The sequence below is a fragment of the Budorcas taxicolor genome, chromosome 16 (genome assembly GCF_023091745.1).
Source record: "Budorcas taxicolor isolate Tak-1 chromosome 16, Takin1.1, whole genome shotgun sequence".
Lineage (NCBI taxonomy): Eukaryota > Metazoa > Chordata > Mammalia > Artiodactyla > Bovidae > Budorcas > Budorcas taxicolor.
The window spans coordinates 36,060,940-36,205,118 of record NC_068925.1 but is presented as its reverse complement, the minus strand read 5'-3'; the positions used below and the strand labels follow the sequence as shown (position 1 = coordinate 36,205,118).

Here is a 144,179-nt window from a genome sequence, read left to right as displayed (position 1 = left end):
TGGAACAACAGACTGATTCCAAATAGGAAAAGGAGTTTGTCAAGGCTGTATATTGTCACCCTGCCTATTTAACTTATATGCAGAGTATATCATGAGAAACACTGGGCTAGAAGAAGCACAAGCTGGAATCAAGATTGCCAGGAGAAATATCAATAACCTCAGATATGCAGATGACACCACCCTTATGGCAGAAAGTGAAGAGGAACTAAAAAGCTTCTTGATGAAAGTGAAAGAGGAGAGTGAAAAAGTTGGCTTAAAGCCCAACATTCAGAAAACGAAGATCATGGCATCTGGTCCCATCACTTCATGGGAAATAGATGGGGAAACAGTGTAAACAGGGTCAGACTTTATTTTGGGGGGGCTCCAAAATCACTGCAGATGGTGATTGCAGCCATGAAATTAAAAGATGCTTACTTCTTGGAAGAAAAGTTATGACCAACCTAGACAGCATATTCAAGAGCAGAGATATTACCTTGCCAACAAAGGTCCATCTACTCAAGGCTATGGTTTTTCCACTGGTCATGTATGGATGTGAGAGTTGGACTGTGAATAAGGCTGAGCGCCGGAGAATTGATGCTTTTGAACTATGGTGTTGGAGAAGACTCTTGAGAGTCCCTTGGACTGCAAGGAGATCCAACCAGTCCATCCTAAAGGAGACCAGTCCTGGGTGTTCACTGGAAGAACTGATGCTGAAGCTGAAACTCCAGTACTTTGGCCACCTCATGCAAAGAGTTGACTCATTGGAAAAGACTCTGATGCTGGGAGGGATTGGGGGCAGGAGGAGAAGGGGACGACAGAGGATGAGATGGCTGGATGGCATCACTGACTCGATGGACATGAGTGTGAGTGAACTCTGGGAGTTGGTGATGGACAGGGAGGCCTGGCGTCGCAGAGTCAGATGTGACTGAGCGACAACTGAACTGAACTTTGTCCTTTCTTTCCTCTGTCTACCAGGGTTACTCAAAATGCAACAAGATAAAAAGCCAGAGATAATGAGCCAGAGTGCAAACTGACACACTGCTTTCTTCATCAAGAATGTCTTTCAATATGAAAGAAAAATGTTAGCAGGACTGAACAGTGTTTCATAGTGAAGTTGGTTTGCATTCTAGGATATTCTCCTTATCTTACCATCAATCAGAAATAGACATTCCATACACCATGCTGTTCTAGACCACTGAAGTGCCCCCAAATAACTACTCCACAGCTCCTCATTTCATTCAAGCCCTGGAACAAATGTCACTTCCTCAGAGAAGCCTTCTCTTCTAAAATGCTGCTTCTCTCACTGTCTCCTTCTTCCTTGCTTTAGTTCCTATGTAGCATTTATCATTATTTTACTTTATATTCTGTAATTATTTGCTTAGATTGTGTCCCCGCTACAAAGCAAGCTCAAGTAGGACATGAGCTTTGTGTTATTCAGTTGTATCTCCTGTGCCTAGGAAATTACCTGGCTGGCACATACAAGGTTACAGAAAAAGGAACATGAATGAACAGGAATATAATAAACACATCAATATTCTATATTTTGTATTTGTATAATAAATCATTGCACTTCTTTTTAAATGTTCATTTTCCTTATTTTAGGTATGTTCCTTGTAAATGATATTGTTGGGGAGGGGAAATTTTCCACCTCTACTCCCCTTAAATTCTTGTGGCTGGATTACCCATAAAATTGACACAAGACAGATTCGCAGCAGAAAAAAAAAATTGTTTTCCCCATTTTTTTATATTGATTTTTATTGGTGTATAGTTGCTTTACAATGCTGTTTCAGTTTCTGCTGTTTAGCAAAGTGAATCAGCCTTACATATACATATATCCCCTCTTTTTTGGATTTCTTTTCCATTTAGGTCATCACAGAGCACTGAGTAGAGTTCACTGTGCTATAGAGCAGGTTCTCAGTTATCTATTTTACACACAGTGTTTTATATATATACGTCAGCCCCAATCTCACAATTCAGCGCACCCCCTTTTCCAGCCTTGGTAACCATAACTTTGTTCTCTATGTCTGTGTCTCTGTTTCTGCTTTGCATATTAGTTCACTACTAACATTCTTCTAGATTCCACATACAAGCGATATTATACAATATTTGTCCTCTCTTTCTGACTTACTTCACTCTGTATGACAATCTCTCGGTCCATCCACATCTCTGCAAATGGCACTATTTCATTCCTTTATATGGCTGAGAAATATTCTATTGTATATAGGAACCACATCTTCTTTATCCATCCTTTATTGACGGACATTTAGATTGCTTCCATGTCTTGGCTACTTTAATTAGTGCTGCAAAGAATACCACAGGGCATGCATTCTTTCAAATTATGGTTTTCTCCGGATAGATGGCTAGGTGTGGGATTACTGGGTCATATGGTAACTCTAATTTTAGTTTTTTCAGGAACTTCCATACTATTCTCCATAGTGGCTGTACCAATTTATATTTCCATCAATAGTGCAGGAGGGTTCCCTTTTCTTCACACCTTCTCCTGCATGTATTGTTTGTAGATGTTTTGATGACGGTCATTCTGACTGATGTGAGGTGATACCTCATTCTACTTTAGGTTTGCATTTCTCTAATAATGAGCAATGTTGACCATCTTTTCGTGTTTGTTGGCCATCTGTATGTCTTCTTTGGAGAAATGTCCATTTATGTCTTTGGCCCGTTCAACTCCAGCCAGAAACGGATAAGGCAGCCACAACTGGGGAGCCCATACTCACTCTGATGGGATCCCCCTCTAGTGCCCTGGGAGGTAGGGACTGACAGGAAGCTGAGTCAGATTGGGGTGCGCTCACTCTAGTGGGAGTCTCTCCTAGTGCCTGCAGAGGCAAGGGCTGGCATACGGGGAGAGAGTCCATGATGGCGGCCCTACCTTTTGCTTGCCTTTCAACAGTGGTGCCTCATTTCCAAGGCAGATCTGCTTCCTCTAGGGCCATTCCCGGCTAGGGAGCTCCTTACTTCTGTCCCTCAGGCCATCTCTGTGAAACCAACAGCAGTCCTCTCCCTGGTCCACTCTCCCACACTTTAGCATCCTGCTCCCTCCAGCATGGGCAAGACACTTACCTCAGCCTGGGGTGCCCAGTGTCAGCTCCCCAGGAGGCTTTGGCAGGGGTGGTGTGTGAGTCCCTGTAGCTTGTTTGGGCCAGAGAGGACTTGGCTTGAAGGACAGATGGGCCCGCTCAGACAAGTACCCCTCCCAGTGCCTGTGGAGGCAGGGGCCACTGGGTGGGGAGGGGGGTTACAATGGCCGTCCCACCCCTTCCATGCCACTCAACAGCAGCACCTTTATTCTATGGTGACCAAGGTTTCACCTAGAAACTTTCCTGGTCAAACTTACTCCTGTCCTTCAGGCTGTCTCTTCACATCTAACAGCTGTCCCCTCCCAGGGTTCACTCTCCAAACCCCATATTCCAGCACGCAGCCCCCCTCCATACAAGCAGACACATGTCTCAGGCTGGGGTGCATGGGGCTGCAGCATGGACCGTGAGTGCAGATCTTACTCCGTCCTGCCTTCCACTGACCAGTTGCTGCATTCCCCTCTGATCCCCCAAAGCTCCCTCTTTGTCCCAGCTGATTTTCCCACTGTGAGGGGACTTCTCTGAGTGGAGGAACCTCTCCTCACCTTCAGCTCCCCTCAGGGGTGCTGGTCCCTTCTCATTTCCTCTTTTTGTTTTTCTTTCTTTAGTCCTACCTGGTTGTGTGGGGATTTTTCTTGTCCTGCTAGGTGTCCAAGGTCCTCCAATAGTATTCAGCAGGTACTCTGTGAGATTTGTTCCACTTGTAGATGTATTCTTGATGTATTTGTGAAGAGAGGTGAATTCCATGTCCTCATATTCCACCATCTTGACTCCAGAAATAAATTTTAATTCATGTACCTAGAGGTCCCATAGAAATAGGACCACAGGGGCTTTCCTGGAAGTTCAGTGGATAAGAATCCACCGGCCAATGCAGGAGACATGAGTTCGAACCCTGATCCAGGAAGATCCCAAATGCCAGGGAACAACTAAGCCCCTGCACCCACTATTGAACCTGTTCTCTAGAGCTCGGGAGCAAAAACTACTGAGTCTCTAGAGCCCATGCTCTGCAACAAGAGAAGCCACTGCAGTGATAAGCCTGTGCACTCAACTCAAGAGTAGTCACTGCGCATGGCAGCAAGAGAAAAAGCCCTGCAGCAACGAAGACCCAGGACAGCCGAAAACAAATAGAAATGAACTTTAGAAAAAGAAATGGGACCTCAGAAGTGACCGAAGTAGGCAGGTTTTATACTTTTTTAAACAAAGAAACAATACATGTGTGAGGAATTGATAGGACAAAGAAAGTTAGGGTTTGGGTGCTCGATTAGTGAAGAAGCTAAACAGAGTTTGGACTTGGGGTAGTAACTTGAAGTAGCAAGGTTTGTTTATACAGGCTTCTCAGCCTGAACTTCCTAACTTTAGTGATAAGTATGTCCTCCCTCCTGAAGCAGGGAGCATATATTTCACTTGGGAAATTTGCTTTACAGGGAAACAAGAGGGTCAGTGTCCCCCTTGTTTTGACCACTTCTTAAGTAAGTTTAATTCAGAATAATCAATGTGCCATTGAGGCACATTTTGGTGTGACCTCCTCTGGGCCCCAACAATATATATCAGGGATTTGGGGTTGTTTTGTTTTCTTTTAATCCAATCTAAAGTTTTTTTCTGTTTAATCCGGAATTTTAATCCACTTACATTTTCAAACATATTGATATGCGTAATATATCAAATATCATACTTTCTTTCATTTTAAAAATTTCTGTTCTCTTCTTGCATTTTCCTATTCAGCTATATGAACTGTGTTTGAAAAGTTATCTTCCCTCTAAGTGTTCTGTACTTTTTTCTAATTCTTACATAAGGGAATGAAAGACTAACCTGATTTCTCCCAGCCTCCCTATCATTTATTATTATTAATTGTTAACTTTTTCTTTACCTATGCCCTCTCCTAACCACCTTTGCTTTTCAATATATATTTTTTTCACCTCCATATAATCTTTCTGTTCTAAAGTTGACTTCACTTCACAAATACTTATGATAAAATCATATATATACAATGAACTAACAATTTCACTAGAAGTTAGAATTTCCTTCTCAATCAGGCAGAAAATCCATTTCAGAAGAAGGCAATGGATGTAATTATTTTTGAGTGATCCATTTTATGTGAACTCCAGTGTATTTTCATATATTCTACAATATTTCAGTTAACTCATCTCATTGTGAATTTTTGAACCAAGCAAGAAATAGGATGAATATTTTTTATCTCAGGCCACACATTTTAAAGGAAAGTTTACAGTTATAAACCATTGTCATGATCTAATGGTCTAGGGCATGGAGAGGGAACACAAATCATGCTGCTGCTGCTGCTAAGTCGTCAGTCGTGTCCGACTCTGTGTGACCCCATAGATGGCAGCCCACCAGGCTCCCCCGTCCCTGGGATTCTCCAGGCAAGAACACTGGAGTGGGTTGCCATTTTCTTCTCCAATGCATGAAAGTGAAAAGTCAAAGTGAAGTCGCTCAGTCGTGTCCGACTCCTAGCGACCCCATGGACTGCAGCCCACCAGGCCCCTCCGTCCATGGGATTTTTCAGGCAAGAGTACTGGAGTGGGGTGCCATTGCCTTCTCCAAACACAAATCATAAATTTTCACCTAATGAATAATTTTCTATACAATTGTTATTGCTAGTTCACTAGAGACAAGTCTGCTGCCACTTTTTTCCTCATAGTCTCACAAGAGTAAGGAGCAAACCATAGCTGACTTTAGTTTTCTACTTTATAGGCTGATACAAGAATGATCATGTGGACCTATGAATTTATGGTGGAATACAAATCCTACTGGTGGACAAAGGCAAGAGGTAGTCACTGCTTCAGTTCTTGAACTTTATACCTTGTTAGAAGAATTCTTCTAGGGTTTTGTATTTCCTTCCCCTAGTGTATCGATGCTATTCATGTCTAGTTTTTAGTTATTTTAAAATATATTTGTATGTTTTACTGTTCATTTAAATAGTAATTTGGGAGCAGGAATAAAAATGCCTTTTTCTCATGCCACCATCTTGCTCAAAAGCATTTTCTTTGTATTTTTCTCAGTAGCAACCATGCTAGCAAAAGTCTGAGAAATAGTTCAGGTAGCTAGTTTACTAGTTGGCCAGCTTATTTATTGAATGCTGTTATCAAGTCAATTTTGATTGCTATGAACTCACAAACATAACAATCTCTATACTTATACAAATCTAAAAAGTAATTATTGATATAGACTAGGTGATGAAGAAGAAAGAAGGGAGAAGTAAGTGATCATTTTTTTATTCTGCTTAACCTGTGAAAACAGGGTGAGAGATGTACAAAGAGAAACAAAGGCTTTTCTTAAAATCTATTATCCTCCAAAAACCAAGATAACCAATAAACACAGAATGTATTGAAGGAGGAAACAGAACAGGCTCCATCTTGAAAGCAGGACTCCATCTTGGGCCGGACTGTGGACTTTGAGCTATATGCCTAGTATCTATGGAAACGACATACCAACTGGAAAACTAGACCCCCACCCCTGCCACTTTATGGAAGAGCCCCAGGGCTCATACCTAGACTTTCCATCATCCTAAAGAATACCCTAATTATCTGTGTAACCAAATAGAATCCTAAATTCTATTATGCTTATTGGGGTATGACCACAGGCCTACTGATAATTGTCCACTGTTAACTACCTAGGCTTAAGGCATAAGAATCATGGGTTAACTTTGTATCTTTCTTTTCCTTTGTTCTGACTAGTTTCAAAGAATTTGGGGAGGCGGGTTTGAGCATGTGCACTTAGGGTATATAAGGTTTTCACAAAAACTGGTTGGGGTCCTTGGCTAAGAGGAGACTCTGCCTTGGGCCCCTCAGTGTAATAAACTACATTCCACTATCTACGTTGTCGTTCTGAGTGAGTTTGTTTGCCAGAACGTGTGTTTACAACAGTATGAAAATAATAACTATCAATAAGCTGAAGAAGAAGACAAATCTGTATATCTGTTCTCAAGTTCTAATTAAAATACTGTTGGCTTTCATGACTCCAGTATTTAAAATCATGAATTAATTTCCCTATCACGTTTTATGTGGGGAATTCAGAAAAACAAATAATTTAATTTTAATTGTCCTAAAGCTTCCCTTCTGATGCTTATTCATTACATTACTCATCTTTCTTTCTGACCAGAACTGTCAGGAGACAGATTCTCAAGAAAACGATCAGCAGTTTTCTGTCACATAGATGGCTCTTGGGTTACAGGGGAGATGCGGTTGATTTACATAGATAACTCTGGCCACTGAATTAATAGATTTAAGCGAGACTCAAGGCTATAACTAATGTAATGCCCTTGTGGCATTAATTTGAAAGAACAATAGTTCATTACTATAATAAAACATCACTATCATTAACAAATAATATTATATTATATAAATATATTTAATAATTTATTATATTTAATAATATATTATATTATTAAAACCATGTTCAGTTCAGTTCAGTTTAGTTATTCAGTCATGTCTGACTCTTTGCGACACCATGAACTGCAGCACGCCAGGCCTCCCTGTTCATCACCAACTCCTGGAGTTCACTCAGACTCACGTCCATCAAGTCAGTGATGCCATCCAGCCATCTCATCCTCTGTCATCCCCTTCTCCTCCTGCCTGCAATCCCTCCCAGCATCAGAGTCTTTTCCAATGTTAATGTAAGCAAATAGCAAAGATTAGCACCCTTTCTGAATTTGTTAATTTGCTCACAAATCACAACTATAAGAAATATAAAATCCACAGTTTCATAGTCAACCCTAAAAGAGGCTCTCTAGCTTTTGATATTAGCTATGACATTTGGGATGTTGTTCGCAGACTTGCAGGGAGTGTTTGGAAGGATAGAGTCTGTACTCTAGAGTAGCCTTAGGAAGTGAAGGTAATTTGAAGAGTATAGGTTTATATGCAGAAACTTGAGCCATGGGAGATGCCTGGAGAAGTGGCTTGGGAACAATACTCAGTGGCACCGGTGGTGGGGTAGGCAGAAGGATATTGGGAATGCATGGGATGAGCAGACAGATGGAGAGTTGGAGGGTGTCTTGGAGATTTAGTTAATTTCCCTTTACTTCTAAGTATAAATCAGAGGCAAATCAAATCTGAAACATTTTTATTTTCAAAAACTAAAAACTTCTTCATTTTTATTCATATGAAAGCCCAAGGTACTGCCAAATATATAAAATGTGTGATCGCATACTCCAAGTCCTGTGATTCTGCTGCTATTTCCTCACTAAGCTTGGCTACTTCTTGCTCACAACTATTAGTAAGTGCATTTTCTATTTGGAAACAACCCAGGTGCTCCACAGGGAGAGAAGAATAATTCAATTTCATTTGTATCACTCTGGCACTTTGACTGTCTTGTTCTGCTGATTTCAGAGAGATAGCAATGGGCAGCAGCTGGATGCAAGATCAGACACTGACCACGACAGTAAGAATGCCAAATCCTAGCCAAGAGACCACGAGGGCCAGCGACTAAAGTTTGGGTCCCAGTTCTTTCCTGCCTTGGGGAAAAAAAAATGTTTTTTGTCAAGGAGACAGAAGGTAGAGAGGAAAGTAAGGCGTTTATTACAAAAGCAGAGTACAAGCATGGGCAAGCTCAGATAAAAGTCGTGCCTTTGGGAAGCATGAGTCATTTATAAGGGGGTGATCTTCTGGGTATTTGCTTTCCTCTGACGAGTCTTACTTTTTTCTTTGACTCAGGGCCCTCCCTTTTTGACCGGGAGGAGCCTTTCTACCATATGCGTAGTTAAGTTCTCACTGGCCCCAAGGATGAGAAATATGTCTCTTGATCTTTTAACCAAGCAGTATTTAGCCTCTTTCTGCCCCTACCATTACTGCTATCTCAGAGTGTCCACCACAGACAAAGGCCAGCTATTTATCCTGCTCCTGGTGTTATTTCTACCTGGAAGTGTAAACATGAAGCTAGCTGTAAATGTCTAGCCTATCTCACTACCAAGTGGCCTAGATTCAAATGTTGAGTAAGCAAGAACGTTAAGGATCTTTTAACTTCTTCCATTTTATAGATGATGAAACCAGGGATCAGAAAAAATAATGGATGTGGCCACAGTCAATACATAATTCATGACAGTGCCAACGTCAGAATCTGGTCTCCTAGATCTTTGAATCAGCTCTCTTTAAGTTTAGAAAGAAAATCTGAGAGGCTACAAAGTAACAGCGATCACATTTTACTGAATTCCAAAATCTCAAAAATTTTATGTATCACTGAGAAAAAGACAATTAACCAATTATAAAATGCCATCAATTGTAAGGAACATTCAATTTTAGAGATGTAGCTCTAAAAGCTTTTTTAAACCATCTTAGAATTGTTAAAATATGGTAACATATTGGCATTCCCTCCAAATTAGAAACTCATCCAGGTAGTATATGCTATTCTTACTTCTCAGGTGAAAACAAAGCATAGCACCACATTCAACAGCTTTGATTAGTTTTGTTTGTTGCCTTCTCCATAGTAAGTCTTCTCTAGTAAGCTTATTCTATATCAAGCATTCTATAGCATATGTATTTGACTCTATAGTATTTGTTTTGTAAAAATCCATTTATATTCTGTACACTTTTGCATATTTTTAATTAACTTAGCAGAAAGTACATTTGCTATGATTGATAAACAATATATTGATACATTATTATTAACTGAAGTTCATATTTTGCATTAGAGTTTATTATTTGTGTTGTATCATTCTGCAGGTTTTGACAAATGCATAGTGTCATGTATGTATCATTATAGCTTTGTACAGAATAGTTTCACTGCTCTAAAATTGTTCATGTTACCTCTGATAACTGCTCATTTTTTGCTGTCTCCATAGTTTTGTTTTCCAGAATGTCATATGGTATCCAGCCTTTTTAGACTGGTTTTTCTTACTTTCATTTAGCACGTTTCACTAAATGTGCATTTAAGTTTCTTCCATGTCTTGTCATAGCTTGATAGCTCATTTCTTTTTATCACTGAATACTACTCCACTGTATGGATATACCAGACTAATTTTTGGAATCTATGAGTAAAGCGGTGCGTGTTTTTGTGTGGACATGAGGTTTCAACTCATTTGTATAAACAACAAACAGAGCAAAATATACAGAGCAATTGCTAGTTTTATGGTAAGTGTAGCTTTGTAAGAACGTGTTAAAGTGTCCTCCAAAATGGCTGTACCATTTTGCATTCTCACCAGCAATGAGTGTGAGCTCCTGGTGTTCCACATTCTCCCTGGTATTTGGTGTTATCAGTGTTTGATATTTTCACCATTCGAAAAGGTGGTAATGGTATCTCATCATTATGATTGCAATTCCCTACTGACAATGATGGGCTTCCCTGGTAGCTCTGCTGGTAAAGAATCTGCCTGCAATGCAGGAGACCCCAGTTCAATTCCTAGGTTGGGAAGATCCCCTGGAGAAGGGATAGGTTACCCACCCCAGTATTCTTGGGCTTTCCTGGTGGCTCAGACAGTAAAGAATCTGCCTGCAATGGGGAGACCTGGGTTGGGAAGATCCCCTGGAGGAGGGCAAGGCAACCCACTCCAGTATTCTTGCCTGGAGAATCCTGTGAACAGAGAAGGCTGGTGGGCTACATTCCATGGGGTCGCAAAGAGTAGGACACGACTGAGTGACTAAGCATAGCACAGTGACAATGATGTATGATGCTGGGCATCTTTTCATACACTCATTTTCCATTTGTATATCTTCTTTGTTGAGGATTTTCTGCTCAGATTCTTAGCCCACTTTTTAATTGGGTTGTTTATTGTTAAATTTTTAAAGTTCTTTGCATATTTTGCTTCTTTAATTTTCCAAAATAAAACATTTTACATAATTCACAAGTAAAATTATTTAAATAATTAACAAATTAAAAAAGCATGAGTAGTTTTCATCAGAAATTTTCATTAGCAATAAAAATAAAAGTAACCTCTAAATAAAATAATATTTTTAGTTCTATGCACTGTTTAAAATATGTTGTTTTTGAGAAGATTTTTTTTTAAGCACCAAAAAAAAATTCTTATAATCTTAAGTTGCTAACATCAGATAAATAGTTTTCCTCCTTCCAACCCTGATGAATAATGAAAGATTGACTATTAATTGCCTAATAGTCAGAACCAAGTAAAATAACTTTTCCTCATTCAACAATCCACTTACAGACAGGAAAGAAAGGAATTTGGAGAAATACATCATGCGAAGAGTTGACTCATTGGAAAAGACTCTGATGCTGGGAGGGATTGGGGGCAGGAGGAGAAGGGGACGACAGAGGATGAGACAGCTGGATGGCATCACTGACTCGATGGACGCCAAGTCTGAGTGAAGTCCGGGAGTTGGTGATAGACAGGGAGGCCTGGCGTGCTGCGATTCATGGGGTTGCAAAGAGTCGGACACGACTGAGCGACTGGACTGAACTGAACTGAACTGAACTGAACTGAAGCAGACAGAAAGTCTCAGCTTATATATCATCATTGTATTTACAAATGGCAAAAACAATTTGCAGGTTTGGTCAATTTCTGGAAAACCAATTAAACATTAGTTCTGATCACCAGAACTGGATCAAATGGTCAGTTCTCTCTAGATATCCTGTGTTAGGGGATCTTTTTCAATCTCTTTCTATACAATTTGGGTTTTCCTGGTGACTCAGATGGTAAAGAATCTGTCTGCAATGCAGGAGACTCGTGTTGGATCCCTGGATCAGGAAGATCCCTTGAAGAAGGAAGGGCATGGCAACCAACTCCAGTATTCTTGCCTGGAGAATTCAATGGACAGAGGGGCCTGGTGGGCTACAGTCCATGGGGTCACAAAGAGTTGGACACAACTGAGTGACTAACAATTAACATGTATAAAATTTATGCAAAACAGGATTAACAGTATTTTTAATAACACTTCCATGAGAACTTAGTTTCTAAAACTCTTTAGTTATTTCAAGTGTTAATTATGATGAAATAGAAAAACCAAAGTAAATCAATGCCTGAAGAACACAGAAACCATATCTCTTAATCCACTTACTAAAATGGTACAACAAAATAGTATCCAAAATAAGATCATTTCAAAGGCAATGTTCCCGCAGTCATCTGACCTAGCTAATCTGTAGATATGAGATTAGGAAGGTCGACTTTCTCTTTTATGGAGAAAAACTGAGGCCATAAGGTACATATACCTCCTCCTTCGCACTGTCATACCTGTAGATGTGAATGGAGATCAGCAATGAGGTAAGGGTTAGTGTTACACGTATTTCTAGGTTATAAAATGAAACTAAAGGCAAATGATTTCTTTACTAGGATGCTTCAAGTGTTGAATCAAAATACTGTGTATCAAATATATGTATAAATTAGCAGTGCTGTTTGAGAAAATAATAGTAATTTTAAACTACGTAAAAGTAAGTAAGGCCTATGAGGGGAAGTAAAAGAATAGAAATTATCATATTTTATTATTTAATGTTTTTTTAATAGTCTTTTTTAGAGTAGTTTTAACTTCACAGCATGACTGAGAGAAAAATACTGAGATTCTCCATATGCATTTTTTCCCACATATGCATAGCCTCCTCCATTCTCAACTCCCCCACCAGAGTGGTACATTTTTTATTATAATTACTGAATCTGCATTGATATATCACTGTCACCTAAAGCCTGTAGTTAAAGTTTACCAATCTTTTTTTAAAAATGAAATTCAAATAAATGATGGCAGGCCCTGGCCCTCAGTCTATGACAACTGCCTTGCTGGCTCCCCTCTGCCCACATGTGCCAAGCTATCTGCTAGAGATAATTTCCCATCACTGTCTGCCATGATGCCCTGAGCAGTCCTCTGTCTTTCAGATCAGATCAGTTCAGTTCAGTTCAGTTCAGTCGCTCAGTCATGTCTGACTCTTTGCGACCCATGAATTGCAGCATGCCAGTCCTCCCTGTCCATCACCAACTTCCGGACTTCACTCAGACTCACTTCCATCGACTCGGTGATGCCATCCAGCCATATCATCCTCTGTTGTCCCCTTCTCCTCCTGCCCCCAATCCCTGCCAGCATCAGAGTCTTTTCCAATGAGTCAACTCTTCGCATGAGGTGGCCAAAGTACTGGAGTTCAGCTTTAGCATCATTCTTTCCAAAGAACACCCAGGACTGATCTCCTTTAGAATGGACTGGTTGGATCCCCTTGCAGTCTAAGGGACTTTCAAGAGTCTTCTCCAACACCATAGTTCAAAAGCATCAATTCTTTGGTGCTCAGCTTTCTTCACAGTCCAACTCTCACATCCATACATGACCACTGGAAAAACCATAGCCTTGACTAGATGGACCTTTGTTGGCAAAGTAATGTCTCTGCTTTTGAATATACTATCTAGGTTGGTCATAACTTTCCTTCCAAGGAGTAAGCGTCTTTTAATTTCATGGCTGTAATCACCATCTGCAGTGAATTTGGAGCCTCAAAAAATAGTCTGCCACTGTTTCCACTGTTTCCAATGTTTCCCATCTATTTCCCATGAAGTGCTGGGACCAGACGCCATGATCTTCATTTTCTGAATGTTGAGATTTAAGCCAACTTTTTCACTCTCCTCTTTCACTTTCATCAAGAGGCTTTTTAGTTCCTTTCACTTTCTGCCATAAGGGTGGTGTCATCTGCATATCTGAGATTATTGATATTTCTTTTGGCAATCTTGATTCCAGCTTGTGTTTCTTCCAGCCCAGTGTTTCTCATGATGTACTCTGCATATAAGTTAAATAAGCAGGGTGACAATATACAGCCTTGACGTACTCCTTTTCCTATTTGGAATCAGTCTGTTGTTCCATGTCCAGTTCTAACTGTTGCTTCCTGATCTGCATACAGGTTTCTCAAGAGGCAGGTCAGGTGGTCTGGTATTCCTATCTCTTTCAGAATTTTCCACAGTTTATTGTGATCCACACAGTCAAAGGCTTTGGCTTAGTCAATAAAGCAGAAATAGATGTTTTTCTGGAACTCTCTTGCTTTTTCCATGATCCAGCGGATGTTGGAATTTGACCTCTGGTTCCCTGCTCTTTCTAAAACCAGCTTGAACATCTGGAAGTGTGCGGTTCACATATTGCTGACGCCTGGCTTGGAGAATTTTGAGCATTACTTTAGTAGCATGTGAGATGAGTGCAATGGTGCGGTAGTTTGAGCATTCTTTGGCATTGCCTTTCTTTGGGATTGGAATGAAAACTGACCTTTTCCAGTCCTGTGGCCACTGCTGAGTTTTCCCAATGTGCTGGCATATTGAGTGCAGCACTTTCACACCATCATCTTCCAGGATTTGAAATAGCTCAACTGGAATTCCATCACCTCCACTAGCTTTGTTCGTAGTGATGCTTTCTAAGGCCCACTTGACTTCACATTCCAGGATGTCTGCTCTAGATGAGTGATCACTCCATCATGATTATCTTGGTCATGAAGATCTTTTTTTACAGTTCTTCTGTGTATTTTTGCCACCTCTTCTTAATATCTTCTGCTTCTGTTATGTCCATACTATTTCTGTCCTTTATTGAGCCCATCTTTGCATGAAATGTTCCCTTGGTATCTCTAATTTTCTTGAAGAGATCTCTAGTCTTTTTTTGTTTTCGACTATTTCTTTGAACTGATCGTTGAGGAAGGCTTTCTTATCTCTCCTTGCTATTTCTTTGGAACACTGCATTCAGATGCTTATATCTTTCTTTTTCTCCTTTGCTTTTCGCTTCTCTTCTTTTCACAGCTATTTGTAAGGCCTCCCCAGACAGCATTTTGCTTGTTTGCATTTCTTTTCCATGGGGATGGTCTTGATCCCTGTCTCCTGTACAATGTTAGGAACCCCTGTCCATAGCTCATCAGGCACTCTGTCTATCAGATCTAATCCCTTAAATCTATTTCTCACTTCCACTGTATAATCATAAGGGATTTGATTTAGGTCATACTTGAATGGTCTTTAAGGTCAAGACTACCTTATTTATCTTTCAAAACTTAGATCCAATTAAACCAAAGATGTAGTCAATGTTAAACACCAACTGTTGAAAAATATTAAATGGCATGGAATATCCATGCCAGTTCCTTTGAGTTTGAATTTGTTTTTTTTAAAAAGGAGACAAGTTGCAGCGTTTACCATTCAGACCTTGGCTATCATCACATCCCTGAACATCCAGCTTGGAGGTGCATTGAAAAACAAAGTCAATACTACTTGATGTTCCACTTGTAATTCATTTTCCCTGAAAACCTGAAAGGCTTAATATTGTGTTATATTTATAACTAGGAAAACAACCTGTTTTAATTCTTACAGAACTATTTGATCTATTTATCATGTTTGAAATAAAGCTCTTCTGTTTAGATTTTTCAACAATATGCAATGTTTTGCTAATTTGCCAACATTTGGTATTCATCTCCTCTATATGAAAGTTTATCAGAGCCTTGTTTTTATGAGTTTCATGCTTAATAAGGAAACAAAGCAGATAGTCTGTAGGTGTGTTCCAGCTTTGTTCTTAGTGGGGTATAACAGGGCATAAGAGGACACATCAAGACTTACATTCATTCTATCTAGTAATTGAATGCAGTCTTTCTGTAGGATAATCTACCCAAACCTCATTATCATGCTGATGAAAAGAAAATTGAATTATGAGCTATAGCATCCAAACTGCATATCCCTGAAACCCAGGACTTCATGGACATGGAGATAGCATGATAATAGGGTGAAAGCTGGGGAGTAGAGATGTGTTGCCTCCCTGCCATTTACCTGGGGCAAAACTATGGTGGAGATAATGAAGATAACGGCAACCTCTTTCAAAAGATCCCATGTGTGTACTGCTACACTCACTGCTCCCAACCCTGCAGCGGGCCACCACCGATCCACGCCTCCACTGGAGACTCAAGACTCTCCGGGGCAAGTCTGGGTCAATCTTTTGCGGGATCACTGCTCCTTTCACCAGGGTCTGGGTGAACACAAGGTTCTGTTTGTGCCCTCCAAGAGTCTATTTCCCAGTCCTTTGTAAGTTCTGGCAGCTCTATGGTGGGGTTAATGATGACCTCCTCCAAGGGGGCTTATGCCATACCCAACTCTGTTGCACCCAGAGCCCCTGTCCCTGTGGCAGTCCACTGCTGACCCGTACCTCCACAGGAGATGCTGAAACACAGTTTGTGCTGATCACACAGTCAAAGGCTTTCAGTTTAATTCAGTCGCTCAGTCATGTCTGACTCTTTGTGACCCCATGGACTGCAGCATGCCAGGCCTCCCTGTCCAGTACCAATCCTGGAGTTTACTCAAACTCATGTCCATTGAGTCAGTGATGCCATCCAACCATCTCATCCTCTGTCATCCCCTTCACCTCCTGCCTTCAATCTTTCCCAGCATCAGGGTCTTTTCAAATGAGTCAGCTCTTCTCATCAGGTGGCCAAACTATTGGAGTTTCAGCTTGAACACCAGTCCTTCCAATGAACATTCAAGACTGATTTCCTTTGGGATGGACTGGTTGGATCTCCTTAGAGTCCAAGGGTCTCTCAAGAGTCTTCTCCAACACCACTGTTAAACAGCATCAATTCTTTGGCACTAAGCTTTCTTTATAGTCTAACTGTCACATCCATACATGACTACAGGAAAAACCATAGCCTTGACTAGACGGACCTTGCTGGCAAAGTAATGTCTCTGCTTTTTAACATGCTGTCTAGGTTGGTCATAACCTTTCTCCCAAAGAGTAGGCATCTTAATTTCATGGCTGCAGTCACTATCTACAGTGATTTTGGAGTCCAAAAAAATAGTCTGCCAGTTTCCACCGTTTCCCCATCTATTTCCCATGAAGTGATGGGACGGGATGCCATGATGTCTGTTTTCTGAATGTTGAGCTTTAAGCCAACTTTTTCACTCACCTCTTTCACTTTCATCAAGAGGCTCTTTAGTTGTTCTTCACTTTCTACCCATAAGGGCAGTGTCATCTGCATATCTGAGGTTATTGATATTTCTCCCAGCAATCTTGATTCCAGCTTGTGCTTCATCCAGCCCAGGGTTTCTCATGATGTACTCTGCATATAAGTTAAATAAGCATGGTGACGATATACAGCCTTGACGTCCTCCTTCAATAAAGCAAAAATAGATGTTTTTCTGGAACTCTCTCTTGCTTTTTTTATATTCCAATGGATGTTGGCAATTTGAACTCTGGTTTCTCTGTCTTTTCTGAAACCAGCCTGAACATATAGAAGTTCATCGTTCACTTATTGCTGAAGCCTGGCTTGGAGAATTTTGAGCATAACTTTACTAGCATGTGAGATGAGTACAATTGTGCAGTAGTTTGAGTATTCTTTGGCATTGCTTTTCTTTGCAATTGGAACGAAAACTGACCTTTTCCAGTCCTGTGGCCACTGCTGAGTTTTCCAAATGTGCTGGCATATTGAGTGCAGCACTTTCACAGCATCATCTTTCAGGATTTGAAATAGCTCAACTGGAATTCCATCACCTCCACTAGCTTTGTTCATCGTGATGCTTCTTAGGCCCACTTGACTTCACATTCCAGGATGTCTGGCTCTTGGTGAGTGATCATACGAGTGATCATACGAGTGATCATAATTATCCGGGTCATGAAGATCTTTTCTGTACAGTTCTTCTGTGTATTCTTGCAACCTCTTCTTAATATCTTCTGCTTCTGTTAGATCCCTACCATTTCTGTCCTTTATTGAGCCCATCTTTGCATGAAATATTCCCTTGGTATTTCTAATTTTCTTGAAGAGCTCTCTAGTCTTTCCCATTCTATTGTTTCCCTCAATTTCTTTGCACTGAACACTGAGGAAGGCTTTCTTATCTCTCCTTGCTATTCTTTGGAACTCTGCATTCAAATGGGTATATCTTTCCTTTTCTCCTTCGCTTTCGTTTCTCTTCTTTTCACAGCTATTTGTAATGCTTCCTCAGACAGCCATTTTGCTTTTTTATATTTCTTTTTCTTGGGGATGATCTTCATCCCTTTCTCTTGTACAATGTCAAGAACCTCCATCCACAGTTTATCAAGCACTGTATCAGATCTAATCCCTTGAATCTATTTCTCACTTCCACTGTATAATTGTAAGGGATTTGATTTAGGTCATACCTGAATGGTCTAGTGGTTTTCCCTACTTTCTTCAATTTCAGTCTGAATTTGGCAATAAGAATTTCATGATCTAAGCCACAGTCAGCTCCTGGTTTTGTTTTTGCTGACTATATAGAGCTTCTCCATCTTTAGCTGCAAAGAATATAATCAATCTGATTTCAGTATTGACCATGTGTAGAGTCTTCTCTTGTGTTGTTGGAAGAGGATGTTTGCTGTGACCAGTGCATTCTCTTGGCAGAACTCTATTAACGTTTGCCCTGCTTCATTCCATACTCCAAGGCCAAATTTGACTATTACTCCAGATGTTTATTGACTTCCTACTTTTGCATTTCAGTTCCCTATATTGAAAAGGACATCTTTTTTGGGTGTTAGTTCTAGAGGGTCTTGTAGATCTTCATAGAATCGTTCAACTTCAGCTTCTTCAGCATTATTGGTCAGGGCATAGACTTGGACTACCGTGATATTGAATGGTTTGCCTTGGAAAGAAACAGAGATCATTCTGTCGGTTTTTGAGATTGCATCCAAGTACTGCATTTCGGACTCTTTTGTTGACTATGAAGGCTAATCCATTTCTTCTAGGGATTCCTGCCCACAGTAGTAGATATAATGGTCATCTGAGTTAAATTCACCCATTCCAATCCATTTTAGTTCGCTGATTCCTAGAATGTCAACATTCACTCTTGCCATCTCCTGTTTGACCACTTCCAATTTGCCTTGATTCATGGACCTAACATTCCAGGTTCCTATGCAATATTGCTCTTTATAGCATCGAAACTTGCTTCTATCACCAGTCACACCCACAACTGGGTATTGTTTTTGCTTTGGCTCCATCCCTTCACTCTTTCTGGAGTTATTTCTCCACTGATCTCCAGCAGCATGCTGGGCACCTGTCAACTGGGGAGTTCATCTTTCAGTGTCTTAATGTTCAGCCTTTTCACACTGTTCATGGGGTTCTCAAGGCAAGAATACTGAAGTGGTTTGCCATTCCCTTCTCCAGTGGACCACATTTTGTCAGAACTGTCCACAATGACTTGCCTGTCTTGAGTGGCCCTACATGGCATGGCTCATGTTTCATTGAGTTAGGCCAAGCTATGGTCCATGTGATCAGATTGGTTAGATTTCTGTGATTGTGGTTTTCAGTCTGTCTGCCCTCTGATGGAGAAGGATAAGAGGCTTATGGAAGCTTCCTAATGGGAGAGACTGAGGGGGAAACTGGGTCTTGTTCTGGTGGGTGGAGTCATTCTCAGTAAATCTTTAAAAACTGTTGAAAATTCTTAAAGAGATGGGAATACCAGACCACCTGACCTGCCTCTTGAGAAATCTGTATGCAGGTCAGGAAGCAACAGTTAGAATTGGACATGGAACAAAAGACTGGTTCCAAATAGGGAAAGGAGTACGTCAAGGCTGTATATTGTCACCATGCTTATTAAACATATATGCAGAGTACATCATGAGAAACACTGGGCTGGATGAAGCACAAGATGGAATTGAGATTGCCAGGAGAAATATCAATAACCTCAGATATGCAGATGGCACCATCCTTATGGCAGAAAGCAAAGAGCTAAAGAGCCTCTTGATGAAAGTGAAAGAGGAGAGTGAAAAAGTTGGCTTAAAGCTCAACATTCAGAAAACTAAGGTCATGGCATCTGGTCCCATCATTTCATGGCAAATAGATGGAAAAACAGTGGAAATAGTGACAGACTTTATTTTGGGAGGCTCCAAAATAACTGCAGATGGTGACTGCAGCCATGAAATTAAAAGACGCTTACTCTTTGGAAGAGAAGTTATGACCAAACTAGACAGCATATTAAAAGGCAGAGACATTACTTTGTCAACAAAGGTCTGTCTAGTCAAGGCTATGGTTTTCCTGTAGTCATGTATGGCTGTGAGAGTTGGACTATTAAGAAAGCTGAGCACTGAAGAACAGTTGCTTTTGAACTGTGGTGTTGGAGAAGACTCTTGAGAGTCCATTGGACTGCAAGGAGATCCAGCCCGTCCATCCTAAAGGAAGTCGGTCCTGAATATTCATTGGAAGAACTGATGTTGTAGCTGAAACTCCAATACTTTGGCCACCTGATGGGAAGAACTGACTCATTTGAAAAGACCCTGATGCTGGGAAAGATTGAAGGCAGGAGCAGAAGGGGATGACAGAGGATGAGATGGTTGGATGGCTTCAGCGACTCAAGACATGAGTTTGAGTAAACTCTGGGAGTTGGTGCTGGAAATGGAGGCCTGGCGTGCTGCAGTCCATGGGGTCACAAAGTGTCGACGTGACTGAGCAACTGAACTGAACTGAGGGTGAAAGTGAGAGTGAAAGTGAAAGTTGTGTCTGACTCTTTGCAACCCCATGGACTGCATGGAATTCTCCAGGCCAGAATACTTGAGTGGGTTGCCGTTCCCTTCTCCAGGGGATCTTCCCAACCCAGGGATCGAACCCAGGTCTCCTGCATTGCAGGTGGATTCTTTACTATCTGAGCCACCAGGGAAGACTTGATAATAGGGTAAATGAGCAATTATAGGCTAGGAAGTCTACTTTAAAATACATTTGCTTTTAATATGTGGGTAATAATTCCAACTTTAAAGCTAAAACAGATTCTTCTCATTGTGTAGATTTCTTCCTATATCCTGCCACCCCGCCTCCACAATGGTAATGGATTTGTGACTAAGACTGGTGTCACCATAATGTTCTTGGGACAGAATGATAGTCCAGTGACTCATCAGGCACTAGAAAGGGAAAATATTCAAGAAATTTAACATCACTGGCATTTGAAATATTTCAGTACTGTGAATCTCTTCCTAAAAATAAGGACAACAAAATAACTTTATGCACTGATAAAAGCCACAAGTCAAAACAACAGTGACAAAGCACAGAACAAATTATAAATTACTTTAAAAAATCATCATGGTTACTCATAAAAATTTCAACATTTGCCAACCAATTTTTCTTGTCAAAATACATTGTTTCTTCTCGGGTTAATAACCTCAATTTGTCCAATTTCTCTTCCTAAATGCTCTTTTTAATGGCTGGGACACACAATAGTATTCAGATTCTAAAGACTTCTTTCCATAGGATCAACATTTGAGAAGCAGATGAGTACCTTTCAAAGGCAATTGTAGTTGAGATTGTGGATGAGAATGATAGGAAAAATGAAAAAAAGTTATCTGAGGTCTCTGGCCTATGCCAAGAAATAATTGAATAGAGCAGGAGGTTTGAAACACAGCTCAGGTAACTAAATGGTAGGCAGCTCTCAGATTGTTGGCACCTCATTTTTTTCCTTTCTAGCCCTATTTATCCCTGGTCTTCATTCCTTTACTCAACCCATGCTCCTGTTACTTCTCTTCCCCTACTCCCTCCCCTCTTCTTTTCCTGTGGTTCTCTCTGTGCATATTGGCCTTCTGAGATCTATACTTCAGAGAAAACTGGGCTGTGAGACCTGCAAAAATGGATATCTATCCCTTTGTGGTTGCTTCTAGGAAATACTAACTATACTCAAGATACGATTAATTTCCTAATATCTTACCACCAGTAAGATATTCAAACTCATTAAAAGTTAAAAATTTTATTATTATTAAAAACATTTAAGATTTTATGGTTTTGGTTCAGTTGCTAAGTCATGTACTACTCTATGTGACTCTGTGGACTGCAGCACGCCAGGCTCCCCTGTCCTTCATGATCTCCTAGAATTTGCTCAGATTCATGTCCATTGAGTTGGTGATGCTATTGAACAATCTCATCTTCTGCCTCCCCCTTCTGTTGCCTTCAATGTTTCACAGCATCAGGGTCTTTTTCAATGAGTTGCCTCTTCTCATCAGTTGGCCAAAGTATTAGAGCTTTAGTTTCAGCCTTAGTCTTTTCAATAAATATTCAGGCTTGATTTCCTTTGGGATTGATTAGTTTGCTCTCCTGGCAGTTCAAAGGATTCTCGAGTCTTTTCTGGCATCACAATTCAAAAGCATCAGTTCTTCAGCGTTCAGCCTTCTTTAGGGTCCAACTCGCACATCTGTACATGACTACTGGCAAAACCATAGCTTTGACTATATGAACCTTTGTTGGCAAAGTAATGTCTGTGCTTTTTAATATGCTGTATAGGTTTGTCAGACATTTCTTTCCAAGGAACAAGTGTCTCTTAATTCCATGACTGCAGTCACCCTCCACAATGATTTTGGAGCCCAAGAAAAGAAAACTTGTCACTACTTCCACTTTTTTCCCTATTTGTCACAAAGTGATGGGACCAGATGCCATGATCTTAGCATTTTGAATGCTGAGTTTTAAGCCAGCTTTTTCACTCTCCTCGTTCACCCTCATCAAGAGGCTCTTGAACAGAGAATGGATAATAGTGGGGAAATTGCTGAAATTTGAGAAAAAGGGTTATAGTTTAGTTGATAATACTGTATCAAGGGCAATTTCCTGTTCTTGATCGTTGTATCATGGTTATGTAAGATGATAACATTAGGGGAAGCAGGGAGATGTAAAGGAACATTTTCTCATATTATTTTTTCAACTTTTCTGTAAGTCTGCTGCTAAGTCACTTCAGTCATGTCCGACTCTGTGTGACCCCATAGACAGCGGCCCACCAGGCTCCCCCATCCCTGGGATTCTCCAGGCAAGAACACTGGAGTGGGGTGCCATTTCTTTCTCCAATGCATGAAAGTGAAAAGTGAAGTGAAGTCACTCAGTCGTGTCCAACTCTTCGCGACCCCATGGACTGCAGCCTACCAGGCTCCTCCATCCATGGGATTTTCCAGGCAAGAGTACTGGAGTGGGGTGCCATCGCCTTCTCCATTCTGTAAGTCTATAAGTCTATAATAGTTCAAAATAATATTTCAATGAAATAAGGTAAAATAAGAATAGTGGGTAGTCAGTGAGGCAAACACTAGGATGCTGGTCAAATATCTAGAAAACTTAGATGATGGGAAGATTTTTATCCTATTTTTCAGTTAAAATGATTGAGAAATAGAGAAGTTCTTTGATTTAACCACAGTAAACTATATGCAAATACCTTCGTCTTCAGCTCAGTTTGACTATTATGATTCTATGACAAGGAGAGTTATATAGAATGAAAAATATTATTTGATATTTATTTTCTTCATAAATTTAGGATGATTTTTTAGAACGCATGTTCATTTATGATTGGGGAGTATTGAAAGCGATAGTGAGGAATCTCAGTAAAATGACATCTAACAATTATGAAAGTATAAAGTTACATATTATGTTAAAATCAGAATAGCAGTAGATGATATGTGCTACGCGTGCATGTGGGAGTGGGGGAAATTTTTATTTTGGGAAAGTGTCACAACATTCCAAGAAACTGTGATTTTACTATTCTCACCAAAAGGCTGTTAGTAATACAGAAAAACTGCTTTCGAAAAATATTTTATTATTAAGATAAAATTGCAACAAAAATATCCTGTCGTGAAGTCTGTACCTTGGTGTAAATGATGTGCTAAGTGAAGTGAAGTGAAGTGAAGTGAAGTCTCTCAGTTGTGTCCGACTCTTTGCGACCCCATGGACTGTAGCCTGCCAGGCTCCTCCATCCATGGGATTTCCCAGGCAAGAGTACTGGAATGGGTTGCCATTTCCTTCTCCAGCGGATCTTCCTGACCCAGGGATCGAACCCAGGTCTCTCGTATTGTAGGCAGATGCTTTTACCATCTGAGCCACCACGGAAGTCCTCAAACGATGTGCTAAAGTCCCCCACTATCATTGTGTAACTGTCGATTTCCCCTTTCATCAATGTTAGCATTTGCCTTATAAATTGGAGTACCGTATGTTGAGTGAGTGAACTCGTGAGTGAAGTCGCTCAGTCGTGTCCGACTCTTTGCGACCCCATGGACTATAGCCTACCAGGTTTCTCTGTCCATGGGATTCTCCAGGCAAGAATACTGGAGTGGGTTACCATTTCCTTCTCCAGGGGATCTTCCCGACTCAGGGATCGAACCCAGGTCTCCCGCATTGGAGGCAGACACTTTAACCTCTGAGCCACCAGGGAAGACGGGTGCCTATATATTTACAATTGTTATATCTTCTTGGATTGATCCCTTGATTATCATATAGTGTTCTGCCTTATCTCTTGTCACAGTCTTTGTTTTAAAGTCTTATTTTGTCTGATATGCGTTTTGGTACTCCAGCCATCTTTTATTTCTATTTGCATGGAATATCTTTTTCTATCCCCTCACTTTCAGTCTGGATGTGTCCCTAGGTCTGAAGGGGATCTCTTGTAGACAGCATATATATTGGTCTTGTTTTGGTATCCATTCAACCAGTTTATCGTTTTGATTGGAGTGTTTAATCCATTTATATTTAAGGTAATTACCGATATGTATGTTCCTATTGGGCACCCCAGGTGGCTCAGAGGGTAGACTCTGCCTGCAATGCAGGAGACCTGAGTTCAATCCCTGGGTCAGGAAGATTCCCTGGAGAAGGGAATGGCTACCCTCTCCAGTATTCTTTCCTGGGAAATCCCATGGACAGAGGAGCCTGGTGGCCTACAGCCCGTGGGGTTGCAAAGAATAGGACACAGCTGAGCGACTGAGCACACACACCCTCAAGGATTCAACAGGTTAAAAATTAGAGGCCTTTCTTGAGTTTTCCAGAAGGTGGTGCTATAGCACAAGTGTTCGGTTTCTTTTGCCTGTGCTACTTGTATTTGAAAAGCAGCATTTTTCCACCCACTATCTCTGCTTAGAGTTGATGCGCAGTATCCCCATGGTCTCTGCTTCTGCTCCAGGGTCACTTGTGCCCTGCTGCTGCTGTTTTCTCTGTCATCACTGCCAGGGGTACCAGGACATTGGGCACTAAAGTCACATTAGCCATTTATTGAGCCACAGGCTCAGCCACCACAGGGAGTGGAGGGTTGGGGGTGCCTGCGTTGCGGCCCCTTCTGCCATGTCAGGTTCATGGGCTGCACTGGTGTGGGAAAGCAGCAGGGAACTAGGTTCTTGGAGGCACGTTTCACTTCCACTGCTGCCCCGCTATCTATCTGACTGTGGGCGCTACTGTAGCTGAGAGGCCAGAGTGGTGTGTGGTTTCCCTTGCTGCTCCCGGGTTCTCTGGGATGGCAGGCCGAGCTGCTGCAATCAGAGGGCCACGATTGCAGGCACTGCCTCTGCTGTCTCCAGGTTCCCTCTCCTCTATGAGTTCCAGTTTACCCACTTTCAGATGTACAGGTATGCGGAGTTCTCCAGGGTCCCATGCGTTGAGCAGAGGAACCTTCATTGTCAGTGTTTTGCTGGTTGTAGATTGAAGGGGAGATATGAGTGTCTCACCCAGTCATGATGCTGATGTTAACTTTGCTTCTCTCACTTTTTTTTTGCTTCTCTCACTTTTAATGTTCAGCTAATAGTTAAAAATTTTTTGCCTTTTAATGTACACATATACACCTGTGTTTTGGGTATTTTGGGGGAAAATCTTCAAAATTAAAATTTGAGTAGCCTGATGAATAGATCCATCAATATGATAAAAAAATTGCAGTCAATGGAAGTTTTAATTATACAATTTTAATTATTTTAGCACCTTCTTTTGTACTGGAACACAGAATTCTCCAGCTTGGATATTATAACTTATGTGGTTGAGCAGTCTTCCTGAAGGAAAAAATGGCTAATCCAATTTTACCTCTAAAATCTGTTAGGTATTTAGTAATTTTGTCCATTCTCTTCAGGGAGTGGGGGGGCGGACTGAAAAAGATAATTGAGGCAGGGATTGCACTTGGTACTTTATAAGTATGCAATGTTATCAGTAACTCCATTTTAAGGATAAGGAAATGGGTTTATAGACATAAAGTGGTGGCCAGGAACATGACTAGTGGGCAGCAGAGGTGAAGCTGAACTGCACTGGATTTACCAGCTTCGCCCTTCTCCTGCCTTAGTATCTAGGAGCCACTCCAATTTAACCTCCATGACCACATCTATCTACTTCAGTGGTTACTTCTCATTTTCCTTCTGCCTCTTGCTTGGCCATTCTCTTTTACAGCTTCAGATTTCCTTTATTTAAATGTCTTGATATGAATAGCCCCAAATTATTGATGAAAACGAGTAGTTTCCATTGAAAATTCTTCATTCTAAATCCCTTTCTCATCTGAGGCAAAAAATAAGCACACTTGATCATAAATTCTTAAAGAGAAGGCTCACCTATTAGAGTAGTGCTTTATACAGGAAACATATTTCATTATCTTCTACCCCTTAATACTAGAGACAGAGGTCTTCTCAATCCTAGATCCCATAGGTTTATCAATGAGGATGTCTGATGCTGGGGCTTCCCAGGTAGTTCAGTGGTAAAGAATCTGCCTGCCAACGCAGCAGACACTGGTTTGATCCCTGGGTCGGGAAGATCCCCTGGAGGACGAAATGGCAACACATTCCAGTATTCTTGCCTGGGAAATCCCATGGACAGAGGTGCTCGGTGGTCTACAGTCCATGGGGTCGCAAAAGAGTCAGACACAACTTATCGACTAAACAACATGTTTGATGCTAATACAGCAAATAGATCTTAATGAGCTCTTTTGGTACTCAGCACCCTGCCCTGTGGCTGGACAGCCATAATTGTCTTTTGTGGAAGCTCTGAAGAACAGCGTCAAGTGTCAGCCAATATCTCAGGTTAATCAGAAGATACCAAGACAATGTCCTCAACTGCCTGGCTTCACACAGTTGTATTGTGGTCTTGACTCTTTGCTTCTTGGCATCACAAATGGCAGACAGTGATCAGCAGCTTCTTTTATCTCACTCAGATTCCAGATGGAAGCAGCTCTAGGTTAGTTGCTGAAAGACAGTTGCTAAATGGCCAATTTAATGAATTTGCTTTAAAAAAACAAAACAATTCATTTTACCTTATCAAGAAGTTTTTATCTTTTAAAAAAAAACATTAAACTTGTCTCTCAAATACTTCTTGCTGGTGCAAGGCAAAAGAACAGTGCAAGACAAATAACATAGCCATACTGAAGCATGATCTTTAAAATATACTTGGGTATGAAACATCCTCGTAAGTTCTTGTGAAAGCATATTTTTTTCTGGCCCGTGGCTTTCTATGAACTTCCCTTTTGTGTCTGCGTGGCAAGTTTGGTGTCGTTTCAGTCTAATCAGTTCTTAAGTCCCATGACTTTTTTCCTTTGAAATTTGTTTGCCTGTCGTTCTATATACCTGCTAACCAGGATCAATGGATTGATTTTGTCTCCACCTTAAGACATATTTATTTGGCATTTTTGTAAATTCTTGACTACCACTCCTCCATCATCATGGTTATCCAGCACAAACTCTTGGACACCCTGCTGGGAGCAGGTCATTCCAAGGAGTGAGCACTGTGATCAGTTAGTGGTTCATTAACACTCTTCTGTTCACGCTCACATCTGAGATACCTCATGGTTTAATAAAGTCTCTGCGATGTCAACATATACACATACACAAGCAGTGAAGCCTAAATGAATGATGAGCATCTCTAGAAATAATAGCTCTGGGGTTTAAGTTTCTCAGTTTCACCACTACTGACATCTGGGGAGTGGAAAGTCCCTTGGGGATTTTGGGGTTTGTCCTGTGTATTACAGGATGTTCAGCAGTATCTCTGACTTTCACCTACTAGATACCAGTAGCACCTTTCTCAGTTGTAACCAAAAATTTCTCTGGACACTGCCAAATGTCTTGTGAGACAACACTGTCCTAAGTGTACAAATCCTGAAGTTGATTCTCAGCACAACCCTCTCACAGAGAAGTCTAAGACCCTTATTTAGGATTTCATCAGAAAGTCTAGTGTTTTAAACTTCACTAACATCACACAAAGGTTTCAGCTCAAAGGTTTTAATGATGGCTCATAATATGCTAGCATATAGTAGACAGCCATACAGAGACTGTTGGAGGCTACAAACTTGATCTGCTGTTATCTTTATTACATAAGTGGTTATGTTTCTCGTTGAGCCCTCAAATACCAGCCTGTTTAGATTGAGGATGTCTGCTAAGGCAAAAACCAGTTGCCAGTCTGGTTATTGAGTTACGGGTACAATCTGATTTTGTTTGATTTTTTTTCCAATAAAAATCTTTCATTTTAAACAATATAGGCTGTAGGAAATCAAACTGTACAAGCATCACATCATCATCACCATGTGAAAAACACTGCTGAGAACAATGCAGCATGGGCTAAAACAATCTATGGGCTCAATACTTCCATTAAACGGTTTGAAATCCCTTTCACAGTAATGAAAAGAATACCCACTCAGGCCTAAGAAATTAGTTATAAGAATGTAATTTCATTTTTTCATCACAATGCTTCTACAACTTTTAAAAATTGAGAAACAATTGGCATATTAACATTAGAATTTTAATTATGCTTTTAAATGCCATCTATGCTATCCTCTAAATACCACTGGGGAGTTGGTATTAATAAGATTGTTTTCCTAAGAAATACATATCAAGGTTAAGTATCCATTGTTTTTTAAAGATACTTGATATAATACTACTTACAGACAAGATGCTTTAAGTAGTGGGTCTTCGTAATTCTGTATACATGTGTGTGTACTTAGTTGCTCAGTCGTGTCTGACTCTTTCTGACCCCACGGACTCTAGCCCACCAGGCTCCTCTGTCCATGGAATTCTATAGGCAAGAATACTCAAGTGGGCTGCTATGCCCTCCTCCACGGAATCTTCCCAACCCAGGGATAGAACTCAGGACTCTATACATGCTGAAGGGGAAAAAAAAACAAACCAAATTGCTCCAACTCCCTACATAATTGAGGTTGGGTCTATTTTAAATGAAGCCTTCAGTTTCAAGCTTAAATCAACTTAACCTGGATCTCCCTAGAATTGCTAATTCAAAATTCCCTGAGGTTGAAGCTACCTGTGGAAAAATCCTCGCACTCTTGCAGAGATGATGGGCAAGACTCTCTTTCATGACAGCCTCCCTTTACTTCCAAGCTTCCTGCTTGCACCCCTTGTCCTTTCTAATCTAATCCATGTCCTATAGTTTTTGACTCGTAGTCTTTTCAGTCTTTCTATGATAATTCAAATAACAGGAGGTGTGTGTGTATCTGTGCAATTAGCACACAGGTGTATTTCTTAATTTTGTTAATCCAGCCTGTTACCTTATATATATGTATGTATGTAAATATTCTATATATGTGCATGCACATACACACACACAGACTCACATTCTCACTTAGGAGGGCAAAAGCTCGGTCAGCTTATGCTCCCAAATTATAGGAAAATAAAAGATGTCTGAAGACATACCTTGGGAATGAGCTCACAGGTACTTTTTACTACAGGAAAATTTGTTTACAACACCACCAACTGAAAAAATGAAAACTCTAAAAATTCATGTGCCTCTTACAAAACATCTGAAATGGTGAACACCCATACACAAAAAGCACAGATTCAACTATGTCAACTAAGATAAAAGAAAAATAAGTCTGTTTTCCTTTTGATTTTATACAATTTAGTGATTTTATTTGACACTTTTAAAATCCATTTTAGATCTAGCATGTCCTGGGGTTTTATACACTGACCAAACTGCTCTGCTAGACAGTCAAGTTCAATAGCAATTTTCCTTCACATTTATCCATTTTTGTTTAAGAAATATAAGGAGTCTGTATCACTTTTTATTTTATATGACATAATCATTTTTATTATAAGTTTATTTAAATCACTTTGGACCAAGCATGTCTTTTGGTTTTACCCACTCATCAAACTGCTCTGCAGTGAGATAGCCAAGTTCAATAGCAGTTGCCTTTAAGGTTGATCCATTTTTGTGTGCAGTCTTAGCAATCTTGGCGGCTTTGTCATACCCTGAAGAAAACATTAAAAGGTAACATAGGAGTTAGTAGTGAAACTTGGTTTTCTAAAGCAAGAGTAATCATTATTATTTATTTGATGCTACCAACTGAACTGAACTGAACCAACCTCTTAGGTAAACACTTTTTAATCTTAAAAATATTTAGCAGTAGGTTATCTTGATAGCTGTCATTTCTTATACAGAATAAAACCCTTCTTTACTTTTCTTAAATAACATGTACCTCACATTCTATAAGATGTGTCCCTAAACAGAAATGTTCACTAATCCAGATGTTTTCATAAGGGGGAAAATATATACACATAGACATCTCTCTCCACACACACAAACACACACATACACATGTAGCACCAAGATGCAGAAATATACACCTGGGTAGTATAAATGTGCTGTTTCAATAGTATGTTTAACCAAAAATAATTATCTAACAAAGCATTAATAAGCTCAATGCTGCAGGAGTACAAAAAATATAGGACTGCATGCCCAGGAACTGTGGTAAAGGTAAAGGCTCTAAGAGGGAAAAGAGAGGAGAGTCCTCTCACAATGAGGGAGGGGCAGGCAGGGCTCTGAGGAGACACACACCTTCAGAGCTTCCAGCATCTCTTTCTGTTCTGCACTCTTTTCAGACATTACACAGTACAAGTAGGGAAGTTTCAGTACAAACATATACTTGCACAAGAGGTCACAGGTCTACTGTTTACATCAGTGTTATTTGCTTTTAAAATTAATAGAGGCAGGGAAATTCTGGTTATCTTGATTTAATGTAATTTTTTAAAAATGGCAAAAACCAAAAAGAAGAGAAATTAACAAAAATGAAATCAATGAAGGAGGAAAAAAAACAAGATTAGAGGGGTATGAACAAAGCGAAGTCTGCAATGATTATCCACTAAGCAAGATGTGCAGCCAAATAAATTATTTTAAAAAAATGTTATGTGTCATGTGCAATTATTAACCACCTACAAAATGTTATGTGTCATGTGTGACTATCAACCACATATAAGATGTTACGCATAGTTTCAATTAATCTACCTATAAAACATTATGGACATAGTTAATATAAAATTAACACTGAATGCTAGAACATGTTCAAATGGGCATTTACTGATCAAACCAACTTTGAAAGAATCCTCATGTTAAACCTTTGGGGTTAATATTAGATATTCCATACTTTAAAGTTAATAATGACATTAAAGTCTATGCATTATGCTAACGCTTTCAGTTTTCATTTAAGTCCCAAAAACATGACTACCTGTTACACATAATGAGCACAATCAGAACCCATGATGTAGAGCTGTAAGGCTCATGCTTTGTCACCAGTCAGGTGTGCTTTTGCCCACTTATCCTTGAACGGCCTTTACCTCACATTAAACTGACTCTAAGAAAGATACCAATCATTCTGCTTTAGGAGTATCTCTAATTTAAACATTTTAGTAACAAATTCTGGAATATAAACATGGTGAAACATTTCTCCCATGAACCTTTGGGTTCCTCTGCATATCTCTCCAGCTGAATGCTAAAGTACAATAATTTCAAAAGAATCCAGTATTATTGCCATTTTTCATACTATTCCAAAAACAGACAGCATATTGGGCTCATAGCTACCTGAAGCAGTCATAAGCTCTAATTTTATAAGGCTGAAATTATAGCTCGACATGAAGCCAAGAATATAAAATCAGCCTTGAAAGTATAGGATTATTGAAGACTATTTTAAAACAGTACTCATATCACACCAAAAGACTGCATCATAACTTGTTCTAATGTACAAAACCAAAGAGTACATTAATAACTTCAGCTCAGCAGTAAGGAAATGGTGGGGAAAGGCTTTTAATACATTATAACATAAAGAAATGAGTGCCTCAAAATCTATGAGTTAAAAGAGTGTATTTAATAGGGATCATTATGGTCGATCTATAATCCAAGTTAACAAGTTTGAATCTATATAATGAAATATTTATAAATCTGGAAAAGGCTTGCAACACAAAAGCCACAGTTTTAGACAAAATATTTCCCCCCTTTCCCTATAAGAAATGCAAACATAATCCTTTTTTAAAAAAATTTAATCCATTTCTGAGTTAATAAAACAACAACAAAAAAAGTATAGTAACATCTAGAGAAGGTAGAAAAATGAGTTCATTCAGTGTTGTTAGTAAGCAAGTCCCAACAATACAAACTGAGAGGATATTCAGTATCTGAATTTAATGTCCCAAAGTATCTAAATTCTATGAGCTTTAAGTTGTACTTCTGAACTTGCCACATGTCAAATAAATGAAGTATAATCAATCAAGTTTTTGAAAGAAATATTATACCATAAAGGTTATAAATAATATATATATAGCATCTTTCAAAACAATTCCAAATGTCTTAAGACAATGTTCAAAAGAAATCTGTTGTTCACTAACATTGATCCAGTAGTCTTACTCTCTTAAAACTTTCTCAGCTTTTAAACTGTATATTCAAAATGGCATTATTATTCTTTAAACGCATACCTATGTGAGGATTAAGAGCTGTCACCAACATTAGGGACTCATTCATCAGCTTGCTAATCCTTTCTGTGTTGGCCTGGATTCCCACCACGCAGTTTTCTGTGAAGGAAACTGATGCATCCCCCAGCAGTCGAGCTGAGTGTAGCACATTTTTAATCTGAGAGAGATACAGATTTATTAAGCCTAGTTTTTTCCTTTGTTCAATAACACATTTGCTGGTTCATAAATGAATATAATTCAATTAACGTATAGCACTCTTACAACATGTAAGGGATCATACCCCCAAAAAATATGAAAGAAAACTATAAACATTTGAGGATGGAGAAGTGCTCTTTTAAGAGGTAAAAAGGCATAAACACAAATAACTAAAGCACAAGATTGTCTGTGGTATTATAAAATACAGGTATGAAATGTTAAAGAATGAAGAGAAAGAAAAATAAATTACAGTTGTAGGAGTTGACGTTCTACTGATGAAGAGAACTGAAATAGCCAGAGATGGAAAAAGAATCTTCCAAGCAAAGAAAGAGAAAAAAAGATGCAGAGGTTGGAAAGTTCAGCATGTGTGTGAGGCAATCAGTAAAGCCAGGGCTTCTCAGTTCTTAATGATCAGCATGTTTTTTACGCTTCACAAAACAAATATTCCATGGTCACTTGAAAATAACCTTGCACACATTTAAAAACAGTATTACGTCAATTAGTTCCAGCATTTTTTTGTGACATTTCCAACATATATTAAAATAAATATATATATATCCACATCATCTCTCTGGTCTAAAATCCCAGGGTCTGAAAACAGTACTTCCAACAGTGGACTCACACAGACCTTCCAAGGTTTAATTTAATACTAATGACTTTATTACATGGCAAAGGTTGATTATCTCGACTTACTCTATTAAAAACAAAACAGATCTTTTAAAAAAAAACTGCAAGACATTTAATATTATGCACATGTATCTGCCAGGCAGCTGGTGTTAACTATTTGGAATCTGACCTGAAAGGAAAAGCTTTTTGATATGAGATGTGCTTTGGTCTGTCTTCTATTTTCCACTAACATGCACATTACATAAGGGCAAAAAAATCTGTTTTGTTCATTGCTCTATCACTAGCAACCAGGACAATGCCTGACATAGACTAGTACTCAATCAATATTTAATGAATACAGTGAATGAATAAACATAATATTTGTCATTTGCATGTTCTTATCAAATTAAAATAAGACTTTACACCAGATACAAACTGGAAATAAGACTTTAATATATATTTAGATATAACACTTCACACAAATAAAGGACTCTAAATGGTAACAGTTCCATTATCTGAAGCTGGGTAAACTGGATAAAAGATGATGCCATTTGTTCCATCTTCACGAAGATGAAGGAAAAAGAACAGACTTGAACACTGAGTGGACACAATGTTTTCAAGGTATGTGGAAGAGCAAAACCAATGAAAGCCTTGAGAGAGAAAGGGAAGAGAACTAGGTAGAAATTAGTGAATAAACCAAGGACAAAAGTGTTTCAAGGGACAAGTCTAGGTCAGATGGCAGTTAAGAGCCGTGGCATGTCTGCTGGACTCAACAGTGCTAAAAGAACAATTCAAATACAAGTGCAAGGGTGGAAGCCCAACTGCAGTGCATATTCAAGTGAGAGCGGGCATTCCTTTAAAATGGCTGAATTTGGAGAGGAAGAAAGCAGCAGTATGAAAAGGAGACAGAATGGAGGGAGAGTTTCTTTCCTCTGTTTATTAACTGAGGAACTAGAATGTAATTCTAGCAGTTGGTGTCCCCAGTGGCTAGGGACAAGAAAGAAACCTATAACCCACTTCCAGAATTTTTCTTCCTGTTATAAAAAGCAAACCATTGATTACTTAAGCTAAAAGTCACCTAATTAAATACCCAGGATTAATCCTCTAACATTAATATATACTTGACTTCCAATTGCTACTCATATTATCTTAGTACCTAACAAACTTTAAGAAATCTTTATGAAAGACAAAAACCAAGATAACTAGCTTTGGGTCAAAGACAATAAAAATAAAAAACTTACCATCATTGGCTTGAAAACATTCAACTCAAAATGTCCATTGCTGCCTCCAACGGTCACAGCAACATGATTCCCCATGACTTGGGCTGCAACCATGGTCATTGCTTCACACTGGGTGGGGTTCACCTTTCCTTCAAGAAAACCACCAAAGATACCACATCAAACACACCGATGGCTTCAAGTATGAGTTAAAATTAGGTTTTATATCCAATAAACAAGAAAAGAAGGAAAGACAAAGCAAGACATATAATAAAGCAAGGCCCCAACCATATGGGTGTAGCCTCCCATACCTCACTGGCCAAAGCCCAGAGCAAAAAATGAAATAAGAGACATGTGATGTAATTCTTTTTACTCAACCCATTAAGATCCCTTTAATAGCCTGTTCTAGAATTCTATTTGCTTTGGATTGTGAAAGACAGAACTATTTACACATTTTCTAATGTGGAAATCAGAATACATGATACTTACTAAAATTGTTTTCTCCTATATTGTTGGTGATGCTCCCAGAAGTTCTGATCAAACGTAGCTCTAAACACATTCTGAAACAAGTGTGCCACACATGTCCCCATCTACTTACAGATCATGTTAAACTAAAAAAGACGTGCTTTGTAGATGAGAATGCCTGGGTTCTAATCAAGTTTCAGTTCTAACATTTACCAGCTATGTGACGATTGTCGTTGTTTAGTTACCAAGTCATGTCAAACTAGTTGCGACCCCACAGACTACAGTCCACTAGGCTCATCTATCCATGGAATTTTCCAGGCAAGAATACTGAAGTGGGTTTCCGTTTTCTCCTCCAGGGGATCTTCCTGACCCAGGGATTGAACTTGCATCTCCTGCTTGGCAGGTGGATTCTTTACCACTGAGCCACCTGGGAGCCAGCTACATGATTACCTGGCATGATACTGCTTCCTGGCTCATTTTCAGGCAAAATTAGTTCTCCCAGTCCCGAGCGAGGACCAGAACCCAGAAAACGAATATCATTTGCGATCTTCATCAGACTGCAAGCAGTAGTATTCATGGCTCCACTGAGTTCAACCAAAGCATCATGGGCAGCCAGAGCTTCAAACTTATTTGGAGCTGTGACAAAAGGTAAGCCTGAAGAAAAAAATCAATAACCTGTATGAGTTAACAGGTAAAATTAAACATTTTTCTAATATCAGCAAGTTAAACAGAAACTGTCAGTATATGAACATAAGCAAAAACAGCCTAAAAATTCAACTTCAGAAAGAAATGCTTAAGACTCAGGCTTTCTCCACATTTCATCAAGATGTCCTGAGGAGTAGAAGGAATCTAATGATAGTAGCACATTTAAAAGATAAAACAAGTACAATAAATGTTGAAAGAAATATAAAATACTAAACGAAAAAGCATTCTGATATTGCAAACTCATGTGTATGATGCCGTGAGTCAAGATGAAAAGTAGGTAAAATTCACTCCACTTGATTCCAAACTCCTTTTCTAGTACAATTTTCCCCCCATTTTAGGCATCCTATTCTCGTCTCTGGGCTTCTCAGGTGGCGTTAGTGGTAAAAACACGCCTGCCAATGCAGAAGATGTAAGAACTGCAAGTTTGATCCCTGGGTTGAGAAGAGCCTCTGGAGGAAGGCATGGCAAACCTCTCCAGTATTCTTGCCTGGGGAATCTCATGGACAGAGAAGCCTGGTGGGCTAGAGTCCGTGGACTCGCAAAAGACACGACTGAAGCGGCTGAGCACCCATGCATTCTCTTCTCCAGCCAGGACCTACAAGCTCCTCTGAGAGATTAGGAAGTCAAAATGAACTAGACATTCTCAGTCGCTCCCATGTTCAAATTTTTGAAGATCTACATATTCTAGACCCCATATTACAATTCTCACTGATTAAAGTTTAATTAAAAGTCAAATCTCTGCTAGTAAGCAATAATAAGAAATGTAGAATTATCTGTGCTCTCTGTTAAGATTTGCATGTTAATAAGAGTTTTCTGGAGACAATAGCTCTATTAACAGTTACCGTTATTGAGACCTTCAAAAAGGTCATTAATCCAAAGAAATGTCACAGTATACCATAGGGAAAAAAGAAATTAAGCCAGCCAATCTCTAACATATGTGTCATTCAAATCAATTTCTCACCAATCATTTGATTCTTCCTGCTTTGAAAAAGAGTATTCAAAACAGCTTTGGTGGTGATTTAGTTGCTAAGTCATGTGACTCTTGTGACCCTATAGACTGTAGCCCACCAGGATCCTCTGTCCATGGGATTTCCCAGACAAGATTACTGGAGTGGGTTGCCATTTCCTTCTGTAGGGGATCTTCCCAACCCAGGTTTTCTACATCACAGTCAGGTTCTTTACCAACTGAGCCACCAGGGAAGCCTAAAACAGCTTTAAATGGAAAATAATTGAATACTACCAGATAGTAAATGAAATTAGCACTAGTAGATTTTAATAATTACATGCTGTATGAACTTACAGAGGGAAAACTTTTTAAAAATACCAGGATTAATATCACAACTTCTAAAACAGACACAAAGTAGATGACTGATGGGGAAGTATTATTTCTAACTTTAATCTGTAAGAATTCAAAGCAGAAACACCGAGAAAAACACAGACTGGTCTAATGGTAATGAGTAGTAAGCCATGTTATCACCTACCTGTGAGCGCAGCCACTTTTGCAGCAACCTTTTCTGCAAAGCCAATTCTAGTATTTAGACCAGTGCCAACAGCAGTGCCCCCAGCAGCGAGCTCATAAATTCTTGGCATGGCAGCTTTTATTCTTGTTGTTGCATATTTCACTTGTTGAACATAACCGCTAAATTCCTGAAAAAATAAAGAAATTAAGATGAGAGAGTATACAATTTCCTAATGGCATGTAAGTCACTCTAACTGCATTAAATATAAGTTTTTAGAAAACACATCTCAGGTACAAAATTAGAAGCTACTCAAGCGGCAATTATATTAATTTATATGATAAATGATGTACAAGGGTGAAAGGACATTTATAAACCTATCAGGTAGCCAATGCCGCTGATAACAACATGCAACCTACTTATAAACTACTCTTTTAATAGAAAACAAAGAAAACCAACACAGGAAATAAACATAAAAAAAAACAACTTTACTAGATTAAATTATTGGTTTATATGCAAATGATTTATTTTGTTGGTGTATTTCAAATAACTTGAAGAAAGAAAAAAACTGAATCTCCTCAAGAAAAATGCAAATATAGAAATAGCCTCCATACAATTTCAGTTAAAAAACCTGACAGGGAATTTGAGGGTGTTTTAAAGGGTCTCAAGAAGCTAAGTGACCTACTGAACAGCCTAAGAAGGTAACATGGTAGAATAAGACCCTCGGTAGCTTCATAATGCATTTTAATTCTGCTATGAATGCCACACTGGTTCCCAAAGTACAACATACTTTAAGTAAAGTAACCACAGAAATCATCATGTTTGGAACACAGCAAGGGCCCTATTAAGAACTATGCAAGGACAGAGGGCATAAACTAGAACTCAACTGAGCAAGCCAGGATATATGGTTACACTCAATCTATCTTTTCTTTCCCCTGTCTAACAACACTGAAAAACCATGAATACTTTTGATTAGTACTGGGATTTCACACTGCTCTAAAGAAAACATTTTTTAGAAGATACAACTTCTTTCCATCTGATCTAATATCACTTACATATATACCAGGTTAATTCACTTAAGGAATACATTAGAGAAAAAAATTACACTCAAGAAACTCAAAAGACTATTTCAATAAAAGCAAGTATAAATGCCTCTGGTAAGATAAACAGAAAAATGTAACTTTCTGTCACAAAGAATGATTTTACATAGGAAGCTGAGTCATAGCCCAAATGGACTTTAGCATGTAACGGTTTTCCTACATGTAACACACACACAAAATAGGAAAAAAACTAGAAACCAGAGGGATACTCAAAAGTTTCAAAAACAGATACTGTATCTCCTTAGAACTTCTGTGTGGTAGAGCCAAAATCACTGCAGATGGTGATTGCAGCCATGAAATTAAAAAACAGTTACTCCTTGGAAGGAAAGTTATGACCAACCTAGATAGCATATTCAAAAGCAGAGACATTACTTTGCCAACAAAGGTCCACCTAGTCAAGACTATTGTTTTTCCAGTGGTCATGTATGGATGTGAGAGCTGGACTGTGAAGAAAGCTGAGCGCCAAAGAATTGATGCTTTTGAACTGTGGTGTTGGAGAAGACTCTTGAGAGTCCCTTGGACTGTAAGGAGATCCAACCTGTCCATTCTAAAGGAAATCAGTTCTGGGTGTTCACTGGAAGGACTGATGCTAAAGCTGAAACTCTAATACTTTGGCCACCTCATGCGAAGAGTTGACTCACTGGAAAAGACTCTGATGCTGGGAGGGATTGGGGGCAGGAGGAGAAGGGGACGACAGAGGATGAGATAGCTGGATAGCATCACCGACTCAATGGACATGAGTCTGAGTGAACTCCGGGAGTTGGTGATGGACAGGGAGGCCTGGCGTGCTGCGATTCATGCGGTCGCACAGTCGGACAGGACTGAGTGACAGAACTGAACTGAACAGCCAATGATGTAAAGAGAAATAAAATACAGCTTAAGAAGCAACTTAATTTAGTAACCTTAATTTAGTCACATAATGTGTACTTCAATTAATCATTTCCAGTTTTCCTTATTCCTGCTGTCATAAACTTAAGGTAGACGATCATGTTTTTTCCATTGTTTGCTATCAGATGAACAAAACTACAAATGAAATCTTTCCAAATAACCAGCAGCCAAACTCTCACACTAACTTGAATTTCTACAAAAATACTGTTACTGATACTTGATATAGAATTTGTGTATGTCCTACCTCAAAACGGTGAGCTTACTGAGACAAAATCTGTTCCTTGTATTTCCTCTGCAATGTGTACTATTAGACATTCTTTAAAGTATCACTGAAAGTGAAAGTGAAGTCGCTCAGTAGTCTCCAACTCTGCGATTCCATGGACTGCAGCCTACCAGGCTTCTCCATCCATGGGATTTTCCAGGCAAGAGTACCAGAGTGGGTTGCCACTTCCTTCTCCAAGGGATCCTTCTGACCCAGGGATCAAACCTGGGTCTCCTGGATTGCAGGCAGACGCTTTACCCTCTGAGCCATCATAAAGAAACAAAAATGCTTTCTGTATTTTGGAAAAGAGTAATACCTCTTTTACATGTGGCCAAAATATTGAACCACTTTAAAATTAATTTTTAAAGAACTGACTAATTTAGAATAAGAGAGACAAAAGAAGAAATTATGATAATGATACTGATGAATATGATGATAGCTAACACCAATATGTGCTTACAATGTGTCAGAAACAATTCTAAGCATTCTACACGAATTAGCTTATTTGAACCTCATAACTATTCTATGAAAGAGATATTATATTCTTGGTTTTACCGCTAGAAAAACTGACACAAAGAAAAGCTAAGTTTCCTAAGGTCCAATAGTTTGCATATAGCAAAGCTAAGATTTAAACTCAAGAGGACTGATGTGGAATCTGGCTCATAACCAGTATGCCCTGCTCTTCTCCTGAGTGGATGCCAATAAAAATCACTGACAGGTTAATGCGGAATCATCTCTGTTGCTAAACTGAACTGTTATAAACTGGTCCATTTAAACCAGTGTGATTTAGAGGGTAATATATTGGCCATTTGTACCAAGCTCACAATGGAACCAAATCTAATCACACTCAATATACCTGCCCAAGAGTAAGTGGAACAGCGTCCTGTGTATGAGTACGCCCAATTTTGATGATCTGGTCAAACTCTTTGGATTTTGCTTCGAGAGCATCATGCAGCTTCTGTAGTCCTGGGAGCAGCACTTCATGAACTTCTATTGCAGCAGCAATGTGCATTGCTGTGGGAAAAGTATCATTTGAGCTCTGTCGGAAAGTTTTCAAAAGAAACATAAAATGTTAAATCATAGGCAAAAAATACAAACTTGAATGTCTCAGTTAAAAATCTCACTAAGTGACTACTCAAAACATAGCATATTTAGTACTCAATTATATTTATGTGTGCCAAGTCACTTAGGATCAAATAAGAAGCAAAAGAAGCAACCTGATTTCCTCTGCAGAAGGTATTTAGGTTTGTATTACACAGACTAACTACAATGAATGTATTACATATTATTATATCTACCTGCTAATAAATAACAGCAAGACACAAAGAAATACACCTAGCAGATGTAAGGATAGCAGTAATAAAACATCTTACAGTTAAATAACACATACAGTCTTTCACAAACATTCCTTCCTTCACTAAACTTGAGGAAAATTCTGTGAGATAGGTCACCACTTTAAAAACAGAACAGAATCTGTCAAAGAAATTATGTGGCATGCCGAAGTATTTAGAGTTGGCAGAACTGGAACCTGACCAGGTAGTCTAAACACCATGCTCTTTTGTCAAATGTAAACCTGTACTTTTAAATTACGATGTTATCTTTAACTCCACCTCAGTCCTCTACCTGACCATACACACTAGGTTATTCTGAAGTAGATTTCAGACTTCAGTATACATAAAAGATAAACTCATACTGAAATGCAAGTACTAGGTTTGCAAAATCCTTCACACCATGCATTTATGGGAAAAAATAAATAAATAAACTTCCCTATATTTTAAATTGCGCTAGGTACCCACATCCTGATTTTTAAATATCACTTCCCAATAAGATCCTCCAAAAGGTCTTTGGAAAAATGATTGCTTAGGGGGGGTTAGCACAGGAAAAATACAAGATGATAAGCCTGGAGCATCTTGTAGTGGAAAAAATAAGTGTCTTAAAAATAAAAAAGGGATGGTGGCATGTTCAAAGGACACAGGAGCCAACATGCTGTGGCTTTATGGAACGATATGAGTAGCAACACAAAGAACAAAAATACTGGATTATAACCTTAAAAAATATTAATGAATTCATGCTTACATACATAAATGATTAAATAAAGAAATCAATCTGAGGGGAGAGAGAAGACAAATATTCCTTACAGAAAAATTTCAATTAATAAATGCAAAAAGAAAGGGGGGAAAAGAAAATTACTATTAAAACATCACAGCAGTAATTGCTATTGGCAAGATCCTCTGATGAATGTTAAAAATTAATAGGCAAAAGTTTAGGGAAAAAGAGGCTGTTTTCATAGCCTCAAAGTTCTCTATTAATTTCGTGGTTATTTTAACACATGTCCAAAAATTTTTTGATATTCCTCCCTGTAGGAAATAGAGCTTAAGTGCAGTAGCTGGAGTATAGGCTATTGGAAAATGAAGACACCATCTTAACCAAGTGATTTGAGTTAACATCACCAGTACCACCTTGTGCTATTAACATGTACCCCTGATATGATGCAAGAAGAGCCCTTCATTTCTTAACAATCTTCCCCAAAATCCACAGTCTCAGTCTAATCATGAGAAAACAACAGACAAACCTATACTGAGGGACATTTTATGAAATATCTGACCACTGCTTTCAAAAGTCACAAAGACAAAAGGCAAACTCTCAGATTAGAGGAGACTAAGGGAACGTGATGACAATACAATGTGGAGCATGGACTGGATCCTGGTTAAAAGAAGAAGGACATCAATAGAAAACTAACGAAGCCTGCTTAGGAGTATTGTACCAATCTCAATTTCTTCGTGTGACAAAGGTACTAGGGTTATGTAAAGTATTTAACATTAAGGTTAGCTGGGTAAAGGGTACATAGACACTCTGAAATATCTTTGCAATTCTTATAAATAATTTTATTTTTCAAAAGAAAGAGTTTTAAAAATATAAATCAATGAAAATATACACATATACTAAATTCAAGTATCCTAAAAGTGATTTTTACCCCCTAAAGGTGCTTTTCATGAAATTTAAGACATAGACTCAAGATTCCTAAAATAAATAAGAAGAACATAAAAGAAGTCCTTTCCATTAAAGAATATAAGCAGAATTAACCCTCCCTGTCAAAAGTTAATGCCTGTTTTACAAGGAAAATCTCAGGATTCTTTTCAGTTTATACAAGGAAAAGAAGTCATATACTGACCTGGCTTTTATTAACATGATCGTTGGGATGTACAGGTTTCTTGCTGCCAAGTTCACCTCCCAGAATTTCAATTGCTCGATTGCTAATGACTTCATTTACATTCATATTTGTCTGGGTTCCTGATCCAGTCTGCCATACCACGAGTGGAAAATGATCATTTAATTTACCTTCAGCTACCTGCAGAACAAAATGTTAAAAAATGTATTTTAAAAAATAAGAAAAATTCTATATTCATTAAGCTGTTTGAATCAAATGATTGCCGGCATCATTTATAGTACTATTTTAAAGCATATTTTTCATGTGCTACTATAGTTCCTGGTTGTCGAGCAAATTGAAGCTTCTGCAGTGTAACCACTGCTACTTTAAAAGGTGAAAGATAATCTATTGTGAATGGCATAAAAATTTCACTGATTCCAAATGAAAACTGAATCAAAGATATCTTTCTTCTATTTCTCCAATGCCCTCTGTAATATCCAGACAGGGCCACTTGTTAATGCTGGCAAATGTGTTAAGTCTCTAGATAAATTCACTGTTGGTACTCAGCAGGAATACCCAACAGATGTTACAGCCAGAGTCAGCATTATAACCAACAAGCGACTTATCAGTGTGAGCTCACTAGTAGCTACTGCATCCCACAAATGTCCCATGAGTAGCAACCTCCAAGCTCAGACATAAACATGTCTAGATTTGTGTCTATTTTTGTCATATTTTTGTATTCTGAGTTAGTTTTTTAATTTTAAGTTCTCTGGGAAAGTGAGTGCTTAACTTCATCTTCTGGAATGATTTTAGTTTTAAGCTAAGAAAATCAGCGTGCATGTTAGAAATCTATTACCTGAAAAAAACTGGTTCCTTTAAAACTAAAACTTTTTTCCTAACTGAATAAAAATAATAGGTGATTAGTGTAAAAAATTCTGAGAACTAAGAAAAGTATAACAGTCATCATAGTTCTACCCTCAGAAATAAAGATGATTAGAACTTTGGCACCTCCTTCTAGTCTCTACTTCAAGTGATGGGAGTATACATGCAGACAAACATGTTTTCTATTCACTTTTTCTAAACAAAATTGGGATCATAAAATACATGCATTTTGCAATCTTTCCTCCCCACTTCCTATATGGTAGGCTTTGTTCTATGACATTCTTTAAAAAACTAAATTTCTATGGCTTCACAATCTAACTTGTTTAAACAGCTGCTATAAAAAACAGTACTGCAATGAACATTATATCTAGAGCTTTTAAACTGTTATCTCTGCTTATCTTTGCACAACAATCATGTTATTGGTGGAAGAGTGAAATTACACTCTGCACACATATTATCAAACAACCAACTAGTTTTAAAGGGAATCATTTATACATAAAATAAGAAATCAAATATGTAAGTTCAAAGAGTGCCTCTTTAAGAACTTATCTTTAAACTATATAAATTACAAGGAAAAGTAAAGAGAATCAGAAATGAAAGGTATAAAATCATCCAGAATATTTGCCACAGTATATATTTGAAGCATCATATTAATATCCTCACCAAACAATAACATTGTCATCCTATGCTAAAACACATTAACTCAAGAATTCAGTGCCCCTTTCCTCAGTGTCTTTGGTGGCTCAGACGGTAAAATGCTTGTCTACAATGTGGGAGACCCGGGTTCGATCCCTGGGTAGGGAAGATCCCCTGGAGAAGGAAATGGCAATCTACTCCAGTACTACTGCCTGGAAAATCCCATGGACAGAGGAGCCTGGTAGGCTACAGTCCATGGGGTCGCAAAGAGTCGGATACAACTGGGCGAATTCACCTTCCTCAGGCCAGAGCTTATCATTATCCGGAAGATAATAGGGATCTAATGCCAAAAAGTAAACACTCTTATCACCTCTTACCTCATCTGCTGCCTTCATTATTGCATTAGCGATCTTTGGATCAAGACCATAATCCTGGTTTACTTCAGCAGCTGCTCGCTTCAAGATGCCAAATGCTTTAATAACTGGGATCTAAAATTTTTAATCAGAAAAATATCTCAATTTGCAATTTAAGCAGGAAAATTTAAAATTACTATCTTATGCAGGTACAAACATTGTACAGAAAACAATAACTTAAATAATATTATGATATTAAAATGTTTAGGATATAGAGAAAGATTAAAGATAGGCATATGAAAACCAAGAACCATCATTTATCTATTTGTATAGACAACCAAACAAAAGCAAATACAATGACTTTTCATAGACACGTATGTATGCCTTACACACACATACACACATATTCACACAGATGTACAATATACCATTTGTCCTATTTTTTTTTAAGATATTACAACACACATGATTTTACATCACATATTTAAAAACAAAGGATACTCAACCATTTCAACAGCCTACACCATTATTTCCTGGAGAAAGGAATGGCAACCCATTCCAGTATTCTTGCTTGGAGAATTCCACAGACAGAGGAGCCTGGTTGGCTACAGTCCATAGGGTCACAAAGAGTCAGACACAACTGAGTAACTTTCACTCATACCATTATTTGGGCTTCCCTGGTGGCTCAGTAGTAAAGAACCCACCTGCCAATACAGGGGATTCTATCCTTGTTTTGGGAAGATCCCCTGGAGAAGGAAATTGGTGCCCACTCCAGTATTCTTACCTGAAAAATCCCATGGACAGAGGAGCCTGGTGGGCTACAATCCATGGGGTCTCAAAAGAGTTGGACACCACTTAGCCACTGAACAACAACATTATTTCCCCTCACTGGATTCCATGCTACGTAATAATTTTTCCTTCTCTTTAGAAAAGAATAAAATAACAAGCAAAATAAAGGTAGCAAAATGGTGCTATGAAAACTGGATAGCCACATGCAAAAGAATGAGAATGGACCACTATCTTATACCATACACAAAAATGAACTCAAAAAGGATTAAAGACTTGAATATAAGACATGAAATCATAAAACTCTTGAAGACATAGGCAGTAAGCTTCTTGATATCAGTCTCAGCAATGATTTTCTGGAGGAGTCCAAAAGAAAAAGCAACAAAAGCAAAAATAAACAAATTGGACTACGTCAAACTAAAAAGCCTCTTCACGGTAAACCATCAAGAGAATGAAAATGCGGTGGCTGGAGGGTGTGAGGGGTGGGGGGCCACATGTAGGACCTGGGGGTTGGTGAGGGACCAGGAACCAGTATGCCACGGTGCACCACCCCCCTCTTCCCCCATGGTTAGTAGCACTAATCTGTTTCAGAGTATTTCCTGCTAAACCCAGGAAATTAAAACATTACAAGTGTTTTACCCAAATGAAATGGAGATATATGACACATAGGAGTACACATGAATGAAACAAATCAGAGTTTCATTTTCTACAGGAACACTGCAGTGGGTCAAACCAATGCTGAAGTCACAACCAAATGCCAATCAACTCTGGCTACCAAAATGGAGTGACTGACCCCACGGTGTTTGTGGATGCATAAAAATAAAAAAAGGTCACAGTACAGAGTTTCACTGGGCACTACTAAAACAAAATGGTAAATATATCATTGAAGATGAAAGGGTCTCATTATTCTTTACTCAGATGAGCAGTCCATAATTTTTTTTTGGTTTTGTTTTCCTAAGGACCTCAGGTACAGAGTCTGCTTTATATCTTATGTAGTTCAGAAAATTAATCCAGATGAAGCCAAATATGTAAAAATTGATAGCCCTTGTATCCATCTTTTACAGACACCTGTCCAGATCCAAACAACCGCTCTGTCTCTGGTACAGCAGCAGCAATGACGCCACCCCAGAACCACACACCTTGCTGGTTGAAGCAGGAAAGTCAAAACATGAGCCATGCTTACTCCAATTAATATTGCTTAAGACTGATCTTTTTAACCCCAGGAGTTGAACTATATGAGAATATTCAGAATCAGCTGCTACCCTCTCTCTCCCAACCATGTAGTCTGGCCCTCACCATTAGATTAGCTGTGGGTTAACAATGTTAGAGATATTTTTCTAAGAAGATCCACTGCACTTTGGAAAGGTGTATGAACCTGTCAAGATTCAGTCTTGAAATCCTAGTAATGAGCTAAAATATGGAAGTTAAAATTGTTTAGATAAAAAGTATATTTAAAAGATAAAGGTAGCAGTATCTCACCAGATGAGGCCTGGGGACTTCTAGGCTTACTAGCCTATCCTGCATGCTTGTGCTATTTTTCATACTCTAGTTGGGCTCCAGTAGGATATGGAGCCAATCCAATATATTTCGTCAATTCTTTTCACACTTTAACATCTCTGAAATCAAGATGTATCTTCTAATCAATGACATGACACAATTTTAACTGGCAGACTTTTTCTTTCTTAGCAGTACATATCAGGTCTAACTGAAGATTAGTTCTAAGGTAAGGGTTTAATGAAATATGGTTTTCATATATATTTGTATGAAATATTTGTTTTCATATAAATAAAAAAGTTTTCTCATCATTAAATCATTATGTAGCACTGAACAAATACTTATATATTATGCTATATGCCAGACATCATGACAAATAGTACTTTTATGAATTAGTGTACACTTTTCTACAAACTGAAGCCAAGATAGAAAGTATAATATTAAAGAAAAATTGGATGGGAGGGGAGTTTGGGGGAGAATGGATACACGTATGTGTATGGCTAAGATCCTTTGCTCTTCACCTGAAACTATCACAGCATTCTTTATTAATCATATTAATATATTAATATTTATTAATCTTTGATTAATCATATAAATATATTGCAGCTATACCACAATACAAAATAAAATGTTTAAAAAAAAGTTTTCTTTTAAATCAATTTCTTAAAAGCTTTACATCAATAAAGAATCAAAATTAAAAATGTTTACAAACTGCAACATTCTAGTAAAAATATGAAAAATCCAAGCAAGAATGAAAGACAAATCACTTAGTTCTATCAAATAAAAATCCAAAAGACTCAAAGTCATAGGTTAAAGCACTAGCATACTAAACTTGAAAAAGTTTAACGAGAGAGAAACACTTTATTACTAGCTTTGTAGCTAGTTCTCAAAATGACTTTACATTTTAATTCTGTAAAATATTTATAAGGTAATTTATAACTCATAATATTGAATAATGTCTAGTTCATCTAAAATAAGCCAACATTTCCACAAAAGCCACTTACTGGCATGCGTTCTGTCATGCCTCCAATCTTAAAGTTCATTGTAGATCTCACAGTCTGGGCGCCATAATACTTATCATTTGGGACCTTGAGTTCACCAAAGGTATCATATTCTATCCGAAAAGAATTTTGGCTTGCCTAAAAATAAAGACAAGACACTGTTACAGCTTGAAAAGAAAACAAGTATCAGGAGAAATAACATCATATACAGGAAACACACAGGAAATTATTGGAAATAATTGGAAATTTTTAATATTGGAAATATAAATTTATAATTCTAAAATAATTGGAAATATGTTTCCAATATACAGGAAACATGATAACTGGGAAGAGAAATCCTTAAGTACCACAAAGACAAAAAAATTCCACTTTGATTCTCATTGTTCTCCCCCACTTCCAGTTTTTTTCTTGAAAATTTTAGTCACACAAATTAATACAGATGCTAATTATGTATTCTAGGATTCATACACTATGCACATGATAAATACAAAGAAAGCCTTTGAAGTCAAAAGAGTAATCTTTTCCAATTCAGGAATATGCCTATTATTGGTCAATCTTTGATCTATGATTTTACTAAGAAATTTGGAAAATAACCTAAGAACAATACTTCTAGAGTTTGAAAATATTATATATTTAACCAAAGCTCAACCACTGTCTACAAATATTATGCATGAGAGAGCGCTTAGTGCAACACAAAATATTCCAGGCTTTGCAGTGAGATGGCCCACCACCTGATAGCTGTGTCATCTTCAGCAAGTCAGCTTTTCTAATCTATAATTACAGTAAACGGTGTAATTACAGAGACATGGGCCAGATCAGTTCCTAACCCTTTTTAGGGTATTGGAACCTTTTGAGAATACGAGGAAAGCTATGGATCATCTCTCTAGAAAAATTAACATAAATATAAATATATGTAAAATCTTATATATGATTTTAAGGGGTTTATACCTTGAAGTCCACTCGTTCCCCAGGATAAGAACCCATGACCCAAAATCCCTTCTATGGAGAACATAAGATTCTACCAAGTACATCAACTTATACTAATTAAAAAAAAAAAATAGACATTTGGAATCTACATATATTTATTTTAAAGAGAGTTCAAAGAGATACTCAGAATTTTAATTAATGTTCACCTTGCATTAATTATAAAATAAAGATGATCAGATGATTCAAAAGATTTAAAAACACCTAGCAAAGTAATCTTATTTTAGTAAATAGTCCTCTGAATAGGAAAAAAATAATTTTGTAGTTATCCCTTGGGACTAGAAAGACGGAACAACAACAACAAAAACTTTATATAAAACTTTTTAAATTGTATGAAAAGAAAAATATCCTTGTATCTAGTGAGAAATACAGGAGTATAATCAATGAGGTACATTTTTTTCTTCTGCCTAAAAGTCTGCAGAGGAGAGGAGTGGCTAAGATGGCAGAGAAGACGCAGCTCATTTCCTCTCATGAGCACACCAAAATTATGGTTATTTACAGAGCAATGATTGATGAGTAAAGCTGAAAAATTAGCAGAAAATAGCTTCTACAACCGAAGATATATAGGTACCATGGCAAAATAGGTAGGAGGGGTGAAGACATAGTAAAGTCAAGACCTATACTCCCCTAGGGGGAGGTGACCCACAAACTGGAGGATAATTACAATTGCAGAGATTCTCCCCCAGGAAAAAGAGGTCCAGGTCCAGTGTCAGGGTCCCTAGCCTGGGGGTCTTGCACTGAGAAGAGTTCCTTGGCTTTGGAGGCCACAGGCCTCACTTTTGGCCAGAGGTCTGTGGGAAATAGAAACTCCCCTCTCAAAGAGCGCAGACAAAATTTCACACTCTGGCACCCAGGGCAGAAGCAGTAATTTGAAAAGAGCCTGGCTCTCTACAATGACCTACAGAAGAAAAAACCTTTATATTATACATAAACACACGTGTATATACACACAAGCCAGAAACAAACGTTTTGTGAAACAATCTGTCCTGCCCTCATATTTTCTATGTTATTCAGTCAAAACCCCAATGCTGTTCACTGTCCACTACATTGACTTCTCCATCCACTAATGAGTCCACCTGAAGTTTGAAAAACACGTGTATGATTTTCAAAACCTTCTTACATTATCTCTTCCCAGTGGCTTAGGCAAGAAGACTGCTCAACTAAATTAATGAAAAAAATTATCAGTGCTTTTGATGAAAAAGTGAGGTTATGATGGAATCTATTAAATATAAATGTTTTTAATTATTATAATCCATTATTATTAAAAAATTGTTGTTGTTTTTTAATCATGTCTTTATATCCCATAATTCAGAGAACAGAATTTCTGGGAGACGTTTAAAGAGTCTAACCAGCTAGGCATAGGGCAGGCACAAACCACAATTTCCCAATGTCCTGGGAGATGCACCTTTATTCACAATTGCTTCCCCTCCAAGAGAAGCATGAAAGGATAATATGGCCAGTGTGCATTGCAGTGTGATGGCTATCTGGTCCCAGAAATCTCAAGTACAATTACCATCCACTAACCCCAGTAACCTGAAATTGATGAGGTGGTCTCCAAGTTCACATACTATCAGTCAGAGTCAGTTCAGTTCAGTCGCTCAGTTGTTTCTGACTCTTTGTGACCCTGTGGACTGCAGCACGCCAGGCCTCCCTGTCTATCACCAGCTCCCGTAGCTTGCTCAAACTCATGTCCATTCAGTCAGTGATGCCATCCAACAATCTCATTCTCTGTCGTCCCCTTCTCCCGCCTTCAATCTTTCCCAGCCAATGAGTCAGGTAGCCTAAGTACTGGAGTTTCAGCTTCAGCATTGGTCCTTCCAATGAATATTCAGGACTGATTGCCTTTAGGATTGACTGGTTGGATCTCCTTGCAGTCCAAGGGACTCTCAAGAGTTTTCTCCAACACCACAGTTCGAAAGCATCAATTCTTTGGCGCTCAGCTTTCTTTATGGTCCAACTCTCACATCCATACATGACTACTGGAAATACCATAGCTTTGACTAGACAGGCCTTTGTCAGGAAAGTAATGTCTCTGTTTCTTAATATGCTGTCTAGGTCTGTCATAGCTTTTCTTCCAATGAGCAAGCATCTTTTAATTTCATGGCTGCAGTCATAACCTGCAGTGATTTCGGAGCCCAAAAATATAAAGACTGTCACAGTTTCCATTGTTTCCCCATCTATTTCCCATGATGTGATGGGACCAGATGCTATGATCTTTGTTTTTGAATGTTGAGTTTTAAGCCAGCTTTTCCACCTTCATCAAGAGACTCTTTAGTTCTTCTTTGCTTTCTGGCATAAGGGTGGTGTCTTCTGCATATCTGAAGTTATTGATATTTCTCCCTGCAACCTTGATTCCAGCTTGTGCTTCATGCAGCCAACCATTTTTCATGATGTATTCTGCATATAAGTTAAATAAGCAGGGTGACAATAAACAGCCCTGATGTACTCCTTTCCCAATTTGGAACCAGTCCATTGTTCCACATCTGGTTCTAACTGTTGCTTCTTGACCTGCATACAGGCTTCTCAGGAAGCAGGTAAGGTGGTCTGGTATTCCCATCTCTCTCAGAATTTTCCACAGTTTATTGTGATCCACACAGTCAAAGGCTTTGGCATAGTCAATAAAGCAGAAATAAGATGTTTTTCTGGAACTCTCTTGCTTTTTCTGTGATCCAAAAGATGTTGGCAGTTTGATCTCTGGTTCCTCTGCCTTTCCTAAATCCAGCTTGAACGTCTGGAAGTTCTCAGTTCACATACTGTTGAAGCCTGGCTTGGAGAATTATCAGAGTCTAAAGCGTCTAAAGGTTAGTAAAAAGGTACAGGCCTTAGGCCTATAATATATCCCCACGCATGTGTAAGATAACCATTAACTAAACCATGATATCTCTTACATAAAAGGTAAAATGCCTTTCACATTCTCAGCCTTAGGTGGTTTCAAAGAATATTTCAGAATTCAAGAAAACCCAAACCATTTCTTAGGCAGAAAGACTATCTCAAGAGGTTAAAAATCCCAAATGTGACTTCATTGTGTTTGGGTTTCCAGTTTCTCTAAACAGACTTTTTAAAGTCTTTCAGTTCTTAAAGTACAGGGTGACTACCAAGTCTTAAAATACTGACAAATATGTAATAAGTGGTTTATTGATACTGTACTGCAATATAGAGTAAGGTATTATCCATGTTTTCAGACTTGATGGCCATCTTGAAGATGAAGTAACTTTAAAAAATGTAGAACTTCTTTGTCCACCATGCTACCAAGGCAGTATCATGTAGCAGGTCTCCACTGTATATTCTCTATTTTTCTCCTCAGTATCACATTTTAATTAACTGTGCATGACATCTTTGCTTATTTACTAATAACTGCTTTATTTACTTAACATGCTGCAGTAGTCTCTAACGTCTTCCCAGGTGGCACAGTCGTAAAGAATCTGCCTGCCAATGCAGGAGAAATGAGTTTGATTCCTGGGTTGGGAAGATCCCCGGAAAAGGGGATGGCAACCCCCATAGACACAGGAGCCTGGCAGACTACCATGGGGTTGCAGAGAGTTGGACACGACTGAGCAGGGATGCAGGCACACAAGCAGTTGAAACTCTGTGCCCACAGTGACTGCTTCACACACAGGAGGCATTCAACATAATCTTCCTATCTGATGAACTTGTATTCTTAACTGAGACAAAAGGTAATTTAGGGCATTTAGGGTTATTTGAAGTTTTTTGTTAAAAAGTTTATTTAAGTATAACTGATTTATAGTATTGTGTTAATTTCTTCTGTACAGCAAAGTGACTCAGACGTATATATTTTTTCATATTCTTTTACATTATGGTTTGTCACTGGGTATTGAATATAGTTTATTTCTTAACACTAGGAACAAGAAAAACTTAGATCAACTCGGAGCTTTTGGAGCTGAGAAGATTAGAGGGCAACAGATGTATTTAGAATTATGGAGAAAAAAAATCTATCCTCACCTGATGTTAGCTAACACTACAACACTAAAAGCGAGATAGTGCCTTTTTTTTTTTTTCACATTAACAGCAGGATAGATTCAGTTCTTCAGTCTTTTATTCCTTTTTTACAAAACACTAAATAAGTGAAAAATAACTTTTTAAAAGGCTTTAAAGTGCACTAAAATTATTTGATCAGGGAGTTGCAGAAATATAAAGCATCCTTGATTTCTAGTTTCAGATATAATGGCGTCATCAAATTATCTTAAAGTGTATAGTCCAGAAAATGTCTTGGGCCTTTGAAATCCCCTAGATGGAAGCATTCATTTAATAAAGCACTCACCATGTCCCAAATTCAAAGAATTTCCACAGGGACAACATTGCTGAGTATCTGTAATTATTTTCATGTATTATGTATTACATAATACTATATGTATTACAGTATTACCTGACCAAAATCCCAACTCTGAGTAAGAGAATAGAGTCTGAAGTCACATCTCTCTGAATAAAAGCTCAAATCACAAATCAGAGTGAATAGGGCAAAACAGTAAGCCTTCCTAAACCAGCATTTATTTCTCAAACTTTTCCTGATAACACACGTGAGCATACCTATTCAATGTTTATTTACTAAAGCCCAAATTTCCGGAGGTTACTTTCTAAATTGAAAAAGAGCTCGTGTAAGTTAGGGTGCTGCTGCTAAGTCGCTCATGTCCGACTCTGTGCGACCCCATAGACGGCAGCCCATCAGGCTCCCCCGTCCCTGGGATTCTCCAAGCAAGAACACTGGAGTGGGTTGCCATTTTCTTCTCCAATACATGAAAATGAAAGTGAAGTCGCTCAGTCGTGTCCGACCCTCAGCGACCCCAGGACTGCAGCCTTCCAGGATCCTTCATCAATGGGATTTTCCACGCAAGAGTACTGAGTGGGGTGCCATTGCCTTCTCCTAAGTTAGGGTATCCAACCTGAAATTGGACGTTTAGTTCCTTGGAGGGCGTGCCTCAATTAAAAGTGCTGATTCAGCAATAGTTAGGTCCCATGCAATTTCCTCCAACGTACTTCAGGACACTCTGCCAGTTTCATATTTCCAGGTTTTACAAAAGTTACGTGGGGAAAAACAATCTCACAAACTAAATGGCCAATTTCATGACAAGTAAAATCTCTTAGGTTCACAAGACCCTTCCAATCCCGCCTGGAGACCGACTGCTCAGCTGTGACCCCAGAAGCTAGCTCCGAGGGGCTGGATTCAGCCGGGCCCACCAAGGGCAGGGGCGGAGCTGCCCCTTCCCGACACTGTCCCACCTCGTGGCCGCCCCCTCCTCACACCGTCCACCTCAGCATCCTCGCAAGGGCAGTCGCCGCAGAAGTGAGCGCGGCACGGGCACGGTCCAGGAGGCCCGGCGTGATTCTCGCCCACAGCTGCCGCCCCTCCCGAGCGCTCCTCCAACTGAGGAAGCGCCCCGGGCCCGCAGCGAAGTTCCAACACATGGGCCAGTATCGAGACCCTAAGGCCGGCGGGCGGGAGGCCTGAAGGTCACCGCGGGGCGGCCAGGACGGTCGGGCAGCACGAGCTCACCATTCGAGCGGCGTTCGGAGGCCGGAGCAGGAGCACTGCTGGGCCACCCGGGCCAAGGCCAGGGCTGGGGGCGGAACCTGGATTCCGCGAGAGTAAACGCGAACGCGCGAGGAGCCGGAGCGCGCGATCCATAGCGCGGCGGCCTTGGTAGAGCTTCCGGGCGTTATGGCCACGCCTCCACGCAGGCTGTCAGAACGCCCACGGTCCCCACTCGTATCCAATCAACAGCCTCAAAACCGAGCTGGCGGGACCAACGGCCAATGACCAGGGAAGCGTGAGGGGGCGGGCTTAACTGCCTCCTCTTGAGCCCTAGGATTCCTGGGAAGCTTAAAGGAAAGGAATGATGGGAAAGAGAGTTCGTGGCTTCTTGAACCAGTAGTTTCGTTGTTCTAAGAAGACAGGAATAGTTTTCCTGAATTACTGTGGCTAACAGAGGGCTAATATCTAGTGAGTCTGTATTTGGTTGGTGGCGTAGAGTAGAGAGAAGAATTTACTTATTCATTTATGTGGAACATCCCTGGTGGCTCAGATAGGAAAGAATCTGCCTGCAAAGTGGTAGACCCGAGTTCGATCCCTGGGTCATTTATCTACCATGTAATCACATAATACATGTTCTATTTGCTCTATTTTCATCTGTTCCAGGTTACATCTTCCGTACAGAAATTTTAGAGAACAGAGAATGAAATAATAATTATGTATAAAAAAACCAACCCTGATAATTACTCAGTTCGTCTAACTTGTCTTGTGGTCTGTACAGTTTCCTTTCTCTTCTGAGTAGGTAGGTACACTAAGAACTCTTGTTTTTAAATATAGTGTTGAAGATGTCCATAGTCATAGATGATTTCCGAATTTTTATTGTTTACATTCAGGCTCTTCTAGTCTTTTGCATTGATAACATATGTTTTCAAATTAAAGGTGTATCATTGTTATAGATCATGATAGAAGAGTAGGAACAGATATAAAATTGCATTGAAACCACAATTTTTTCTTTTTTCGTCTCTTTGAATTGCTTGAAACCAGGTGAGAGTTAATCAAGAAAAAGAACCCTTGGATGATGTCCAGGAGTCAAAGGTTCAGGACCTGCAAAGCCAAGCTTTCTAGAGTTCAGTTCAGTTCAGTTCAGTCACTCAGTCGTGTCCAACTCTCTGCGACCCCATGAATCGCAGCACGCCAGGACTCCCTGTCCATCACCAACTCCTGGAGTTTACCCAAACTCATGTCCATCAAGTTGGTGATGCCATCCAGCCATCTCATCCTCTGTCATCCCCTTCTCCTCCTGCCCCCAATCCCTCCCAGCATCAGGGTCTTTTCCAATGAGTCAACTCGTCACATGAAGTGGCCAAAGTACTGGAGTTTCAGCTTCAGCATCAGTCCTTCCAATGGACACCCAGGACTGATCCCCTTTAGAATGGGCTGGTTGGATCTCCTTGCAGTCCAAGGGACTCTCAAGAGTCTTCTCCAACACCACAGTTCAAAAGCATCAATTCTTCAGCACTTAGCTTTCTTCACAGTCCGACTCTCACATTCATACATGACCACTGGAAAAACCATAGCCTTGACTAGATGGACCTTAGTCAGCAAAGTAATGTCTCTGCTTTTCAATATGCTATCTAGGTTGGTCATAACTTTTCTTCCAAGGAGTAAGCATCTTTTAATTTCATGGCTGCAATCACCATCTGCAGTGATTTTGGAGCCCCAAAAATAAAGTTTGACACTGTTTCCCTGTTTCCCCATCTATTTCCCATGAAGTGATGAGACCAGATGTCATGATCTTAGTTTTCTGAATATTGAGCTTTAAGCCAACTTTTTCACTCTCCTCTTTCACTTTCATCAAGAAGGCTTTTTAGTTCCTCTTCACTTTCTGCCATAAGGGTGGTGTCATCTGCATATCTGAGGTTATTGATACTTCTCCTGCCAATCTTGATTCCAGCTTGTGCTTCTTCCAGCCCAGCATTTCTCGTGATGCGCTCTGCATATAAGACCTTCATTAGTTTGAGGTTTATCATTTTTATACCCCAGACAATGAGTCCCAGTCTATATAACCTCTTTTAATCCCCCTAGGTGAGTGGGGCAGAGTTCTTGAGCTGTTAGTCTCCTGTGTTCTCCCTCTTACCTGGCAAAAGGAATAAAGCCACACTTTCTGTTTCTTTCAAACTCTGTCTGCTTATTTCTATACAGCATCAATGGACAAGGAGTCAGGATCTTGGCAATATTTATAACTTGGTGGTCATTGGTGAACCTAACAAGAGCAGTATCAGTGGAGTAATGTGAATTGAAGGTAGACTGTAGTAAACTGAAGAGAAAATGAGAGGTGAAGAATGAAGGTGGTGAGTAAATATGCCCTAGGAATGGAGAGGTAGTTGAAGCAGAACGCAAAGTTGAGGCAGTTTTTTCATTTTGCTTTGTTTTTAAACATAGGAGATAATACAGAAAATTCACAGTATTTGTTTACGGCAATGGTTCAAGAAAGAGAAATAAACTGTTACCAAATCCCAGTCCCCTCTGCGCTACACTACAGGCCAATAAATCTGAGAGACCAAGTGTTGAGGCAAGAAATAGGACTTTATTCAGAAAGCCAGCTGACCAAGAAAATTGCAGACTAATGTCTCAAAATAACCATCTTATTGGGGTATGGATGCCAGGTTCTTTTATAGAACAAAGATGGGGGGTGAGGAAGGAGGTGAGGTGAGGAGGTAAAGTATAAAAGGCCATTAATCTTACAAATATTTCCTGGAATGGCAAGCCTCAGGGAGGAGATGAGTTAATTTCTTCCTTCCTGTAGACAGCAATGGGTGGACAGGATCCTGAACAAAGGCATTTTGGTTAAACATTCAGGCAGAGGAGCAGGGTTCCCCAAGGCCATCCATTAGGTATGAAGAGTGTCTTTTTAGAGATCAAAAGCAATGGGAAACAAGGTAAAAGATCTGTAAAAGAAACAGATCTGAAATGAAGTCAGTTCTTCCCCATAACAAAACTGATAATGTAGGAAAAAGAGTGTCAGTAGGTTGGCTTTACTGTGCACAGGCAAGCAGACCCAAGTTTGCTTTGGTAGAGTTTTAGTTATGTGAGTTCATCTGGGGTGGATATCCAAGACTGCTCACTCACAGTGAGAGTGAGAATTGATGGTAAGTGTCAGCTGGGAGCTCTGCTAAGCTGTTGACTAGAATGCCTGCTTGTATAGCACAACTGTTTCAAGGCAGTCACACTTTTTACGGTGAATGACTTAGCACACAGTAGCTGTCTCAAGCGGAGAAGGCAATGGCACCCCACTCCAGTACTCTTGCCTGGAAAATCCCATGGATGGAGGAGACTGGTAAGCTGCAGTCCATGGGGTCACTAAGAGTTGAACATGATGGAGCAGATTCACAACACAAGAGAATACTCTACACGTGGACATCACCAGATGGTCAACACCGAAATCAGATTGATTATATTCTTTGCAGCCAAAGATGGAGAAGCTCTATACAGTCAACAAAAACAAGAGCAGGAGCTGACAGTGGCTCAGATCATGAACTCCTTATTGCCAAATTCAGACTTAAATTAAAAAAAGTAGGGAAAACCGCTAGATGACCTAAATCAAATCCCTTATGATTATACAGTGGAAGTGAGAAATAGATTTAAGGGCCTAGATCTGATAGATAGAGTGCCTGATGAACTATGGAATGAGGTTCGTGACATTGTACAGGAGACAGGGAACAAGACCATCCCCATGGAAAAGAAATGCAAACAAGCAAAATGGCTGTCTGGGGAGGCCTTACAAATAGCTGTGAAAAGAAGAGAAGCGAAAAGCAAAGGAGAAAAGGAAAGATATAAGCATCTGAATGCCAAGTTCCAAAGAATAGCAAGAAGAGATAAGAAAGCCTTCTTCAGTGATCGATGCAAAGAAACAGAGGAAAACAACAGAATGGGAAAGACTAGAGATCTCTTCAAGAAAATCAGAGACACCAAGGGAACATTTCATGCAAAGATGGGCTCGATAAAGGACAGAAATTGTGTGGACCTATGATGGACAGGGAGGCTTGGCGTGCTGCAATTCATGGGGTCGCAAAGAGTCAGATGCGACTGAGCAACTGAACTGAACTGAATTGAACAGAAGCAGAAGATATTAAGAAGACGTAGCAAGAATACACAGAAGAACTGTAACAAAAGATCTTCACGACCCAGATAATCACAATGGTGTGATCACTTATCTAGAGCCAGACATCCTGGAATGTGAAGTCAAGTGGGCCTTAGAAAGCATAACTGTGAACAAAGCTAGTGGAGGTGATGGAATTCCTATTGAGCTATTTCAAATCCTGAAAGATGATGCTGTGAAAGTGCTGCACTCAATATGCCAGCAAATGTGGAAAACTTAGCAGTGGCCACAGGAATGGAAAAGGTCAGTTTTCATTCCAATCCCAAAGAAAGACAATGCCAAAGAATGCTCAAACTACTGCGCCATTGAACTCATCTCACATGCAAGTAAAGTAATGCTCAAAGTTCTCCAAGTGAGGCTACAGCAATACATGAACCGTGAACTTCCTGATGTTCAAGCTGGTTTTAGAAAAGGCAGAGGAACCAGAGATCAAATTGCCAACATCCGCTGGATCATGGAAAAAGCAAGAGAGTTCCAGAAAAACATCTATTTCTGCTTTATTGACTATGCCAAAGCCTTTGACTGTGTGGATCACAAGAAACTGTGGAAAATTCTGAGAGATTGGGAATACCAGACCACCTGACCTGCCTCTTGAGAAATCTGTATGCAGGTCAGGAAGCAACAGTTAGAATTGGACATGGAACAGACTGGTTGCAAATAGGAAAAGGAGTACGTCAAGGCTGTATATTGTCACCCTGCTTATTTAACTTCTATGCAGAGTACATCATGAGAAACGCTGGACTGGAAGAAACACAAGCTGGAATCAAGATTGCCGGGAGAAATATCAATAACCTCAGATATGCAGATGACACCACCCTTATGGTAGAAAGTGAAGAGGAACTAAAAAGCCTCTTGAGGAAAGTGAAAGAGGAGAGTGAAAAAGTTGGCTTAAAGCTCAGCATTCAGAAAATGAAGATCATGGCATCCAGCCCCATCACTTCATGGGAAATAGATGGGGAAACAGTGGAAACAGTGGCAGACTTTATTTTTGGGGGGGCTCCAAAATCACTGCAGATGAGGACTGCAGCCACGGAATTAAAAGACGCTTACTCCTTGGAAGAAAAGTTATGACCAACCTAGATAGCATATTGAAAAGCAGAGACATTACTTTGCTGACTAAGGTCCATCTAGTCAAGGCTATGGTTTTTCCAGTGATCATGTATGGATGTGAGAGTTGGACTGTGAAGAAGGCTGAGTGCTGAAGAATTGATGCTCTGGAACTGTGGTGTTGGAGAAGACTCTTGAGAGTCCCTTGGACTGCAAGGAGATCCAACCAGTGCATTCTAAAGGAGATCAGTCCTGGGTGTTCATTGGAAGAACTGATGCTGAAGCTGAAACTCCAGTACTTTGGCCACCTCATGTGAAGAGTTGACTCATTGGAAAAGACCCTGATGCTGGGAGGGATTGGGGGAGGAGGAGAAGGGGACGACAGAAGATGAGATGGCTGGATGGCATCACTGACTCAATGGACTTGAGTCTGAGTGAACTCTGGGAGTTGGTGATGGACAGGGAGTCCTGGCGTGCTGCGATTCATGGCGTCGCAAAGAGTCGGACACGACTGAGCGACTGAACCTGAACCTGAGCGACTTCACTTTCACTTTTCACTTTCTTGCATTGGAGAAGGAAATGGCAACTCACTCCAGTGTTCTTGCCTGGAGAATCCCAGGGACGGGGAAACCTGGTGGTTTGCCGTCTACGGGGTCGCACAGAGTCGGACATGATTGAAGCGACTTAGCAGCAGCAGTTGTCTCAAGAGAATCACAGGGAAGTAGCACAGCCTTTTCTAGCCTACTTTCAGCAGTCACTTTTCTCAGATTCTATTGACTATCAGTGACCCATAAGACTTGCCTGCCTATTAAAGGAGAAGATACCATTTAGACTCACCTGTGAAAAAGTCACACTGAGAAAAGCAAATGGGATGGCAGGTATTGTTGTTGGAAAATAAATTTTGCCATACACATTTTAAAAATTATTTTTAATCATTCTTCAGTGCCATGTTCCATTTCCTGAGAAATATTAATAATGATACAAAAAATAAACCCCACAATGTGTCTGCAAAATAATAAAGATTGTGGGCTAGTTGGGTGATCTTAGGCAACAATTTTCTTTTCTGTAAGTATGAATAATAATAGGACCTACCTCATAAGGTTGTTCTGAGTGTTAAAAGAATTTATAACTTATAACATGTAGAAAATTTTCTAAATTATAACATGTATCAGTAGGTGATTGCAAAAAGGGATTAAAACAGCTCATTTATAAAACATCTGTCAGTTAACATTAAGACAAACTGTATCATGGAAACAGACAATATCCTCAAAATAAAAAATAATTATCTAAAATAAAATGAGAAACATATATCAGGCAAATAATAACTAATATAAAACTGTCACAGAAATCAATATTTTAAAAAATTTTAATAACAAGTAACAGAAATAGTGATGTTACCCAATGAAGAAAGACAACCTATAAAGAAATCTTTGAAGCATTATATATATAATAGCAAAAAAATTACTGTTCATTAAGAAACTGCATAAAAAGCTTTATATTCATTCAATGAAATACTGTTAAAAAGATTAAGAAGATGTGATAATATGTGCTAAATACAAGCCATGGAATACTATCAAGTAAAAAGATAATGGCTATATGGTAAAAATAGAATTCAGGTATAGAACAGGTATATTCAAGTATAAAACCATAAATTTTTTAAAGCTTTGTTTACATACCAATATGGAAACCAAAAAAATACACTGATGAGTATTATATCAAAATAAGAATAGTTTCTAGGGAGATGTGGAAGACAATGCCACTCCACTATTTGTAATTTATTTTATTTTACAAAGTATAAATTAAGTACATTAAAATGTTAGCATTTCCTAGGAAATGATAGTAATTTTAAGCGCTTATTTCTGTAGTTTTCTGTCAAATGGATGACAACACTAACAGTACAATCCTCATACTAAACTTTGGTATGTTGTCTTTTTGTTTAGTATGGTGGAAAGCATAAACATATGGGATGGATGGTTCATTGTTTTCTAAAACCATTCCACTATTTTTTATTCTGACCTTCTAACTTCTAAAAAAAATCTTCATCTATTTAAAGGAAGGAGAAGATACTGAAACACAAAAAGTTGGTGGTGGTGGGTTTCTACAATGTTTCAATGTTTAGATGGTATTTCAACTATTATCCTCTCTCATTTAAATTTTCAAATTTTAAATATGTACCAATCAAGTTCATAAGCAACAAAATAACATAAACAGTGTTACCGAGAGGTTTGATACCATAACCCTTATGGCAGAAAGTGAAGAGGAACTGAAAAGCCTCTTGGTGAAAGTGAAAGAGGAGAGTGAAAAAGTTGGCTTAAAGCTCAACATTCAGAAAATGAAGATCATGGCATCTGGTCCCATCACTTCATGGGAAATAGGTGGGGAAACAGTGGAAACAGTGTCAGACTTTATTTTGGGGGGCTCCAAAATCACTGCAGGTGGTGACTGCAGCCATGAAATTAAAAGACGCTTACTCCTTGGAAGAAAAGTTATGACCAACCTAGACAGCATATTGAAAAGCAAAGGCATTGGAAAAGACCCTGATGCTGGGATGGATTGGGGGAGGAGGAGAAGGGGATGACAGAGGATGAGATGGCTGGATGACATCACCGACTCGATGGACATGAGTTTGGATAAACTCCAGGAGTTGGTGATGGACAGGGAGGCCTGGCGTGCTGCGATTCATGGGGTCACAAAGAGTCAGACATGACTGAGTGACTGAACTGAACTGAATGAAGGTCTTGCATCCTTCTTCCTGCATTATTTCAAAACAGTCTCAGCTGGCGTCAGCTGTGTTTGTTTGTCTCTGGGTTATTGACCTGTACCCCTCTTTCTGAAATACAAACAGCTATAAGGGTTGTTTTTTTTTGTTTGTTTGTTTGGTTGGTTTTTTGCTGCTAGAGAGTTCAGGGAGAATAAACACCAGGTGCAGGATATAATTTACACAGTGTGGCGGAGGAGGTTGGTTGGGGGAGGGGGCACTGATAGTTTAACTTTGTGAAGGAAAAATCTAGTTAGTGACACTGCAGATTAGTAAGTTAAAAAACTAAGATTGATCAACTCTTTCAGGCTCATTTTTCCTGTTCTCTGTTCTCTTTACTTGTTCTCAGGAGAGGAGAAACTTCATTTCTTTTTTGCTGCAACACAAATCCAATAGGCAATGTCCTATATTTTCCATAGCAGTGATGCCATTGACTCTCCTTGCCTTTGGAAATCTCTTTCTTGATCTTGCAATATTGAATCTCCCTATAGTTATTCCTTCGTTACTATTCTTTGTTAGCCCTTCACTGGAAGATGAAGAAGTGACTCAGAGCTCCGTCTTAGAGGATCTTTCCTTTTTCTCCCTGGTTTAAAAAAAAAAATCTTTTTAGCGACCTCAAGTAGAAAGGGTTGAGTTAACCACACACCTAAATTTATGGCACATTATAGAGTATTAGATCCATTCTTAATTTATTTTAACATTTATTTCCGTTTCTATTCATCCCCTGGGCTTCCCCAGTGGCTCAGTGGTAAAGAATCTGCTTGCAATGCTGGAGACACAGGTTTGATCCCTGTGTCAGGAAGATCCCCTGGAGTGGCTATCCACTCCAGTAATCTTGCCTAAAGAATTCCATGGAGAGAGGAGCCTGGCAAGTACCGTCTGCTGGGTCACAAAGAGTCAGACACGACTGTAGTGACTAAGCACATTCGTTCCCTACACCTTTTTTCTTTTTGGACCTAAACACTCAGAGCCAGCCCTGCAAAGATAGAAGAAAACATAGAGCTGCAAGTGCCAAAGACCTGGTGAAATGAATAAACAATTATTGAGCAAGCAGAGTTCATCAAACAAAGTGAGACCATATTCTTTCAACTTCAATGGTTTAGCAATGATGAAAACAACAGAGTGAATATTGTACTAATTAATCTCTACTAAATTTTAATTTTTATAAACTTTATTACTCCCAATAATGCAGATTTTTAAAAACTTAAATGTAGAGAAACATGGAAATATTCAGTGTCTCCTGTAAAGTAAACATACTGTGAAGTATGCCCCTCTTGGAGTCATTCTGTTGGAAAAGGACCTGATTAAAGGATTAACAAGTAATCAAATCCCAAGGAGGGTGAAATGCAGCTGCTCCTGACACAATAGTTACCCCATAAATTCCTTGTCCCACAGCCTCACATTCTTCAGGCTCAGAGGAGGAGGAAAACAAATTTATTAATTTCTTTTTTTCTTAAGAAAATCTTCCAGAGAAAAAGAATGTTGTCATCTTTAACTTTGCTGAAGCCCCTCTGAAGCAACTCTTTCTACTAGATTTTTAGGAAGTCTAGAAAGACAAGTAGCCATGGCCAAAATTGTAGCTTTGTAATAGTTAAACTTTTTACAAGCTTTTGGTGCCCTTTCTCTCACAGATGCCCAGGGACCTCATGCTATCCTTCAATTTATAAAGTTATTGACTCTGTTAATCTACTCAGATCCGTTTTCTCCTGTCAAACCTCATACAAAAAGTTAATTTTCTCTTTCATTCTCCTCCAACCCAAAGAACATCAAATCCACATTATTCAGGTCTTACAAAATGTAGCTACTTTATAATTCAAATTTGATTTAGATTTGTATTGTCAAAAAAAGAAAAGGAAAGGCAAATGAGTCTTGAAAATTGTCACCTAATTGGAGAAACAGCAATACTGATTCTCCCTGATATGGGGACTGGGGAAATTCCTGGGAGGCAATAATGCAAAATAGTTTTACCTATTCTACTGAGAGTGAACTGAGATAAGACCAGAGTCTTGCCAGTAAAGTAATTAAAGTGATGATGATCATCGCCTATCAGTCCACTAGCATGTTGTTGTAGACTGCATAGAACCACATGATTCATCATTAACTCTTACATAATCTACTTGCTTGATGTATGTTTCTTTGGTTCAAACATGGTAAGTTTGATCCACTCCATTAATGTTCTTAAAACATCTTAAGATAACAGTTATCAGCATCCTCATAGTCACTCTTAATGTACTAATACATTGTTTTAACTAGGTCATTTGTGAAGTGAATCAACAATTCATATATAGAGTTAGGGTTTGAAAAATTTTTTAAGATTTTTTAAAAATAATTGAAACAGACAGACTGTTACTCGGGTAATAATGTCTTATCAGATGTACTTTTTGAGCAGAAGAGAAAAAGTTTGCAGTTATCAAGCAGACAATTATACGGAAATTTCAGGCTATTTTATCTGTGACTAAACTGACAATGAATACTTCCAAAAGATTTGTCTTTCAGATAAATAGCATTCAAAATAAGCACATGACATGTTATGGAAAAAAGTTATCCAATTCCGAGGTTGAAAGAGAGCAAATAGATGAAGATCACTTGTTTAGTGTCATATGGGACATGGAGACACCAACGGAACAACAATTTCAGAAACAGACAGACCTTGCTAATTCTATACACCGAATGAGTGTGAAATCACCTATAGGCACAAGGCAGAGGCAAAAATAAATCCTCTCTAACTGAGTGTACTGCTAGCTTAAGCTTCAGACTACTGCAGTCTTTTTTCTTTTTCTTTTTGAAGTATAATCATTTACAATGTAATGTTAGTTTCTTCAGTTCAGTTCAGTTCAGTCACTCAGTCGCGTCCAATTCTTTGCGACCTCATGAATCACTGCATACCAGGCCTTCCAGTCCATCACCAACTTCCGGAGTCTACCCAAATCCATGTCCATCGAGTTAGTGATGCCATCTAGCCATCTCATTCTCTCTCCTCCCCTTCTCCTCCTGCCCCCAATCCTTCCAAGCATTAGGGTCTTTTCCAATAAGTCAACTCTGTATCAGGTGGCCAAAGTATTGGAGTTTCAGCTTCATCATCAGTCCTTCCAGTGAACACCCAGGTGTGATCTCCTTCTAGTGTATAGCGAAGTGATTCAGTTATACATATGTATATTACTCTTGGTACTATTTTCCATTACTGGTTTTTATAGGATATTGCAGATAGCTCCCTGTGCTCCACAGTAGGACCTTACTGTTTATCTGTTTTGTATGTAGTAGTTTGTATTTGCCAACTATTTGGCCAACATATTATGAGCTGTTTGAATGTTTTGGAAATTAAGCCCTTGTTGGTCACATTGTTTGCAAATACTTTCTCACATTCCATGTCGCTTCATTTCCTTTGCTGTGCAAAAGCTCTAACATTTGGTTTGATCACTTTCTTTATTTTTGTGTTTTATTTCTATTGCCCTGGGAAACTGACCTTCTCCTCCAGTAGAAGAGCCACTGGGTATCCCTTCACAGGAGCTGTCCCCCATGAAGTGTACACTGTGGTGTCATCTGTCACCCATTGTGCGGGCTCACAAAGTACATGGTTCGATTTTGACACTGCCCTCAGACCCATCTCTACCAGGGAAATGCAGGTGATTGGCCTGGGTGTCCTTAGGCAGTGTGCTCACAAAGTCGCCAGTGCAGATTCGTCAGTACAGATTCTCTGTAGTCAGGCGTTGGGACCACTATAGTCGTACATTTACGTCTGCTATGGGGACTATGGAATTATTTCAGTCCCACCCCTGCCTCTGCATGTGCCCACCCACAAAGACTGCAGCTGCTACCATGGGACCCACTCCAGATGTGGGAGCGCTAATAACCCACTCTGAAGTTCATCAGGACCTGAGCTCACAAACTGGCCACTTATGGTGTAAATCTGGATCACAGCTTCTGGGCCATGGCTCAGATTTCAGCCCTTCTTCCTAAATTATGCAGCCCTTGGGCATAGGTTCAGATTTCACACTGCCTCTGCTTGTGCACAACCCACCATTGCTTGCACACTGGAGCCTTGCCTGCAGTGATCATGCTGAAAATGAGACTGTTATGGTGGGGCCATGTCCCTCCTTTTATGCTTATGTTAATGATAGGGCTTCTCTAATGGACCAGGGCTCCTCTTGTCTACACCCTTGGTTGCTGTTTGGACCATACTCCAGCCCCTTCAGGCTGTTTCCATGGAGCCATCCCCAGTCCTCTCCCCTGGTCTGTCTGCTGAAGCTCAGATTTCTCCACACCAGCAGACTTGTACCTTGGACTAGGGAGCACAGGAAGGTAACCAGGACTATCTGTGCTTGTCTTTCTCCTTTCTGCCCCGACAATCTGGCTATTACACTCTCCTCTGAGCCTCTGAAGCTCCCAATCTATCCTGTCTGTCATCTCAGGCTCTGAAAGGTGTTCCTGGGTAAGGGAAACTTTCCTCTTTCACAGCTCTGGGATGCTTCAGTTCAGTTCAGTCGCTCAGTCATGTCCGACTCTTTGCGACCCTGTCCCCTACAAATCCTTTGCTTTTTTCTTTCATCCTACCTGGTTACATTGTAACCTGTCTTGTAACTTTGGTTGTATGAGCTCTTCTGCCAGCATTCAGTAGGTGTTCTGTGAGAATTGTTCCACATGTAGATGTATTTTTGATGCTTTTGTGGGAGGTGGTAAGATCCACATCCTTCTGTTCTGCCTTCTTGATTTCCCTCCAGCAGTTTTTTTTTTTTTTAATGCAGTTTTGAGCACTCAGTTTAAAATAATCATAATTAAATTAAGTAACATGAGTTCCTGAACCCAAATAAATAACTATCAAAACACACCTATAAAGGAAAAGGTTGGTACATTTGATATGCTAAAATTCAGAGTATCTTTTCATCAAAAGACATCACTAAGAAAGCAAAAAGGCAAGCCAGACAGTGGAAGAAGTTATTTTCAATATACATAAAGAATAAAACTCATATCCAATGTCAGTTAAAAAAGACAACCCAAATGAAAATTGAGCAGTATACAGAGGAGGAAGAAAAGCAAATGTGAACGAGGTGCCCACCTTTATTTATAATCAAAGAATGCAAATTAAAATGATAGTGGGATAGAGTACACATCCACCAGCAAGTGCTGGAGATACCAACAATATACATGTTGATGAGGATGTAGCAGAAGAGACTGCTGTCTCTATACACTGTGTCAAGTAAAAGTAAAATGCTTTGGAACATAACTTTCAGAAAGTTAAAAATAAGCATAACCAGTATATAATTCCTATACATGCTCATATGTATGTGTGCTGCATTGTACTGATATACATGCTCACATGTATGTGCACTAAATTGTACTAATATACACGCTCATATGTATGTGCACTAAATTGTACTAATATCCATGCTCATATGTATGTGCACTACACTATACTAATATACACGCCCATATGTATGTGCACTAAATTGTACTAATATACATGCTCATATGTATGTGCACTAAACTGTACTAATATACACGCTCATAAGTATGTGCACTACAATGTACTAATGTGCATGTTCATATGTATGTGCACCACACTGTGCTAATATACATGCTCATTTGTATATGTACTACATTGTACTAACATATCCAAGGTTGATCATAGCAGCATTATTCTAAATATTGGATTGGCCATAAAGTTCATTTGGGTTTTTCTGTAACATCTTATGGAAAAGCCCTAACAAGCTTTCTGGCCACCCGGTATTGAAAAACTGGTAACACCCAAATGTTCATCAGCAGTAGAATGGATAAATGAAAACAAGGGAATTAGTACACCATGGAATAACACAGATTAATAAAATACTGAGGAAAAGAAGCAAATTTCAAAGAAAAAAAACCAGCATAAATTAATTACAGTAAAACTTGAAGCAAAGAGGCAAAACTAAAGTTTATTTATTTATTTATTTTTGCCTGCACTGAGTCTTCGTTGCTGTGCACGGACTTTTCTCTAGCTGCAGTGAGCAGGGGCTACTCTCTAGTTGCAGTGTACATGCTTCTCGTTGTGGTGGCTTCTCCTGCTGTAGACACAGGCTCTAGAACATGCAGGCTTCAGCAGTTGCACTGTGTGGCCCCAGTAGTTATGGCTAGTGGGCTCTAGAGTGTAGACTCAGTAGTTGTGGTACAAAGGCTTAGTTGCCCTGAGGCACGTGGAATCTTCCCCGACTGGGGACTGAACCCCGTGTCCCCTGCATGGCAGGGAGATTCTTAACCTCTGAACCACCAGAGAAGTCCAAAACTAAAGGATTATAAGGTTGTTTGTATGAATGGCGATTACCTCTGTGAAGAGACTTTTGGCAATGGACACATGTAGACTTTTGGGGCCTTGGCAATTTTTTTTTTCATAGTCTGAGTGGTAAATACATGAGTACTTGCTTTACAATAAGTTATTGGACTGTATACTTGGGTTTTACGTGCTTTAGTTTTTGGTGTTATAGTCCACAATGTTAAAAAACAAACGAAACAGCTCTCTGTATACTGACATTAAATAATTCTTGAGTTTATGTTGTAAATGAAAACCTGGAGTGTGGAAAAGTGTATAAAATTGGCTACTATTTATGAAAAAAAAAGGAAGGAGGTTATGAGGGAGGGAGAGAGAGACAGAGAGAGAAAGCAGGAGAGAGGTGTTCATAAAAGAGGGAATAAAAAACAGTGGTTATCTTAGGAGAAATAGGTGGCCAAGGGACAAGATTAGAAGAAAAATGACTATTCATTGTAGACCTTTTTGTATTTCATACTATGTAAATGTATCAGCTATTCTGTGTGTGTGCGTGTATACTCAGTCATGTCTCACTCTTTGCGACCCCATGGACTATATCCTGCCCCTCTTTGCAACCCCATGGACTGTATCCTGCCTGGGTCCTCTGTTCATGGAATTTTCCAGGCAAGAATACTGGAGTGGGTTGCCATTTCCTACTCTAGGGGATCTTCCCAAGCCAGGGATCAAACCCCTGTCTGCTATGTCTCCTGTATTGCACGCGGATTCTTTACCACTGCCACATGGGGAGCTCATTAACTATTCTAAATAAATAAGGAAACACTCCTAAAAAAAAAAAAAAAGGAAAAAAATTCCTAACATCAATGCTGATTATACTTATCCACAAGAGGTCACTATCGAATGATGTTGAACTCTAGTTCCTCATCAGAGGAAAACCAGTCTGAAGTCTTCCTGCTCTCACCAGGAAGTGAAGAAGCATCTTCATTTACATTCTTAGTTTATTTTACCTGTCATGTTCTGTTTTATAAAAAAAGCTCCAATTCAAAAATACGCACAGAAATTTAAAAGATACATTTAAAATGGAGCAAAAGAAGACGAAGAATTGAAGAGACAGTATGAAGCTATGAATGAATTTACAAAAAGCATAATATTATCCATTTCCCCTAGGATTAATGCACAAATTAGATTCTAACGTTTCTAGCATTTGATACAAAAAAGGAAGTATTGTCAGTTTTATAATTCAAAATTTTGCTCAGGAGACTATTCAGAGTATGAAAAATGTTTTCCCTGGTATAGTCTGTTAAAAACAATCCATAAGGACTGTTTAGGTGAAATTCCTGACCAGTCTTAATAACAAGAATAATCCACAGAACAATTGGAAAACCACGCCATCTTATTGAGAGAAGTGTAAGATGCTCTGGGACACCAGATCAGGGAAGTTTCATTCATGGGTTAGTCATGGTTGAAAATGAAACTAAGAATACATGGTATAGAAAAGGAAGAAGAAAAGCCACAAAACTTGTGCTTTAAAAATTCTGTCTTACACATAGGAGAGTGTTCAGCCTTCACTTGGCTGGATTTTTCAAAATTTGGTTATTGCAACAAATTCCTTTTCCAGTAAAGTTGAGCTGATTGTCCTTCAGGCAAATAATGGGTTAAATGCTACCTTCTAAGTTCTAAGTTCAAGGAAAAACAGCCCTATTCAAATGCTGCTGCTGGCTCACCAATGCAGGGCTTAAGGCAAAGACAAGGGAAGTCAGTGTCTAGGAGTCAGTTTTCTCTGTGACGAGAGCTGTAACAGCTGTGAAAAACACTTCAGCAGTGATGGATTCTTCTGATATTCAAAGGAAAAATATAGCTATCATTGGTGGTGGCTTGGTAAGAATCTATTTGGATATATTATTCCTGGTAGTGGTATTATATTATCATTACTCTTTTTTGCTTTTTTATCGGAGATTAATTGCTTTTATTAATATTTTTTCTATCAGTTTTACTGCAGTATTATTGACATAGAGCACTCTGTAAGTTTCAAATGTACAGCATAATGATTTCACTTACATACATTATAAGATGATTCCCACAAGAAGTTTAATGAGTATTTCTCATTTCAGAGAGAGATAAAATAACAGAAAAAGAAAACATATTTTTTCTTTGTAATGGGAACTCTAAGGGTTTACTCTCTTAACAACTTTCATATGCAACATACAGTGGCGTTAATTACATGTTACATCTGTGGTGCTTATTTATATTATAACTGTTAGTTTGTATTTTTTGACCACCTTTGTTGTTGTGTAAAGATATTATACCTTTAATCTTCCTCACCTATTTCACTTATTTTAATATTATTAATCACTTGTAAGGATTGTTCACTTTCTTTTGAAACTTTTCTGATATTTAAATACACCTTTTTAAAATGTGGTATTAGTTTAGTTTGCTCTTTCCTAAAGGAGCTATCTTATTTCCATTAAATACAAAGGTGTCCGTTTTCCCTTGTTTTTCCTGTATAGCATTTTTCAAAATAGAAAATAAAGCAAATTGAATTTGATTAATCCCTGAATAGACTATGTTTTAAAACAAATATTAATGTAAATAGTTATTTTAATCAAAACATTTGCCCTGCTTTGGTTAATAACAGTTTATACTGTCTAGTAAGAAGAAAAGTATCAAGAAACATGAAGTTAAGGCAGAATTATCACATTGAATGTTCACTAGTTATCTCAGTAAGTAGGAGTAATACTTATTCAGTCATCCTATCTGGCTGGTCCCAAGTTGGTGGAGTGAGGCACAGAGCAGGTGAGATGAATGGGCTGAGATGGCCCCACATCTAGCAAGATGAGGGGAGGGGGTGTCTCTTCTCTGCTTCCACCGTTATTATAGGCAAGCTAGTTCTGCTTAATGTGGGGCTGCCTCAGTGAAACTGTATTTTCCCCTCCCTTAGCAGAACAGCTATTTTGGAATCAAAATATCCCCATTAGTTAAAGTTTAATCATTTTGGCTTTGCCTTTGGTTTAATCATGTGCACGCTTTTAGATCATAGGTATTTATTTATTTCATTTACTCTGCGAAAGTTTGCTGAGGGCCTAATAATGTGCCAGACACTGTTCTAGGTTGTATGTAAATGAGTACATTTTGTACCACATATAGAGTTATACAGTTTGTGCTAATTCTGACTTGGGTGTTGCCTTCCTTTTTGTGTTTTCCCTAAAGTATGATGCCAGTTCTAACATTTCTGGTTTGCTATTGTTGTAGCCACACGTTCTGGGAAACAAACTCACTCAGAAGGACAATGCAGATAGTGGAGTGCAGTTTATTACACCAGCGGGCCCAAGGCAGAGTCTTCTCTTAGCCAAGGACCCCTCAAACAGTTTTTGTGAAAACCTTATATACCCTAAGTGTACATGCACAAACTCACCTCCCCATATTCCCTGACAATCAAAGTTAACCTGTGATTCATTTGCCTTAAGCCTAGGTAGTTAACAGTGGACAATTATCAATAGGCCTGTGGTCATACCTCAATAAGTATAACAGAATGTATGATTCTATTTGGTTACACAGATAATTAGGGTACTCTTTTAGCAAAGGAAGAGCCCCAGGGCTCTTCCTTCCTGGGGCCTGGTTTTCCAGTTGGTTTGTCGTTTCCATAGATACTGGGCATGGAAACTGGGCGTATAGCTCAGAGTCCACAGTCTAGCCCATGATGGAGTCCTGCTTTGAAGATAGGGCCTGTTCTGATTCCTCCTTCACTATCACATGCTGTGTTGGCCGATGCATGTGGCACACATCCTCATTTCTTCATACTTTATACCTGGCTTCAATCCAATCGTTCCTATCAAAATTTTGCATAAAATGTGAATTTATGGAGTCAACAAAATCCTATTGGGTGCCAGCTATGTGCCAACATTGTTTTAGGTACCAGGAATATAGTGATGAGCATTTAGGGAGGAGAAAGACAATGGAGAAGAAAAGTAAGTTCAGTGAGGCCTAAGCACTACAAAAAAAATTCATCAGGGTAATGCTGTAGGGTCTTGAGGTATCCATTTATAGAGTGTGGTCAGAGACAGCTTTTCTGAGGAGACATATGACCTGAAAAATGAGAAGGAAACCATCATGTGAAGGGCTACAGAAAGAGATTTTGGGGTAGATGAAGGACTGGAGAGAAACAATGAGATAAAGAGCTGAGCACTTTTCTTGGAGCAGACAGAAAGGCACAAAGAATGAGACTGGAAAGGAGTAGCCACTGAGGCTGGGGAGAATGATATACCCAGAGAGCCTAGGATCTTAGAGTGCAAGGCAGACAGATTTTATCCTAGATGCAATGGAAAGCTGTTGGAAGATTTTAAGTATGAAAGCAAGCTGTGATTTTAAGATTCCTTAGGCTGTTTTATAGAGAAGAACTGGGAAATTTTTAAGACCAGGTCGACCAGTTAAGAGGCTGTTGTGTTTGTCCAAGGCTTGGATTAGGGTGGCAGCAGTGACATCTCTTATGATGGCTCTTAGATATCCAAGTGACAGTGAAAGTCACTCAGTCATGTCCAACTCTTTGTGACCCCATGGACTATACGGTCCATGGAATTCTCCAGGCCAGAATACTGAAGTGGGTAGCCTTTCCCTTCTCCAGAAGATCTTCCCAATCCAGGGATTGAAACCAGATTACCTGCATTGCAGGCAGATTGTTTACCAGCTGAGCCGTAAGAGAAGCCCAAGAACACTGGAGTGGGTAGCCTGTTCCTTCTCCAGGAGATCTTCCTGACCCAGGAATCAAACCAGGGTCTCCTGTATTATGGGCAGATTCTTTGTCAACTGAGCTAGGGAAGATAACAAATATGTGATTGGATATATGATTTTGGAAGGCATAAAACTGTGAGTATCATCCACAGGTTTCTCCCTGAATAACACTTGAACTCTTCATCATTGAACCACTTCATTATCTGGGCACACATACATGTGATAGAAAATGGAAGACATGAACTAATATACATATTTAAAAAGCAACTAAAATTCCTCTGTAAAGGACTTCTTTTCACCTTATTGCTCAGGTCCATACTTAGGAATCATGTCTGATTCTTTTTTTTCATTTTATGAAAACCCCCGTTCCTCTTTCGTTCTACCAATAAGCCTTGGTGCCTCTATAACGAAAATATATTTCAATTCTGGTCATTGCTACCATCAGTTAGGGCCATCATCATTCTTTATCCATACTCCTGCAGCCTCCTCCTAAATGATCTCCCAGCTTCTACTCTTATCCATAGGCAGTCACACAGCAGCCAGAATCAACCTTTCAAATTAAAACCTTAAAACCTTAAAACCTTCCATTACAAATAAAGTAAAATCTAAACTCCTTACCAAAAGCCCTACAGGAACTGAGTCTGTCTACCTGCCTGGCCTCATCCTTTCCATGTTTTTGTTTTTTATATTACCTATCAGCACCTGAAATCATATGCTTTATTTGTTTGGGGTAAGTAGGTAAGCTGTTTATTAAGCATCTATTCCTACGAGGATATAGCCTCTCGTGGCTGGAACCACACCTAATATTACTTAATATCATTATTTAGTATTTGACAGATAAATTAATGAAAGGAATGAAAAACTCTTCTTAAAGATATGAAGGTAAAGGAAATTTCATAGTGGATGAAAGACCGAATATTGAGGAAATTTAAAAAATTAAAAAAGAATTCTGATTACATAAAGTGATTCAAGAAGGTTAAATTCAATACATAAAGGACAAAATTATTTTCTTGCGCATCTGCTTTCTTGTGTGTGTGTGTGTGTGTGTGTGTGTGTGTGTGTGTGTGTGTTTCACCCTTCCCCTTATCTTCCTCCCCATGGACTGATCCTAGTCCTTTAGAATAGGATCTCTGATTATTAAAGGCTGATACACTAAAGGCTCTCTCTGGACCCCAGGGGAAAAACTGCAAGAGCCGAGAACCTTTACTCAGAAGTCCAAATAATATAACGAACTGATTTTTTTCCCCAATGATACCTTGCCTAGTGAAAGATTACTCAAGAATTTGTCTTTGCTGTAATGTAGTGATCATCTGATTCTGTGATTAACCAATTGATTTCTGTTCTTTGAAGACATGTTAAGTCAAAGAGGTCAGAAGTAACCAATAGATCAATGAAGGAGTCTTTGAGAAACTAAAGGTGAAAGAAATTGTAAACCATGATCATAAACTGGTTAAAGTTATCTATTGAAGACTGGGAAAAGACGTTAAAACAGTTCTTCAAGAATGTTAATCTGACTATTTACAAAAATCACTATACTCACTTAGTTATTTTCCTTCTTGTGTGAAACACTGCTCCCAATCCCTTCCCCTGCAATAGGGATTACCTCCCGGAAGCTGGGGGTGTATCTCCTGCGAATGTACACAGGACTGTGCTTGCCTTTATCACAGACTGCATTCTGTTAAAGTTATAGACATAATATTTGTAAAGAGATAATTGTTTAGTTGCTGAGTCATGTCTGACTGTTTTGTGACCCAGCGGACTGCAGCCGGCCAGGCTCCTCCATCCATGGGATTTCCCAGGGAAGAATACTGGAGTGGGGTGCCATTTTCTTCTACAGGGGATCTTCCCAACCTGGGATCGAACCCGTGTCTCTTGTATCTCCTACACCAGCACGTGGATTCTTTACCACTGAGCCACCCACATTTGTAGATATGCATAGTTTATTCCCCATAGAAGCTTCTGTAACTTCGAGTCTAAATATTTTCTTATCTTTGAGTCCTGCCCCCTTTTCTTTTATAACGGTATCCCAGTGTCTTGTACTGTCAAACACACTAAAATATCTTGTGTGCGTGAGTTTGCTTTCAGAACAAAGTGGAGGATCATGCTCTTAGATGTTATGGGCAAGTAAAACAAAGACACTATTTTTCAGAATGGAGTCATAATGAATGCAATACTTTGAAGGACTAACATTTAAAAAAAGAAGAAGATTTAAAAAACAATCTCTACTTTTCAGGCTGAAAAGAGTTTTGTTGTTGTTGCTTAGTCACTCAGTTGTGTCTTACTCTTTGCAACCCCATGGACTATGTAGCCCACTAGGCTCCTCTATCCTTCAGATTCTCCAGGCAGAAATACTGGAGTGGGTTGCCATTTGGAAGGAGTTTTACAGTCTTCCAATTCTAACCTAAGGCAACCCAGGGGTAAAAAACTGCCTCATGAGTTTACGTTAGAGTGAGACTTGTTTTCTTTACCAAATGACAATCCAGAGAAGTCAAAAGAAAGGCCATTGCACATGTGTCCTGAAGATGTGTAGGTATTCAGGTTCTTGGATCTGGAAATGCTGCTGCTGAGGTGACTGTTTTCAATGTTTACAAGTATGATGGAAATGATCAGAGTTTTCAGTGACAGTTACAGCTACTGATCTCTCATTTTTTGGCTGAAGTTTAGAGTTTCAACTGTAAGGATTATTGAGAATAGCAGCCTTAGTTGTTGCCTGCTGTTGTAGTGTGTGTCCATTGTTCTAGCACACAGTTTGAAGATGTATTTTAGGGCAATATTGAAGCATTTCTTCTGTCTCCCTAGCTGATAAGCAACTCCTTTTCCCCTTTGTTTGACCCAGCAAAATTCTTCATTAAGAGCTTATTTAGAGGGTAAAGTTGTTCAAAACATCAGGTCAAGGAGATGTGTTTTCCATGACTTATTATTGTTAATTGGGGCCCTGTCCCCTAGTATTCAAGTTGTTAGTGGCCTCTACTGGTGAAATTGGGGCTTCCCAGGTGGCTCAGTGGTAAAGAATCTGCAGGAGACACAGAAGATGCAGGTTCAATCCCTTGGTTGGGAAGATCCCCTGGAGAAGGGAATGGCAACTCACTCCAGTATTCTTGTTAGGAAAATTCCATGGACAGAGGAGCCTGGTGAGCTATAGTCCATGGGGTCGCAAAAGAGTTGGACATGACTTAGGGACTAAACAACAACTGATGAAACTTCCTTTGAATCTGCTTGATTGTGATGCTATGAGAGGTTATATCTCATGTCTAGAGATGTTAAATTCTGTCACAAATTTATAGGCTCAAAATGGACCTTATGTCAAATTGGCCCTAGACAGTGTTTTCTACCCTGTCTCCCTAGGGTCTTTCCACCTCACAGCTCACTCTTCACTCAGTTCAGTTGGATAGAAGCAGCAAAAGACAGTGAGGAGAATGCATAGGAAAGGCTGCAATCTGCTGGAAGTGCAAGAACTCGTACCCTCTCCAGGTCTTGGTTTCTTCATCATGGGCTAAGACTAGGTCCCTAAATCTTTTAGCTCTGCAGTTTTGCTGCTTCCTTTTCATATTTCCTTCCTCACAGTCACTAGCTTTGTTCTCAGTCTAGTCTTTATAAACATAGAAATCAAATGTCACCTAGATTTTTCACTTTCTCCAAAATAAATATTCTAGACATGTATAAACAGTCAAATGTTTCATAACTTTTGGTTTTGAACTGTGGTGCTTTTGAACTGTGGTGCTGGAGAAGACTCTTGCAAGTCCCTTGGACTGCAAGAAGATCCAACCAGTCCATCCAAAAGAAGATCAGTCCTGGGTGTTCATTGGAAGGACTGATGCTGTGGCTGAAACTCTCAATACTTTGGCCACCTCATGCGAAGAGTTGACTCATTGGAAAAGACCCTGATGCTGGGAGGGATTGGGGGCAGGAGGAGAAGGGGATGACAGAGGATGAGATGGCTGGATGGCATCACTGACTCGATGGACATGAGTCTGAGTGAACTCCAGGAGTTGCTGATGGGACAAGGAGGCCTGGCGTGTTGAGATTCATGGGGTCACAAAGAGTCGGACACGGATGAGTGACTGAACTGAACTGAACTGATAGTTCTCTATATAGTTGATGCTGGGAAAGATTGAAGGCCAGAGAAGGGGATGATGGTTGGAGATGAGATGGTCAGATGGCATCACCGACTCAATGGACATGAGTTTGAGTCAACTCCGGGAGTTGGTGATGGACAGGGAGGCCTGTCATGATGCAATCCACGGGGTTGAAAAGAGTCGGACACAACTGAGCAACTGAACTGAACTGAACTGAATTAAAAATTGGTTCAAGTGTATACTTTTTACTTTATGCAAATATTGATAAGCCAAACCATGCAAATAGCTTAATAACTATTATTATTTTGTTTCATTAATATTAAAATATCTGTTCACTTCACTCTTGTTTTCCACTCCTCAGGCACAAAAACCAATGTATGATAAACCTGTATTACTACCCTGATTTCTAGCACCTTGTAAAAACAGAAGTGAAGTCAGTTTCTTTGTGACCACAGATGTCATCTTGAATTTGCTCAATACGTAAAAGACAAGTTTTCATCTCACTCTACTAGCTTTCGTCAATTTCTCTTGTAGTTTTGCTTATGTTCCAATTTCTCTCACCAAATAAGTTTTCTTTCAGCTATCTCACTCACGTATCTGTATTTCTGTAACAGGCCTGACTAACATTTTGGGTATTTTTTGCTACACTGATAGATAAAGTACCTCATAAACCCTGTTCTCACCTACATAAAACAAAAGTCCTTGTTCAGAGTTTAGTTCATTTGCTGCCTAATGAACAGTATCTGAAATGGAACCAATAACTTTAGACAGATCAGTTTTGTTAACTGCCTACCAAGAAAGTGTTCTGCTTCTCGGCCTTTTGGCTGAGATCGCAGACAGTAAAGCGTCTGTTAACGATGTGGGAGACTCGGGCTCGATCCCTGGGTTGGGAAGATTCCTTGGAGAAGAAAATGGCAATCCACTCCAGTACTCTTGCCTGGAAAATCCCATGGACAGAGGAGCCTGGTAGGCTACAGTCCATGGGGCAACAAAGAGTCGGACACGACTGAGTGACTTCACGTTCACGTTCACGTTCCTTTTTATTGGTTCCAAAATACTCTGTTTGTCCATCTGTCCATACACATCTCTTCATTCAGCTATTCATCTGTCTGTCAACTCAAAGAGAAAAGAACACTCCTCCACTGGTGATGATAATCTTAGTTGGCACTTTTTTCTTGAAGACAATTTGGAAAAATATATGCTGATAGTCTTAAAAATATGGAGGAATTGAAGATAGCAACATGCTCCTTCTCTTTCTGAAAGTCAGCTTCAGCAATGCCTTGCCTTTAGAGGGAAGATTGTCCTTTAATCTGAGGGAAGTTAAAAGCATTAGAATCTAATATAGACTCTCAAATACACCAGATCTGGAGTATGTACAAAACCTGTAACAAAACCTTCTAAAAATCTCGTTCACTCTCAACCTCTTCCACATAATTTGCAGTTATTCCAAAAGCAAAATCAAAGAAGATACAACTAACTCCTGCACACTCCAAGCCATCAAAACCCTCTCCTCAACTTATCTCAGACTCTCTTCTACTCCTCTCTCGTTACCTGTTTATAATTAAGCAATATAAATTCCTCCTGATACTAAACAATATAAATTCCTCCATTCCTCCTGATACTAAGGCCCAAGAACCAATGGGGCAGACAGAAAGAGAGTATGGATCTCAGAAGTTTCTGGGAGTTTGGTCCCTGTCACTAAAACCTGTGCTTTGATGGACCATTTCATTATTGTTATTTTACCCAAAGAACTCAGTGGGTACCATGCAGTTGTTTGTAAACCTAAAAATTTAAAGTAACTCCACTGTACAAATATAAGGGCATTGCATACAACAAAATTAAGGCAATTCATAAGTATTATGATTTAAAATATCTTATGACTTGGAAATACATTCACAGTATACTATTCCTTTTAAAAAGATAATTATATAATAAAATATATATCCTACTACCATTTTAAGAAGAAATATCATTTGCTTTATATACATAGGCAATGTTAATACTGGTTCTCCCTGGTGGTAAGGTTGTGGAAGATTACATTTTCTTTCAAATACTTTCTAAATTTTTATTACAAACTGTTGAGTCTTTTACGAAGTATCAGGTCTGTACTGGAAATAAAAAGGTGGACAAAATATAAGCCATACACATATCATGAATCCCTGGGCATTCACAGCCTAGGGGGAAAGTCAGTCAGGAATGTAAATAAATAATTCAGCTAATTAGGAAAGATATTAAAACACATATACACATCCATGGAATTAAAGAAGAAAAAAACATGTCTTTTGGAGTTGGAGAGATACTGAGAGATATTGTACAGAGGATATGATTCTTGAATGAAGGCTAAAGGAGGAGAAAACAGCACAGGCAAAGGGAACATTAGATTCAAATGCACACAAGTATGAAAGTACAAGGCATATTCAGGAAATATACAGTGACTTTGGTCTACCTCTTACAGATAGTACATGAGAATAAGAAAAAAAAATGAGCTTGAGAGGCTGGGATCAAATATAAGAATCTTTTATGCCATGTTGAAAACTTGGGACTTTTTCTTAAAGACTTATGAGGAGCCAATGAAGGATTTTAAGAAAGGAACTGCATCATTCAATTTCTTAGCCAGCTCTTCTGGAAGCATGACTTAAATAGGTCCTTGGAAGAAAAGTTATGACCAACTTAGATAGCATATTCAAAAGCAGAGACATTACTTTGCCAGTAAAGGTCTGTCTAGTCAAGGCTATGGGTTTTTCCAGTGGTCATGTATGGATGTGAGAGTTGGACTGTGAAGAAAGCTGAGTGCCGAAGAATTGATGCTTTTTAACTATGGTGTTGGAGAAGACTCTTGAGAGTCCCTTGGACTGCAAGGAGATCCAACCAGTCCATTCTGAAGGAGATCAGCTCTGGGATTTCTTTGGAAGGAATAATGCTAAAGCTGAAACTTCAGTACTTTGGCCACCTCATGCCAAGAGTTGACTCATTGGAAAAGACTCTGATGCTGGGAGGGATTGGGGGCAGGAGGAGAAGGGGATGACCAAGGATGAGATGGCTGGATGGCATCACTGACTCGATGGAAGTGAGTCTGAGTGAACTCCGGAGTTGCTGATGGACAGGGAGGCTTGGCGTGCTGCCATTCATGGGGTCGCAAAGAGTCAGACATGACTGAGCGACAGAACTGAACTGAACTGACGGGGAGGAAGAATTACTAGAAAACTTCTAGCAGTTCAGGTGATAGGCAATGGGAGCCCCATATATGAACAGTGGAAGGTATGGGAAGGAGATCTATTTTCAGAGAGATTTGAAAGGTGAAATAAATAGGACTTGTTACCTCATTAAACATATATTTGTAGGTAGAGAGGGCATTAACTATTCTTTGAGTTACCCTGGTTGGGTGAAATAGTAGGTAGAGTCATCATTCACTAAGAGAACGAATACAGAGGAGGAGAAGGGTCTGAAGATTGAAGAGGGGAATAAGTTGAATGTGAGGTATGCAGAAATGAAGATTCCTAGGAATCTTCCTACGAAGACACCCAGGAAGAGAGGTTCAGTAGTCAGAGATGGTGTTCTGGAGGAGTATCTAGGCTAGAGAAAAAGTCATGAAAAAACTTTCTTAAGAGCCCCAGCTTGAAAGTGTGTGGGACATTCATCTTATCATCAACAAAGGAAGGAAAATCACGACTGTTGCTTGACCTTAGAGACCAAATTCAGATGATACAGGTAAGAGAGTTCAGAGTAATATCTAAATAATAAAACATTTGACATAACATTCACAATTCTAGAGCCCTTGGATGGCTCAAACGGTAAGAACCTGCCTGCAGTCCAGGAGACCCAGGTTCGATCCCTGGGGTGGGAAGATCCCCTGGAGAAGGGAATGGCAACCCACTCCAGTATTCTTACCTGGAGAGTCCTACGAACAGAGGAGCCTGGTGGGCTACTGTCCATGAGTTGCAAAGAGCCGGGCATGACTGAAAGACTAACACTTTCACTTTCTCAATTCTAGCAGATGTAATAGTTACAAAGTATGAAGACATTCTTATTTGCTTATTTCAGAGTAAGTGCAATTAACAATCTGGTTCTTCTCATTACATTGCTATGGTCAAAGATCAAATTCTTCAAAGACCAAGCTATAGTTCCATGAGTAGGAGGTTATTAACAGGTTTACTAAAGCCTGTTTAGTGATAGACTCAGAAACAAACAATCTTTATGACTCTTAGGGAAAGTTTTATGTGCTTCAGTAGGTCAAAAATAGTTGACACATGTTTAACATTACATTAATTCCATGAGTTGGAGTAGGAAGTGACAACCCACTCCAGTATTCTTGCCTGTAGAAACCCATGGACAGAGGAGCCTGGCGGGCTACAGTCCATGGGGTCACAAAGAGTTGGACAGGACTGAAGTGATGGAGCATCAGTTCCATGAGTAGGAGGTTATTAATAGGCTTTGCTAAAGCTTGTTTGGTGACAGACTCAGAAACAAGCAATCTATGTGACTAGGGAGAGTTTTATATGATTCATAAGGTCAAAATTAGTTGACTGATGTTTAATAATACATTATCAGATCAATTTCAAACATACTATATTAAAAGGCATAGAAAGTATGACATTTTAAAAATCATGATGTCTCTTCCTATTAAGGTCAGCATTTATATTGGACTGGCCCAAAAGTTTGTTTGGGTTTTCCTGATGTTATAGAAAACCTGAATGAATTTTGGGCCAATCCAATAAACTTAGTTTTCTCATGATCAGTGGATACTTGAACAATCCTTGCTGCCAAGGTCACATGGGAATCAGCGGAAAGGTAGTAGATCCTACTGCTCAGCATGATATTCACATGATATACACTGGCTGAATGCCTGAGAAGCATAACTCCACATTTATATAAAAGAAAATTTCAAATTATCTTTTAAATTAGTAAGTTAGGTATCACAGTGGGGTCCAGGCACATGACCCTTAAAGAAGGAAGTTAGAAGAGAGAAAGTGGGGAAATGGAAGAGCAGTAAGTTGGGTAAATCCATGATTATGTAACCAAGGAATCGCCTCAGAGTCTGCTGAAGCACAAACAAGCTAAGCCAGTTGTTAATAAAACATTTACTTTTCACATTATTTTTTTAATCAAAACTGTTTACTACTGCGAACTGTTGATTCTGCAAAACAAATATGGAGATTTTTCATAATAGTCTATGTCCAGGCTTACCTCTGTCTGGGTTTCCCTCATAGCTCAGTTGGTAAATAATCTGCCTGCAATGCAAGAGACCCTGGTTTGAATCCTGGGTTGGGAAGATTTGCTGGAGAAAGGATAGACTACCCTCTCCAGTATTCTTGGGCTTTCCTTGTGGCTCAACTGGTAAAGAATCCGTGCAAAATGCAGGAGATCTGGGTTTGATCCTTGTGTTGGAAAGATCTCCTGGAGAAGGGAAAGGCTACCCACTCCAGTATTCTGGCCTGGAAAATTCCATGGACTGTATAGTCCATGGGGTTGCAAAGAGTTGCACAAGACTGAGTGACTTTTCACTTTCAGGCTTTACTCTAAGAACTGGCATGAAAACTACTAATAGCTCCTAGGAGTCTAACCACATACAGTTTCTTCCCTCCTCTCACCAGCCTCCCTCCTTATTGATGCACAGGAAGCAGCTGGGCCTTACCCAATAGTATGTGTTGGGTTTAGCATGATATACACATATTTTCCTTTCCATTTATATCTTTGGGTCTTCCTAGCATTTTTGCCTGTGTAACAACTAAAGAGTCCCTGGTGGCTCAGATGGAAAAGCATCTCCCCATAATACAGGAGACTCAGATTCAATCCTTGGGGCAGGAAGATCCCCTGGAGGAGGTCATGGCAACCCACTCCAGTATGTTTGCCTGGAGAGTCCCATGGCAGAGGAGCATGGTGGGCTACTGTCCAATTCCTGATCAAGAGCATTTTACGTAGAAGTGAGAAGGAGAAATAAAGTTAGAGTGAGTATAAAAAGTACTTTATAAGCCATGTTACTAATCTTTCTAGCTGAATTTATATAATATCTACAAATAACTTTTCCTTTTAGTTTTATTCAAACCTTCAGTTCAGTTCAGTTCAGTTGCTCAGTCGTGTCCGACCCTTTGCAACCCCATGAGTCGCAGCATGCCAGGCCTCCCTGTCCATCACCAACTCCCGGAGTTCACTCAGACTCACATCCATCGAGTCAGTGATGCCATCCAGCCATCTCATCCTCTGTCGTCCCCTTCTCCTCCTGCCCTCAATCCCTCCCAGCATCAGGGTCTTTTCCTACTCCGCATGAGGTGGCCAAAGTATTGGAGTTTCAGCTTTAGCATCAGTCCTTGCAATGAATACCCAGGACTGATCTCCTTTAGGATGGATTCAAACCTTAGTAACACAGAATTGGACATCTTATTATGACTGGCCTTGGAGAAAGCATTGTTGTTTATTCTTTTGTGCTTATTAATAATAAGAAACAGCAGCAGTACGTTTGAACTCACCACTCAACTGGAACTGATGCAGTGCAGTGACTTATAATGGGGCTTCCCAGGTGGCTTAGTGGTAAAGACCCACCTGCCAATGCAGAAGCCAAAGGAGATGAGGGTTTGATCCCTGGGTTGGGAAGATCCCCTGGAGGAAGCCATGGCAGCCCACTCCAGTATTCTTGGCTGGAGAGCCCTATTGACAGAGGAGGCTGGTGAGCTACAGTCCATAGGATTGCAAAGAATCAGACACAACTGAAGTGATTGAGCATGCAATGACTTACAATAACCTCTGTGCTTCTCTTCCACCCATTCAGTCAGTTCAGTCACTCAGTCGTGTCCAACTCTTTGCGACCCCATGAACTGCAGGACGCCAAGCCTCCCTGTCCATCATCAACTCCCAGAGTTCACCCAAACTCCTGTTCATTGAGTCGGTGATGCCATCCAGCCATCTCATTCTCTGTCATCCCCTTCTCCTCCTGCCCCCAATCCCTCCCAGCATCAGAGTCTTTTCCAATGAGTCAACTCTTCGCATCAGGTGGCCAAAGTACTGAAGTTTCAGCTTTCCCATCATTCCTTCCAAAGAAATCCCAGGGCTGATCTCCTTCAGAATGGACTGGTTGGATCTCCTTGCAGTCCAAGGGACTCTCAAGAGTCTTCTCCAACACCACAGTTCAAAAGCATCAATTCTTTGGTGCTCAGCTTTCTTCACAGTCCAACTCTCACATCCATACATGACCACTGTAAAAACCCATTACATTGCTCTAAATCTTGCTTCTCTTGCTTACATAAATATATGTAAAAGTTTTATTATGTATACATGATATATGCTGGTCATATATATATACACACACACACACGTAAATAACAAATATACTTCTAAAACTTGTGTATATACACATACATGTGATTTAGTTGTAGTTGTCTTTATTATGTGAGTATCAGGCAGTTTGAAGTCATCTGGGACTTTTTTTTACTCATAGTGTTACTCATATATTCATATTATACTATTTTATCATGTAATTATACCATAATTTCAGAATTGGACACAACTGAAGCAATTTAGCAGCAGCAGCATACCATAATTTATTTGTCCTTACCTCTGTTATGGCTATTTAAACTGTTTCCAGAATTTTATTTATTTTCAGTTATGAAAACTGTGGCTCCGGATATTCTGGCATATGTCTCCAGGAATTTCTCTTGGGTATATGCCTTGAAGAGGAATTGCTGATTTGTCAGAGATGTGAAAACTCAAACTTGAAATCACTGCAAGCAATGCATAAGAGATCCTACTAACCCTCACCCTCTCTAGCACTTAAAATTTTCATGAAACAAGATTATACTTAATCCTATTATTTCCATATCATGTGATATTCCTTCTTTTCCTTCTGCCTCATAAGGAACTATTTATGCAGGCTTGATTGGCAACCATACAGGAAATGTTGGAGAGGTAGGGATCAACACTTGGCAACTTTAGAAAAATTTGAAACGTAGCTTCACCTGAGTCAGCTTTGTCTCCCTAGATCCTGGAATCAAATTTTGGTCAAAGAAAAGTAACATAACAAACCCATGAGAGTAGGTCATTGGCTTGGAAATGAGCCCTTTCTGAGCCCAATCACTGACTCTTATTAATATTTGTACATCATTTGTTATAACTCATTTATTCCATAATTCAAGTTGAATTCCCTGGAAACAAATGAATGTTCTTCTTGCTTCTGAATCTCCGTTTCTCTACTTTTCTATTATTGTCACTAAAGGAAAGTTGGTGTGCCTGACATACAGTGAGGCTAAACAAACCAAAATGTCAGTTTAGAGCAGGGGAATGTTTATTGTAGGGCCATGCAAGGAGACTGGTGGCTCATGTCCAAAAAACCATGAACTCCCTGAAGAGTTTCACCAAAGCATTTTAAAAGGCCAGGTGAGGTGGAGAGGGTGGGTGGTGGTCACAGGGTATATGATCAGCTCATGCACAATTCTCTGATTGGTTGATAGTGAAGGAAAGGGTGGTGTTGCAGGGGTTAACATTCAGTCCTTAGGCTCAAGGAGGTCTGGGGCTGTGTACTCATGATCATCAAGTAGCTAACATCTTCCATTTGGTGTGGAGTTTTCACATCTGTTAAAAAGTGACTCAGGAAATGTGCATCAGGTACTGTTATCTAGGTACTTCAGAGAGGAGCTAAAGCAGAAGTTATGGGGGAATGGACTTCCCTGGAAAGGCCCCATATGGTCCTGCTCAGTTATATCATTTCCCTATATTAAGTTCACTGATCTTCTGCTGTTTAGATTGTGGTTTGTGTGTCCTGTTGTCTTTCTCCCTGGACTGTTTTCCCAGTATATACAATAGAATGTTACTCAACCATAAAAAGGAATGAAGTTGGGCCATTTGCAGAGATGTAGATGGAATCAGAGCCTGTCATACACAGTGAAGTAAGTCAGGAAGAGAAAAACAAACATTGTATAATAACACATGTATGTGGAACCTATAAAAATGGTACAGATGAACCTATTCACAGGGCAGGAATAGAGACGCAGACATAGAGAATGGGTGTGTGGAGACAGGGAGCGGGGTGGGGGATGGGATGAATAGGGAGATTGAGACTGACATATATACACTGTCATGTGTTAAAGAGATAGCTAATGGGAACCTGCCGTACAGCCCAGGGAGCTCAGCTCAGTGCCCTCTGGTGACCTAGTGGATGGGATGTGGGTTAGAAGGAAGGTTTAAGAGGGAGGGGATATATGTATACATGTGGCTGGTCCACTCCATTGTGCAGCATAAACTAACACAACATTGTGAAGCAACTATACCCCAGTAAATAAGGAAATAAAAGAAAAAACTAATTTCTAAATTACTTCCTCTACCCTCATTCCAGCTTTCCTGACCCTCTTGGTCTCCTGATCAATATCCTTCTCCTCTCCTGTTTTCCATAAGCATAAAAGCAGTTATGATCATGGACTGTGTGTGTGTGTATTAGTTGCGCAGTTGTGTCCGACTCTTTGCGACCCCACAGACTGTAGCCTGACAGGCTTCTCTGTCCATGGAATTCTCCAGGCAAGAACACTGGAGTGGATTGCCATTCCCTTCTCCAGTGATCATAAAACTGTGAAAGAAAGGAGATTCACAAACCTTTTTTTCTTCAGTGAGACTTACTCAATCTAGCTTTTAATCCCTTCTATTTTTTTTTCTAATGCAACAGAGCAATTTAGCCATTTGAAGAAATTTATTTTATTGTATGAACTTTACTGTTAGCTTACAGTTTTTCTTTCCTTGATACAACTTATTACTATTGCCTTTACTAGATATTATTTTTTTTATTAGAATATACTTGCTTGACAATGTTGTGTTAGTTTCTGCTGTACAATGAAGTGTATCAGCCACATGTATACACATATTCTGTGCCCCCTCTCCACTGCTTGGACCTCCCTCCTATCCCCCCACCTCATATACCTTTGGCCTCATTATCAACCTCCCCTACCAGAGTGATATGTTGTTGTTATTGTTTAATCACTAAGTTGTGTCCAATTCTTTTGTAACCCCCATGGGCTGTAATCCACCAGGCTCCTTGGTTCATGGGATTTCCCAGGCAAGAATACTGGAGTGGGTTGCCATTTCCTACTCCAAGGGATCTTCCCAACCCAGGGATTAAACCCGCATCTCCTGCACTGGCAGGTGGGTTCTTTACCACTGCACCACCTGGGAAGCTCTTGTGACTCCACAACTGTACTAATAGGCCCCCTACACACTGCCCAGGTGCAACGCCCTCTACTTATTCCCACATCCACTGGGGGCTGCTGTGAACCCCCCAGCCTCACATCTCAGAGCTTCTCTAGTTTAGTATTTACCCTCATCCAGCACTGTGAATCCTGTCTCCCTGCTGACTTCTTTGCTATTGTTCCTTCTAAAATCTTGCACAGAGTCCACTGGATCTGTTTCTTGGTATGCAAAATTTCCAGTGTTTTCTCTTTACTTACAGCATTGCCCCTGAGACTCCTGACCTTAGCTTAAACCTGAGGACAGCAACAGTCTTACAGCCCTCTCCCACAGCACAAGCATCTCATGATTGGAAGTTGCCATGGTATCCTTACTCTACACTGCAACTTCCAGCCTGCAGCTTCTGTCTCCATTTTTATCTGTAAATCCTTTGAGGCTACCTGCACTATTTTATCACCTCTGTCCCCTCACTTTTGTCATCAATCAACCTCTAGGCCATTTCCACCCAATACTGAAGACTTCACACCTAATCTTTTTTCTATATCCCAGCCCTGCCATTGCCTTGAGTGACTATCAAAGTTTGCATTGTTGTCTTAGCCAATCCCCTAGCCTCTCAGTTCCTTGGTTTCTGTACTTTCAACCCCTTCCACCTCCACTGTACTTCAGCCTCCAAGTCCCATGATGACACCCTGGAACTTGACACTGTCATTCCACAGAACTGCCTCATCTACAATAATAATGTTGGATATAGGGCTCTTTGTTCAAAACCTCCTGACTTCCTAACTCTCTCATTCAGTTGCTTCTGCTACATCTGTTCTTCACAGGGACCTCCTACCCCCCTCATTCATTAGCCTTTTCTGTTTTCCTTCCTTCCCATCTAGCTTAATTGCTATTGTCCTTCAGTCCAACTAATACTTCAACTCCTTGCTTTCTATTCCAACCACATGGCTGAATCCCACTCTGCTTGATTCCAGTGGTTTTCTTCCTTTCCATAGATATACATAGGTGGCTTGATTTGGTTACAAATTTTACTTAAAAATGTAATTCATTTATAAATTCAACAAAAATCAATCCAGTATTTATTATGTTTCAAACACAATGCTTTTGGCCAGGGATAAAATGATGAGCAAAAACAGTTTGCAGCTCAGTGGGGTAAATAGATATTGATTATAGGAATACCCTAAGGACGTAAGCTTTCAGTTGTGATAAGCACTTTCTATTAGTTTCTTAGGGCTGCCATAACCAGGTACCACAAGCAGGTGATTTAACAAAAGATATTTATCATTTCACAGTTCTGGAAGCTAGAGGTCTAGAATTAGGGTGTCAAAAGGGTTGGCTCCTTCTCAGGGCTATGAGAGAAAGATCTGTCCCAGGTCTGTCTTCTTGCCTTGTAGATGGCTGTCTTCTCCCTGTGTCTCATTATATCATCTTCCCTCTGAGAGTGTCTCAGTTTTCCCCTTTTTTTATATATATGCCCATTATATTGGATTTAGGGGTACTCTAGTGACCTCATTTTAACTTAATTAATTCTGTAAAGACTGTCTCCAAATAAGGTCATCTCTGAGGTACTGGGGTTAGGGCTTCAGCACATGAATTTCATGTTCAGTCTTGCACTCAGTTGCTCAGTCATATCTGATGCTTTGCAGTGCTATGGATGGTAGCTCTCCCCTCCAAGCTCCTCTGTCCATGGGGTTTCCAGGGCAAGAATACTGGCGTGGATTGCCATTCCTCCTCTAGGGGATCTTCCCAACCCAGGGATAGAACTCACATCTCCTCAGTCTCCTGCACTGTAGGTTCTTTACCGCTGAGCCACCAGGGAAGCCCTATATGAATTTGGGGAACCACAGTTCAACCCTTAATGCTTCTCAAAGGAGAAGTCTGTAGTGCTATGAGAACTCTTAAGTAGGGAGTTTGAGATCATTACAACAGCTAAAGGAGGCTTCCTTAAGGAAGCAAAGCTGAGTGGAAACTTGAGGATGAATAGGCATTTACTAGAAAGAGAAAAGAGGAGAAGATGGTTCACCACTGAAATCTTTTGGTGAAGGAGGGCATGGTGAGAACAAGCAGCTGAAAGAAGGCTAGCAAAGCTGAGGTGGGAAAGTGATATGATCTCCATAATTTAAAAATATTATGGAGAAAATCTTTGACCTACAGTGATGTCATGTTTCTCTGGGAGGATTATATCATATTTGCTGGGAGGATTATATTTGTGGTTACCAGCAATCCTGGATGGACACAATCCAATCAGTGCTAGAGAAGATTCTTAGACCTACTTCGGTCCCTTTGATCATGATTATTTCCAGTTGACCCTATTTCTTAGATACTTATTGAGAGTCCTAACCCAAAGCCTGGGCATTTATTAAACCCTCCTGAGCGTGATGTCAGGGTATGTGTCCTAAACTCCAGATTTTGTCCTTGTAGTATCATGGGTCTATCCAAAATTCTGTTGAAATGCTTTGCCTCCTCTGCAATCAGTAGATAACCCTAGGTGTGGCTCCAAATGCCAAGTTCACTTGTCTGGGCTTTCTTTTTCTCTTAGCAGAAGAGTTCATTCAAATGGCCTATTTTACCATTACACTGCTTGTAGAGAATTAAATAGTCTTTAAATGACTGCTTGTAGAGAATCAATGGTCAAGAATTCAGATGAATGTTAATAGAATAGAAACAAACTTGACATTAATCAAGCAGAATGATTATGATAACTAGCAGCAGAATGGTGAAAATGAGAAGAGATGGATAGATGGAGAAAAATTACAGGGTAGAAATGGCAGAACTCAGAATGGATTGGATGTGGAGGATGAAGTGCCACAGGTGACTCTTAGATTTCTAGCCTGAGCAACAGGATGGATGAGATGCCATTCTCTGAGATATCCCATCCATTCCATGTGAAGAGAACTGACATGATTTGGGGCAAGGATCATAAGTTTTAATTTGTATCTGTTGAGTCAGATGTGTTTTGAGACTTTTTTTAAGCTACATCAATTAAATATGTGTGGTTGTGTTGGTATTCAGTCACTAAGTCATGTCTGACTCTTTGTGACTCCACGGACTATAGCCTGCCAAGCTCCTCTGACCATGGGATTTCCCAGACAAGAATACTGGAGTGGTTTGCCGTCTCCTTCTCCAGGGGATCTTCCTGACCCAAGGACTGAACTCACATCTCTCTGTTAGCAGGCAGAGTCTTTACCTACGAACCACCTGGGAAGCCCTTAAACATCTATATGCATGAGCTCAAAAAAGGAGATCTGAGTGGGAGATGTAAGTTTCTGCATCACCATGGGTATAGAAGATGGACCACGATGGATGCTTAAGAAATCCCAGCACTTTGGTGGACATGGAAACTGATACAGCCATTATGGAAAAAAGTATCCAGGTTCCTTAAAACACTAGGAATAAATCTACCATATGACCTAGCAATGCCACTGTTGGGCACAAACCCTGAGAAAACCACAATTCTAAAAGACATATGTACCCCAATGTTCATTCCAGCAGTACTTACAATAGCTAGGACATGGAAGCAACCTAGATGTCCATTGACAGATGTGGTACATATATACAATGGAATATTACTCAGCCAGAAAAAGAAATGAATTTGAGTCAGTTGTAGTGAGGTGGATGAAACTAGAGTCTCTTATACAGAGAGAAATGTCAGGAAGAGAAAAACAAGTACTGTATATTTACAGATATATATGGAATCTAGAAAAACGGTACTGATGAACCTAGCAGAGAATGGACCCGTGGACACAGCAGAGGAGGGTGAGTGTGGGATGAGTTGAGAAAATAGCATTGATGTATAAACACTATCATATACAAAATAGGTAGTGGGGAATTGCTAAATTGCACAGGAAGCCCAACCTGGTGCTTTGTGATGACATGGAGTGGGATGGTGGGAGGGGAGGGACGGGAGGGAGGGAAGGGATATATATACATACACACATACATACATATATTTATATATGTATGTGTGTGTATATATATATAATATTTGACTGATTTGAGTTGTTGTACAGCAGAAAACAACACAAAATTGTAAAATAATTTTCCACCAACTAAAAAAAAATAGAAACCCCAACATTTGATCGTCCTTCTTTGCATGGGTGAAAGACAAAAAGAGGAAATGGCTAGAGATGCATAAAAAAAAGAAAATGAAGGAAGTTTAGTGTTTCAAGAAGAAAGTTTAGTTAGCAGTATTGAACGCTGCTGAAAATTTGTGATAATTATATGTAGATGATGTTATCAAATTCAAGTTGCTCAGTAGTGATAAACAAATCACTGCAATCTGTATAAAGCTATTTAGGAGAGCAACACACTAAAGTTTCAAGAAGACAATAAAAAAAAGTCTTCATAATCTCAAAGTAGGGAAAGATTTCTTAAGCAGTATACCAAATGCATTAGCAATAGTATAAAAGATTGATAAATGTTACTGCTACTGCTGCTGCTTCTGCTGCTAAGTCGCTTCAGTGGTGTCCGACTCTGTGTGACCCCATGGACCACAGCCCACCAGGCTCCCCCATCCCTGGGATTCTCCAGACAAGAACAATGGAGTGGGTTGCCATTTCCTTCTCCAATGATGAAAGTGAAAAGTGAAAGTGAAGTTGCTCAGTCGTGTCCGACTCTTAGAGACTCCATGGACTGTAGCCTACCAGGCTCCTCTGTCCATGGGATTTTCCAGGCAAGAGTACTGGAGTGCGTTGTCATTGCCTTCTCCGATAAATGTTACTACACAAAAATAAAGAGATTCTCATCATTGAAGATACTATCAGTTCAGTTCAGTTGCTCACTCATGTCCAACTCTTTGCAACCCCATGAATCGCAGTACGGCAGGCCTCCCTGTCCATCACCAACTCCCGGAGTTCACTCAGACTCACATCCATCGAGTCAGTGATGCCATCCAGCCATCTCATCCTCTGTCGTCGCCTTCTCCTCCTGCCCCCAATCCCTCCCAGCATCAGAGTCTTTTCCAATGAGTCAACTCTTGGCATGAGGTGGCCAAAGTACTGGAGTTTCAGCTTTCGCATCATTCCTTCCAAAGAAATCCCAGGGTTGATCTCCTACAGAATGGACTGGTTGGATCTCCTTGCAGTCCAAGGGACTCTCAAGAGTCTTCTCCAACACCACAATTCAAAAGCATCAATTCTTCGGCACTCAGCTTTCTTCACAGTCCAACTCTCACATCCATACATGACTACTGGAAAAACCATAGCCTTGACCAGATGGACCTTAGTTGGCAAAGTAATGTCTCTGCTTTTCAATATGCTATCTAAGTTGGTCATAACTTTTCTTCCAAGGAGTAAACGTCTTTTAATTTCATGGCTGCAATCACCATCTGCAGTGATTTTGGAGCCCCCAAAAATAAACTCATCCACTGTTTCCACTGTTTCCCCATCTATTTCCCATGAAGTGATGGGACCAGATGCCATGATCTTCTTTTTCTGAATGTTGAGCTTTAAGCCAACTTTTTCACTCTCCTCTTTCACTTTCCTCAAGAGGCTTTTTAGTTCTTCTTCACTTTCTGCCATAAGGGTGGTGTCATCTGCATATCTGAGGTTATTGATATTTCTCCCTGCAATCTTGATTCCAGCTTGTGTTTCTTCCAGTCCAGCGTTTCTCATGATGTACTCTGCATATAGGTTAAATAAGCAGGGTGACAATATACAGCCTTGACGTACTCCTTTTCTTATTTGGAACCAGTCTTTTGTTCCATGTCCAGTTCTAACTCTTGCTTCCTGCCTGCATACAGATTTCTCAAGAGGCAGGTCAGGTGGTCTGGTATTCCCATCTCTTTCAGAATTTTCCACAGTTTATTATGATCCACACACATCACCAGGCTCTTTAGTTCCTCTTTACTTTCTGGCATTAGAGTGGTATCATTTGCACATCTGATGTTATTGATATTTCTCCTGGCAGTCTTGAGTCCAGCTTGTAACTCATCCAACCTGGCATTTTGCTTGATGTGCTCTGCATATAAGTGAAATAAGCAGGGTGACAATACATAGCCTTGCCATACTCCTTTTTCAATCTTGAGTCAGTCAGTTAGTTGTTCCATACAGGATTCTAACTGTTGCTTCTTGACCCTCATCCAGGTTTCTCAGGAGACAGGTAAGATAGGTAGGGTAGTTCCATCGCTTTAAGATTTTTCTACAATTTTTTATTATCCACACAGTCAAAAGCCTTTAGCGTAGCCAATGAAACAGAGGTAGATGTTTTTCTGAAATTCCCTTGCTTTCTCTATGATCCAGTGAATGTTGGCAATTTGATCTATGGTTCCTCTGCCTTTTCTAAACCCAGCCTGAACATCAGGCAAATATAAGCTCTCAGAGGCTGCTGGTGGGAAAACACATTAGCACAAAATTTTGGAAAACAGTTTGGCATAATAAAGGTGAAGATACATAAACCTTTGACCAGAGATTCCACTTCTGTGAATAAAACGCTAAAGAAATATCATGTACACGTGCACCAGGATACATGTATGGAAATGTTCTTTGCAGCTTCTTAATATTCTCAGGCCATCTTTTCACAATATTCACATACATCAAGCCCTTATTCTGTATATCTCTAAACTTGTAAAATCAATGTATCAATTATATCTCAATAAAACTGGAAAAATAATATTGTCAGGCCAGAAACAACTCAAATGTCCTTCAACAGTAAAATGGCTAAATCAGCTCAGTTGAGTTCAGTCATGTCCAACTCTTCTTGATCCCATGGACTGTAGCACTCCAGACCTCCCTGTCCATCACCAACTCTGGAGCTTGCTCAAACTCATGTCCATCGAGTCGGTGATGCCATCCAACCATCTTATCCTCTGTCGTCCCCTTCTTCTGCCTTCAATCTTTCCCAGCATCAGGGTCTTTCCCAATGAGTCAGTTCTTTGCATCAGGTGGCCAAAGTATTGGAGTTTCAGCTTCAGCATCAGTTCTTCCAATGAATATTCAGGACTGATTTCCTTTAGGATGGACTGGTTGGATCTCCTTGCAGTCCAAGGGACTCTCAGGGGTCTTCTCCAACACCACAGTTCAAAAGCACCAATTCTTTGGTGCTCAGCTTTCTTTATGGTCCAACTCTCACATCCATACATGACTACTGGAAAAACCATAGCTTTAACTAAACAGACCTTTGTTGGCAAAGTAATGTCTCTGCTGTCTAGTTGGTCATAGCTTTTCTCCCAAGGAACAAGCATCTTGTAATTTCATGGCTGCAGTCACTGTCTGCAGTAGTCTGTGAGATTTCATACAATGAAGAATCAAACAGGAAAAAAAAAGAATCAACCAGTAGTGAAAGGATGGCCTGGAACTTATGTGGGATCATACGGATGATCTCACCAGCATACTAGTGAGTTAAAGCTGCTGCTGCTGCTAACTCACTTCAGTCATGTCCGATTCTGTGAGACCCCATAGACAGCAGCCCACCAGGCTCCTCAGCCCACAGGATTCTCTAGGCAAGAATACTGGAGTGGGTTTCCATTTCCTTCTCCAAGTGAGTTAAAGAAGCAAATGCAAAAAAATACACAAGTATCAAAAGCATGTAAATTAAATTATGTTGCCTAGGGATGTACACCTAAGTGGAAAAACTATAAGGAAGCTGAGTTTGGTTATCACAGAAGTCAGAATGTTTACCTCTAGGAGAAAGTTTGAGGATTGTAACTATGGGGAAGCTAGGGGAGCTATAGGAGATTGGAAATGTTCTACTTTTTTTGATCAGAGTCAGTAAATGGGTGTTTGTTTTTTTTTCTAATTATTCTGTAAACTGTACTCATGGTTTGTGGTCATTCTGTATGAAAGTTATATCTCATGATATGAAAGTTAAAAAAGAAAAAAAAACCTAAATCTTCCTTGAAAACTATATAGTTTAATCTTCAGTTAATGCTATTATTCTTGCAAATGGCATTTTCCACTAGTGACTGGATTAATCAATATGATGACTAAGGCTATGGCCACACATGATGTTGCACTTCAGTTCAGTTCAGTCTCTCAGTCGTGTCTGACTCTTTGCAACCCCGTGAACCACAGCACACCAGGCCTCCCTGTCCATCACCAACTCCTGGAGTTTACCCAAACTTATGTCCATTGAGTCAGTGATGCCATCCAACCATCTCATCCTCTGTCATCCCCTTCTCCTCCTGCCTTCAATCTTTCCCAGCATCAGGGTCTTTTCAAATGAGGCAGCTCTTCTCATCAGGTGGCCAAAGTATTGGAGTTTCAGCTTCAACACTTAGCCAGCAAAAATTCCCTATATTTGTGAAATCAGATAAAAATATGAAAAAAATTGCTTTGATTTCCTAGGTTGGATCATTAAATGCATGCTTCCTTGCCAAGAGGAACTTCCAAGTTGATATATATGAAGCTAGAGAAGGTGAGACAATACTGAACAATGTGAGATGTGGTTCTGATTCTTTGACGTCTTACTCCTTTAGATTTTAAAAAGAAAAAAAATTTTTTTAAGGTAAACTGTTGAAAGTGAAAGAATAAAATGAAGTCATTCAGTCGTGTCTGACTCTTTGCGACCCCACGGACTATAGCCTACCAGGCTCCTCCGTCCATGGGATTTTCCAGGCAAGAGTACTGGAGTGAGTTGCCATTGTGTTCTCCCAGGGGATCTTCCCGACCCAGGGATCAAACCCAGGTCTTCTGCATTACAGGCAGACTCTTTACCCTCTAAGCCACAAGGGAAGCCCAAGGTAAACTGTTAGACTTCATTAAAACCCTCAACTATCTAAATTTAATTTAATTCAAATTCATTACTATCTGTGTTTTCTTTAAAAGAGTTAACAAAATCTTTTAATTTGGTCCAGATGGCACCCGTTTTTGAGGTGTATATGCTCACCCTGTCTTAGGATATAAGAATTGCGTGTAACATGAGGTCTACTTCCAATGTCTTAGACATCCGAGTGACTAAATCTGCACGTGGAAGAAGCATTAATTTGGCCCTTTCTTATAGAGGACGACAAGCCTTGAAAGCCGTTGGCCTGGAAGATCAGGTACCTTGTGAATGCATTTTCCTTACAGAAGATAACACCTGTTGTTTTTCAACAATTGCATGGTCTTGATTTCTCTTAGTTCGAAGCAGCACTCAATGCCACAAAAATTGCTGCATGAGAATTTGTTTTACAAAGGTTTTCAAATTTCTAAATTCCCACACTTGAGGCACATGACTGCAGAGGGGGCAGAGTACGTTGTAGGGCAGGTGGAAGTTGTATCAGGTGGAAACCTGATTATCACTTCTGACACTGGGCCATCAACAAGATGGTTAATCTTTGCCTTTTATTTGTGTCTGACCTGGGATGGCCTCTGGGGTGAGAGGAGGCAGGCGACACCCATTCTTTTGACTACTTAGGTCCATAATCTCTTATCACAATTCTGTACTCCAAAAAACTAGAAAGCTTTTTCATCACCCATTCAGCAGCAAACTTGACCTGATGCAGACTTTTTATAGCCTCTAAAAGAAATCTCATTTACTGTGAATATGTTTTACTAAAGAAATATTGTGTTGTGGGGTGGTGCCCTAGACTAGTCTACGTGTCATAAACTACCCACATATGCACACATTACCTATCTAAACTTTGAAAAGTTCTGAATTCTGAAACCAATGAGCTTTCAGTGTTCGGATAAAGATTGTGGGCCTGTTACAGATTTTCCTCATATAGACTCAAGATTGTCAAATTTCTCACTATCGTGTATCTTGGAAATGTAAAGAGAAATAGTATATTTTTATTGACAGTATTTTTGTGAGAGTGTGTCCTTGAAATGATAAGTTCACATAAGTGCTATTTGCATTTCCACGTTTTTCTTAGGCATGTGTAGGAAAATACTTTGCACTGCATTTCAGGAATCCTGTGACTTATTCCTCGTGCTTTATTCTTTTGTAATCATAAAAAAGAACTTAATCTCTGACAGTGAACCATTTCCTCACTTGTAATATTTGACTTAGGTCTAGATTAACTTTAAAGTCTATTCTAAAACCTAAAGTTAAAAAAACCCTAAAAACTAAAATTTGTAGGAGCATAGTTTTTATTAAATTTCTACCATACTGTGTTCCCATGGTCTTTTACATTATTTTTTGATTTTTGGAAAATGTTTGAATAATCACACTGTAAAGTCAATATCTATTTTATTGACATGATGCCACATTATGGAAGTTGAAATAGACATCTCTGATTTTATTTCAGGTTGTAGCCTACGGTATCCCCATGAGAGCAAGAATGATACATTCTCTTTCAGGAAAAAAGTCTGCTATCCCCTATGGGACAAAGTCACAGGTAGGTTTACCTGGAAATACTTTTTTGTAAAATGGCTATAGCTGAGACTAATATCTTGAACCAGCTACTTGCTTGCTGACCCTGCCTTTCTTCTCTAGCCCTGTTTTGACATTGTTTGCTTGCTTAGAATTCAAATATATATACTAGTTAATTCATAGGAGATGCTTAGAAATGGCCCAGTCCCTAATAAGCATTCAGTGGACTTCCCCCATGGTTCAGCAGTAAAGAATCCACCTGCAATGTAGGAGCCTCAGGGGACACAGGTTCAATTCCTAAATCAGGAAGATCCCCTCAGTTTAGTTCAGCAGTAATGTCTGACTCTGTGACCCAGTGTACCGCAGCATTCCAGGTCTCCCTATCCATCACCAACTCCCAGAGCTTACCCAAACTCATGTCCATTGAGTCAGTGATACCATCCAAACATTTCATCCTCTGTTGTCCCCTTCTCCTCCTGCCCTCAATCCTTCCCAGCATCAGGGTCTTTTCAAATAAGTCAGCTCTTTGCATCAGGTGGCCAAAGTATTGGAGTTTCACCTTCAACATCAGCCCTTCCCGAGAACACCCAGGACTGATCTCCTTTAGAATGGACTGGTTGGATCTCCTTGCAGTCCAAGGGACTCTCAAGAGTCTTCTCCAACACCACAGTTCAAAAGCATCAATTCTTCGGCACTCAGCTTTCTTCACAGTCCAACTCTCACATCCATACATGACTACAGGAAAAACAATAGCCTTGACTAGACGGACCTTTGTTGGCAAAGTAATGTCTCTGCTTTTCAATATGCTGTCTAGGTTGGTCATAACTTTCCTTCTAAGGAGTAAGCATCTTTTAATTTCATGGCTGCAGTCACCATCTGCAGTGATTTTGGAGCCCCGAAAAATGAAGTCATCCACTGTTTCCACTGTTTCCCCATCTATTTGCCATGAAGTAATGGGACTGGGTGCCATGATCTTAGTTTTCTGAATGTTGAGCTTTAAGCCCACTTTTCCACTCTTCTCTTTCACTTCCTCAAAAGGTTCTTTAGCTCTTTGCTTTCTGCCGTAAGAATGGTGTCATCTGCATTTCTCAGGTTATTGATATTTCTCCCTGCAATCTTGATTCTTGTGCTTCTTCCAGCCCAGCGTTTCTCACGATGTACTCTGTGTATAAGTTAAATAAGCAGCCTTGGCATACCCCTTTTCCTATTTCCAGTCTGTTGTTCCATGCCCAGTTCTAACTGTTGCTTCCTGACCTGCATATAGGTTTCTCAAGAGGCAGGTCAGGTGGTCTGGTATTCCCATCTTTTTCAGAATTTTCCACAGTTTATTGTGATCCACACAGTCAAAAGCTTTGGCATAGTCAATAAAGCAGAAATAGATGTTTTTCTGGAACTCTCTTGCTTTTTCGATGATCCAGCAGATGTTGGCAATTTGATCTCTGGTTCCTCTGTCTTTTCTAAAACCAGCTTGAAAATCCGGAAGTTCACGGTTCACGTAATGCTAAAGCCTGGCTTGGAGAATTTTGAGCATTACTTTACTAGCGTGTGAAATGAGTGCAATTGTGCGGTAGTTTGAGCATTCTTTGGCATTGCCTTTCTTTAGGAGGGGCTTCCCTGGTGGCTCAGATGGTAAAGCGTCTGCCTGCAATGTGGGAAACCCAAATTCGATTCCTGGGTTGGGAAGATCCCCTGGAGAAGGAAATGGTAATCCACTCCAGCACTCTTGCCTGGAAAATCCCGTGGATGGAAGAGCCTGATAGGCTACAGTCCATGGGGTCGCAAAGAATCGGACACGACTCAGCAACTTCACTTTCACTTTCACTTTCTTTGGGAACGGAAGATCCCCTAGAGGAGGGCATCTCAACCCACTCCAGTATTCTTGCCAAGAAAATCCCATGAACAGAGGAGCCTGGTGGGCTACAGTCATTGGTGTCTCAAAGAGTTGGACATGACATGATTTACACATGCAAGTCAAGAACAGACTACACTAACTAAATGTACCTTTTCTATAAACATTAATTGTCTTCCTGTGGGCGAGTTGCTGAAGAGCTTGCAACCTGTTCTTTGAAAGTTCTCTGTGTTCACTATGAAAAGAACTCAGCCAAGGGATGGTAGCAGCACTCAGCTCTTACTTTCAGAGAGGGAGGAAATCTTTCACTTTCAGAGAAGCGAAAGTAAGGCTTGAAAGAGATAGTTGTTTAAATCTTCAGTTGGCAACCAAATAGCATCATTCCAATCAAATGACAGTTTTCCTATGGGGAGAATTGGGTGAGACCAAATTTCTAAAAAACATAAATTTTTAAGTGTCAGGTGTGTATTGGATGAGATAGCTTGCAAATGCACTTTCAGATAACAGAATCTCACAGTGGTCAGCAGCTTTAGATGCATGGACTCCAACCACCTTGCTTTACAGATAAAGAAGCAGGCTGCATGACTACAGGAGGTCAATATTAAGGGAGAAACTGGACAAGCTTCCTTACAGACAGTAACCAGTGAGCGTGGTGTAGGAAGCCCTCACAGGAGTGCTGGAAGTGCTGCTTAGTTACACTATTTCTTTTTTCTAAAATGAGAGTGATATTCTTCCCATAATAGGCATAATAGTCATTCCACCTTTCTTTTGGATTAATACTGATTGTGCTGAGGAAATTCAATTCATTGTATTCATCTCTTCCCTGGAATTGGCCCAATAGAGTATGAATAGATCCAGGGGGAAAATATGGTTCAAAATAGCAGGGAAAGTGGATGAGAAGAGTGACTTGGACCTGAGACAAAAACTACTAACTTCCTTACCTTCACCAAGTGAGAATCAGAGAGGGGTGAGGGAGAAACAGTTTCATCACCAGTGACTCCCCAGGAAGGTGAAAGTGTTGGTGCAAGTTCTCATTTCAAGGCCTTTAATACAGAAGAAGGAAATGATCCTTCTACATCAATCCTGCCATTCCCCAATTCTTAAGAACTGAGTTAATGCTAAATTTATAGGTTTGCATCATTATTTTTATACTAGAGTTGAAAACGGACCCTCCTTATCTTTTAAGAACTGTATGAATTTGCTTTGAATTGGTCAATTCCATAACCTGTGGAAGTGCAAAGTCATCCCCGTCACCCCAAGATTTCTTCCAGTATCCAGGGAGTATACATATTGGCCTCTGCTGCCTCTTGGTGTCCACTCCTCCTCCTCTAGTTTTGGTTATGTACCATGATGACCATACATGAAACTCATGATTTTTACCCATTTCCACATGCAAAATACTTATTAATAGCCTTCCTCCTGGAACACAAACAAGATTGCCAGGGCAGAAGCAGCCATATTTGACCAAGAGGTAACTTTACAGAAGGAAGCTACATGCCAAAGATGATGGAGTAGAAAGGAGGAGGACGCTGATGAATTTGTGGATGTCCCTGAGATACCTCTAGACTTTTTATTAAGCAGGAAAAAAAAAAAAGCGTAGTTTATATAAGCAGCTGTGGTCAGGTCTCTGTGCAAATAGCTAAAAATAATCCATGACTCATTACAGTATGTAAAGCTCATGGTAATTTGCACAGTGCTAAATAAATTATATTTGAGGAAAAAAAACATACATGAATATAATGAAGACCTGGGGGGTCATGGAAGGCCCACATTGTGCAGTGCATAGCAAACGATTCATAAGTTCCTACTGTATACAATTTGACTTCTGAAATCTTTTCTATACCCCTTTCTCTGAGCCTTCCTCCCCTAGCTGTTATTTTTTCTGCCCTTTCTCCTTTGCTATGACCGTCTTGCGGATTCTTCTCATTTCCTTCCCCGATTGCCAAATATCAAAATATTCTCTAATATGCAGAGCAGGCCAGAGTTCCCCCAATTCCGATTCTTAAACTCCTGTGCCCAAAATAAAGAAATGACACCCCCTTACTAAAAAACATTCTCATTTGAAGGCTATCAGGACAACAATGTAAACACTTTTTCCTAGCATATTTGAAAAAGTCAGCACTGCAACTTTTGTCTTACAAATCTCCAAAGATTGTCCTATGCCCTTTAGGTTTTCTTAGTGGGTTTTTTGTAAAGACTCACTTTACAGCTCTTCATTTGTTTGTTCTTGTTGTTACTTATTCTTCACAAGGTAAGCCTTTTAGAATATGTGTTGGAGAAGTGAAGCTTGATGTCAGTGACTTTAAGTTATGGTTATAATAGGAAACTGCCCAAAGATATGGAGGAGATTAGACCAGGACTCTCCCTGGTCTTCTGCAGGACCAACATGTCTATTGGTTCCCAGATGATCAGTCCCCAGTTTATCTCAACTAAGCCTGATAGGGATCAACTGGCAAGGAAAGAATATTTTCCTTCTGTTAATAAGACTTCATAATTTGAATGTTTCCTAGTATACTTAGAAGTATAACAAGTGTGGTTTCTGTTGAAATGCAAACATTAATAATGTAGAAGACTGGAAAACAGAACCATAAGGCAGAGAATTACGAAGTTCCTGTTAATTTTAATTTATGACAAAGACACAGGAAGCTCCTCCTCGGTCTACTATTGCCTCTTTAGCATGAGCAAGTTATTTTTATACCAAGTATAGATTTAGCTGTTAATTTTATATGCCTATATTTGAATGGGATCAAGATGAATAAAAGACCATATTTGTGTTAAATGTTGTAATGTCCCATAATTTTGAAATTTATGTGCTTTAAATTTTTAAAGCAATAGACTTGTCCTGAATTGCATGACTGCATTATGGCTTTCATGAGCCCTAAGTGAGTAAGAGTAAGTGAAGTCACTCAGTCATGTCCAACTCTTTGCGACCCCATGGACCGTAGCCTACCAGGTCTCTCTGTCCATGGGATTTCCCAGGCAAGAATACTGGAGTGAGTTGCTGTTTCCTTCTCCAGGGGATCTTCCCAACCCAGGGTTTGAACCTGGGTCTTCTGCATTGCAAGCAGATGCTTTAACCTCTGAGCCACCAGGGAAACACATAGACACTTTTGCTTTGTGGGGCCCTATAAATCAATAAATATTAAAAATTAGACTATATGAGCACATTGATATAAAGATTACATTAAGCTTTAATATAATCCAGACTGGATTTATTCTTATCTTTTAAAGAATTAATATATATTCATATTCTTATATTTATTTTTTCTTATGATTTTGAAATAAACTAAAATTATTTTCATGAACCCCTAAAAGTATCATAGGACCTATGCACTGTTTGACTGGGTCCCATGGAACAATCGGTACTGTGAAGTCAGAAACAGCCAGTACATGTACCATGTATGGGATCTACCTATTCCTAAAAACCCTCACCCTGCCACAACCGCACCACACACTCACACAGCCTTTCAAATTGAAATGAAAATTTCAAAGTAGTTTCTTTGGGAAATGGTACATTTATTCTAGGAATGTTGTCATTTCTGAAGTTTTTTTAAACACCGTGATTTGGAGACCTAAGATGAATATTTGAGATTTATGTTTGATAGTTAAAACAAAACTATCTTAATGAAAATAATATTTTTGGTACCAAAAAAAGATTTGTTTTTATATAGTATCAAACTTTGAAAAAGCCTAGGTTTAAACCTGAACATTGTATTGCATATATTTGATTGAAGTGTTTATAGAAAAAAAGGCTACTTAGTTAAATGGTTGTAAAGCTGAGCTTGCAACCTTCTGATAAATAATTAGTATTTTCTATTGCTAAGTGAATAACATAGAAGCATATTTGCCCATTCTCCAGAAACAAATAGTATCTACTATATTTTTCTTGCAGTATATTCTTTCTATAAGCAGAGAAAATCTAAACAAGGATCTACTGACGGGTAAGTCCAATGCTTTATTCACCAGCCCTCATTTTCAGCAAAGCGCATGAGACTGATCTCGTCATATGATTAACTGAAACTTGTTTGCCATTCCTTCTTGGGAGTTATTAAGAGCAAGACTATGTACAATGCAAAGTGTTTCTTTAAAAATACTGGTAGTACATCTTCCAGCATCTGTTTTTCATCTTATCAGTGGTCTAAATAAAAATTGTTTGTTCAGCATGTATTGAATTCCTATTGTCTTCTAGGCACTGGGTTGAATGAGTGCCTCAGTGAAGGACTCACAATCTAGTGGAAAAACAGACATACATATATAACAATCTTCAAAGAGCCACAAGCAGATTTTTTTTTTATCAGAAATATGAAAAGCAATAGTGTGAAGGCTGATAGAGGGCTGAAGTTTTTTTAAGTATTATGAAAATTGCTGTGTGCAAAAACAAGAGTCTGGACTAAAGCTATAGCCCTCCAGTTGGGAGGAGGTATAGATTCAAGATATCTGTAGGAGACAAAATTAGATGCAGGTTATAGGAAGTTGATAAAGAGGAAGGTGTAAATAAGCCTGAAGATTCTCATGTGTGTAACTAAAAAGACCTAGACCTATCTGTTCATTGAAAAGCCCCTGGACTGCAAATTAAATTTGTATCCTGGATAGATAATCAATCCAATCACATTTCATGTAACCCTTGATCATATTTTTTTCTTCTTTAGCATTTGTACTAAACAAATTCATTCCATGCAAAGCATGCCTTTAGTAGTTCTACTATGTTTTAAATCAATCAATCCCTCTCAAGGCATTCCAGCAACCTCTGACTTTTGGAGACTAGAGGTTCCAGTTATTTATCTGTGTTTCTCCACAATCCCCTACCCAGGGTGAGTTTGTAACATATCTGTTGAATTGAACTGAACTGAACTGAACTGGGAGGAGGAGTGAAGGAGAAGGTCACTCTAGTTGATTCATGAGGGCTCAGAAATAGGGTTTGGTATTCATCTTAATTCCATTTCTTTACTTGTAAGTCTGACTTCTGGATGAGTAGATACATGGCTAGGTTGCTTTATATATTCAAGCTGATCTTAAGAAAAGAAACTACAAGACAGCTTTTAAAAATAATAGAAAATATCTTTTATGTGTTAAGCACTATGTTAATAACTGCTTTATATTGCATCAATTTGTATAAGCCTCCAAACAACTCTGTGACGTAAGAATTATGTTTACCTCAGTTTTGTACATGATAAAGGAAGCTTAGAGACGGCCACAGTGCAGCAGGTTACACTGTTAATAAGTAGCAGAATCTGGATTGAACTTGAGTCTGTCTATTCCAAAGTCCATGCTTTTAACTATTACAGTCACTGCCTCCAGTAATATAAATGAAACACTGATAACAAGGAGGTAAAACATGGGGAAGACCCATCTTGCATGCTCCCCTGTTTTTCATTAGGTACATACTGCACAGCATACAATTTCATAAATGGCATAAATATGTTAATAAAAAGAATGCTGGACCTCTTGACTTCTAAACTGTTTGGCATATAAAGTTCTTTTACACAGCTCTTATTCCTTTACATGGCATCAGATTGTGAGCCACCCATTCCACAGATAAATAAATACTCATTCCTTCTGATAGAACAGCTCTCCTCTGAAAGTACTGTAACTAAATCATTTTCCTGCATCAGCTTTTCATGTAGGATTGTTTCATGGTTTACCGTCCTGTGAGATGTTAATAACTGTTAAGTAAAACAAACATAAAAAGGATATGTGGTCAGGTAAATTTGATAGACTTAAAACCTGCATTGGACTTTCCAGGTGGCCCTAGAGGTAAAGAACTCATCTGTCAATGCAGTAAGAAATGTGGGTTCAATCCTTGGGTCGGGAGGATCCCCTGGAGGAAGGCATGGCAACCCACTGCAGTATTCTTGCCTGGAGAATCCCATGGACAGAGGAGCCTCATGGGCTACAGTCCTTGGGGCCCAACAAGTTGAACACAACTGCAGTGACTTAGCACACACACAGGCAAACCCTGCATCAAATTAGTTTTAAAAGTTCTAGGACTTCCCTTGACTCAGTGGTTAAGACTCCATGCTCCCAATGCAGGAGGCCCAGGTAAAATCCCTTGTCAGGAAACTAGATCCCACCTGCCACAACTAAGAGATCCCACATGCTGCAATGAAGACCCGGTGCTGCCAGATAAATACATAAGTAACTATTAAAAGTCTTTTCTTACAGTACTTTCAGGGCCTTTATTCTACTAGTCTGCAGTGTGGATTTTCCAGGGCAATGCTGTCTAAGATGTGACCACAAATGCCAGCCATATGCATAATTTAATACCTTATATTAATCACAATAGAAAAACCTACAAAGAAATCAGTGAACTTAATTTTAATAGTATATTTAACCTAATTTATCCAAAATATTATTTCAATGTATAATCTATGTAAGAATGCTACTCATGAGACATTTTATTCTTTTTTTTTACTAAGTTGTCAAAACCCAGTGGTTGCATCCCATTTCCATTCAGAACAGCCACATTTTAAGCACTCAAGGGCCACATGTATCTGGGGACCAAGACAGCACAGTCAGAGGGTCAGAGTGTGAGCATTTCTGTAATGACTATGACCACGGAACAGTTATTTCAGTTATCACAGGACTAGCTTTCCACGGAAAATTCTTTGAGCTGCATTTCTCTACATTTAATTTGCAAAAAAATTTACAAAAAGGTTGATTCCACAAACACATATTGTATTTGTCAAAGATACCCATAGTGGTTTGAGTAAACGCTGATTTCTCCAAGTTATTTGTCAAAAGATTTCTTAAACATAGATAAATCTTTGGCATATCTCCAATTTCAATATTCTGAAGCTTCCAATCCTGTGTTCAAGAATCTTAAAGTCTACAAACCCCAAATCAAACTCAAGCAAAGCAGAACAACAGCAACAACAACAACAAAAATACAAAACCTGAGATGAAAAGGAGAGATGGGCGCAGATAGAAATATTGAATTGGAAGTCAGACTTCTGGCTTATTTTTCCTAAATTCTTTACTTTGTGTGATCTTAGTCATCTTACTTTCCCTCCAGAAGCTCAGTTACTTCATTTATGAAATGAAGAGTTTTGAAATAAACTATCTTGAGGTCTACACCAGCTCTAACATCTACATTCTGATTTGTGGCTTTAAGAACAATAAATAGCCCCTAATTATAGATCTCCTGCTCATGAAAAAAACTAGGAACAAAAATAATGTTTTACTACAGTGATAAGAACATAATTAATAGTTCAGAAAATGAAATTCACTATAGATTTTTAGCAGGCCAAAAAAGCACTAAAATAATTTGATTCTATTTATTAAGAAGTTTCCAATCTTCTTATTCACTTTCCCCTAACTATTTCAGTGTTTGATTACAAAAAGATCTATATTTATATATCAATGATCTATATTTATAACAAACTGACTCAGAAGTCTAGAGGACTTGCTAAAAAGAGATACAGAGTCAGACATAGTATGTAAAAAGAAATTTGACTGAATATTTCCAATCACAAGTTAAGCCTTAGTTTGGGGGCAGCTTTAAAATATGTGATGATTGCTACTTTCCTAGGGTGCCAACAATTACAGTGATGCAAGAATATACATAGTTAGATTTTTTCTTTTGAGATGGAGACAGTTGATTTTTATTTATCTCTTTTACTACCAGATTATCCTAGAACATTTTCACAACAGTTGCCAAATCACATTTTAACTAATTCATGTTTACATTGTTAAGTATCTCTATCACACCATTCTCAGAAAATAATGAATTCAATTTAAGTGAAATGAGAATTGGAATTTCATTTCCATTAGTTTTCTCTCTTTGTTTCTTCAGCTGTTGAGAAATACTCCAATGCAAAAGTGCACTTTGGCCACAAGCTGGTGAAATGTAATCCTGAGAAAGGAGTAATCACAGTTCTTGGGTGAGAACCGGTCAGCCCTTTGACTTCAGAGGTGAAGGGTTGAAGTGGAGAATTGTGCCTGTAAACTTTGCTCTTGACTGTTTTGAAAGAGTTAAATGATTACTAACAGGGTAATTCAAGTAGTTTCTACAATCAAGTAATTTTATGTTGATCACTAGCACCAGTATTCTTCCTGATTGTCCTGCTCACTCATCTTTTTAACGGTATTCTAGACTGGTAACCATACTCTGCTTCTAACCCTCTCCTAACTTGAAACAGGTAACTCTGCACTGCTCTGCTTCTCCTCTCCTCTTTCTGAATAATATTTGTCTGTCCCCCCTTGGCCGAGTCCATTTCCTCTAAAGTTCCAAGCCTCATATCCCACTTGGGGGAAATATCTTGGATTCACAGTTTGTTCAATAACTACTTGTAAATTCGCATTTCTATTTGTAATAATAATAATAATAACCCTTATTTCAATCTTATATTAATTTTCCTTTAAACACCTTCGCAAGTACTTCTTGCCATAATCTCAAATGTATCTAAAATTTCGAACATCTGTTCGTCCTACTCCTAATTTTCCTAGTTTGTTGTGTTGCTGTCTAGAGGCCCAGTTATGTTCAACTCTTTGTGACCCTGTGAACCACAGACCAGAGGCTCCTCCATCCATGGGATTCTCTAGGCAAGAATACTGGAGTGGGCTGCCATTTCCTTCTCTAGGGGCTCTTCCCTACCCAGGGATCAAACCTGTGTCTCCTGCATTGGCAGGCAGATTCTTTACCACTGAGTCACCTGGGAAGCTGACTTACCTAGTACTTTTAACCAACTAATTAAAATCATTTTTGATGTACCCCTTTCCTTATTTCCTCCCATTTGACCTGAAAACATTTCCCAGTGTCTCGTACTTCTTGTCGGCCTCAGAGCCTATGTCGACCTTCTTCCTGAGCACCACAACCTTTGGGCTCTCACCCCCACGCATGTAGGCTACTATGATCACTTTGTCTCCATTTCCTCTTCCTTCTGCGCTGCGGCTCCACTGCAATGTAACTTACTCCTGAGTAAGTTGTCTTACATCACTACTCTTCATACACCACCTGCCCGATGGAAATATATTGTTTTCTCCCAGCTGCCAGAATAATGTATTTAAACCTTGCATCTTAACATTCAAAATTCTCTTCTCCTCCCTCTCCAGTTGTATTCTTTTCTTAAACTCCTCTTCTGATCTCCTCTAAGACAAACATGCTGCTCCTAGAAGATCTTGGTCACGTCCCTGTGGTTGTTCATATACTTTCTCCATTTGAAAGACTTTTCCTTCTTTTCAAGGTTCTCTTCCTTCAGGCAGGGAACTCAGCTCTTAGGCTTCTGTGGCTTAGCATGTCTTTAGGAATCAGTATGATTGTGTGTTACCCTCATTCTCATAGCAAACCCATGACTGGGACCAGTGTTATCTTCATTTTATAGCTATCGACTCAAAGCTCTAAATCAGATATGTAAAAGTGAGTAGTGGCTCCACTATAAGTCACTACTTTTTATACCCAATAGAGGTACTTCATCATTTTCACCACTAGACTTTTTTTCTTTTTATGGTTTATTTTATTTTTCAGACAGGACAAAGTTCCCAAAGATGTCACCTGTGACCTCATTGTAGGATGTGATGGAGCCTTTTCCACTGTTAGAACTCACCTCATGAAGAAACCCCGCTTTGATTACAGTCAACAATACATTCCTCATGGGTACATGGAGCTGAGTATTCCACCTAAGAATGGGGATGTAAGTCCTTTCCCTTTCTTTCCTCCTTCCTACAACTCTCCCCCTCCCCTGCCCCATATTAGTATAGAAGTGTATTCTAGTGCAGTTGTTCTCAGCAGCATGTCTTGATCCATTTTAAGGTTTGCCAAAGTACTATGTATTCCATAACTCATAATAAATTGGATGTACAGGTATCCTTTTAATAATATCACTCACTCCCTTACCTTTCGATATGTTTTCTTGAATAGGGAAGAAAGAAAAGGAATTACAACTACTTTTTTCTATTATATCTTGGGAAAAAATTTAAAAAAAAAAACTAGGTTGGGAATCAACTTTGTGTACTGACAGTCCAGAGTTCTTATACTCATGATTAAATTTAAAAAGTTATTAAATAAAGTGAAAAGGGAGTTGTTGCAGAGAGACTTGCATTGCATGTTTTTTATTTCCTGGAGTCCATGTTAAACCATATGTGGCCAGAGGCAAATATGTAGTGTCTGTATTGCATGTTGAGGAAAATTAAAATACCCACAGAAGCAATGAGGATCTTGGCTTATAAGTAATAAAAGGTACACAGCATTAAATACTTGATTTGCATGTAAAACATACATTTTAAGGTACTGATTTAACCCATCCTATTTGAAATTCAAACACCTAGTCTGTTTGGGATAGCAATATTATATACCACTTTTGTGGGCTTCCCATGTGACTCAGCGGTAAAGAATATGCCAATGCAGGAGATACGGGTTTGATCCCTGGGTGGGGAAGATCCTCTCGAGGAGGAAATGACAACCCACTCCAGTATCCTTGCCAAGACAATTCTATGGACAGAGGAGCCTGGCGGGCTACAGTCTATGAGGTCACAAAGAGTCTGACATGACTGAATGACTAACACTTCTAACACCTGGGGAATTAAGTGGGAGTTCATCTTAAAGCTATTTTTTCACAGCAGGCAAACTGTCTTTGCTTAGACTTTATGTTTGGAGGGACTTGCAGTGATCTAAATTGCTGTGTGTGCAAGTACATTAACAGTCAGTGTGCCTTATTTGTTAATGCAGATCAGCTGCATTAATACACTAATTATATATACATTTTTTTCCCCTGCAGTATGCCATGGAACCTAATTATCTACATATTTGGCCTAGAGATACCTTTATGATGATTGCACTTCCTAACACGGTAGTGTAAATTTTTTTATTAACTGTCATTTTGCCTATATGATTAATGTTTTTCATTAAAGTGAAAGTGAAGTCACTCAGTTGTGTCCTGCTCTTTGCAACCCCGTTGACTGTAGCCCACCAGGCTCCTCCATCCATGGGATTCTCCAGGCAAGAATACTGGAGTGGGTTGCCATTTCCTTCTCCAGGGGATCCTCCCAACCCAGGGATCAAACCCGGGTCTCCCGCATTGCAGGCAGATGCTTTAACCACTGAGCTACAGGGCATTACTTACTTTTATATACTATATACATGTATATAGTCAACTTCATCATTGTCTAGTCTGTTTAATGATTATATCTGAAACTTGGGGATATTGAAGAAAAACCTGAAGAAATACAATTATTTACTTTGGAAAGGATATTTAAGATATACAAATGACTAATGGGGGTTTGTGTGTGGTGGTACCTGACTGCCACCTCCCCCAAGACAGTGCAGGAAGAAACTGCCCCCAAATAAAGCCAAAGATATTTAGGTTATATATTAGGAAGTATTTTTCATCCTTTAAGGTCTGTAGGACATTTGAATATTCATTATCAAAAAGGAACATGGCTGTTCTTTCATTAGACCTTAGAGACATTTTTGCTATCAGTCCTGGGTGTTCACTGGAAGGACTGATGTTGAAGCTGAAACTTCAATACTTTGGCCACCTGATGTGAAGAGCTGACTCATTGGAAAAGACCCTGATGCTAGGAAGGATTGAGGGCAGGAGGAAAAGGGGACGACAGAGGATGAGATGGATGGGTTGCATCACCGACTCAATGGACATGGGTTTGGTTGGACTCCAGGAGTTTGTGATGGACAAGGAGGCCTGGCGTGCTGCAGTTCATGGGGTCGCAAAGAGTCAGACAGAACTGAGTGACTGAACTGAACTGAACTGAACAGAATATATATGTAGTTATTATTATCTCTATATGGAGATTCCCATGTGGCTCAGTGGTGAAGAATCCAACTGCAGTGCAAGAGATGTGAATTCAGTCCCTGAGTCCAGAAGACCCCCTGGGGAAGAAAATGGCAATCCTCTTCAGTATTCTTGCCTAGGAAATCTCATGGACAGAGGAACCTGGCGGGCTATAGTCCATGGGGTCACTAAAGAGTTGGACATGACTTAGTGACTAAACAACAACAATCTCTATATATAATATAGACACATACATCTATTTATATTTCTCTGGTTGGTCTTTTATTTACCTTTTTTTTTCCTTTCTCTTGTCAAGAATCCTGGGGTCCAAAGCCCTAATGTCATAGTGTCTCAAATGGAATAACAGTAAAGAAAAAAAGAGAATTCAAATCCAATGCACCTATTAATAGTATAAGGAGTGCAGTGTTTGCTTGGCGAAAATATCTGAAGTTTACAGTATAGAAAGTTTCCTAATAACCAAGAAGCAGGGGTGTACCTGGGGACCCCTTACTGAGCTTTTCCTGGGGAGTGAGGGAAGAAAGTGAGGGTGCCTTTCCTGTCTGCTTGGACACTCCTCCCAGAGCCCCCTGAGCCACAGCAAGCACTCAGAGATTGAGGGATCTGTCTTAGGGCCAGCATTGCCTGTCCCCCAATCTCTCACACACTATTCCTCTTCTCATCACAGAACAAATCTTTCACATGTACTTTGTTCATGCCTTTTGAAGACTTTGAAAAACTGCTAACTAGTCGTGATGTGCTGGACTTCTTCCAGAAATACTTTCCGGATTCCATCCCTCTAATTGGAAAGTAAGTTTCAAGATGTCCAATTATGCCTTTTGCCCCCTTGTTTGAGGTATTCAAAATTCAGATAAAGGCTAATGCACCTTATTTCAGCTTTTGTTAAAAATGACCTGTAATGCAGTGACCTGGACGGGAAACCTGCCTGTGTGCTAAGTCACTTCCATCATGTCCGAGTCTGCGACCCCATAGACCGTAGCCTGCCAGGCTCCTCTGTCCACAGGGTTTTTCCAGGCAAGAATACTGGAGTGAGTTGCCATGCCCTCCTCCAGGGGATCTCCTGATCATGCAGTGACCTGGATGGGAAACCTAGATTACAGCAAAAGTCCAAGAGGATCTTGTGCTGCAAACAGGAATTCTGAAAAAAACCCAGGCTGGGCCAGTTTCTCTGGGAAAGACAAGCCACCATTGTCCCTGGGCCTTTTATGCTCCCTGTGCAGGCGCGCAGGCCCCATAGGTCTCGGTGTGCCACAGAGCTTGGCTGTGCTTCCTCCTGCTGGTGGGAACACAAATCTATATGATGGCACCCTCAAGTCCACCAGTTGCTAGCTATATAAGCTTTTCTATGTCTCATACCCTTCACAGTAAAATGCTAATGATAGTTGTACCTGCCCCAAAGGGTTGTTGTGCAGAGTAAAGGGAATAATGCCTATAAACCATTCAGCACAGGGCCAGGCATGTATAAAGTTTTTCCAAACTAATAGCTAATTGTACCAGCCGTCTGGTTTATGAGTCTTAGCTCCTCTGGGTCATTTCAACATCACCACATGGACCTTGTCATTTGGTCTCACTCAGTGCCTCTCTCCCCTGTCCTTCTGTCCTAGAACCTAACTCACATTCCACCTCCAGTGACATCTTCATGAAGGCAGCACAATGCTGCAGAAAGAGCAAGGTTTTAACACTACTCTTATCCCTGACTTCCTTGGGTCTCAGATTTTTCATCACTGAAATAGACATCAGGATGCCTTAATTTTAGGGCAATTTTGAAAATTAAATGAGTTAATTATGTAAAAGGGATAGCCCACTGCCAAGTCATAGCAGATCTTTTTTAAAATTGTCAGTTCTTGTCCTTTCCTGCATATCAATTCAATTGCTATGTTGGTTTCTCCTTCTCTGGCATTGAAGGGAAATCTCTGCATGCCAAATTTAGCCCTTCGATACTTTTGGAACTTGTTCTGTGGCTATTTCTTGCCTCTCTCACTAGATGTAAGACATCTAGTGTATGTACACAGGATTCCCAGATGGCTCAGTGGTAAAGAAGCCACCTAACCAGTGCAGGAGATGCCGGAGACATGGGTTCAGTCACCAGGTCAGGAAGATCCCCTGGAGAAGAAAATGGCAACCCGCTCCAGTATTCTTGCCTGGAAAATTCCACAGACAGAAGAGTCTGGCAGGCTACAGTCCATAGAATCACAAAGAGTCCGACGCAGGATACAGCATGCTTGGGGCTGGTGCACGGTGATGACCCAGAGAGATGTTATGGGGAGGGAGATGGGAGGGGGGTTCACGTTTGGGAACGCATGTACACCCATGGGGATTCATGTCAATGTATGGCAAAACCATACAGTATTGTAAAGTAAAATAAAGTAAAAATAAAAGACAAAAAAAAAAAAAAGTCAGACATGACTGAGCAAGTACACATGATAACTGTACATAGTACTTCTCCACCTACAGCGCCCACAAAACCTCTGTAGATGCTTGAGAGATACTAGCTTGAGTTCAGTTGTTCATTTCCAGATACACATGGACTCACTAACTTCATTTTGGTTTGTTGGGTGTTAATAAAATACACAACTGCATCTCAATTTTTTCCAAGGAAACCTGAAACATACCAACGTAGCTGAGCATTGCGTGATTTATGTGCTAGATAACGAAGTTTTCCTGACATATAACACAGGCACATTTCAAATTATTCCAATTCAGCTACTCTTGTTCTTTTTGGATGTGATTAACATTGTTTCAAATTAAGAATGTAATCAGAACAATGGAATTTGGGAACTAGAAAAAACTTTACCTCTCCCTCTCCTGTTTTCTTCCTGGCATTCTCATGTATTTTTCAATGAAATACTATGTTGACAAAGCCAGCAAATCTGAAAGAATTATGCAATATTTAATACCCAGCTTAACATTTTTACATTTTGATTGTTTTCTTCTGAAGGCAAGCCCTCGTACAAGATTTCTTTCTGTTGCCTGCCCAGTCTATGATATCCGTTAAGTGCTCTTCTTTTCACTTTAAATCAAATTGCTTGCTGATGGGAGATGCTGCCCATGCCATAGTGCCCTTTTTCGGGCAAGGAATGAATGCGGTAAGTTCTTTTTCAGTAGGTAAGTCCCTCAAACTTTTCTGGGCCCATCTCAACTAAAAAAGCTTAAAGAAAAAAGAAAAGGTTAACACTATCCCTACATAATCTCTGAGAAAATAATCAATTCAACAACCCCACCAGCTATTTAACTAGATTGATCTCTATGTATAATCAATTCTTGGATTACTTGATCCAGACATTTAATGTATAAAAAAGCATAAAGCATAAGATAGTTTTCTGTTCAGTTAGAAAATGTATTGATAACTTGAAATTTAGGAACTTGACTGTCAGAAATTCAGGGCTTAATTTTTAAAAGTGTATATTTCTTTGGCTGTGCCAGTTCTTAGTTGTGAAATGCAAATTCTTAGTCACGGCATGTGAGATCTAGTTCCCTGAACAGGGATCGAATGCAAGCCCCCTACGTTGGGAGCACGGAGTCTTAGCCACTGGACCATCAGGGAAGTCTCCAAGACTTCACTTTTAAAGTACATTTTTTCTTGAGATTATAATGTTAGTATCAAAAAAGAAAAATATCCCAGGGACATCCCTGATGGTTCAGTGGTTAAGACTCCACCTTCCAATGCAGGGGGCGTGGGCTTGACCCCTGGTTCAACAACTAAGGTCCCACAAGCCATGGGGTGCAGCCAAAAATTAAAAATGAAGAAAGAAAAATATCCCAAATCATCTTTTCTTTCCCCCTCTCGTTTTTCATTCCACAGGAAAAGAAAACACAATTAATAGAGTTAAATAGAATGATAAAACAGACTAGACTTTGAATACTACTGCTTCCATGGAAATTTTACCATTCTGGCTAGAATAATATATCAGGAAAAGAATAATGTTCAAATATTGAATGTTAACTTAAGGAATTCTAAAATAATTGTCTAGACAGTTATTTTATGTGCATGTGTGTTTGATTACTAATATTATAGTTTTATAACCATAGACTTATATTGCTTTGGTTTATGGAATATATTCCAAGAATAAGTAACTTGTGAGTATAATCAATTATATTTTCATCTAATTAGTGGTTAATATTTTGTTTTACAAAACATAATGGGAGGTAGGATCAAGTTAGCAGAGTAGGAGGACCCTGAGCTTCCTTCCTTCCTTCCTCCCTTCTCCCAAGGAGAAGTCCTGGCTGCACCTGGATCTGGCTTTAGTCCCTCTGAAACCAGTCTTGTTTCCCACCAAGAAGGTGGTTGCCAGCACACCCTAAGGGAAAGTGCGGCCCATGTTCACTTCAGATATGCTCTCCCACCAAAGCCACTAGGCACATGCAGACTGAACAGGACATCACAGAACATACCTTCAAGACCAGGACAGGTAACTTTCACATAATTTTATAGAGATGGTGAAAGCTGGAGAAGACTCTTTTGAGACATCAAGGACATCCAACCAGTCAATTCTAAAGAGAATCAACCCTGAATATTCATTTGAAGGACTGATGCTGAAGTTGAAGTTCCAATACTTTGGCCACCTGATGCGAAGAACTGACTCATTGGAAAAGACCCTGATTCTGGGACAGCTTGAGGGCAGGAGGACAAGTGGGTGACAGAGGATGATATGGTTGGATGGCATCATCAATTCAATGGACATGAGTTTGAGCAAACTCCAGGAGATAGTGAAGGACAGGAAAGCCTTGTGTGCTACAGTCCATGGGGTCACAAAGAGTGAGACATGACTGAACAACAAGAGAAAGTTAAACAAAATTGTAGAAACCATCAACAAATGGAAAATGCAACCTACTGAATGCGAGACCTTAATCAAATCCAAAAAGAACAAACTTAGCTGCATTTGAATAACTTGGTCTTTGCAAATGTAATGTCTGATAAGGGGTTGAAATCCAAAAACATATTAAACTCATATAACTCAATGTCAAGGAAACAAACAACAGGATCTCAAAAATGGGCAGAAGAACTGACTAGGAATTTTTCCAGAGAAGACATACAGATAGCCAACAGGCATAAGAAAAAATGTTCAACATCACTGTTCATTGCTGCTGCTGCTGCTAAGTCACTTCAGTCGTGTATGACTCTGTGTGACCCCATAGATGGCAGCCCACCAGGCTGCCCCGTCCCTGGGATTCTCCAGGCAAGTACACTGGAGTGGGTTGCCATTTCCTTCTCCAATGCATGAAAGTGAAAAGTGAAAGTGAAATCACCCAGTCGTGTCCAACTCTTCGCGATCCCATGGACTGCAGCCTACCAGGCTCCTCCATCCATGGAATTTTCCAGGTAAAAGTACTGGAGTGGGTTGCCATTCACTGTTCATTAGGGAAATGCAAATCAAAACCACCATGAGATATCACCTCATATTTGCTACAATGGCTATCATTAAAAAGACAACGACAAACATGTGTGTCAAGGATCTAGAGAAAAAGAATTCTAGTACCCTGTTTGTGGGAATGTAAATTAGTGCAACTACTATGGCAAACAGTATGGAGGTTCCTCAAAAAATTAAAACCCGAACTACCACATGATCCAGTAATTCCACTCATGGTATATACCCAAAGAAAATGAAAATGCTGCTTCAAAAAGATATACGCACCCCATGTTCATAGCAGCATTATTTACAGTAGCCAAGATGTGGAAACAACCTAAGTGTCCATTAACAAATGAATGGATAAAAAAGTAGTGGTATATATATATGATGGAGTATTACTCAACCATAATAAAGAATGAAATTTTGCAATTTGCAACAACATGGATGAACCTGTATAGTATTATGGTTAGTGAAATAAGTCAGACAAAGAAAGAAAAATTCTGTTTGTTTTCATTTATATGTGGAATCTAAAATATAAAGCAAATAAATAAATATAACAAAACAGACTCACAAATACAGAGAACAAACTAGTGGTTACCAGTGGGTAGAAGGGGAGGGGGAGAGGCAAGAAAGAGAAAGGGGATTATGAGGTACAAACTGTAATACACAGTACATGGTATATAGCCTATATTTTATAACTTTGTATGGAGTATAATCTATAAAAATATCAAATCACTAAGTTGTATATCTGAAACAAGTAAAATATTGTAAGTCAGCTATACTCCAATTTTTTTTTAAACTAAAAAACACATCAATTTTAGCAGCGGATGCATGTGTGGACTCTGGCATTAGAACTCCTTTGTTCAAAGCCTGGCTTCATGATTTATTAGAATATGTTCTCACGCAACTAATTTTACTCCTTATCTGTAAAATTTAGATTTCTATTTTTAATACTTTTTGCTTTATTATTTCTTGTTTTTTTTTTTAACAAGCTTTTTGGGGGGGCAATAATTGCTGTACAATGTTGTGGTGGTCAACACAAATCAGCCATATTTACATATACCTCCCTTTCTTCTTGAGCCTCCCCCCCTCAAAATTCAGATTTTAATAGGACCTATCTCATAGGAATTCTCCAGGAATAAATGAATTAATTAAAGAATTTAAGAGTATTGTCTCATCACTATATGATATCTCTTATCTCTATATTCCTATAGCATTAACAGCCTATATAATTGACAAATTTATTTGCCTCTAGTATAATATTGATATGTGTAATTGATATAGAAATATTTTATTTCTTAACCTTTACATATTTATATATGATCTTAAAATCATAGTTTGATTTCCTAGAATGCAGGAAACATAGCTTTCTATTTTCTTCTCCCTACTGCACTTAGCAGAGTACCTTACTAATTTTGTGGATTTGTTGATTAGAAATTTGCTTTAATTTTGACTTATGGGAAATGAATTCATATGAGAGTTCTATACTGTCATTAAATTGCTCTAAATGTGAATCTTAAATCCCTAAATAGTTTAAATATTATTCTAATGCTCATGGTAGAACAATATAATTATTTTTGCATCTTTAAGAGGCAACAGAATTGTCAAAATTACAACTTAACCTAAAATTTTGATATTCTAAATTTATATCTATATCTGCATATACTACCACACACTTGGACTCATCTCACATGCTAGCAAAGTAATGCTCAAAATCCTCCAAGCCAGGCTTCAACCGTACGTGAAACATGAATTTCCATCTGGATTTAGAAAAGGCAGAGAAACCAGAGATCAAATTGCCAACATCCACTGGATCATGGAAAAAGCAAGAGAGTTCCAGAAAAACATCTATTTCTGCTTTATCGACTATGCCAAAGCCTTTGACTGTGTGGATCACAATAAACTGTGGAAAATTCTGAAAGAGATGGGAATATCAGACCACCCGACCTGCCTCTTGAGAAATCGGTATGCAGGTCAAGAAGCAAGAGTTAGAACTGGACATGGAACAACATGTTTCCAAATCAGGAAAGGAGTACGTCAAGGCTGTATATTGTCATCGTGCTTATTTAACTTATATGCAGAATACATCATGAGAAATGCTGGACTGAATGAAGCACAAGCTGGAATCAAGATTGCTGGGAGAAATATCAATAACCTCATATATGCAGATGACACCACACTTACGGCAGAAAGCGAAGAAGTTAAGAGCCTCTTGATGAAAGTGAAAGAGGAGAGTGAAAAAGTTGGCTTAAAACTCAACATTCAGAAAACTAAGATCATGGCATCCAGTCCCATCACTTCATAGGAAATAGATGGGGAAATAGTGGGACTCCAAAATCACTGCAGATAGTGACTGCAGCCATGATTTTAAAAGACACTTGCTTCTTGGAAGAAAAGCTATGACCAACCTAGACAGCTTTTTAAAAAACAGACATTACTTTACCAACAAAGGCCTGTCTAGTCAAATCTATGGTTTTTCCAGTAGTCATGTATGGATGTGAGAGTAGGACTATAAAGAAAGCTGAGCACCGAAGAATTGATGCTTTTGAACTGCTGTGTTGGGACTCTTGAGAGTCCCTTGGACAGCAAGGAGATCCAACCAGTCCATCCTAAAGGAAATCAGTCCTGAATAATCATTGGAAGGACTGATGCTGAAGCTGAAACTCCAATACTTTGGCCACCTGATGTGAAGAACTGACTCATTGGAAAAGACCCTGATGCTGAGAAAGATTGAAGGCAGAAGGAGAAGGGAACGACAGAGGATGAGTTGGCTGGATGGCATCGGGTCAATGGATGTGAGTTTGAGTAAACTCTGAGTGTTGGTGATGGACAGGGAGGCCTGGCATGCTGCAGTCCATGGGGTCACAAAGAGTCGGACATGACTGAGAGACTAAAATGAACTGAATTGAATTGAACTGATATATTTATAAATGAATAAACTGGGCGACGACAAAACCATCAAACATGCTGTTAATGGCATTTTTAATCAGAATTTAATACCACGTGTGACTATTCAGCTGTTACATACTAGTTTAGGGTACAAATATCCTGTGAGTTATACCACCAATGAAAAGTCTATTCAAAATTGCTAAATGAAGTATTTATTATTTCCAGTTCATTTTTTCCCATTTTTTCTTGTTTTAGGGCTTTGAAGACTGCTTGGTATTTGATGAATTGATGGATAAATTCAATAATGACTTTAGTAAGTAAAATTTCTCAGTGGGACATGGATTAGTCTTGCTGATTAATTGTACACCTGTTTCTGATCCTGGAAGATTTCAAATCATGAATTAGATTTCCTAATCAGAATTATAATTTTTTCTTTTAACACTCTATGCCACTGTTGTTGCTCATTGCAGACAAGAAACACCCAGAAAGGAAAAGACAGTTTCTTTTAGGTTTTTACATGGAGGTCTATACCAAGAAAAAAAGTTCTGAGTACCAAAGTTTGGTGAAGATATACTCCTTTCTGGGCTTCCCTGATGGCTTGGATGGCAAAAAATCCACCTGCAATGCAGGAGACCCTGGTTTGATCCCTGGGTCAGGAAGATCCTGGAGAAGGGAATGGCTACCCACTCCAGTATTCTTGCCTGGAGAACTCCATGGACAGAGGAGCCTGGTGAGGCTATAGTCTATGGGGTCAGACATAACTGAAACTACTTAGCATGCACACATACCCCTTTATCTCCGTCTCAGTCTAGTTAACACCCATGCCTATATTCCCTACAGCTTGCCCTCAGAACACCTTTGGAAGCTCCAGCATTTTCTTGTTTTTTGCTTTGTCACAGTTTGCATATAATACTTCCATTTACATTTTGATTAAAATGAATTCCACAAATAATTTTACAAGTATTGAAGTTTTAAATTTTTATATATAACTCAAAATAATTAAATGTACATAATTTTCATCTGTAAAAGAAATTGAAAACAATAGAACTGGATAACTTATACTGCTTCTCAGCTCCACATGCTCTCAAAGGTCACCTCTGAAATTAAACCTGTGGCAGATAAGGGACTACTTAAAGAACCAGTTTTGAATCTACACCCAGATTCCAGCCTTTTTTAATTTCTTTTTTTATTAAAGGATCATTGCTTTACAGAAATCTGTTGTTTTCTGTCAAACCTCAATGTGAATCAGCCATAGGTATACATATATCCCCTCCCTTTTGAACCTCCCTCCCATCTCCCACCCGATCCCACTCCTCTAGATTGATACAGAGCCCCTGTTTGAGTTTCCTGAGCCATACAGCAAATTCCCATTGGCTATCTATTTTACATATGGTAGTGTAAGTTTCCAAATGTTACTCTGCATACATCTCACCCTCTCCTCCCCTCTCCCCATGTCCATAAGTCTATTCTCTATGTCTGTTTCTCCACTGCTGTCCTGTTAATAAATTCTTCAGTACCATTTTTCTAGATTCTGTATATATGTTAGAATATGATATATATTTCTATTTCTGACTCACTTCACTCTGTATAATAGGTTCCGCGTTCATCCACCTCATCAGAACTGACTCAAATGTGTTCCTTTTATGGTTGAGTAATATTCCATTGTGTATATGTACAACAACTTCTTGATCCATTCATCTGTCGATGGACATCTAGGTTGCTTCCATGTTCTGGGTATTGTAAATAGTGCTATAATGAACAATGGGACACATGTGTCTTTTCCAGTATTGGTTTCCTCAGGATATATGCCTAGGACTGGGAGTGCTGGATCATGTGGTGGTTTTATCCTAGTTTTTTAAGGAATCTCCATACTGTCTTCCATAGTGGCTGTATCAATCTACATTCCCACCAACAGTGCAAAAGCATTCCCTTTTCTCCACACCCTCTCTAGCATTTATTGTTTGTAGACTTTTTGATGAAGGCCATTCTGACTGGAGTGAGGTGATATCTCATTATAGTTTTGATTTGCATTTCTCTAATAGTAAGCGATGTTGAGCATCTTTTCATGTGTTTGTTAGCCATCTAGATGTCTTCTTTGGAAAAATGTCTGTTTAGGTCTTTCTCCCACTTTTTGATTGGGTTTGTTTGTTTTTCTGGCATTGAGTTGTATGAGCTGCTTGTATATTTTGGGAATTAATCCTTTGTCAGTTGTTTAATTTGCTGTTTATTATTTTCTCCCACTCTGAGGATTGTCTTTTCACCTTGCTTGTAGTTTCCTTTGCTGTGCAAAAGCTTTTAAGTTTAATCAGGACCCACTTGTATACTTTTGTTTTTATTTCTGTTACTGTAGGAAGTGGGTCATAGAAGATCTTGCTTTGATTTATGTCATCAAGTGTTCTGCCTATGTTTTCCACTAAGAGTTTTATAGTTTCTGTTCTTACATTTAGGTTTTTAATCCATTTTGAGTTTACCTTTGTGTTTGGTATTAGGAAGTTTCCTAATTTCATTCTTTCACATGTAGCTGTCCAGTTTTCCCAGAACTGTTTATTGAAGAGGCTGTCTTTGTCCCATTGTATATTCTTGCCTCCTTTGTCAAAAATGAGGTACCCATATGTGCATGGGTTTATTTCTTGCCTTTCTATCTTATTCCATTGGTCTATATTTCTGTTTTTGTGCCAATACCATACTGTTTTGATGATGGTATCTTTGCAATATAATCTGAAGTCAGGAAGGTTGATTCCTCCAGGTCCATTCTTCTTTCTCAAGATTGCTTTGACTACTTGGGGTCTTTTGTGTTTCCATATGAATTGTGAAATTTTTTGTTCTAGTTCTGTGAAAAATGCCTTTGGTATTTCATAGGGATCACATTGAACATGTAGATTTCATTCGGTAATACAGTCATTTTTACAATATTGATTCTTCCTACCAAGGAACACAGAATATCTGTCCATCTGTTTATTTTGTCTTTGATTTCTTTCATTAGTGTCTTATAATTTTCTGTGTACAGTTCTTTTGTCTCCTTAGGTATGTTTATTCCTAGATATTTAATTATTTAAGTTGCAGTGGTGAATGGGGTTGATTCCTTAATTTCTCTTTCTGATTTTTTGTTGTTAGTATACAGAAATTCAAATGATTTCTGCATATTGATTTTGTATCCTGTAACTTTGCTAAATTCACTGATTAGCTCTAGTAATTTTCTGATACTATCTTTAGGGTTTTCTATGTACAGCATCATGTCATCTGCAAACAGTGAGAACTTTAATTCTTCTTTTCCAATCTGAATTCTTTTTATTTGTTTTTCTTCTCTGATGGCTGTAGCTAAGACTTCCAGAACTATGTTGAATAATAGCAGTGAAAGTGAACACCCTTGTCTTGTTCCTGATCTTAGGGGGAATGCTTTCAGTTTTTCACCATTGAGAATAATTTTTGCTGTAGACTGATATATATGGCCTTTACTGTGTTGAGGTAGATTCCTTCTCTGCCCATTTTTTTGAGGAGTTTTAATCAGAAATGGGTGCTGAATTTTGTCAAAGTTTTTTTCTGCATCTGTTGAGATTATCATATAGTTTTTATCTTTCAATTTGTTAACATGGTGTACCACATTGATTGATCTTCATATATTGAAGAATCCTTGCATCCCTAGAATAAACCCAACTTGATCATGGTGTATGAGCTTTCTGAGGTTGCTAAATTCTGTTTGCTAAAATTTTGTTGAGGATTTTTGTATCTATTTGTATCTATTTTTGCTTTAATATACTTTCTTTGTGTTTAGTCTTGTTGGTTTGATTATTATGTGTCTGGGGTGTTTCACCTCAGGTTTATCCTGTATGGGACTCTTTGTGCCTCTTGGATTTGATTGACTATTTCCTTTGCCATGTTGGGGAAATTTCCAACTATAATCTCTAAAAATCCTTTGTATTTCTGTTTTGTCTGTCGTAACCTCTCCTTTTTCATTTCCAATTTTGTTGATATGATTCTTTTCTCTTTTTTTTCTTGATGAGTCTGGCTAAAGGTTTGTCAATTTTGTTTATCTTCTCAAAGAACCAGCTTTCAGTTTTATTAATTTTTACTGTTGTTTCTTTCATTTCTTTTTCATTTATTTCTGCTTGGATCTTTATGATTTCTTCTACTAATTTGGGGGCTTAATTCTTCTTTTTCCAGTTGTTTTAGGTGTAAAGTTAGGTTGTCTACTCAATGTTTTTCTTCTTTCTTGTGGTAGTATTGTATTGCTATAAACTTCTCTCTTAGAACTGCTTTTGCTGCTTCCCATAGGTTTTGAGTTGTCATGTTTTCATTGTGGTTTGTTTCTAGAAATTTTTTTATTTCCCTTTTGATTTCTTCAGTAACCTATTGGTTATTTAGAAACATGTTGTTTAATCTCTATGTGTTTGTGTTTCTTACAGTTTTTTTCTTGTAATTGATATCTCGTCTCATAGCATTCTAGTCAGAGAAGATGCTTGATATAACTTCAATTTTCTTAAATTTACTGAGGTTTGACTTATGACCCAAGATGTGGTCTGTCCTGGAGAATGTTCCATGTGCACTTAAGAAGAAGGTATGCTGCTGCTGCTGCTCTAGCCTTCTGCATTTGGATGGAAAGTCCTAAAGATATCAATGAGATATATCTCATCTAATGTATCATTTAAGACTTGTGTTTCCTTATTAATTTTCTGTTTTTTTCGGTTTGTCCATTGGTGTGAGGGGGTGTTAAAGTCTCCTGCTAGTATTGGGTTACTATCAATTTCTCCTTTTATGTCTATTAGTGTTTGTCTTATGTATTGAGGTGCTCCTATGTTGGGTGCATAGATATTTACAATCATTACATTTTTCTCTTGGATTGATCCCCTGATCATTATGTAGTGTCCTTCCTTATCTCTTGTAATCTTCCTTATTTTAAGGTCTATTTTGTCTGAATGAGGACTGCTACTACAGGTTTCTTTTGCTTCCCTTTTGTATGGAATATAATTTCCCATCCTTTCACTTTCAGTCTATATGTTTTTAGGTCTGAAGTGAGTTTCTTGTAGACAGCATATATATGGGTCTTGTTTTTGTATCCATTCAGCCAATCTGTGTCTTCTGGTTGAAGCATTTACTCCATTTACATTTAAAGTAATTATTGATATATATGTTCCCATTGCCATTTTCTTAATTGTTTTGGGTTTATTTTGTAGATCTTTTTTATTCTCTTGTATTTCTTGACTATATAAGTCCCTTTAATATTGTTGTAAATCTGGTTTGGTGGTACTGAATTCTCTCAACTTTTGCTTGTCTGAAAACATTTTTATTTCTCCATCAATTCTGAATAAGATCCTTGCTGGGTACTGTAATCTTGGTTGTAGATTTTTCCCTTTCAATACTTAAATATATTCTGCCATTCCCTTCTGGCCTGCAGAGTTTCTGCTGAAAGATCAGCTGTTAAGTGTATGGGGTGTCCCTTGTACATTACTTGCTGCTTCTCCTATGTTGCTTTTAATATACTTTCTTTGTGTTTAGTCTTGTTAGTTTGGTTAGTATGTGTCTGGGGTGTTTCTCCTCAGGTTTATTTGTATGGGACTCTTTGTGCCTCTTGGACTTGATTGACTATTTCCCTTGCCATGTTGGGGAAATTTTCAACTATAATCTCTTAAAAAAATTTTCTCATACTCTTTCTTTTCCTCTTCTTCTTCTGGGCCCTCTATAATTCAAATGTTGGTGCATTTGATATTGTCCCAGAGGTCTCTGAGACTATCGTCAGTTCTTTTCATTCTTTTTACTTTATTCTTCTCTTCAGAAGTTATTTCCACCATTTTATCTTCTAATTCATTGATTCATTCTTCTGCTTCAGATAATCTGCTATTGATTCCTTCTAGAGTATTTTTAATTTATGTAATTGTGTTGCTTGTCTCTGTATGTTTATTCTTTAATTCTTCTAGGTCTTTGTTAATTGATTCTTGCATTTTCTCCATTTTGTTTTCAAGGTTTTTGATCATCTTTACTATCATTGTTCTGAATTCTTTTCCAAATGGTTTGCCTATTTCCTCTTCATTTATTTGGACTTCTGTGTTTCTAGTTTGTTCCTTCATTTGTATAGTATTTCTCTGCCTTTTCATTATTTTTTTTAACGTGTTGTGTTTGAGGTCTCCTTTTCCCAGGTTTCAAGGTTTAATTCTTTCTTCCTTTTGGTTTCTGCCCTCCTAATGTTGGTCCAGTGGTTTGTGTAAGCTTTGTATAGGGTGACATTTGTGCTGAGTTTTTCTTGTTTGTTTGTTTTTCCTCTGATGGGCAAGGCTGAGAGAGGTGGTAATCCTGTCAATCCTGTCTGCTGATAATTGGGTGTGTACTTTTGTTTTGTTTGCTGTTTAGATGAGGCATCCTGCACAGGGTGCTCCCTAGTGGTTGGGTGATGCTGGATAGTGTATTCAAGTGATTTACTTTGTGTGAGTTCTCACTATTTGATACTTCTAGGGTTAGTTCTCTGGTAGTCTAGGGTCTTGAAGTCAGTGCTCCCACTCCAAAGGCTCAATGCTTGATCTCTGGTCAGGAATAAAGTTTCCATAAGTGGTTTGTTATGGCATTAAGTGAGATTAAAGCAAATATCTGAAAACGAGAAACCATAGATGAACCTCAGACAAATGGCAGTTACAAAATCAGGCAACTAATAATTAAAATAATAGAATATACACATATACATATATACCCATAAGCAAAGTCAAAACAGTCCAACAAAAATAGAGTAGACTGACCCTGTGAACAAAGGAAATAAAAAATTATTATCTATGAGAACAAAACTAACTAAAGCACAAACCGGAAAACAAAACTAAGGCAAGGTGCCAATTGGGGAATAAAGCAATAAAAATAAAACTAACAAATATGTTGAGAGAAAAGGAAAGAAAGAAAAGAAAGAAAAAATAGATATGCAAAGTTAAATAGAGGTATATGAAGAAGATTTATATACTTTCAAGATTAACTGCAAGGAGAAAAGAATAGTAGGAAAAGCAAAGAAAGGAATAAATATAGAAAATAATAATAATAATAGGTTTAAAAAATTAAAATTGAAAAGAAGAGAAAAGAAGAAAAAAAGTGGGGGTGGGGGGAAACTCCAAAGAACTGCAACAGCCCAGTGTAGAGGCAGAGGTTTATAACAACAATAAAAAATGTGACATTGAAAAAGAAAAAAAATCTCAAAAGCTTAATTAGATTTCACAGTGCCAATTAAATTTACAACTACAACAGAAAGGTGGGGGGTGGTGGTGGAGGAAAAACAAAGAAAAAAGATCCAAAAGAATTTACACAACAAGTCAAAACATAAGAATAATAAATGTTTTTCTTGAGTTACTGCTGTCAGAGTCCTTTCCCTCAATGGGAGTCACAGTCCACCTCACCTGCCTAGGATGTCCTCCAACACTGTGCTCATCTCTGGACCTGCTGTGGGGGCAGCTCAGATTCTAATCTGGTCCTGCTCCTATGTGTTCTTGCCTCCAATGTCCACAGCTATCAGAACTAGTGCATTTTCTTTTGTGGGTACTCTCAATGATCTTTTGTATATTCCGTAGACACAGATTCTGTCTAGTGGATTGTGTGGATTTAATCTGCAGCTTGTACAGCTGGTGGGAAGGTTTTGGGTCTTCTTCCTTAGCCACCTTGCCCCTGGGTTTTAATTGTGGTTTTATTTCCACCTCTGCATGTGGGTCATCCACTGGGGTTTGCTCATGAGTCTGCCCTGGAGGACTTGGGTTTGCCCCTGTGAGGGCCAGGAGTGGAGGTGGTGCAGCTGCTTGGGTTGCAGGGGTTCTGGCAGCACCAGATACTCAGGGGAGTTGGCAGCTAGGACAGCAAGAAATATAGTGCTCTAGAAGGGTATGGCAACCAGTATTGGCCAATATGCTCCAATATTGCCTGAAGAACCCTGCTCCCTGACAGAGAAGCCCAGCAGGCCACAGTCTACAGGGTCACAAAGACTCAGACACAACCGAAGCAACCCTGTGCCCATAGACTTAAGACTTTTTTGCCTGTGGCAGCTCTGCCCCAGTGAGAGTTGACTGTGAAGGTGGTGCAGCTGCTTGCCTTGTGGGGACCCTGGCAGCACCAAGTGTGCGGGAACATGGACTGCCTCCACCATAGGAGTCATGGCCCTAACAGTCTTTTTTCGAGCCTCTAGTAGCTGATGATCAGTAGGCCTCTTTGGCCAGTCTTTCTCTGTACTTAGAGGGCTCCCTTGCCTGGGGTCCTTCTCTGTTGTTCCATGCCTCAGGAACATAGAGGGGCCCCCATGGCTGGGATCCTACTCTGTAGATCAGCGGCACATCAGTCACTTGAAGGAGCACCTTGGGTGGGGTCCTGCTCTGTAGTTAATTGTGTCAGGTGCTTGATGAGCCAGCCTCTCTATTGTTCAGCTGCTGATGCTGGTGTGTGGAGAGAGAGAGGCTATGGTGATGGCTCCACACCCTACATGTGACTCAGCAGTATTGCCTTTCTTCCATGGCTGCCTGGCTTTCCTCCACAGGCATTTCCCACCACAGTCTCTTCCCTCATATCCCCTTGATCTGTCTTTCCACAGTCAACAGCAGCCCTCACCCTGGGATTGCTCCACAATCCCTAAACTTCAGCTCCCAGCCACTGCGCCTTCCAGGAGACCTGTGTCCCTCTCTGAGGTATGTACGGCTGCAACAAGGACTGTCTGATTCTCAGTCCATTTAGGCTGCCACAGATCAGCTGTTTCACTCTCAGCCTAAAATGTTTCTCCTTTGACTCAGACAATTGCCCGATGTGGGGATCAGACCCCTGCTTCAGTGCCCCCACCCACTGAGGGCAGGTCCAGTCCTTCTAACACTCCTGTTTTTTCCCCTAGTTCCTTCATCCTACCGAGTCTTGTGTGATTCTATATATTCTTTCCCTCTGGTCAGGTACTCCTGAACACACTCAGCTAGTGTTCTGCATGCACTTCTGTGTCTGAAGGTGCATTCCTGATGTGTCTGTGGAGAGAGTTGTACTCCATGCCCACCTACTCCTCCGCCTTCTGTTTTCTCCAGATTCCAGTCTTGACTTGCCAACTTATTAGCCCTCTGACCTTGAACAAGTCACTTTATTTTTTTAAAGTCTCATTTTTTTTTCCATCAATAAAGTGGGGATAATACCAACTTCAGAAAGCTGTGAGGGTTAAATCAAATGACTTGTGTAAAGCATTTTTTTTTTAAAGCCTGATTCACAGATACAAGCTAGTGGTTACTAGTGGGTAAAAGGGTAAGGTGAGGGGCAAACTATGAGGTATAAAATAAATAAGCTATAAGGATATACTGTACAACACAGGGAATATAACCAATATTTTATGATAACTATAAATGGAGTATAACCTTTAAAAATTGTGAATCACTGTTATACCCCTGTAACTCATGTAATGTGACTGTGACTGTTTGTGTGGGCTCAGTGGTGTTCAACTCTTTTGCAACCCCAAGGACTGTAGCCTGCCAGGCTCCATGGACTTTCAAAGTTGGTCACAACTTCCTACTCCCGGGCTCTTCCCAACCCAGGGATTGAACCCCAATCTCAAGGGTCTCCAGCATTGGCAGGTGGATTCTTTACCATTGCACTTTCTGAGATATTCTCCCTCAAGGGAAAAAAAAAAGTTTTAAAAAAAGGCTGGAATAAAGTAAGCTCAGAGTAAAAAAAATTTTGAGTGTCATAGGGTGTCAGTGGACACTATGGTGTCTGAATCTGAGAAGATTATGGATTCTAGGTAAATTTCTTCTGGATTTCTTACTTTCTTTCCCAGTTATCTGAGACGCTCAGGATCCAGAGGTATTTTGTTTCCTCTCTTCTTAGCCCTTGTGTGATTGGTTAGCATGTGATGACAATGGTGGAGACAGATTGAGAACTTATATAGCAGAACATACTGTCAATATTGGTTTTAGTTATAAGACATAGATAAAACTAATTATCACAATAATAACTAACATCACTGAACATGTAATATGTGTTGGGGATCTTGCAATGTTTTTTTAATGTATTATCTCATGAAAAACAAGGGGCATAGGTACTATTCTTGTGCCTGGTTTACAGCTGAGGAAATTTAAGCTTAGAGTTTACAACTTAGGAAATTTAAGCTTAAGTAACTTGCCCAAAGCCAAGTAGCTAGAAACTGATGAAGCTGGGACTTGTACTCATGTGCACTCTCAGACTTTAGAAATGGCTTCCCAAAAATGGGAGTTGTTTGGCCCTGTGAAGTTATATCAATCATTACTTTATGAAATATTTATTCAGGATTTACCATATACCAGTTTAAGTTTTCAAACACGAGTAAAACATGGGGCCTTCCTCTGAGAGATAAGAGAATAATGGAGGAACTGATGTTTAAGCTAACAGGGTGAGCTGAGGTGAGTGTTAGTTGCTCAGTCATGTCTGACTTTTTGTGACCCCATAACTGTAGCCCTCCAGGCTCCTCTGTCCATGGGATTTCCCAGGTAAGAATACTGAAGCAGATAGCCATTCCCTTCTCCAGGGGACCTTCCTGACTCAGGGATCAATCCCAGGTCTCCTACACTGCAGGCAGACTCTTTACTGTCTGAGCCACCAGGGAAGCCCAAAGAGAAGACCGCTTCTGCATGGTATAGAATCAGGGACATTTCACATGTGAGACAAATGTGATAACCACTATACTACAGAAACAGGTGAAGTGAAGTGGAGTGAAGTCGCTCAGTTGTGTCCAAATCTTTGCGATCCCATGGACTGTAGCCTATCAGGCTCCTCCGTCCATGGGATTTTCCAGGCAAGAGTGCTGGAGTGGATTGCCATTTCCTTCTCCAGGGGATCTTCCCGACCCAAGAATCGAACCCCAGTCTCCCACACTGCAGGCAGACGCTTTACCATCTGAGCCACCAAGGAAGCCAGGTGACTTGGGTTCAAATGAAACAAATTTACATAGGGTAGCAAGGAAGAACAAAAAGGAGAGTAGCAACATCTAAGGATTTGGAATCACTTTAAAGTCATTTATATGTACTGCTTTCCATTTGTGAAGTAAAAAATAATGATTTACTAATCTAGTATATTTCATAGTCTTTATCATAATTTTATTAAACTATAGGTGATGGGAAATGTCCATGTGTTATTGCTCAGTATTCATAGATTGTTGGTCATACAGCTTTGTTGTCCATAGCTTTATAAGGTTAGAGAGAACACTGGTAGAGAATACACCATTTAATTTGAACTGTATAGAGTTCAGCCCATTTTTTTAACAGACAGTTTTGTGAAAGATATCTTATTCAACTTGGATTCTAGGTATGTGTCTTCCAGAATTCTCAAGATTTAGAGTTCCAGATGACCATGCAATTTCAGACCTATCCATGTACAATTACATAGAGGTAAGTGAGAAGGTTTTGTTCTTTTCAATAAGATCATGCACTGATATTCTAATAAACATTCTTTAATTTTTCTTTGTTCCAGCCCCATCTCATGCATGTTGTGTAAGAATAGGTGCAAAAAGAAAACACACACACACAGAGCATTCCTTTTTACATGGTTGAGATATGAAGGCAGAGACAGTGATAATGACCCACACACCATCTTCATCTGTATTTCAGGGACATTTAGAAGGTAACAAAAATGAAAAGTGTCTGGTTTCAGTATCTGATCATTCATAAGCTCAAGCCTTAGACATTTAGTAGAGTTAATAATACACTGTTTTAATGAAAAAATATTTTTGATATGAGTTAATATATTTGGAAAATTTAAGAGACATTGAATAACCTTTCCATTCTTAACATTATAAGCTGTGAACTTACAGTAGCATTACATAATCTTTGGGGTTTTTTGTACTGAAAGAAATATGTAACACCAAAGAAATTCACAGTCAATAGATTAATACTCAGAAGAAAACCACAATTCCATTTTGAGCCAGTCACATGAAAACTCACAGTAAATGATTATGGTTATAGTTTTTCAATCAAATGAAGAAATTTACAAGATAAATTTTTAGAAAAAGTGTAGCTATTCTCTATCTCCTGAAGACAGAAATAAATAAAGTCGACTTCAACTTAAGCAGAATTTTTCATATGTGGTGAAGGTAAGCTTCTGTAAGTTTCTGGAATTCTCATTGAGATATCTTGTCTTGTCTTTAAAACAAGACAATTATAACATAAGATTTATCTTGAATATGAACTAAACCTAGAGGCATAGCTTTAAACAGATCTCTTCTTGCCAAAATAATGTTGCAAACTGATCAGAAAATAACAGAAAGTAATCAAATCTTGGGCTCACAGACAACTCACAGATTCATGCAAACACTTGCTGAAATAGAATTGACCCTCGAGCAAAATAGAGTTCTAACAGGTTTTGCATAATTGCTGTACCTTTTCAAGTTACTGTCCTGTGACACTGGCTGAAAAGAAAATGACTGAAATGGATAGGAAGCAAGAATTTATTTGACTACTTTGAGTCTTCCTTTGTGGTGAATGGGAATGAAGAGTGATAATAAGTTGTAGTAAACAATTAAAGGTACATTTCAAAAGATATGCTTTGAGACTCCTTACATTATTACAGATGCGAGCACACGTCAACTCAAGGTGGTTCATCTTCCAAAAGAACATAGAGAGACTTCTTCATGCTATTATGCCATCTACCTTTATTCCTCTTTATACCATGGTAAGGTCTGGATTTAAGACTTTTCCTCATTTTAATCTTCTGTTTAGTCATTATAGAATACTGAAGAATACTTTTTAAACTTTTACAGGTCACCTTTTCCAGAATAAGATACCGTGAAGCAGTGCAGCATTGGTACTGGCAGAAAAAGGTGGGAACAAGTTACACTTACTTGTAATTTGATATGTTGAAGTTTACAATGTTATGGTTATGTTTACCTCAGACAAATATGGAAATGATGAAACAGACACCAAGTGTTTGCCTTCCAGTAAAAAATGTCCTGGCTACACAGGTGACAGAATGCCTAATGAACAAAATTACAAAGAAGAGGCAACTCCCATTGCCTCTTAAGAGGCAATTCTTGAAGAGAAGAAATTCCAAAAAGAAACTGATGCTGATATTTCTAAACTTTTTATTTTATTTTAGCAGCATGACCTTTTACTTTTATTTAGCAGTTGACTTTCTTCATGCAATACTCCTATGGGTTTAATTTATAAAATTGGGCAAAATCCTTTAGGATTGACTGGTTTGAATATTCTTTGGAAGGCCTTTTGTTGAAGCTGAAGCTCCAATACTTTGGCCACCTGATGTGAAAAGCTGACTCATTAGGAAAGACCCTGATGCTGGAAAAGATTGAGGGTAGGAGGAGAAGAGGGTGACAGAGGGTGAGATGGTTGGATGGCATCACTGACTCAATGGACTTCAGTTTGAGCAAACTCTTGGAGATAGTGAAGGACAGGGAAGCCTGGTGTGCTGCAGTCCATGGGGTTGTAAAGAGTCAGGCACAACTTAGCAACTGAACAACAAGTACAAATGATTCTATTTCTGAAAAAAACAAAACAGGTAATACAAAATTATATTTGTTCTTTGAGAAAAACATCTAAGTATTGTAGTGATTGACAATGACTTAAGATGGGAATGCAATGAGATTCCCTCCAATGCTGAGATTCCTATGATTTTAACATAAAAAATTGGACAAAGTCAAATCACTTATAAAACACAATCTAATCCTCATTAATTTGGGGCAGTCCACTCACAGATGCCATATATGGAGATTCAGATTCCTGATCTTCCACTGTGGAAATATTACAACTTCATTCACTAAATAAATAGTTCTGTTTAGTACGTAGACACTGAGCTAGGCATGGTGATGAACATGAGACAGCCCTTACCCTTTGTATAGCCAGAGACTAGTACAGGAAATGGCCACTTGCAGTGGAGAGGCACTGCCCCGGAGGGGAATGGTCGTAGACTCGGGGAAGGAGGGTGGAGGTTGAAAAAACCTCTCAGACATTCAGAGTGGCAAATATTCGGTGGAGCTGGAGGAAGCTCATATGTGTGAGAACGACAGGAGAAGGAGCTGGAATAGCAAGTAGGACTCGAAACATCATGAATATTATTTTAAGGAAAATCGGAAGACAAAGGAGACTTGCATTCTCAGGTGTTGATTTTAGAAAGATTACTTTGCTTATAGAGACTAGATTGGAATGAATCGAGATTTATTCATACATAGATGAATAAAATAAGGTCCCTGCCCTCAAAAAGCTAAAAGTCCAAAGGGAAAGAGATAGCAATAGGCAGTTAAATGTAGGACCATTGGTGTAATGTTAGAGGCCAGGATGATACGGGAATGCACACAACCCAGGCTGGACTCCTCGGCTTGTATGGTTGATAGACTGTAGACGGTGAAGGTGCCTAAGTCTTTGAATGTGCATCTTCCAAGTCACAGAGGTTCATTGGACCCATCACTCTTCTTAGGGACACTTCGTGCAGGGTCTGAACAGTGACTGAATCACTTGTGGCTTCTTCCAAGACAGAGTTCAAAGTTCTTTTTTTTTTTTTTCAATTGTGGATTTCTTTGTGGCTGGACAAAGACTGAATGCTAAGAACTCTTTATACAGAACATGTGGAATCAGGAATTTCTGGGAAGAGAGAGGAGAAAGAGAGGAAGGTAGGAAGCTTCAAATTACCAGCCATTGCAGGACTTCACCTAGTGGTCATGCAATGAAATCTGTTTCACATTGAAGAACAAATAGGAAAGGAAACCATGCTGTTTAAGAATGAAGTCTATTTTCAAGATTTTAACCTCTTGAACAAATAAAAGGAAAGTTCTTACTCTTTTTACAGGTGATAAATAGAGGACTTTTTCTCTTTGGAACACTGATAGCTGTCAGTGGTACTTACCTACTTATGCGCTACAAATCACCGAGACCCCTGGACTACTTGAGAAGACCATCAGAGTGGGTCACTTACTTCCAGAATACAGGACATGTTTCCCTGTAAATTCCTTGGAGTCACTAGAACAAATTCCCTCTGTCATTAGCAAGTGATAAAAAGATCCTGAAGTAGCAAATATTTGATTTCTCTGTAACCAAAACAGGAACAAAATCATGTTTCCATTATCATTTAATTCACTAATGGAAGATATTTATCAGCTTATAATCAAATTCAATGTAGAATTTCTCTGCAAGTTTATTGTAATTATTGAAAAAATAACCCATCACTTTCAGTTGTAAAATGCAGTTTTCCCACAGCACTATTGTTAGGTCAGATCATTCTAAATATAAAAGCACAATGATGAAGGTCTCTTTCACTTCTCAAAAAGTAAGGCCCTAGAGACCTCAAGAAGTCACGATCATACTTTTCTTTAAAGGACTTAATAGAAATCATGATAGGATTGACTTAACACTTGGGACTAAAAGTCACAATTTGCCTAATGGATTAGTAGTAATTGTACTTTTCATCACTTGGATGAAACTTACTCAAACACAGGGCTCAGATTTTCTTGCTAAGACTAGAAGTATAAATAAACAAAGGGGGCTTTCTCAAGAGTTTAAAATGAATCAGTTTTATTTCCCAGTCTTCAAATGCCAGTATTACCTTCTGAGGATTTTTAAAATTTATTTTTTAATTAAAAAAATTTTGTGGTAAAAGTCATAATATAAAACATACTATTTTAACCATATTTAAGGCTATTAAAGCCATACTAAGTAAAGGATAGGAAGAGTCTTATAAATTAAATATCTATATACATAAAGGCGGAAACAGTTTCATAGAAAGATGAAGCCATGTTTATTCCATTTCAGAAGTAACTTAATAATATTTTTAAACTATATACTGCAAAACCAGGGATAAACTTGATGTTTAAAAGTTCAATTAGAACACTAGATTGTGAATCAGAAAAGCAAAGCTCTGGTCCAAGATTCAATAGAAACTAAACGTGTGACATTGGACATGTTTTTAACATCTCTGGGCCTCTGTATTATTTCTAAATCATTGGATATACTTTGTTAAATGCATTAATTATCTTACAGGAAATCATTATTCTTCCAAATCATGCAATTTTACATTTCTTTTGAGAATGTCAGTAATTTTCACAGAAATACTAAAGTTTCAGAATCATTGACAATTAAAACAAGGCCTGGAAAAGCTTTTTTTTTTTCCTCCTAAAATCTCCACCAAGTACCTTCAAGCTATATTACTCAATTTTAAAGAAATGTATGCAATTAGACAACTTAAATTTTTATGTGGAGAACTTTTGTCTTTTCTAAATTATATAGACATTCTCATTTGCACTGACAGTTGGAATTTGTTTTTGTTGTTATACATGATCTTAGGTTGGTTATAACTTAGAGTATTAACTTAAATATGATTTAGAAATACAAGAATAAAGAACAATTCAGAGAAAACAAAAAATAAATCTGTTTCTTCATAAACAAAGCAAGAAAGTTCATTTAGTGAATTCTTTTTTTGGTTCTTCCTTCCTCAGTAGGCCAACTGGATCATTTAGCAGTCTTTCAAGTGGTGGCTCAGACGGTAAAGCGTCTGTCTACAACGTGAGAGACCTGGGTTCGATCCCTGGGTTGGGACAATTCCCTGGAGAAGGAAATGGCAACCCACTCCAGTACTCTTGCCTTGAAAATTCCATGGACGGAGGAGCTTGGTGCAGGCTACTATCCATGGGGTCGCAGAGTCAGGCATGACTGAACGACTTCACTTTCTTTCAAGTGTGATTAATTATGAAGATGCAACACCACTAGAATAGTCATGTAAGAAATAAAAATTAGGAAATGAAATGATTCACTTACTTTCCTACATTGTCAAAGAAATCCTTGAGTCCTAACAATCCATGTTTAGTCTAAATAATGACTATGAAAAAATGGCCTCTTCAGTAGCTCTGACCACTCTTTATGCAGTGGATTTATTGAAAAGCAATGAAGATTAAATAACACATTTCATGAATACAGCCCTACAGTTACTTCATTCTTCTTCAAATGTAGCTTTGTTTGGTTTCTGCTGGAACCTTTTCTCTAAATCTAGAATTCTTGGAAAATTATGAGAAATCACTAGGAGGAGAGGCTAATCCTACTATGTTCATATTTGAAATGAAATAGATGGAGACATCTATCCTCCATCAACACCAGCTTTACCATGTACATCCACTGCTAATGTATGATTACCTATAAATCTTGATCACCTTGAAATTCATCATTTGTGTGTGTGTGTGTTTCTTTTAACCATTTGAGCCACCAGCGAAACCCTTGTGTGTTGCTTTGCAATGGTATATTCTAGAAGTTGCTCAGCAACACTTTGTCTGAAGCTCCTCTTTATCATGTTACACATAGAGCAACAGTCTTTGGTTTCACATAAAATTAAGGAATTTATTTTCTTTTTCATCCTAGAATTGCCTCTTTGATAAATTTGATTGAGCAAACATTTGACATGACACTAAATAGGACCCAACACTACAGAAAATCCGAGATTTTCTAGCAATTTCACACATGTGTATGAAACAGTCATTTTAACTGCCAAGGATTTCTTTCTTTCCTTCTTTCTTTCCTTTTTTTTGAGAAATACATTATGTCCTTTGGAAAATTCAGTCATTGAAAAATATGCATTAAAGTGAAAATTTCTGACATGTTAGAAGTTGATGGTGCCTGATACTTTGTGCCACAAGTGATTTTCCATTGTATAAAGCAACCACTGAATTAAAAGAATCTGTCTTGCTCAATTACTCCCTGAGGTCAAAGAGTCCAAGAGCAATTCATATTTCCTTATGAATCACAAAAGTTCTGTTAATATTACATAGAATGGGGAATTTCAAAATGGTCCTTTTAATGATAGTCTAAGTAGCATCTGATTTTAGTCCCATCTTTCATTATTGTTATTCAATCCTATAAAGGATGAACTTGGATTACATCAAACTTTGACCCATTGGTTCTGTCACTGTCACCCACTGATAATGATTCATCATTAGTGATGATAAAAATGATGGAAGAAGAGTTAAAAGTCACTTTTTTGTTTGGCTTGTCTCTGTCTTTCTGTAACATCACAATGGATCTTAAATGCATTTCTCTCCCAACTGCAGATAGGTCTTAAGCTGGTGTCTGGCATCTCATCAGTTAGAAATATAAGAGCTGCAAGAGGGCTCTTTAAAACTGGGCAGGGAGGAAATAAAGTTGAATATTAAGTAAAAGTTTGACCCTTACTCTGGATTGACATTTAGGAAAATTGGATTAATTTAATTTGGGTTGTTCTTTTTTACTTATTAGTTGATGTGGAGTTAGGTGGTAATGCTCAGTCTACTTAATTAACCCTGGAATTTAATGTCTTTTATTTATTATAATTCTTATTAACTTTACTACATAAGTCTCTTTCAATGCCGTATAATATCCATAGATTCAAATTGCATGAACCTTCCATGAAGGCAGCTAGATGTGTTTCTTTAAGGCATTTTGAACATTAATTCATTTCACAAATATTCAGTGAGCCCTTATGAGGTGAGGCAACTCATGCTACAATCTGGGGATATTGTGGGAAGCAGAGACAGACAAGGCCCTTCCTAGCAGAGTTTCAGCTTGATGTACTTACTAATGTCCCTTTAATTAGGTTAAGAGTTTTTTCCCTTGTATCAAGATTACATATCAGTTGGTAAAAATATACAACAGCAAACCAGGTTCAAATCCAGGCACCAAAGTGTCCTGAAGCAAGTAAATTTTAACTCCTTTGAACCTAGCTCATAAATCCATAAATAAAATAATATTAGTATCTATTTCATGGAGTTTTGCAAAGATAATGGATGTAATCTGCAGAGTGCAGTAAGAATTGTAAATCAATTATTAACTTTGTATTTGTTATCATTACTAAACATAAAATGTTTTCTGATGTATTAAACTCTGATTTTAATAAAATTGTACCTAACAAGCACAAGCCTCTATTGGTAGGTCTTAGAATTGTTATTATAGTCAGTGGAAATATCCTACACATCCCATCCAAGGGTCTGGCTAAAACCAGGAAATATTTGCAACTTATGGCCTTTTGGGGCTTCCCAGGTGGTACTAGTGGTAAAGAACTCGCCTGCCAATGCAGGAGACATAAGAGACATGGTTTCAATCCCTGGGCTGGGAAGATCCCTTGGAGGAGGGCATGGCAACGCACTTCAGTTATTCTTGTTTGGAGAATTCCAGGGACCGAGGAGCCTGGTGGTCTAAAGTCCATAGCATTGCAAAGAATTGAACACACGACTGAAGCAACTTCACACAAACACACACACACATATGCCCTTTTTACTTTACCTCCTCATCTCCCCACTCTTTGTTCTATAAAAGAAGCTACCATCCCGACCCCAGCAAGATGGTTCTCTAGGACATTAGTATGCCATCTTCTGGGACTCCTGGCTTTAAAAATAAAGTCATTAATTCCTCATCCCAAAACCTTGTCTCCCAATTTATTTACATGTCATGTGGCTTGTGGAACAATCTTGGACTCAGTAACAGAAGTTCCTCCTATTAGTATTATAAACGTGTGGTGACTGCAATTGCTGGTGACTCTGACATCCTTGTGTTTCAGGAAGGGGGACCCCTTCCAGGGCCTGAGAGTGGGCTCTTGTTTAACATTCAGAAATGAATTGTCCACAGAGACATGGGCTGACAAAGCAAGAGATCTTATTGGGAAGGGAAGCCCAGGCAGAGAGCAGCAAGGTAAAAGAACCCAGGAGAACTGCTCTGTCACATGCCTTGCAGTTTCGGCGACGGGATTAGTTTCCGGGTTGACTCTGGCTAATCACTCTGACACGGGGTCATTCGTAGCGGTGCACATACTGCTCAGCCAAGATGCATTTCAGCGAGGAGAATTCTGGGAGGTGGTAGGACACGTGGCATCTCCTTTTGACCTTTCCCAAATTCTTCCGGTTGGTAGTGGCTTGTTAGTTCCATGTTCCTTATTAGGACCTCCTGTCATAAAATAACTCATGGAAATGATTACTTTGGTGCTTGGTCAAAGTGGGCACTTTCAGTCAGTGTGTTTCCCCTAACACTTGTTTACTGATATGGCAGCAGAGACCCAGTCATACCTCTTTGTACTTTCACCACTTCTTCCTGTGCCCTCTGTAACTCTTTCCAAAAATAGTTGCTTGTCCCTATTGCACGTATGTAGAAATGAAATAAGACTGAGTCTCTCTTGAGAAGTTCACTATTCGGCGAGGGTGACAAGTACATAAATATGCTGCTGCCAAAGGTGATACATGCCACGAGGGAGGTGACTGGTGAGGGCTATGGGAATGTACAAGAGAGAACCAATTCAGAGGTAAGTAATAGCAAGTAGATCCTGATCTCAGGCCTTCTGAGATGAGGAGGAGTTTAGAAAAGCAGGATAGACAAAATGTTCCAAGGAAAGGAAATGGGCTAAGACAAAGAAGTAAAATAACATGTCAATTTCTGGGGACAAGAAATACTACAGTTGCTTGGAGCCTGAGGTGGCTAAAGGGACGGTGTGTGGAAAATATGAGACTGGATGAGACTGATGTGTGAAAAATGAGATGGCTATGCAGGGCCTGAGAGTCAGCTCAGGGGCCTTATTTTTAATTGTGAAGGCAATGGAACCCTTAAAGGACTTATTCTGGGTAGTGATGCAAGAAAATTTGCACTTGAGAACAATTAATCTGGTGGCAGTATAAAGTGAATGGATTTAAAAGAAAGCGAGAATAAAGAGGCCCAAGGAAAAGAAGCCCTTGAATGAGACAAGAAGATGGGGCCAGAGAGTCAGTAACAAAAATAACATAGAAAGGCGTCCTAGAAACACCGAGAGCAGAAACTCACAATTAAGTGGGAGCTGTTAACAATGTCACAAGTCTCAATGCCACAGATGCCAGGAAAAAAAAAACCTGAAAAGTGTCCACTGGCTCTAACATGTGGGAGACCATCAATGACCTTAATGAGTGCTGTTTCTGTGAGAGTGTGGTAGAAGAAGGAATCGCCAATTGGCAATGGGTTGAGGAACAAATATGTGAATTTGCTAAATGGCAGACTTTCTGAGGCTGTGGCTCAACCTTATTCACTATGTATCCTCAGTGATTAGTAATTGTCTTCACTTGGGCTTCCATAACACATTACTACTGAGTGGCTTAAACAATAGAAACTCATTTCTCACAGACTTGGAGACTGGCAAGTCTAAGATCAAGTTGCCAGTAAGGTTTTCATTCTGAGGCCTCTTTTCTTGGCTTGTAGATAGCCACCTTCTCTCTATATTCTCCTGTCAGTTGAGAGAGAGAATGAGAGTGGTTTCTCTTTGTCTTCTTACAAGGGCACTGAAACCATCACGAGGGCCCCACCCTTATGACCCCATTCTCATATGTCCCTATTTACCTGCCAAAGGCCCAGTCTCCTACACCATCACACTGAATACCTGAGGGGCACAAATATTCAGCCCATAACAGCAAGCAATTGGTACATTTTAGATGTTTGATAAATATTGGTCAAATAAATGCTTATCGAGTGATGATATGGTGTCAATTTTCTTTTAGTTAACAGTGATGAGGAGAAAAATAAAGTGATAAGCTAGAGGGAGTTGAGAATATATTTTGAATTAAATTTGCATGCTTATATGCTAGAGTTTGGAGAAGGAAATGGCAACCCACTCCAGTATTTTTGCCTGGAGAATCCCATGCACAGAGGAGCCTGGCATGGGGTCACAAGAGTCAGACACAACTTAGTGACTAAACCACCACCACCATGCTAAAGATACTGAGCCCATAGTAAGGGAGAAATTGAGGATCTAAGTAAAAGAGAAAATGATTACTTGAGAGAGTTCCCTGAGGCAGAGAATGGGGGTGGGGAAGAAAACAAGAATATAGGATCAGACTGGTCCGAGAGATCTCTCCCATTACCTTGCAACTAAAGAGTGAGGTCTAAGAATGAGTTCGAACATGGAGTCAAGGAGTTGAGGAATTTCTTGATAATTACTTTATTTTGCCCGACAAATAAGAAGCATGATTGTTTCATAAAAATGAGGTGGGGCATAGTAGGACAAGAGAGTAAGTTGAGAACTGATGATTTGTAATAGCAGTAGCAACTAAGTAGAGAGTAGATTGGGCTTCCCAGGTTGTGCTAGTGGTAAAGAATTTGCCAGCTAATGCAGGAGACATAGAGGTTTGGGTTCAATCCCTGGGTCGGGAAGATCTCCTGGAGGAGGGTATGGCAATCCACTCCAGTATTCTTGCCTGAGAAATCCCTCAGACAGAAGAGCCAGGGGGGCTACAGTTCATGGGGTCACCAAGAGTTAGACACCACTGAAGTGACTTAACATACACACACACACACACACATACACACACACACACACACACACACACACACACACACACACACAGAGTGGATCATCCAGAGAGCCAAAGATTACTAGACAATAACAGAAAGTCTCACTGCTCACTGAGTACAGATGCTGGGAATCCAATGTGGTTTTTCTCCAGCTTATCTTATTGACTACAGTCATGGAGAAAACACATAGTTGGATTGAACAAGGGATTTGATTTTGTTTTCAGAATGAATGTGCATGAAAAATGTTGGAACATGAAAGTTGAGAATAATGGGTCATGATTTAAAATAATACAAGTGACTAGTGATTTTAAAGAGGTGAAATCTAGAGGGGTTTGGCAGATTGAGCGAGAGATTAGAGAATTTTGATGAGAGAAGAGAAAAGAGTAGGAAAAGGCAATGAGTAAGGAAAACATACGTGACTGAAGTTAGAAACTGGAATATGAAGCATGCCCTGGTCTGTCACTTTAGACTTCCTTCTTGTTAGCACTTAACAAGAAACTGCCATTGTCAGTTCTTGTCTTTTATGACTCAAAAAGTGATTTCCAGGCAAAATATCTGTAACATTCTCTAGTGCAGATTCGGTGAATAAACTTATGGGAAGTGCGAAATCCCCTTTATGAGAGTTTTTCAACTCTCAGAATGCTTGAGAAGGTAGGGTTTTGGGGGTTGTTGATTGTGCCCATCCAGAACACTTTTCCTTCCTTTTTCTGGTTTAGAGAGTGACGTAGAGAGAGTAAATTCCTCACTGATTTCTTTTTAAGACAGTGACTCATTGTGCAAAATTTATCAAACAGGAAGTCCCCGAGAGCTGCACCAGCTGTGGGGGAAGAGTGATTCTCTTCTGAGGAAAATTTCTACCGAGGACAGTTTGAGGGAGGGGTGTTCATAGTCTTCAGCTCACATTTTGAATGGAAAACAGAATATGGCCGTAACAGTGAGCAATGACACCATCAGGCAGCCAAGAAACAAACACAAAGGAGGAATGGTGGGTGTCCTTGGATGGCCAGTCCCCATTGCAGCCTGGTCCATGCATGTCCAGGATGTGGTTGTTCCAGCCCAGGAGAGATGCTCCTGACCGCACTATTGAGGACAGTCAGATGCAAGGAATGGTCCTCCAGGCCTGGGGAAAATTGATCACTCTGGCATGGATCATGCAAATATGACACTCATATGCCAGCGTGGTTAGGGTGATGATGGAAACAATCCCTGCAAGAAGAGAAAGTGGGACAGCATAGCAGGGCATGGTGGGGACGCAGGGGAGTGGGGGAAGACTGACCAGGAGTGATACATTCATCACCGCAATACCTTACAGAGCATCGGGAACCAACAAAGTGCTCCAAAACCCAAAATATCTTAAGAGAAATTATGCCTCACAGTCCTCAGGAAATTCAACTGGAGACACATTTACTCAGAAAGTGTGGAGTGGAAAATGGCATGCATTCTTTAGTCACCAAGTCATATCTGACTCTTTTGAAACCCTATGAACTGTAGCCCAACAGCCTCCTCTGTCCATTGGACTTCCCAGGCAAGACTACTGGAGTGGGTTGCCATTTCCTTCTCCAGGATGTCTTTCCAACCGGGGGATTGAACTCGAGTCTCCTGCATTGGTAGGCAGATTCTTTACCGCTGAGCCACCAGGGAAGGCCATGTGAATTACAGCAGGACAAAAATAAAAGCTCTAAAATCAGCTCTGGCCTAATGGTGCAGCTGTAGTGTTAAATTTTCTGAGAGAGAAAAACTCCAAAGAGAAACTCTGGAGTGGTTCAGGAAGAGTCACTAAAAAGTCATCTCTTGGTTTTGACTTCTCTCAACTGTCTGACTCAGCTACAGATATGATGTCAAAGTAGGTTCCACAGGTGTGAACTGCCCAAAGTGATGGTAAAATTGTGCAGGAGCTGTGTCAACCTACCTACTAGCACTGACAGCCTATGAGCTTTCACGTGCATGACTTCTGACAAGGGATGGAAGTCTGCGAGACTGTGTCTTCATCTATGCCTCTATTTTGCAACAATTAGGCTTTAACAATATTATTCTTTTATTTCTCTGCACCTCCTGAGAGAGTGATTTATTCATGCATTAGCTCCTTTTGAGTACCTACTGTGTGCTGGGCACTGGACCAACACTGGCAACTCAACGATGATGGAAACTCAGAAATCTAGATTTTTAGAGGGGAGGCAGATGAGTTAAGCAATTGTAAAAACCATACAGGAAGTAAAGGTTACAATTTTGACACAGTATACATAGGAATCACAGAAAAAGGCACTTGCGAGTAAAGCAAGAGAAGCGCATTCCAGGAAGAATGAACAATTATGTCCTGGAACATGGAGGCAATCAATGACAGAAAATGGTCTAACAATGAGGAGAGGATTCCAAGATACTGGGGCTCAGAGAATAACTAGAAAAGAAAGATAACGTCATAAGGAGCAGATAGGGTCTTACTAAGAAAGGCTGTTAATTTCTTGCTGAAGTTTTCATTTGGTTGTTTGTTCCTATTTTTTTTTTTCCTTTTTGACCTTTTCGTGCTTAAAATAGTAAATTATAAATCCATTACATCGTCATGCTTTTTAAGCATCGAAGTGACAATAGTTAGGTTCTCTTTTTCTTCCTCTGTCTTTTTCCTCTGAAAAAAAAACAGTCATTGAAGCAGCTGTGTAGAATCAGAAACACAGTTCAATGAATGGAAACCATCTAGCAGGCTTTTGCAACAGTCCAGGCAAGATATGATGGAGCCTGAATTAGGATATTTTTATAGGCATGAACAGTGAAGTCTGTATTCCAGAGACATTTAGCAATCAATAT

At 39.3% G+C, this 144,179-nt stretch overlaps 3 protein-coding genes and 1 non-coding gene across 4 annotated transcripts; 1 reads left to right on the top strand and 3 right to left on the bottom strand.

Annotated features, from left to right (window-relative positions):
- Positions 1-29,459: 29,459 nt before the first annotated feature.
- Positions 29,460-54,139, bottom strand: FH (fumarate hydratase). Its single transcript, XM_052653817.1, has 10 exons — positions 53,988-54,139; positions 47,498-47,632; positions 44,238-44,348; positions 42,367-42,543; positions 40,051-40,233; positions 36,969-37,134; positions 35,233-35,436; positions 34,342-34,469; positions 32,303-32,456; positions 29,460-29,812 (listed from the first exon to the last, which is right to left on the bottom strand). The coding sequence occupies exons 1-10, from the start codon at positions 54,117-54,119 to the stop codon at positions 29,670-29,672; spliced, it is 1,533 nt and encodes a 510-aa protein (XP_052509777.1). The 5' UTR covers positions 54,120-54,139; the 3' UTR covers positions 29,460-29,669.
- Positions 54,140-56,648: 2,509 nt separating this feature from the next.
- On the top strand, positions 56,649-134,070 carry KMO (kynurenine 3-monooxygenase). Its single transcript, XM_052653547.1, has 15 exons — positions 56,649-56,672; positions 95,404-95,473; positions 96,001-96,098; positions 97,287-97,376; positions 103,093-103,141; positions 106,993-107,080; positions 108,664-108,829; positions 109,913-109,984; positions 111,609-111,730; positions 113,880-114,027; positions 119,434-119,491; positions 130,429-130,511; positions 131,689-131,790; positions 131,879-131,938; positions 133,915-134,070. Exons 1-15 carry the CDS (start codon positions 56,649-56,651, stop codon positions 134,068-134,070), a joined length of 1,386 nt encoding a protein of 461 aa, XP_052509507.1.
- Positions 102,224-102,295, bottom strand: TRNAC-GCA (transfer RNA cysteine (anticodon GCA)). Its single transcript has one exon. It is a non-coding gene; the product is annotated as a tRNA-Cys (tRNA).
- A 2,891-nt stretch (positions 134,071-136,961) lies between the features above and the next one.
- Positions 136,962-142,674, bottom strand: OPN3 (opsin 3). Its single transcript, XM_052653546.1, is given in 3 exon segments — positions 136,962-137,277; positions 140,430-140,461; positions 142,282-142,674. Coding segments are annotated over 3 exon segments (741 nt in total).
- Between the last annotated feature and the right edge of the window lie 1,505 nt (positions 142,675-144,179).

Excerpts from the sequence above, each read along its gene's own strand:
- FH (XM_052653817.1), bottom strand. The coding sequence starts at position 54,119 with ATGGATCGCGCGCTCCGGCTCCTCGCGCGTTCGCGTTTACTCTCGCGG. Across the intron at positions 40,234-42,366 it reads ATCATGTTAATAAAAGCCAG|AGCTCAAATGATACTTTTCC; the intron begins GTCAGTATATGA and ends ACTTTCCGACAG. Across the intron at positions 37,135-40,050 it reads TTCCACTTACTCTTGGGCAG|GAATTTAGCGGTTATGTTCA; the intron begins GTATATTGAGTG and ends TTATTTTTTCAG.
- KMO (XM_052653547.1), top strand. The coding sequence starts at position 56,649 with ATGGGGGGTGAGGAAGGAGGTGAG. Across the intron at positions 107,081-108,663 it reads GGAGTAATCACAGTTCTTGG|ACAGGACAAAGTTCCCAAAG; the intron begins GTGAGAACCGGT and ends TTTATTTTTCAG. Across the intron at positions 108,830-109,912 it reads TTCCACCTAAGAATGGGGAT|TATGCCATGGAACCTAATTA; the intron begins GTAAGTCCTTTC and ends TTTCCCCTGCAG.